The sequence below is a fragment of the Stigmatopora argus genome, chromosome 3 (assembly GCF_051989625.1).
Source record: "Stigmatopora argus isolate UIUO_Sarg chromosome 3, RoL_Sarg_1.0, whole genome shotgun sequence".
Lineage (NCBI taxonomy): Eukaryota > Metazoa > Chordata > Actinopteri > Syngnathiformes > Syngnathidae > Stigmatopora > Stigmatopora argus.
Window position 1 is genome coordinate 13,433,679 of NC_135389.1, and position 121,896 is coordinate 13,555,574.

At 39.9% G+C, this 121,896-nt stretch overlaps 10 protein-coding genes and 3 long non-coding RNA genes across 23 annotated transcripts in view; 7 read left to right on the plus strand and 6 right to left on the minus strand.

Moving 5' to 3' along the window:
* The window catches only part of fibina (fin bud initiation factor a), a 10,070-nt gene extending 8,220 nt beyond the window's left edge, over window positions 1-1,850 (minus strand). For all 3 annotated transcript variants that reach the window (XM_077596055.1, XM_077596054.1, XM_077596052.1), the window contains exon 1: window positions 1,720-1,850. The gene's annotated coding sequence lies outside the window, so the exon portion shown is untranslated. The remainder of the gene's footprint in view (window positions 1-1,719) is intronic.
* Window positions 602-23,219, minus strand: ano3 (anoctamin 3). Its single transcript, XM_077596058.1, has 26 exons — window positions 22,979-23,219; window positions 15,726-15,932; window positions 14,967-15,094; window positions 14,702-14,857; window positions 14,430-14,530; window positions 14,303-14,347; window positions 12,623-12,757; window positions 12,409-12,515; window positions 11,116-11,171; window positions 10,910-11,031; window positions 9,725-9,859; window positions 9,434-9,530; window positions 9,050-9,110; window positions 8,077-8,159; window positions 7,821-7,961; window positions 7,263-7,427; window positions 7,058-7,094; window positions 6,870-6,981; window positions 6,062-6,119; window positions 5,753-5,850; window positions 5,464-5,621; window positions 5,229-5,381; window positions 4,753-4,903; window positions 4,484-4,673; window positions 3,738-4,418; window positions 602-1,851 (listed from the first exon to the last, which is right to left on the minus strand). The coding sequence occupies exons 1-25, from the start codon at window positions 23,022-23,024 to the stop codon at window positions 4,236-4,238; spliced, it is 2,925 nt and encodes a 974-aa protein (XP_077452184.1). The 5' UTR covers window positions 23,025-23,219; the 3' UTR covers window positions 602-1,851; window positions 3,738-4,235.
* Window positions 23,220-30,130: 6,911 nt separating this feature from the next.
* Window positions 30,131-33,206, plus strand: svip (small VCP interacting protein). 2 transcript variants are annotated; one of them, XM_077596057.1, is made up of 5 exons: window positions 30,131-30,592; window positions 30,685-30,735; window positions 31,667-31,713; window positions 32,101-32,214; window positions 32,405-33,206. In XM_077596057.1, exons 1-4 carry the CDS (start codon window positions 30,530-30,532, stop codon window positions 32,180-32,182), a joined length of 243 nt encoding a protein of 80 aa, XP_077452183.1. In that variant the 5' UTR covers window positions 30,131-30,529; the 3' UTR covers window positions 32,183-32,214; window positions 32,405-33,206. The 2 variants fall into 2 exon arrangements, with proteins under 2 accessions (XP_077452183.1, XP_077452182.1); XM_077596056.1 differs by lacking the exon at window positions 31,667-31,713.
* On the minus strand, window positions 32,816-49,829 carry gas2a (growth arrest-specific 2a). 5 transcript variants are annotated; one of them, XM_077596045.1, is made up of 9 exons: window positions 49,109-49,826; window positions 48,114-48,205; window positions 44,821-44,958; window positions 42,532-42,662; window positions 39,727-39,868; window positions 38,221-38,284; window positions 37,864-38,074; window positions 37,677-37,784; window positions 32,816-34,593 (listed from the first exon to the last, which is right to left on the minus strand). In XM_077596045.1, the coding sequence occupies exons 3-9, from the start codon at window positions 44,933-44,935 to the stop codon at window positions 34,363-34,365; spliced, it is 1,002 nt and encodes a 333-aa protein (XP_077452171.1). In that variant the 5' UTR covers window positions 44,936-44,958; window positions 48,114-48,205; window positions 49,109-49,826; the 3' UTR covers window positions 32,816-34,362. The 5 variants fall into 5 exon arrangements, with proteins under 5 accessions (XP_077452171.1, XP_077452172.1, XP_077452169.1 ...); XM_077596046.1 differs by having other exon boundaries at window positions 48,114-48,219; XM_077596043.1 differs by having other exon boundaries at window positions 48,114-48,246.
* Window positions 48,839-62,385, plus strand: LOC144071181 (uncharacterized). Its single transcript, XR_013299570.1, has 3 exons — window positions 48,839-49,001; window positions 53,013-53,061; window positions 60,934-62,385. It is a non-coding gene; the product is annotated as an uncharacterized LOC144071181 (long non-coding RNA).
* fancf (FA complementation group F) lies at window positions 48,994-50,418 on the plus strand. Its single transcript, XM_077596042.1, has one exon. The coding sequence runs from the start codon at window positions 49,263-49,265 to the stop codon at window positions 50,298-50,300; it is 1,038 nt and encodes a 345-aa protein (XP_077452168.1). The 5' UTR covers window positions 48,994-49,262; the 3' UTR covers window positions 50,301-50,418.
* On the minus strand, window positions 56,454-65,639 carry slc17a6a (solute carrier family 17 member 6a). Its single transcript, XM_077596041.1, has 12 exons — window positions 65,058-65,639; window positions 63,871-64,126; window positions 63,662-63,780; window positions 61,601-61,715; window positions 60,441-60,528; window positions 60,228-60,314; window positions 59,504-59,646; window positions 59,270-59,419; window positions 58,833-58,965; window positions 58,632-58,742; window positions 58,299-58,426; window positions 56,454-58,025 (listed from the first exon to the last, which is right to left on the minus strand). The coding sequence occupies exons 1-12, from the start codon at window positions 65,144-65,146 to the stop codon at window positions 57,696-57,698; spliced, it is 1,749 nt and encodes a 582-aa protein (XP_077452167.1). The 5' UTR covers window positions 65,147-65,639; the 3' UTR covers window positions 56,454-57,695.
* Window positions 65,640-66,645: 1,006 nt separating this feature from the next.
* Window positions 66,646-84,429, minus strand: ano5a (anoctamin 5a). Its single transcript, XM_077596037.1, has 22 exons — window positions 84,205-84,429; window positions 82,813-82,874; window positions 82,100-82,228; window positions 81,896-81,967; window positions 78,820-78,921; window positions 78,110-78,181; window positions 77,740-78,024; window positions 77,495-77,614; window positions 77,302-77,417; window positions 77,080-77,214; window positions 76,897-77,002; window positions 76,736-76,796; window positions 75,805-75,956; window positions 75,132-75,209; window positions 74,723-74,945; window positions 74,465-74,643; window positions 73,687-73,784; window positions 73,488-73,618; window positions 72,755-72,960; window positions 72,478-72,677; window positions 72,289-72,394; window positions 66,646-67,795 (listed from the first exon to the last, which is right to left on the minus strand). The coding sequence occupies exons 1-22, from the start codon at window positions 84,272-84,274 to the stop codon at window positions 67,598-67,600; spliced, it is 2,901 nt and encodes a 966-aa protein (XP_077452163.1). The 5' UTR covers window positions 84,275-84,429; the 3' UTR covers window positions 66,646-67,597.
* LOC144071171 (anoctamin-9) lies at window positions 82,847-98,653 on the plus strand. 3 transcript variants are annotated; one of them, XM_077596040.1, is made up of 26 exons: window positions 82,847-82,962; window positions 86,607-86,749; window positions 86,890-87,025; window positions 88,599-88,679; window positions 89,056-89,184; window positions 89,262-89,398; window positions 89,905-89,954; window positions 90,028-90,086; window positions 90,566-90,645; window positions 91,538-91,672; window positions 91,741-91,834; window positions 91,936-91,996; window positions 92,434-92,516; window positions 92,632-92,736; window positions 92,900-93,064; window positions 93,132-93,168; window positions 94,402-94,513; window positions 94,593-94,650; window positions 94,733-94,830; window positions 94,931-95,127; window positions 95,198-95,350; window positions 96,380-96,527; window positions 96,607-96,729; window positions 96,828-96,921; window positions 96,988-97,100; window positions 97,849-98,653. In XM_077596040.1, the coding sequence occupies exons 3-26, from the start codon at window positions 86,996-86,998 to the stop codon at window positions 97,850-97,852; spliced, it is 2,346 nt and encodes a 781-aa protein (XP_077452166.1). In that variant the 5' UTR covers window positions 82,847-82,962; window positions 86,607-86,749; window positions 86,890-86,995; the 3' UTR covers window positions 97,853-98,653. The 3 variants fall into 3 exon arrangements, with proteins under 3 accessions (XP_077452166.1, XP_077452164.1, XP_077452165.1); XM_077596038.1 differs by having other exon boundaries at window positions 82,848-82,962; window positions 97,874-98,653; XM_077596039.1 differs by having other exon boundaries at window positions 82,849-82,962; window positions 89,062-89,184; window positions 97,874-98,653.
* A 379-nt stretch (window positions 98,654-99,032) lies between these two features.
* On the plus strand, window positions 99,033-102,908 carry sigirr (single immunoglobulin and toll-interleukin 1 receptor (TIR) domain). 2 transcript variants are annotated; one of them, XM_077597181.1, is made up of 10 exons: window positions 99,033-99,291; window positions 99,733-100,002; window positions 100,114-100,318; window positions 100,381-100,508; window positions 100,580-100,720; window positions 100,802-100,945; window positions 101,242-101,344; window positions 101,420-101,570; window positions 101,635-101,812; window positions 102,045-102,908. In XM_077597181.1, exons 1-10 carry the CDS (start codon window positions 99,222-99,224, stop codon window positions 102,215-102,217), a joined length of 1,563 nt encoding a protein of 520 aa, XP_077453307.1. In that variant the 5' UTR covers window positions 99,033-99,221; the 3' UTR covers window positions 102,218-102,908. The 2 variants fall into 2 exon arrangements, with proteins under 2 accessions (XP_077453307.1, XP_077453308.1); XM_077597182.1 differs by having other exon boundaries at window positions 99,843-100,002.
* A 689-nt stretch (window positions 102,909-103,597) lies between these two features.
* Window positions 103,598-106,061, plus strand: LOC144071781 (uncharacterized). The gene is made up of 4 exons (XR_013299730.1): window positions 103,598-104,481; window positions 104,663-104,748; window positions 105,796-105,877; window positions 105,939-106,061. It is a non-coding gene; the product is annotated as an uncharacterized LOC144071781 (long non-coding RNA).
* Window positions 106,062-108,706: 2,645 nt separating this feature from the next.
* Window positions 108,707-121,403, minus strand: LOC144071523 (plakophilin-3-like). Its single transcript, XM_077596716.1, has 13 exons — window positions 121,088-121,403; window positions 117,155-117,243; window positions 115,338-116,068; window positions 114,027-114,150; window positions 113,706-113,910; window positions 112,845-113,019; window positions 112,277-112,394; window positions 111,794-111,955; window positions 111,416-111,598; window positions 111,174-111,327; window positions 110,371-110,566; window positions 110,171-110,258; window positions 108,707-109,610 (listed from the first exon to the last, which is right to left on the minus strand). Exons 1-13 carry the CDS (start codon window positions 121,308-121,310, stop codon window positions 109,569-109,571), a joined length of 2,490 nt encoding a protein of 829 aa, XP_077452842.1. The 5' UTR covers window positions 121,311-121,403; the 3' UTR covers window positions 108,707-109,568.
* LOC144071524 (uncharacterized) lies at window positions 109,294-113,193 on the plus strand. The gene is made up of 2 exons (XR_013299659.1): window positions 109,294-111,615; window positions 111,761-113,193. It is a non-coding gene; the product is annotated as an uncharacterized LOC144071524 (long non-coding RNA).
* Window positions 121,404-121,896: the final 493 nt, after the last annotated feature.

Consider the following 121,896-nt stretch of genomic DNA (forward strand, 5'->3'; position numbering starts at 1 on the left):
TTCACATAGCAGGGAATCCGTCGGGACTGTTTCCAAATGACTGCTAAAGTTTTTTTCCACTGACTAAAAATGAATTTCAGATAAATGGATTGATAGAATAGCATGAATGCTATATTTTGTGTAGTTTTTTTTCCAGAGTGGACATTACATTTCCCAAAGGAATCTGAACCCCCTAAAAAGAAAGCTATGCTTTAAGTGGGTGCTTCGATTGACTGTTTTATAGAAAATGCGATTGAAAAGTTGATTATCAGCAAACATTCAGAAGACACCTGAGAAATGCAGACGGGACATCTGAAGGTCAGCACGAGGAGCAAAAACTCAATAAGAAAACAAGTATAGTAAATGCATTATGATTATTCAGACATAAAATGGCAACGTGATTTGTTTAAAAGAAAAAAGGAACAATACAAATCAAATCATTTTTCCAACAGTATTGATAAAGCATTTATGATTTACTCTCTATTCCTTGTTAGCATTGTCTTCATGTGACATTTGAGCAAATAAGAAAAGGTTCATTTCTCAAAATGTGTGGAATCATCTGCTTTTAACCCTTAATAGGGCTGGAAATTTAAAAAAAGCCTCACAAAGACTCACACAAAGCCACTTTTAACTTTACTTTACCAAATGTTAATATTATTCAATGACACACTTGTACTACAAAGTATATCAAATGTTTATAATGTGCGCTCCATCACCCCAAATGCGATGTTCACATTCAAAAACACCAGGTCTCAATTATATAATTTTCAAAAATGATTAATACCTAATTATTATATCTGTTTGTCTGAATAAATACAATTCTAAATGAATAAAATCTAACCAGGAATATTTTTTTTTTAAACAACCTCTAACCAATTATAATTTTGAGAAATACCATATGAATAAACCACATTTTAAAAAATTCCCTTTTTATATGAACAAAATGCTTATTCGTGCATCTTGTTCAGTGAAGCTATGAAAATTAAAAATAATTTAAATAAGACACTAGTTTTTCTTTTATTTTAGTTTTTTAATTAAAAAAATAAAAATAAACAACGTTTACATTTAAAAAAAAAGAATAAATAAGAAAATATTTACTATTAACTCACGCTGCTAATGACAATGCAAGACTAGACGTCCATATCATTTAAACTGGGAAGACTAGTTGGGAAAGTTTATCTTTTTGTGCCATTGATGCCATCCAATCTTTTGACTGGAAGGGACAAATGAACAAACAAACGGCGATTTTGAAGATTCATTCACCTCCTCCCAGTCAACACAGATTGGACGCTGCCAAAGGGAGTCGAATAATTAAAAAGTCTTAAATGTGCTAATCTGGACAAAGTGTGTGTCTGAAAAAGACGAGTAATTAAACAAAATGGATTAGACAGGCAGGCATTAAATTCAATGAACGCCCTATCAAGGGTTAAGAGTTTCAACCTAGCTGTCATTACACATTGAAGTACAACTAAAAAAAAACCTCATGTATTCTTGTCTCATTGCCAGTGAAAATTGAAAGATTTTTCCCATAACTCAAGAAATAACAAGACAGAAAAGTTTTTAGAGCAGCAAAAATATTGTTGGATTGGACGAGTGACAGTGATTCCATCTGTGATAATATCTTTTGTTTTGCTTTACCGCTTTACATGGAACTCGGACATCAACGTTCAATTTAGTGGAATCTATTTATGATTTTAATTTTTGGAACATTTAGGATTTTAGGATGGCACTCATACTTACATATTTGTAGGGGAGTAGTCAACATGTTTTTCCAATTGGATGCCATCAGATCTGAGATCTGTCGGGCTCACAACCCACATCCGTCATGGCCAATCAAACCGACTCCTCTCATTCCCTTTAAGTAATGTTTTCCTGTAATGACAAAGTAGTCATGACAAAGATGATGATGTCCATATTTTTCAAATAAGGAACTGATTTTCTCGTCCTGGAGGTCGAACCACCCAAAGTTGATTGTAAACTTGGCTTGGGAGTTGAGTCAATCTGAGACCCCCCCAACCTCAAAAACCTGACATACTATTATTTCTCTCTTTGTTGACTTTCTTGTATTTTGAGTCATGAGCATATTGACATATTTTGACTGTAAATTGGATGGAATATTCCTGTTTACAACAAGCGCTTGCGGTTTAACCTCCAAATGTGTCAGTCCATGACCGACGGCTTTCCTTTGAATTTCAAAATTTTATAACTATTAACATCACAGCGGCGCTCAAACCGCAGCTGGCTGACGTTCTTCGCTGGAGAATGAACGTGCGAGTGCTTTTCTTTTGGTGAGTGGGCAAGTGTGCCTCGACGTTTTCTACGCAGTGAACATCCAAGCCACAGGTATGTCCAAATGATCCAACTTTCAACCATACTTCAGTCCTTCCAACAGAAAATGAAAAACAGGCTATGAGTGTAAAAAGTGGGAAAAGCAGCTGAATGTGGCTCATAATGGGAGTTACGTTCCAACAGACGCTGTGGTTTTAGAGGCATTAGACCACAGTGGGTACCTAAGTGTGTCTGACTCACGTCCAAAATAAACCCACTCAGGAGCATCTACAAAGTTCTTGGACAGAAGGAGTCAAGAGAGAGAGGACTCGTTGCACTTGAAAGCACACGTGCAGCACAAACAGGCACACGTGAAGTCAGCGCACAACTGTAGGCACAATCATATCGCGAAAAGGTTCACACGGCGCCAATTCAAGGCGGCCGAGCTGGGCAATAGCACGAAAAACACACACGCAGCTCCCGCTGACACACAAACCAGGCACCGAGAAGGGACACCACGACAACACCATGCGCTTTCTAGGCTGACTTTGCGAAAATCTTCATGATGAGTGCTATTGTTTTGCAAAGTACATTTTGGGACAAAACAGATTCAGCATGCTTCCAGGGTGACCAAGGCTATGTTCAGACCGCAGGGGTTGATGCTAGGGAAGCCACTTGCTGCCATTGTTGCTAATGGATGTCCCATCCATTTGGAGCGTTGGCAGGGAAGGGTAAGTTTTAGTGCCGAGATGTGTACACTCTTGCTCAAAACGTTCTCATTTAACTGAATGGCGAATTTTTTTAGTAGTATTCACAGAGCATGTGTTGTGGTAGCTAGTAAAATTCATATTTTAAACAACCAGTATAGACGTCCAATCCATTTTGACTGGTGGCGCTGTCAGCCCTCCCAGTCAAAGGGGATTGGACTTCAAGTGCATTGAGTTAATTATTTATGTTCTCTTCTTTTGCCATTTACAGGGAATAATTTCGAACCTTTAGATTGACCTCTTTGCGAATCTCTTTTACACATTTTTAGATTAAAAAAATGTATATAATTATAATGATTTTTAAAAATTATTCTTATTTTGTATCAACTATGTGCAAAGTTTCCTGATTTGCGGTCCATAGGTCTATAGTGGTCACGCAACAAATAACAAACACAACTTCTAACATGATGAAATTCTTTTAAACTGTGAGAACTGGCTGTAGATGCTCATATTTCAGTACCACTGCCGGCATCAATTAGTTCTACAGCATCTTTTCCCTATTGACAATTTTTGACACCTTTTTTGTGTCTGTTTTGTCAAACAAATGTAATGTTTGTTGCATTTTAATGAGGTATCGGTTGAATGTGTTCAAGGCTAGCATCCGTATTGACTAGATATCCAAATTATACGGACACTGTAACACAAAACATGAACAAATAGTATTTGTAAAGGTAAAAAAAATGAGAATTGTGTTAAAAAAAAACAAAAAACAAAAAACCTAACCTGCAGTGTGAACGTAGCCTGTAGTCGTCTTCCGTTCAATTTGGGCTCACCCTAGCATAAAAATGAGCAGGAACTAGCATGGTTCTGAAAATTGAAAACATGCAGAGAGAGTGCTAGCTGCCACACAGAAGGAGAGAGAGAGAGTGCAAGATGGCTGACCAAGAAAAACCGCTGCAGCCCTTCATCTGCATAGTAAACATTACAGTGAGGCCTTGACACACAGCAGGGATGGTGGGAGGAGGGGAGGGGGCTTAAGACGGTGGATCGCGGAGGGAATCGGAACATAAGAGCGGCGCCAATTTTGCAACAGATGGCGAGGGAGGGAGTGCTCACGGTAAAGCAAGTTTAGAATGTATGTGTGTTTGGATGGGGGGCTGGGTGGGGGCTGTCATATGGGAAGTCTTTGGTGAATCTGCTCAACATTAAACCCCAGAAAAAGCAGGCAAGCGGTAGTGGAGGGCTGCACGGCGTTTGGCGGAAACGTGGAAGGTAAAAGGTTTAAGGCCACTCGTGGTGATACCGCAGTCCGTTCTTTTTGCGCTCCTTCTGAAGGTGCTCCAGTTCCGCCTCGTACATCATCTCCTGCATGAGGTACTTCTCCCTGCGCATTCGGTCACACAGGTCCTTGGGCATGTCCGGAATGAGGTACGCGATGAAGGATTTGATGCCAAACACCAAGTGCTGAGGAAAGGGCTCGTCAATTGAAGTCATCGGAGAGGTTGTCAGATTTAGAAGAGTCGACATACCTCAAAGACAATAATGAAGGCCAGTCTGGCAGCCAGAACGTGCCAGAACTGCAGAGTGAACTCGTACGGCACCATGCTCCAAGGTGGGGCTCTGTAGTCCCGGTACCTGCAGTACATGGCTTTGCTGCTGTTCTTCAGTACACTCATATCAAACAGAGACAGGCTGCTGTTCATGTAGCCACGCAAACACCTGCAGAATGAAACAAGATGTTTAGCACAGCTGCACGTACGATTCACACTTTTTTTTTGGAGGGGCGGGGAAGTCTTACTCATCATCGTGACGGTACGCTCTGTCCGTGCAGGGTCCGTATTTGAAGGCATACACAAAGCGAGGGATGTAGTCTGAGGTGATGGCGATGACGAAGGCGTTAGTGATGACGGCGAGGACCCCGATGCCTTCGAGGATCCCGTGCCAGATGCCTGTCAAGCACGCCAGCAATATTTCAAATGCCTTGACAAAACAGTGTCTGGACTAAAACCAGATATTTTATAATTCAGTCCATCAATTCCAGTAATAAAAATATGTCAGACTGGAGACTAACAAACATTAAACTCTGACTGGAATTTCGCTCCTATGTGGAACATAGACAAATACGACCACTAAACCTGAGGATATTCAGAAAGGCTCTGGGGGATGTTTGTTCTGTAATGGATTCAACTTAAATAAAGTTATTGGCAGAAACTCAGCCACGTGAGGCCTTGTAAACACATTAAAAAAACAAATAGAAAGATCCAGAAGTTTCACCGATGTCTGTGGCCCTGGCGGGCATGGGTCTTCGCCACTGGGTAACAAACTTGTACGCATCCAGACGGATCTCGATGATGTTGTTGAGCAGAGCCAAGAGCGGAGCCAGCGGAAACGCGGCCACGAAGATTGTGGTAAAGCCAAACTGGAGGACTGATGAGAGACGAGAGTTGCTTTTCATGATTATTTCAACTCCTTCCAGTTCCACTTTTGTACAAGTACAATAATGATTCACCCATTTCAAGGTACTCGTCTACTAGCCCGTGTGCGTTCATGGGCTGCAGATTCCAGTCTTTATCCCACTGAGGTAGCTGACTTTTGGTCTCCACGTTGGGCCTTGCGGCGCCGCCCCCTTTCTTCATTTTCCTACGAGACCACCAGTTCTGCAGCAACCTGTACAAATGAACAAGTACACTTGCTGACTCAACTCAACAACAAATAGTCAGCAAACGCTGAAGAAAGCAATTTAATTAATAACAATAAAAACATTCAATTCAATTCAAGAATAATAAGATATGACTTACGGATAACCGAGCTCCATGAAGTTATTCCAGATTTGTTTGAAAAACATGATGACACCCATTTGCAGGCACAGGTCGATCAAGCACCCACTTGGGTGACACTTGAACAAGAAATGATCATTTTTACACCACTATTTCACGTACTCTTAGAAAAACACTGGTTTAATTGAGACCTTGGCAAAAGATGAATCGTTCTATTAGTCAACAAAAAATTCAAGTCATTGGAACAATGTCTTAAAAAGAAAAAACAAGAAAGCATCGGGGTTGAGTCACAGCTGATATAATCGGCCACAAATGCACGCTTGTACTTACCTCCTCCAGTCGCCACCGATTAAACAGTTTGTTGTATTTTCCAGGTCTGCCGGCAAACCTAAACAAATTGACACTGGTGAGTTATCATATTTAATTGGAGGAAAACTGGGCTTAGGTTTAAATACTTTTGTAAATACCATACGGCTCATGCAAAAATTGGAGGACATTTTGGCTTTAAAATTCGTAAAAAAAATATGAATAGGTGATAAACTATGAAAGTTTGGATAAGATCACCTCACAGATCAATTGTTACATTTTTATTGCATGGTTTATTTTTTATATATATATATATATATATATATATATATATATATATATATATATATATATATATATATATATATATATATATATATATATATATTCTCAAACATCTCATTTAACTCTGGTAACTAGTGGCATGGGAGAAGAGAAAAATGCAGTTTAGCGTGGACTTCAGATTTATCTGGTGTTAGCAAGAATATTGTTTTCTCTTAGTTTTGAAAATTTGGTCTCGGGATGAAGACATTTACTCAGAAAACAGACTTTTAATATTTTCTATGTGAGTTAAAATTTGAGAAGTGGGACATAAAATCTCCTCCAATTCTGGAATGTACCTTTCGGGTGATATTGTATTAACTTGATGTATCATGTAGTACTACTCTATGATTTATTGAAAATTTTTCCTCACATAACTATACATGGACAAGGAAAATGAAGGGTGTTTTGGCAGATTTACTGACAAGGCATTTGGAAAGTAAACACTTAGTAGCCGCCAACATTTCTTCACTGTAAGTACAGGAAATGTGATTCACGACAACTGGCCTACCTTCCCAGGAAGAATGCAATGTAGAAGGTGGAGCTGTTCAAGTTTACAAACTGGAAGAGGAACATCTTGAGAGCCAAACTGTTCTCCCACTCAGACTCTGTTCTCGGATGCTCTGCAGGGGCAGGAAAAGGCTTGTCAACAATCTGGTACCAAAGCTAAAACAATGTTGGAGAGCGTGCCTCGCTCACCTAGATTTGTTAACAGATACGCCACCTTTTCATACACCTGACAAGAAACAGCAAGGAGAGTCAGTCATTTACACACACACAAAAAAATTCTGGTCTTGAAAAGGACATTTCTCGGAATAAACCAGCACAATAAACATTTGTCGGAACATTGGCTGGCCTTTATTCTGTCAATGTGGCAGATGATGGCTTGTCTTGAGACACCCACCACGTTGAGAGACATAATGATCATGAAGTTGATGCAGACGCCGGTGCCAGAGGTGGCAAATTGCCAGTTCTTCTTCACAAAATGCCAGTTGAACGACGCAAACTTCTCCATGGCGATGAGGCGGAAAACTACCACGGCAAACACGGCGGTCAGGACCAGGGAAATCTAAGCAGACAGCATTTGATTAGGCTGCATGAAAAAAGATAATACTATTACACTTAGACTTGGTATTATTCTTACTCATCACTGAGTGTTTCGTTAACTATGATGACTATAAAAACATTTAGCTGGCAATCTGTTTTTAATCCTTTCATGGACAAATTATGATTTAATTGTGACTAAGACTGACACAGTTAGAAATGACAAAAATATGGCAACTTATCAGGATTTTTGTCCCCCAAAAAAGGGATTCCAAAAGCGTTATTATTTTAACATGCAACTTTCACCAGCAGGTGGTGATGTAATGCCATAACTGGTAAATTATATCACGCCCGTCACACTCTGGCTGTTAGAGGAAAATCCCCACTGGGAAGATTATTGAGAGATCAAATGGTTTACCATGAAGAATATTCCGGACACAGACACCATGAGCCGACTGAGTTTGTCTGAGAGGGGCTGGAAAGGCTCAGGCTTGCCAGATATGGGATTGACTCTCTCCTTTCTGGAGTATTTGGCTTCAAACTGAGGCCGCAGCTCTTCCTGTAAAAAATCCCACATTCTGGTTATGAACTATTGAACTGCAGATTCCTTTAGCAGAACACAAAAGCAGTGTCGTATTTAAACAATGTGCAAATGAAGGGTGTCTCTGACCGACCTCCTCGTCCTCCCAGTCGATGAGATCCCAGTCGTAGGTCAGTTCGGCCCTCCTTCTTTTCCAGAACTCCAGGAAGACAGTGGCTGTGTAGAACCAACAAATTATTGATCAGTTTTAAAGAGCAACAGATGCCATCCGCGCTAATTATCGCTGGAATCAAAGGGGGCATCTGATGCTCAAGACACCCTCAATCTCGCACTTCTTCTGTTTGTGGCCATTGTGTTCGTTTCATCCGTAAAATCCTTTGATGTATAAAATACATTTCCAATGTTCAAATGTTCTATGAGTACAATTCTGTCTGGAGCCATTGTTGTTTTTCTTTCAAAGCTCTATTGTGATTTGAGGAGCTCCCTGCAAACTATATTTTTCTATAAGGAATGTCCATGTATTGTGGATTAGTCATGATAGATCAGAAAAAGGCTTTAGCTTTATAAAATTTGACAGTGAAGAAGAATGAACAAACTATACAACAACAAATGAACGGACCTGAGGACGTCATTTTCAGAGTTTATGAATCAGATGAAAAAAATGAATAATAATCACTCCCAGAGCAAGTGAATTGGATTAATAAATATGCCCCACTATTAAGAATCTGAATCACTTCCTCTATGAAAACAATGTTCTACACACACATACACATCAGACTTCAAGTGCACTCAGTGATGAAGCACTGGCTAGGTTGTTGGTCTACTCTGCCAAAAGCCTAATGCGGAACTCTGAGCTACGGACCACAGTCAGGAAGGCTGAACCACTCACTCTAGGCTCTCCAGCTTAATACTGCCTTCATTTAGCCCAAACATAGAACACTTTGTGCCGAGAGTTCCCCCAGGGCATAAGTTATTATTTCCCACTTTGGTAGAAAGATGGATGAGGGCTAGAAGCTACATCAAAAATGCGGATATAACTATCAGAGCTGCAGTATAATGGTCACCGCATTAGATTTAAAGTCCAAAAAGTCAAAGCGTGGGCTTACCCCAAATAGCCATGAAGATAGCGAAAAACACGGTCCCACCGTTGTCGAAAAGATGGGTCACCTTGACACACAAAAGATGTTTAGTAGTAGTACTATTTTCATTGTTACACTCACTGATCAAACAATGAATATTTTACACAATTGTAGATGTCATTGTAAACAAATACCAGTCATAAAAACAACAAAATAATAACCGTAAAAAGAATCGAGATTGCATGGTATGAAAAAAAAAATGGTGATTGATATTTTCTTGGCACATGGCCCAGTCCTACCGTAGCAGGTAAATATTTTTCAGATAAACTGTCAATTCACCATGAGTGTATTTGTGTAGGCATCATTTGTGGTATTATCACTGAACAACGGGTTCAGACAAAAATGGCCGACCTTTGCATAGACACAGCTGTCACTCAGCGTCCACGGCTTGCACGTCTCCTCACACATTGGACACATAATGGTTGTGTTTGCTTCACAAATTTCTTTGCTGAAGGCACAAGCAGAAATAATAAAGCAGATAAATTCTTTGCCTCACATTGAAAATGAACGATTACGTTTCAGTGCCGTGCATTGACGGCAAAAGACTTCCATTCCATTTGGACAGGGAAGCTGTTCATTCGCTGCCAATCCACCCAGCCAAAATGGACTGGACATTTATTGCTATCAAAGGTTATGTCTGACCTGACTTGGCTGGAGTCCATTGTGAAGAGACCGTAGAGGAAGACAAAAACGCCGACCAGAGCGGCAGGTATTAACATGCCCGTGTACCAGCCCAACCAAGCAAAGTAAAGACCGATTTTCTCTCCAAAGTAGCGCCTGGCATTGACAGAAAGACAAGCATATTCATTCCAAGTGAAGCTTTGGCTCATTTTCCAAATGTAAACAAGTGACCGACATTTTATGTGAATAATTAGAAGAATTCTCATTTCACTCTCATCTGACTTTAATAGGAGTTTAATCTGGTGATTTGGTATCAGGCAGTGTTTGACAAATGACTATCTTCCCATAACTGATGAAGCTGTACAACGCAAACTAGGTTACTCTTTGTCTCTTGCTTCTTCTTGTACTCAAAGCCAAGCTGTAGCTCATAATTAGGCCACAGAAGTACATCTTCTTTTCCTTTTGGTCTGCAAGCTTTTCTAGCAAGACACTGTTAGTGCGTCATCTTCTACATCGACTTACTGCCCTCATTAATGGTGGACATTTCCATAAAACCAAAAATCAGAACGCTAGTAGGAGGACCTATTCAAGACTTATCTTGTACTGCACTAAAACTCCAAAGGCTCCATGCTACTTATTTATTAAGTTGACTACTTATTTATTTATTACATATTTCTTTATTATTTATTAATTATTATTATGTATTGATTATTTATCTGATCATTTGTTTGTTTGTTGCTATTATTTGTGCACTTCCCTACTTATTTATGTTGTTGACTACTTATTATGTGGATACTTATTTATTATGTATAACTTATTTATTTGTTGTTATCAATTATTCATTATTTTTTTGGGTCTGTTTGTTTGTTGTTGTTATTGGCACACTTTGTAGTGAAGCATTAAATGTCATTATACTTATATAATGAGAATAAAAGCATTCAATTCTATTCAAAAGGAAAGACAAAAAAGCATCCGGCTCGTTGCTGCGCAGGACGCGGGTGAGGCATTTAAATGAAGGACTGTCCTGTATGAATCCGGACCTAAGGCCAATCTACCCGTTAGCGCGTCATCCTCTGTACCCACTTACTGCCCTCATCCGTCCCCTCACGTCGCCTATAAAGCATCTTTTCCTCAAGCTCTTATGCCAGCAACTCCATCATCATTATCCTCCTGCCAACGCATTCACTATCTCCAGAAGTAGAGTACCTGATGAGGTCCAGAGGCTGGTACTTGTACCACATCCCCCAACGAGCCCACCGCTCATAAAGCAGGTGCCTGTGGTTCTGGGCACCGTGGGTCTTAATGGGATGTCTGCTCTTGTATCCTCCCTAATGATTTAAAAAAACCGAAGAAGGCAAAGTATATTAGCTGCAGTTTTTACCACTTTTCCGCACACATTGGAAACTTCTTACCTCATGTGGAGGAAAGGCAGCCTCGTACGTGTTGTTGCCCAGTAACCGGTTGATACCTGCAGTGCAATAAAATGCGCTGGTTAGAGTGTTAAATCAGTCAAGAACTGCGCCTCTGCAGTGAAGGGCCCATTTCAACAAAGCTACTTTAACGTAACAAATTTATCATCATATGTGAGTCTTAAACAGGAGAGGTGTTGGAACAATATGAATTTTAAATAGCCACTTGAAAATAACTTGCTCAACAATGGTTTCATTAGAACTTGCGCCAGTTTTTATGCTTCTTGTAAAATCCAGCAATGAACACTATGATTCCAACGGCATTAATCACAATAAAATAACGACGTTTTATTTACTATCGTTATTGGTCCCTGTTGTTCCCTGACATCATTTACGCAAGTAGGGTCACTGATCGCTTACAACCACATAGTTACTATGATAAATTTCCTTGTCAAGACATCCTACTTTTTAACTTTATTTTTAATTCCAATTCATTCCAAGACAATTTAATTCTGTAGCTATTGCTTATCTAAAATATAAAGTTACTTTTATCAACGGGGTAATAGAGAGGGAAACATATTTGTATTGAATTTACACTATTTTTTATATCATTTTTTGGGCCATTTTTGACCAATTGCTTAAGAAATATAAGAATTTTACTCCTCATCTCAAAAGCCACTATGACGACCATGCAATTACATCTTCAAATGACACCGGACATACAAATTCTGGTGAATTATCATTAACATGGTTCAGTAACTATTTGGCTGCCTTGAACAATGCTAGACATTGATTGGAACTGCCAGCCCCTTCTAATTCAGATGGATTATACTCCTACCAGAATCATTAACAGTGAATATGTTATGTAATAATCTAAATAAAATTGACATTAAGGCAGAATGTTACTGGCGCATGGTGTCCAATGAGTGCACAAATAATAAGTGATAAGGGGGCCCTGGAGAAACTTGATGTGGGTTGGTCAGCTATAGGTTCATAAAACGGACAATACTTTCTTATACCAGAGGATATCAACAGGATAATGAATTACACTGAGTAAATATTAGAAGAGGGAATACTCAGCTCTGTTTTGAGTGGTGCTGTAATTAAGGCTGGACAAAAATGATAGTCCAAGTTCTCGATGGCGCATTACAACCAAGGATTTGTTTAAGTGTTAATAACACTCAGTAGTTCTCTTATGGTTTTGGTGTGTTGACCAGCGGCAGAATGAAACATGAATAATAAAGTGGCAATGGAATACATTTACGAGAGCAATGTAAATTCTAGTCTGTATCATACCCATTTTTAACTTTCCATCCTCGTATTTTGTGCGCTGCAAAACATGGTGGACTATTCTGCTTCTGGTCGAGTTGGAGAAAAACGTCGCCCTGTTGTTGATAGTGAAGCTGGATGAAAATGAATTGGGAAATGCATTAAATATTGACCCTGGGAGAAAATATCAGTCATTTCGGTCAGCCAAATGTGACGGTCACTTTCAACATTTTTGTCTTACTGATGCATGCGTGCGCGACTGAAGGGGGCGGTGTAGCAGTCGGTCTCTTCCAGGTCGGGCAGCGCTTCTTTGTCCAGCTTCATGGGATTTCTGGGAAACCAGCTCTTGATCTGACGACATCTCAGATGGAAGCGGCTGGACAGATGGAGAGCAGCAGGACGGGATTAACGGCACAGATTAACATGAAGATTGTCTGCTATGACATTAGAAAGTGGATCATTAACTTTCACTCTGGCACATTGCAACTCAATCCACACTACAGACAGACACACCATGACTCAAAAAGCTGGTCTTTCGGTGTCATTTCCTGCAATAGACGTCTACTTGAACTGCGAGCGTCATCAATGGCAACAAATTATTTGAGTAATTGTACTGGAATTACCTGCTTCTGCACCACCAGTAATAACAAGAACAGATAACATCCTATTTGGTAGAACCATTTTCTTTCCAGATACTTCTCTGACAAGTCTTTATCAATAAATGTGCCTACTAGGGCTGTTCTATCACCCATGTTTGGCGTTGTGTGATATTCATCACCCCCATAACTCAAAACAAATTTCATTTGAAGTCCAGACTCATATTGCAATCCTGTGAACCGCCTTGCATTCAACTCGAGGCGTTGTGAAATGACTTAATGATGCTGCCACCCTAGTATTGATTAGACGAATATAAACGGGAACTCTGTGAGAATGCAAGGTTTATGTCTCTTATAAGGTATGCAGGTAGAAATATTGATGTGGATGCAGCAAGCTGCACATGGTTTGTTCAGCCGGGGACGGGGGGTATTGACACACCACTAGTAAACACTGAAAGCATATTTACGTCTGGGAGTTTTTATATAAGTGCAAGTGCATTGGAAAAGATTGTGAGCCAAAGATAATAATCATTATTTTCTCAAGATGGAAAGTCTATACAGCAAAGAACAAATAGGACAATTTTCCAGCAACACTGCCATCCACAGAATATAGATGTAATATGCTTCAGTTCAACTATAATGTCAGATCATTTTTATGAACTCTTTACAGGTCAAGTGACTATTTTTGGCCTATGTGACCAAAATTGTTGATTAGATAGCCTTAGTTGTGACCACTGTCCCTGAAAGGGTTAAACTGGGAGGACTGGTTGCCTCTAGCACCATTAATGGCAGCCAAAGAGTTAAATGATGGCACTCCAAAGGGTTAATAGGAAACTTTCATGTGAAAATAATTGGCAAAATCAAAGACTACAATTATGCTTTGTTGGAGATTGCTGATTTTTACTGCATTGCTGTTGCTGACTGCCGATGGAAATAAGACAGAAATTTGAGTGTAGAGCTTGGACATCACTCGAACATCACTTCAAAGCATGACTGCATCTTTCTAAAAATAGGATGCAAATAAGCCTGTGCCACTCTTGTTGTTTGAGTGAAAGATTATAGATTGTTTAATACATTGGGATGAATGACAATATTGTTCAGTGGAAATAGTCTCTGACATGTTCATTCCTGCGATGTTTGACATAATTGGACAGTTTAATTACAAAGCATTGTTTAGACAAAACAATAATGCCTTTCGCAAGATTTTCAATTGCATTTTCAAAGGCTTAAGTCAATGGAGACTCGTCGTGGCCTTGCATCTATTTAGTGTCATTTAACCATCCAGCTTTCAGTCAGATAAAAATCACAAAACAAAAAAGACTAACCTGCCCAAGGTTTTGCTTTTCCAATCTGTAAAGTGGGATTTTTTCCTTCCACAGGAAAATAGAGACACATTAGAGAACCTCCCAACCAATGAAAGAAATTATGCAGTGCATTGGAATCCCTTGTTACCTGAAAGGCATCCGGATATTCATCTGCTCGGCATATTTGCAAAGTGTGTCCCAGGGAGTGTGGACTTTGACGAACATGATGTCATTGTTTGTCAAGGAAGGCTTTTAGAATTGAAGAAAACACAAAATTGTTGGATTCATCTCCACGCACCAAAATCACGATTAAGAGTAAAACATGCCATTAATTGTACAATAAATATAAATTGACATTATTCTCCTATCTAGCAAAACAAAAACGTTGTTCCCTTTTTTTATATTTGAGAAAGTTATCACCTCCTTTTCCAGCATTAACCCCTGAGCACGTAAATTCTTCTCAAACGTGCACCTCTTCTCCACCAGCGGACTGGACTTTTTATAAACCAGAATGTAGTCAATGCGCTTTTTACCATCACGGAAAAAGAGCCCTGATGCATCTGTTGGGTTTCTTCCCTGCAGCAGCAGAAAAGGAGGACGTAGTCAACACGAGATAGGAATGCTAAAAGTGATGCATCAGTGGTGTTCTTTAGAAATGTGAATAGGAATTCTGCGGGTGCGTTACCTTGACGGAATCGATGCGGGCCTCAAGCCGTGCCCGTGTGCTGGGTTTTCGGGGAAGAAGTGAGCCGTCTATTCTGGGTTCACATGGAGTTGCCTCAGACTCCTCCGTGTAGTGGTCCTTGCCATCTTCTGAAGGACACACACACCAAGTGCGATAAATGACACAGCCAATACATGGTGGCCCAATACAACTTACATTCAAATATTTATCTAATCAAGCTCTGCTAAAATGAGAATCTTTCAAAAAAAAAAGAATGTTTCTGTTAAACAAGGTATTTTTACTCATATAGGACAGTTTGTTATAACTTGTGACTTTTGAAAGTTTAACATTCAATAACCATGTACAGAAGGGGTCTCAAACTTGCGGGCCGGGCGCAATTGGTGGCCTATTGGACACTATTTTACGGCCCCCTACTTGACATTAAAGTTAAGCATTAAAGCATTTAGCTGGGTTTGACATAGACCAGCTGGAAGGATAGAATTTACGTCACATAGAGTTTCAAAACTGATCCCGTTTATTTACCATATATTTGTCGTACATCTAATTACAAGTAGTAGAAGTTAACAAGTGTAAAATGGTACTTCACACACTCCTAAAACACGGGTTCATTTTCCTGGGTAAAGTATTTTGATCAGACCCACCAAAAAAAACCATAAACACGAAATAAAATCACATTATCACCCCCAAGGCAATCTTTAATAGTACACAAATTTTAACAAGCAGAGGCAGGATTTTGCTGGTGTTTGTGATGCTACCGACCTGTCTGTGGTGGCAGGAAGCTGCAGGAAGTGCTGATGCTCTGACTCAGAACCTCCACTCGGTCTTTGGGCTCCGGGGTCAGCGGTACGGACAGAAAGTGGTTGAGGTTGAGCGGGTGGGTTTGACTCTGGGCCAGGCAGGGCAGACTGCGGCGGGACGGCTTCAGGCTCTTCTCCTTTAGGATCTCGCTGATGCTGGTGTGCATGCCTAGAGAGTGAAAAGAATACATGGCATAATATAGAATTATTATTATGTTTCATGATTATTATATCATTTTGTAAATATTCATTTGTCTACATAAACCTGTCCCGTTCGGCTGCTTAGACAGAGAGAACAGTAAATCTGAGTGTGTTCAAAGGGTAAAACAGTTAAATATAATGTGTCACAGGGGAGTACAGGTACTACTATATGCAATAATGAATATTTACGGCGTCACAAGGAAGGGCAAGCAACCCGGGACACTCGCATTTGGCTAGAATAGTACCAGCGTTGATTAAATGTCAGTCGACACTAACTAACATTGGCAATTTCCTGGAAGTAACAGCTTTTTCAAAGTTTCTCTTTACTATTACAAAATTTTAAAAATGATTTTTTTTGTTAATTAATTTATTAAAGATGATTCTTTTCGGCAGGCCGGTTGTGGAGTGGTTTGTGCGTCGGCCTTGCGGCTCTGGGGTCGAGGGTTCGATCACAGGTTGGTCCTCACTGTGGGGAGTTTGCATGATCTACGCATGGATGAAGGACAATTGACCTCCATCCATTTAATGTGTCACTGCAATGATGAGGATGATGATTCCGTCCTTCTCGGAGGAGGTGCATTCAAAGGGCAGTCAGCACTCCCCTTCCATCCAATCGCTCAGCTCAGCAAGTTGAAACAACAGTGTTGGACCGTTCCTAAAATGAACTCCACACTAATATCTAATGCTTGTGAGACCAGCTTAACAGAAAGCTATAACAGTAATACCAGTGAGGTTATTTTCAAGGTCAGTTTGCCCGCAAAAGTGCACCAGAGTAATAACGTAAATGTGCAAAGGTTAATAACCACAATGGAAGTAAATGACAGTGTAACCATGAAGGCAGTATGGCTCCCAGACGTATATAGTATTCATGAGCGCGATTGCCTGTTTTACAATGGGAACACAAAGTTCTTTTACCTGCAGTAAGGTATGGTCTCTACGACCTTGGAGGCGTGGATGCTTGTATTGATACTCTCTGCACCCCCAGGCGCGTTGCCACAGCCACTGGCCACGTGATAACTCATTCCCATGGTGCTAATCTCAGTGGGATTCCCTAACGTCGGTTCAGGATGTGGGTATAAGGACCCAGGGGTCCACTGATCATACTGATTTATTTCTCTGCAGCGCGCTGATGTGGAAGGAGTAAAACAGGAAGTTCCTTACCAAAAGCTCAATGTTTTTGACCACATACTGCAGAGTTCTTCTATTGAACATTTATCTTAAATATAATATTTCAAACACAATGAGTTCTAGAGCAGTGGTTCTCAAAATGTGGTATGAGTACCACTACTAGTACCCGGGCTCCTTCCAGTGGTACACAAAAGATTACTGAATTAAATGCTCAAAGTACCCTTTTATCATCTCCTACAGTTCATTTATTAAGTACAGTTTGTTACTGGAACCAATAATTTATATAGCAACACGCCAGTTAGACATGCCATTAGGAGCAAGCGACAGACAGCAACTTATAGATGTACCAAACAAATACCATAATGAATTTGCAGTCATAGCAAAAATTTCTAAAAAGTCATTTGTGTTTGTAAAGTTATTACACAGCACTTGTGACTCGAACCTACCTGCCGAATTTTAAATAGAAAAGTTAACAAGTACACATTTATTTTGCTACAACTGCAATGTATTGTGTACAACTAAAGACAGCTTCTTCTTGCCGAAACCCATTTTCCAGTTTTTTTTCTTTACTCTCTACTATTTGAATTGATTTAAATTGAATTGTACGTTACCAATTGCTGATTGATTGAACATTGCTTCTTATTAGCACATGCTTTAACCGGTTGTCAATTTTCATGATCTGCCGTATTGAAAATGACTAGTCAGCTTCGAGGTGTTAATTTCATCCGAGAAAGAGTCATATTGTGGCAATTATATCAGCAATTACTGTGCATATTCAATGGCCTGTTAGGGGAAAAACAGATGCAGCAATAGCCTGCTTTATGGCCACCTGGGGTCTGAATGGAGGACGTCAAAAAACATCCAGATTGTAAGGGGCTCTGCATTGGTGTGAAGATTTAAAGCTTGCATGTTAAGCATGCTAGTCTGCAAAAACGATTGTGCTCACTTTCCTCCAAAGCAACACCCACACATTAAACACTTCTTCCCAGAAGGCTGCAGTGAAATGAGCTCCAGGTGGTGGAATATTCTGCAAGACTATCAATGGCTGAGATGATACAAAAGAGCCCAGCTCGTTTCAATGGAACTGCAGAAGTGAGCATCGGCGATCCCAAAAGGAAAGTTGAAAATAGGTGCACAAAATGGACCGGTTTGGTGCTGTGAGAAATAGACTCCATTGATATTGGAGAACATTTGGAAATAACGGGGGTATCTGCAACATGCTCCAAAGGATGTCCAGTGAGTGATTCATTATCGAAAGTTTATATTCGATTACAACTCAAGAAGATTTAACGTAAAACAGTAAAATGAGAAAAAGGAGAAGTTCTCAGCAAGTATTCAAATATTATTATATATGGTTATTCCAATATCCATCCAGTATTTCTGACCCTGATTTTGATCCACATTAAGCAGTTTTTTTCTCCCCAAAAATTTATTTTGCTCTTTTTGCAATTCTCATGATAAGTTTGCTTACAAATTCACTCTTCCGGTTTCTTAAAGTCTAAAAAGTGAAGGTTTCAGAGGTGAGAGTTTATCCATAAATCGCCCAATCATACAATCGCATCCACAGCGTATCATAACTCATTCTGACACTGCACAAATCATTTTGCGCTCCTCTGTTGCGTACACCTCTGCCAAAATACTACAGAGATCAATTATAAATGAAAATATGTTTCAAAGCTCCAAACTCAAGAGGGAACTTCATCCAATCGATGGCAAGTACGTCAAACCACTAGTCCCTCGTAATTGTTGGTCCTGCTGGGCAAAAACTACGTCAAAATAAATATAGAAAATGGTTCATGAAATGTCAAATCCAGTGTAATCCCACTGTGGGCCGGGTAAATTAATCCCATGTGTACTTTGACTGTGTTTGTATTCATGGAGAACAGTCGCAGATGGAGGACAAGCCAAGAACGTGGGCTTGCTAAAATAAAATATAAATTAAGAAATTTGATGGAAGTGAGTAGATGGGGGAAGAAACCACTCACAATCAGGGTATGGTGACAGGTTTGTGGGCTAAGATTAATAAAATAAAAATCCACCCATACTCAACCAAACGAGGGGGCTGGACGAAGGTCATGAGCCGGGATTTGGATCTTGTCTGTGCAGCTTGCGCATGTCAGTATTGTGACGTGAGATTAAAAGGATTAATATTTTGGCAGGGGATGACAATGTATATAAGCTTTGTGAATAGTAGGTATGACTGTGTGCTCTTGTGAGGAAGCACCATCAAAACTGCCTAAGAACAAACTGTCTTGTATTCGCTTTCATAGATCCAAAAATAATAATCCCTATTTTAGCCATCTCAATTTTGTAGTCAAATTGCAAGCATTCAGAAAGGAACCAAAGAACAACTCAAGCTGCTCAGAAGTCTTAATTTCTCCGTCTTAATACGCGGCGGCATTAGGCAGCAAGCTGTTATCTGTATATATAAAGTGGAAACAGAGAATTCAGGTCAGTAGGCTGTTTTCCCATCATGCCTCTGTGGCCATACCTTTAATTATTCATCAGGGTTGAGCTCAAAGCACTCTTCGCGTCTCGGCTTTCAACTAAGACAGAATCAGATAACATTAGGTAGACAGCTCTGCCTGAGTACAATTTAGAGTCACTAAGAAGATCCTTTGCTCCTTCATGTGGATTAGCCCAACAAAAAAAATAGGGTTCCCTCATAGCATCAATTGTTCTGATCACATATTTGACTAGTGTTTTCATGAGTGAAATTACTCAAAGGACTACGCTTCAGAATGGTACAATCCTTAGGATTTAATACTCACAGTGATGAAAATGTATTTTAAAGTGGGGTCAATTCAAACAATCAACATGCCTCAGTTCAAAATGCCCAAATGGGGTTTGGTGACTGGGTGTTTTTTCCTTGTGTGTCCTGTCCGTGTTATTGTTCATGAGTGTCATGTCACAGGTTCTCCTTCCCTTGTGCGACCCTCCTGTTTGTTATTGTCATCAACCACTGTCTGTGTATTTCAACCCTGTGTTAGCGTGCATTGGCGTGGAAGTGTTTTCTGTCTTTGTTATGTTTGCCCTTTCGTCGGTGTGCGTCCCAGTTGTTTCGTCCTCCCCAGGTAAGTTTGTTTTTTGAAAAAATTTCCCCCAATTTTTATCATTTTTATGGGTATTTTGTACTTCTATATTTTCTATTAAAATCTCAAGTTGTGCACCAGCACTTCCCTCTCGCTTGCCTGCTTCTGGGTTCCACTCTGTTCCCCAGCCAAGGCGAATCATAACAGTTTCTGGTACATTTAAAGAAAAGAAATCCCCATGAGCAGCAAACTTCGGAGAAACAACCCCTAAAGTCGGGGGTAGAACACTAAAGCTGCAGCAGGACTCCCACCAAACCATAAGATTGAAGTTCCTAAGGTGAGCTACCAACCAAGGTGATTATCATGTTATTACCATCGTAAATACATCCAGCCAGCTATAAACACCTGGAAATAAAAGAAAAGATGCATCCACTGAACTTGAGTCCAAGTGAGGCAACTTTACTCAACTTGTTAGGCTCCCATTGACGGCGATAGATTTCTACTGCTGTCAATGACCATGAAACAATCCTTCACTGCCAGCCTTCCTAGTTCAAGCAAGTGAAATATTTGGTGAATATTTTAGAGCTTCCACAGAGAGCAGCGGAAATTTGCTAGGGTCCCCGATAGCAGATGTTGTCCGCCGTTCACGTGCAGGGCGCACTTTAGAGCAGATGTCACTTTAGAACATCCTGACACAACCTATTGATTGCGTCATTAGAGCTCATTTAAATATCCTCCTTCTGTCTAAATCCCTTCCATATCATATTATCGTTTTACAACCAATGTTGATTGTAGCTTTTGTGACGTTAGCTCACATATCTTTTGGCTTCAAGGGAACAGTTGTGAATTGTGGCTATTTAAAGCCCCAAAGTGTTATAGAGCGGTCATTTGTGTACTTTGTTTATTTGGCTCACTGCTTTGTCAGAACATGAAGGGCCAGCTCGTTTAATATGAACACAGACAGGCCGATATGCAAAAATCTGTCCTGACATCGATGAAAGCATCTGCTGCTTGCATAATCCTGCAGGTGGTCTCTTCCAGACTTTGCAAAGGAACGTCTGGCAGTGAATAATTAGGTCACAGTATCATTAAAAGTGATAGACGTCCGAACAATTTGAAATAGGAGGGGCTGCCAGCAAATGATCACATTTCAGTGTATTTTAATTTAAAAAAAACAACAACTCTTTAATAAAAAGGAAAATATTAATAAGCTTAGTTCAAAATTTATAATAAAAAAAGGAGTAAGTAAAATAGTGATTAGAAAAGTGAAAACAGTCAATATGACCATTTTTTTTTTTTTTTTTTAAATAATTTTATGAAATGGGCCCTGGCCCAGTCATGAGTAACTTTCTTGACATTCAAAAGAAAGCAGAAAGGCTTAAAAAGGTTAACACTCCAAAATCATTGAACTTTGAGTGATGATTGGAATCTAACAGACCAGATTTCTGCAAAATAATTGCCTTCTAAAAGCATTTTAGTGACTTGGTTAGATGTTACTTATGATTATTCGTGAGTGAGTACAAGGTGCCGTCTGATGACTACTTAGATGTGAGCTAAAATTCGCCATTGATTTTGATCGGGCACTTAGCATTCACTGAGAGGTCATTTTAGCAGATGATGGACCCATTTCTGACAAGGGTATAGACCATGCTTTCCAAAACTTACCTATCTGTAAATCCTTTTACTATGGAGAATAATAAATGGATTTTTAAGAGAGACTTTGCAAAGGCTAATGCTCAAGTATTTGATCATGGAGTTAAATAATTGAATTGCATTATTTTCCAGTGTTTCCCCGAATTCCTCTAAAGCAACTACTGCTTCCAAATAAGAAAAATAAGGCATATATAGTAAGGTATAGTATGTACACAATATAAGTCAGGTTTTATTGTGTTAAAGCATTTTCATTTTGACTGCCTGGCTGACTTTAACAGCCTGGATTATTTGGAATTAGCCATGAATGAATTATGGATTTATCCAAATGTAATAAAAAAAATAATACAGATATACATACTCTCTGGGTACAGCCTCACCAAACACTCTAAAGTACGTTTTGATTTTATAGTATTTAGATTAGATTAAACTTTATTCATCCCGTAATCGGGAAATGTATTTAATTTCATCAATTGCATGCCATTGGTGGGAAAAGACGTCCAATTCATTTTAACTGGGAAGACTGGCTGTGAATGCTCATCTTTCTTTGCCAATGACGGTGCTAGACGCCCAAATCAATCCATTTTGTCTGTGAGAAGCAAATGAAGATTAGGATTGGACATCTAGCGCTGTCAATGGCTGCAAATGCAAATGAGTGAGTTGTAAGGGTTAATAACCTGTGCACGAAAAGTTTAAAAAAGGTAAGCGGTATCGCTTAAAGACCAAACGATACCAGGAAAAAAAATATCTTCCTGCGTTAAGGTCAAAAATACTGGGCAAGTTCAATCTTAAAGTTTCTAGCAGACCTTTGAAAAGCTTTTTTTTTACACAGAAACCAACAGCAGCATACTATAGAAAGGATTTAGATGGGTATTGGACATGAAACACTTAAAAAAAAATCTTTGTGCCTACGTAATTTACAACGATGAGCTCAGGATTATGCTGTCCCGTGGGCTTTTGTTTGTACTGATTGGATTGTGCGTAGAGGTCATGCGTTTCATGAACACAACATGCTCCAACTCTCTCATACATCATGCAATCACATACTACAAAGGCAATCAACGTCCTATCCTGAGAGACCCCACGACCTATGACCCCGCGCAGCCCTTTACATTGGAGCCCATGTTGATATTAAAACAAAGTATGAAGTAGCAAGAGAAAACTCTCAAGCAAAGAATGCGCATTGGCCAGACTTGCGACCCACCTTTCTGCTGTTTGAAGGACTGAATGGAGCCTGAGTGGTGCACCATTGCGGCGATCTGGTGTTTTCCAGCGTGATGAAATTCCTCAAGTCAAACAGCAAATTGGCTGCGTGCGTGTCCAACTAGGATGGGGCGGTGTTAAGTGCTCTCTCGGGTTCCATTCCGTATAAAGAGCCCCCAGCTCGGACGATCCGCAAAGCGCAACGACACCTGTCTCAGCTCCGCAAAACCCCCCTCCCCTACCGCCCCCCTCTTCACTCGGCTACTGGCGAACTATCCGCGGCTGTTGTCATGGTGACGCGCAAGGGGGAGGAGGATAGAGGTGAAAGAGTGGTGGCAGAGGGGTGTCAGGGGATTGGCACATCGCCCCCTCTGCTCCACGATTAACGCACCGCAAAAAAAGTGTTGGAATTCGCGCGAGTGGCAGTTGGCAGATGAAGCGACAATTACACGTATTGATCCACGCGTTGATCGATTGCAGACTTTTTAGCCACCATGACAGAAGGCGGCTTGGCCCTCACCTTAAAAGAATGAACATAACAATTATTACACATGAGAGTGTGCTAAAGATGGAGCAATGAAAATCATGCTTGCTCTTTGAATTTTGGTTCAAGAGTTTATGAAAAATAAGGATTTGACAGTTTACTTTCAAAAAATTAAATTTAAATTAAGCCTACCAAAGAAAGATTATTTATTTATTTATTTTTAACTGCCCGAAGGGAGGGCTCAAGATCTCATTGGCTTTATGGATACGCCTCGGCTATTCATGGGCAGATTAAAGTAACATTTGATATGTATATTAATGTTATGTCTACTCATTGATCAGCAAAGCCAAACGTTTTTTTTACTCATGGCTGATTGATTAATCAATGGTGGGCTGGTTGTTGGTTGTTCTGAATTGGCCTCTAAAAAGGTGTTTATCATGTTTGTGGCTAGATGAGACGCATAGAGATTGAGCTGTAGTTCATTGGAATTTATGACAAGTGGCTGCACAAAATATTTTAAGATGAAACAAGATGAATTGTATTATGCTGAATGAATCAGCAACCACTAGACATAAAATATAGTCAACTCACAAATCAATGTTGATGATATTTATCTATCTAAAAGCTTCTGGGTAAAAAAAAGACAATAATATTTTAAAAGCGGTATTGCCAGGGCAATATTTACAGGGACTGCCCAAACAAACCAGCAACGATGTAGGCTGCCTTGTCTTGTAAAACCTTATTTCACTCGTAGAGAAGCAATTCAGAGAAGATTCTCATGATGTATACATTTCCTTTGACCTACTTTGATACTAATATGCATACAGCATACTTTTCCAAATGTTGTACTTACACTCATTATAGGGTGATGTGTGGGGTAGCTATTGTAGGAATGTTACTAAGAACATTCCCAATTATGTAAAGAGACATAATATATATTTATATATATATATTCATTTATATATAGCTGGCACAATGGATGCTTAAAATCACATTGAAATCGGTTTACAATATGCACTCATGCTTTTGTTTGTCTTGGTTTTGGCAACAAAAATTGGAATAATCTCTCCTTATGAAGGCTCACCGTCAAGAGGAAAAAATGCCACCAAAGAAATTGGGCTCACACTGAGAGAAAAATTGGAGATGAATCAAATGTCAAAAATGATCAAAGAAAAACATTGTTTTCACAACTTGCCCTGTCACCCATAACGAAGACAAATATACATCCAAGAGAGGCTCAGCACTAGAACTCCATTGATAAAGAAACACCAAGTGGTTTGATGCCATTCTGACCAATTCATCTGCTTTGGCATTGCAAACTCCAGGCAGGCAAATGCTCTGACAATCAATAGACACACTGCTACAGGCAAGCCTCAGAGACTAATTGTTCTACATGTGTCACGAAAATAAATACTTATGCACAGTAGTCAAGGAGCTAACCAGATTTTAAAACTAATGTTTTAATCTTACCCTATTTCTTTAAAGGCACGATATTAGAAACAAGACAGTGGTTTATTTCTGGGCTAATCGATGTGCCGCAGTATGCAGAATATGACAATGATTTATACACGGCCATTATTTCTAAAATCTGCTTCACAGAAATGTTCTCAATGTTCAACCTCTCCTCAATTAAATCGTAAGCCTGCAAAGGCACAAAATCAAAATCACTCCGAATCCAAATTGTCATCAAAAGCAGGCGTCGCCCTTTTGACCATAAGTCACAGTAAAAACATGTGCACTTATATTTTGGAGAAAAGGCGGAAGGTGCCATATGCAAATGCAATCTGCTCTCCTTCCGGCTGTTAAGATGGTGGGGTGGGGACTTGAGAACCCATTGAAATACTCATTAAAAGATGGAATATAACAGTGTTTCTTGTTTCGGCCGCTTGATAATTAATCAAGGAGCTTTTATAGGGTCAGTTCCATTTCAAATTTCATTGTGCCCTTCCCTGCATGTTTAGATGTAGGTCAGATGCAGCAGCACTGCAGAGGGAGAAAGGCTTCAGCACGGCTAAACACTGCCACCCTGAGCTTCATGTGGTGACTGCTTCCTTTATGTATTATGATGTACAGTGGTACCTCGAGATACGAGCTTAATCCGTTCCGGAACTGAGCTCGTATGACGAGATTCTCGTAACTCGAGCGGACATTTTCCATTGAAATGAATGGAAAACAAATCAATTCGTTCCAGCCCTCTGAAAAAACACCGAAAACAGGATATTGGATTGGAAAAAATGTTTTATTTCTTCTAATTCCCACGACAACGCACTCGTAAACGGAACAAACAAATTTATATTAACTTGGATTAATATATACAGACACTCAAACATACGTTTAATGTAACTTTACACAAAACTGAATTCTAATTTAGTTGTAGTCTTTTGTTACCTTCGTTTTCCGGGTTGGCGGTTTGCCACGCCTCCACCCTCACGTTCGCTATCGATGGACTGTTTGCTGTTGTATTGCCTTCAAAATATTCCCAAAATGATGCACAAAATGTCCTCACAATAGGATAACCCACGACCACTTGCCAACGAGAAATAGTCTTGTAGTACATTTTAGCGATCGCTCCGCTGCTCATAAAGACCGGCTCGCAACTCCCTCGTTGAAATGGCTCTGGCGCAGCCGCTTTGAACGGCGCCTATGAGAGAGAGTTGCGACCAGAAATATTACAAAGAGGGAATTGCGAGCCAGTGCCGCTGATGTTCTTAGGAGCAGCGAACGAGAAGTAATATAATACTCCTCGTATTAGATAATAAAAATAACAGGAAATGCAACAGCTCAGCTTACCCATGTATTGATTGTGGGTAATGAAGTTTCATTCTGAGAAAGAGTGCCATTGCCTATTGGCATTGTGTGCACGAGTATACTCCATTACCCAGAAAGCCCTCTTTTTGCGCGTTGTGCGTTTCCTGGTCGGAACTCGTCTGAATTAATCGTTCAGTGCTCGTAGATATTGTTATACACGAAAGATATGCCAAAAAGGCTTGGTCGCATCACGAAATTTTGATCGCATGACGGGCGAATTATTCGATCGAAATTTCCGTCGTCAGACAAGAATATTGTGTGACGAGCGGTCGTATGACGAGGTACCACTGTATTACTATAAAAAGTCTGAACACTCCTTTTAAAATGTTTGTTTTTGTGACATTGAAAATGTCGACTCACCTGAGGTCTGCTCGCTTTGCGTGTCTCCGGAGTGTGTTTTGGCAGTTGAGGAACTCCAAGAGGCAGAGTGGCTGAGAGCGGAGTTGATGGGAATGTTGCCGTGGGCTGTGAAGGAGTGGCAGGCCCAGTTGCCCAGGAGGGGCACAGACATGCAGCCGTGTTGATGACATGATTCTCCTGCAAGATAAAGCACATTAATAACTGGGCGATAATGGCGATAGACATCATATCAATTTTGACAGGGAGAATAACTGTAATCTATGTTTTTTTTAATAAACAAAAATGTTGCTATAAATGTTCTTTTAACTAGTAACAATGAACAAATATGGATCAATAAATCAATTGGTTAAGCACAATCGAATCAAAATTGATCCACACATTATCGTATCCTCATTCTTTAGATCAGTGGACTCAAACACAGACCGTGGGACAGTATATTGCAGCCTCTTGACATCTAAATTTAGTGTTTGTATGGCTCTTCAATTTTAAATCATTAAAAAACTAGCATTACACAGGCTACTGAAAATTTAGAGCTGAAGTGAATTGACAATAGTTGCTTGATTAAAACGTGATTTCAAAGAGACACCAGGTGAAAGAAAACTACGTATTGTCACTTCATCATGTCTTTGGAACAAGAAAAAGTGAGACACAAAATCAAATTTGCACAACAAGACTTTATAATATCAGCAAATTTTAAATCATTATATATATATATATATATATATATATATATATATATATATATATATATATATATATATATATATATATATATATATATATATATATATATATACGTATTTATATTTTTTATGTTTTATTAACACACGCATTGGTTGTGTGTGCCTTAGATGACACTAGATGTCCAATCCATTTTGGGTGATAAAGGCTGGCAGTGATCAATGGCACTAAAACATTATCACACATTCTAAAAACAACCCTAAACAGGAAATTATTTGTGTTTGTGTGTAGTTTCCAGTGGGAATTTCGTACATCAAGTTTGAGATTTGCATTCAATAAGCTTTGATTACTACGCGGCTTTGTTGGGAACAACAAGAAGTCCCGCAGGCTGCATTCTGTGTCCAAACATCCTGACTCAGTGATGAATCTCTACGCACATGTTGGACCGTGGCCCACATCACGTCACGTTGACGGACCCCCATAACAAAAGAGCGATTGGCCAGACAGGCTGGTGCCTATTGTGTTGGAATAGTCAATGCTGTTCATAAGGTTGAAACATTTTTCCCCCGAATGAGCATATTTAGTCAACTCCCTTTGGGACTTGGCTGCCATTATTGAAGATTATTGCACCAGCTCTGATTGACAAAGTGCAATTAGACACACTAGAAATTTGCACGAGTAGTCAGATGAGACTGAGAGTGTGTTGGTCTAATATGGCTGCACTCACTGAGTGAAAAATTGTCATTAAAAAAAATCCAAAAGGGATGGACACATTAGATCAGATCAATACATAAGCAGGTACTTCCTGGATGAACTTCCAATGTCGCTGATTATTTATTCAAACGGTGTGAGGTCACTACATGAGTTTAGCAAAGAAAATATCGATGTTGTTCCACTGTTATTTTATTTAAAAAATGGACAGAAACAAGAAAAATAAAATCTGATTCATTATTACCTTCGTATAAAATGTTATTTTACCGGGAAACACTAAATGATGTCCCAAAGGTCACACAAGTTAATATATTCTAAATACTATTTATTGTAATAATGCCCTTTAAAGGGTTAACCCGGGTTTTGTTGACATGAGCAATTAAACTGAGCTTCAGGATTGTCTCCACATATGTATATGTAGATATTGTTCCATTAGCGGTTGGAAATTGGCCACAGTGTTTACATTCTATGTATGTATGCCTCAAGCTACAATGATATGAACAGTAACAACTATCAGAAGTTGCAGTATGTATGTATTCGTGCGTTTGAAAGGAGCTCATTAAAGTGAGTGGCTGTCACGCTACAGTAGGTCCTCGTTTTTTTGCAAACATTTAATTTTAATTATTGGTATTTACAACTTTACTATATACTATATGTACTTAGAGAAGCACTTGCATGGAAAACCACATGATGACTTTGCATATCCACTGTATGTTGACTTCCTTTCTTTACCAGCCGTTTCCAACATTCATTAAAGGTTCATGAATAAATCAATACTTAACGTATCTGATTTCATCTATTGTTTTATGGCTTGAGGAAGCACAGTTTTAAGGCACAGCAACAATTAATCATCTCCTATATTTAGGTTATTGATGCCAACTGTGTTAAGAAATACTTCTGTCATTTGAAATTTGTGTTCACTACATGAAATTAAATTGTGTTTTCTTTTACCACTTATAGTTTTTCAGATAAATAGAAATACCACTGCACAAAATGGGTGGAAGATAATGATAGTAGAATTAGAAGAATTGAGAATGATACATCCACAATTTAAGTAAAAATAGAATCATAGTAGTCATTATTACGGTTCTAAAAAGGAGAAGGGACACACATACAATAATCTCACAAGATGAACATAAAAAAACCTCACTTTCTTACGCTAAAAACTATCCTGATTTGAAGAACTCACCTGAGGAGCCATCAACATTCCGAGATACTCTCCCCTCCATGCGTCATCAACGTGAATCCTCCATCACCTTATCACTTTACGAATGACATGTATATACACCTGTGAGAGGCACAGCATTTCACCGGGCTGCCGTTCAACCGAGTTTGAGTTGTAAAGTAACCTGGAAGGCTGCAGTCAGGATGGAGGGGAGGAGTTTGACGTGCTTGTTGGGGGATATCGGCTCCAACATTAAACTGTCAAGCTTGAGAATACTGATTTGATGGAACTGCTTTATGGAGCATCACTCACCTCCTCAAAAGGCTTGGACGTCACTTTTCCGTCCCTCAACCAATTACAAGAAGAGGACAATATATTTTCAAAAGTGGACTTGGGCTGAAGTTCATGGAATAAATCAACGTATGTACAGGGGTTATAACTTTGGTTCATTAGAATAATGCAATTTTATCTGATGGAGGTCCCATTTTGGGTATTTCAGAGGAAAAATATTATGCAATTGGCCATTCAGGCCAATACGTGTTTTTTTTTTTAAGAAAAAAATATATGACATGATTGCATTTGATTTATTGTGTCTGCCGAGTGTTTTTAAAACACAGTTAATCATAACTATATACTATGTACCATTCTGACAAATATGCACTTTTGCCACAAGGTGACGCTACTTCACTGGCTGTAGGAAAATGTTTGTCAGGTGACCATGTTGCGTTCATTACCATGCGTACTCCTGACACCAAGCTGTTCTGCAAGCAATTCATGAACACACACAAACACGTTTACAATTCCTACTGAAAATAACAAGAATAAACAATGTTTTATGAGCAACAGTATTACATTTTCCTATTACAGGTATCATTTACACGACCACTCGTGGGAAATCATTTATTCCACTGATCTTGAACACAACACAATACAACTACAGTTGCGTTGGCTTCAACCATATATGTCAATGGGCTTTACCGTCACGAAGCTTATTAGAACTTGCAAGATTTTGCGTTAAAATGCCGCTTTCTAAATGCAGCGGTGTCTAAACAAGGGGTGCACGAAGAATATATATGCAACTGCACAAATCGTTTACGTCACTGTCGAGGTTCTGCTTCGTAGTTGGAGCTTTTTTAGCTTGAATGCTATTGTTGCTCGAAGCTACCAACGTCCATGTCATGACCCAGTACGTTGCCTTTAAGAGTAGAAGATTCCCACTTTTCTTTTTGAAGTAGTTTCCTACTTAATAGTAGTATAGTACTTAGTTGGCTGTTTTAGTAACAAACTCACCCAGAAGACAGGCACCAAAAACTTATTTTCAACGTTGCCTTTGCAAGTACAGAATGGGGATGTGCCTACCTTGCTTTGGTGGGGCTGTCGACGACGCTGTTGACACTCCAGATCCAGTATGTAATAAATTATGTTATTTTTTTGCCTTTCTCTATTAAACACTTGATTTGTTTGCGTGCGAAACTAAAGAGTTTTGTCGCCTATCCAGGATTCAAGGAGGCGACAGTTGGCCGAGGCTGCAGAAAAAAGACAAAAAGAGGTAAAACGTTGCTCTGAAAGATTCATAAAATTAAGTCAATGCAGTATAGTAGTGAATAATCCCATTTTAGTGAAGGTGTCATGTGATGTGTGTGCTTTTGTCCTTTTTGCTTTGTATTAAAATAGAAGTACACTACATTGATCTGTTTCTATAACCCATTGGAGGGCACTCATTTAACACATTGCCTGCCATTGTCGGTGATGCACGTCCAATCCATTTGATCTTTCTAGTCAAAATGGATTGGACATCAAGCGCCGTCAGTGGCATTAAAAATGATAATTTACAGCCGCTGCTCCCAGTTTAACCCAATTGGACGTCTATTGGGGACAATGAATGAAATAAAATACAAATAAAACATCAACAACTTTAAAATATTGGCTACCATAACAAGTATATTTCTTTTTTATAACTATTATAATTGTAATGTTATAAAATAATTATAATATTGTAACAAAATGTTAACATTTTAGTATTATATTAAGTAAATTACAAATGTAAAAAAAAAAAAAAAATTATATATATATTTAGGTTTGCATGTTTATCCCCTTGTCAATATTGTGTCCTATATGACCCAAAAATTACCAAAAATAGTTTCTTGGCATTTTTCCAGCATACAATAGGACATTCATTTGGAGCAACTTGTGCTTTAGAACAGAGACCACCTTAACTCTATGGGTGGCATTATGGCAATCCATTTGAGCTACCAGGACCTTCCACTTCAAAGAATTGGACGTCTGTAGTGAAAACTAATTAAAATCACAGCAGAAGGATGAAAGGAGCCACGAGTGGATCTCTATTAACGTCAACAGCACTCATGTAAATTGTGGAAAAAGCATTTGTTTGGGAAGCTCTTAAAGCAATTTGATACGTATAGTTTTTTTAAATAAAGCAATTAAGATGGTCTTTTAGTGAGCAATGTTTCACTGTCCAGAGAAGCCACATGATCTCCCGTAAGCGCCACACAAAAGCTGCCACAAGGTAAGTGGACCCAAATAGGTGATTCTGGATTGTCCCTTTTGTCATCTACCACATCTTTCTTGATCCCCTTAAAACAAAAGAGCTTACGGTGCGGAATCAAAACTGCTAGCCTCACTCCTACTACCACAATTTTTACAAAATGACATTTCGGACCCTAACACACTCCCATTTTGCAGCACATCTTGCGTGGTCAATGCCTCTGAATGTCTCACTTTTCAGGCAGTTACACTGTATGTTGCTTTGCTGGTTGTGACGCACCCTCATTGCTAAAATATAAATTGTTGGTAAAAAACAGCACGCAGTTTTAACCTTACCCAAACGTTATACCATGTATACTCTTTTTTTAAAAGGAATACCTGGAATTAAATGTTCTTTTCATTTTACCAGACAGCACACAGGGGTGTCAAAAACCCAGAAGCGCTTGAGAGGAAAAGAAAAAAGCAAGAAGAAATTGAGAATCAGACGATGAAACCATCTTCTTCTGGTGGTGGCGGATTGAGGGTAAGCTATTTTCTGCCATTAAAGTTGAACAGTGACGGACAAAATAGTAAATGTGCAACTGGATTATTGTGTTCTAACTCTGCTTTTGTGTGCTATCAAAGTATTTTGATTTAATGTGGCTTTAAGAGGTTTAAAGAAATAAATAAGAGTAATAAACCATGTTTTGTTTGTTTCCTTGTTTCCTCCGTAGTGGCAGGTGGGCTGAAACTGCAAAGCCTTAAAAAGCACCAAAACCATTGCGGGACCACTGCGAGACATTTTGAGCGGTTGCCCCACATCTGTATGATATACATATATCTATCTATATATATATATATATTTTAAATTTCACAATAGTTTGAGAGGAACAGCTCCAAGTGCTTAATGCAATTAAATGTGATTAGGGCAAGCAAACACACAGCTGCAGCCTTGTTGCCAAATCAGCTGGGAACGCCTGGGGGGTATTAATAGCAAACTAACAATAACCTGATGATTGTTTCATATTTCCAAAAATGATGATAGCTATCACAATTTATTATTTTTTCTCCCCATGTTTGGCAGCTTGTGCAAGCTTGGAGTTGACTATATTCAAGTTGATCATTACAGATTTTTGCTTATGTGAATAACATCACCAAGTCACTCAAGACAAGAAGCATATTTCTGGTCCTAAAATTGACACTACACTTGATTTATCTTATATTGAGCACAATATCACTTTTGCTGCAGTGAATTTCACAAACCTTGTATGTATATCGCCTGCTGAGTTTACTATGAACTGGGTTGCCATATGTACAATTTTCTTTCGAGCACGTTTGTGTGTGTACACTTAAATTATAAAGAAATGACAATGTGAAAGGAATATATAGTCAGGAACTGAAGGACTAATTAAGTTATTGAATTTTGAGCTAAGTGCATTTCTCACTGCTTTGACTTGATCTGCAAACGCTTTTGGCATTTGGTTGCAAAGATAATCAAGCCAATTTAATATGTTACAATAAATCACATTTCTGATATGTGTGCATTTGCTTGATCACATTTTCTTAACATTTGGAAGAAGAAGAAAAAAAGAAAAATCTCAACAAATTGCAATTTACAACAGTTGCAAGATCTGCTACTGAGGGCTTGGGTTCACTCTTCCATATTTTTACATATTTTACAATTCAGAGGGTTATTCAAGAGGGTGCTGGAGCCTATCCCAGCTTATTACAGGCAGTAGGAAGCAAACACCCTGAAACGGTTAGACATTTTAAATGGTAATGTACCCTTTGATATAATATCATGTTAAGTAATAAACCTTGATAGGCATTTATGAACAAGTAGACAACTGTACATCAGCATGATTTTACAATAAACGTATCATAGATGTACATTCTTCGCCTTCAGAGGGCAGTAAAGTAGAACAAATGACGATCCATCCACTGTCCTGGTATGCTTGTCTATGGCTCCTGAATCTGCCAAGTGTATGTATTTGCTTAAAATACCAATTTTAGTCCTGTTACTCCGTGAGGGGTTTCATTATTAGACATCAGAGGGTCAAGTAGCCTGAAATGGGCTGATACGTTTTGCTGATAGTAGTATATAACTAGATTTAAGTTTGTAAAAAATGCTTTTCAAGGCATTCAAAAATATTTCATATCGTCATAAAATTGGAAATATATATCATAGAAGACTGAATAATAAAAACTAAACATATTTGAATTCACCTCAATGTTACTGGAATGTACACCTTACATAGCATGTTGGCGAGCAACGCTGCAACAAACCACTGGGCTTTGGGTTCTTTGTAAATCGATATTCACTATTTGTCAACATTTTATGGACAGCATCATCAAAACAAAAGAAAACATACTTTTGAGTCCATTGGTATACGTACACTCGACTAATATATAACATGAACTAATAATATACTACATGTATGTACACCCCAGGAATTAAAAATGTCAAATAATCAATTTATCTTCCATGCCACATATTCCCATGAAGGTCGTGGCAAAATGTTACATTTTTAACTCATTGAAGGCACTAGATGTCCAATCCATCTATGTATTAACAAAAAAAATGTGCAAAAGATATATCAACTAATATTGGGTATAATATAAAAGAAAATGTACACCATGTATAGGCAGTGTATTGAAATGTCTCTACATGAATGTCACACAGATGTCATCATTACGGTGCGGTCTCCTGCCTCGACTTTCTACTACGGTAGTTGGCCGCTACCACCAAGTAGTTGTCAGGCGTCAGGTCCTTGATGCTGAGGCCTTTGCCGCCGATTGGGGAGATCTTCCCCTCCATGCGGGACACTTGCAGAATTCGACATGGGTCGTGCTTGAGCAGGTAGCTCTCGAACGTCTCCCAGCCGCCTCCAACACGGACCATCACATGCTTGTTGTGGAGCATCTGAGCACATGTCCGCAAGATTAGACAATTGCACTGATTGATCGTATATGACTCGTTGACGGCAATTGACATCCAATCCATTTGAAAATTGAGGGATGTCGGCGTTCATTTGGAAGCAAATGAGTTAAACCTCAAAATCTGAGAATACAACCCTGTTCTTGGGAATAACTTCACTCCGTTTCATAGACCAAAGACCACATTTTTAGTCGGAAATATCAGTCATTGGCAGTTTAGTTTAGTTTGTTTTCTACAGTCACTAAAAACGTGACTTTTTGAGTGAAATCCTACTAAAATTTTCTCAAAAAGTTCAACCACAATCATGTTCTCTGGTATTTTTTTCCAGTCGTTTTGTACCCCCTGCAATAATGGGCAATATTTTCATGCTTGACTACAACGCAAAGGCATTCATCACAGACCTTAAGTAGCATGCCTTAATAATGGAAGGCTTTCACCAGCTACCTCAGAAAGACAGAAGTTCCTTCATGGAGTCCCGGTGAAGCAGGTTATGATGAAAACTATTACATCTCTTCTCACACTAAACAACTAAACTTGGTTGCCGTCTTAAAAGTAATATTGTCACCTTACTCTCAAGAGATGGGACTTCCCACCCCGCAGCGGCGCAACATGCAACATTTATAAGCCTCTTAAAAGAATCAATCTCGAGGCCATCGGCAGGGCGGCGCTTCCAATCAATCGTGGCAGGCCTCCGGGCTTTGTGACTGGGGATTTAATGGAGCCACGTGTCGCTGAGACATTTCAATCATGCTGCTTTGGGACTCGACCAGCACCAGATTGACGGGCGGGGGCCTTTGGGCGTGTATATGACAGCCCTTCGCACCAACATTAAAGACTTAACGGAATTACTACAATTTTTTTCATTCATGCACCTGAGAGGGTCTTGGAGGCTTGGCCTCTACATCGAGACTTATGACCCTATTTTATGACTAAATGCGCACTGTAGTGTGTTTTCAAGGACAACAAACATTATCATCATCATAGTATAATAACAATAACATGAACAATAGGATCTTTTAGGTAACATTTATTCATTATCCATACCGCTTATCCTCACAAGGGTTGTGGGGGGTGCTTGAGCCTATCCCAGCCAACTATGGGTAGGTGGACAACCTGAATTGGTGGTCAGCCAACGTAACGTAACATATGAGTTATTTCTAAAGCCTAAACATACAGCATAAGTTTGCTTATGAAACTCTTGATTTTTCCACAAAATCCATTACTACTTACTAACTGTCTGTAAATTATTCACAGAGTATGTGCGGTAGTAGTTAGTAAAATAATAAAGGTAAAAATCCAAAACACCAGTGAAGGTGCAATCATGGTCGGTAGGAAGATTGTTGATTTTTCCTGATTTTTAGTATTGTAGGTGGTGATAGGCAAATACGGAATATATATACACACTACTACCGCTCTTTGGGGAAAGCAGCTGCTGGGTGTTCGACTGTCTGCAGAATTTTGATTAGGCTTTTACCGCGTGTGACTGACACACATTCTAACGGGGAATACACTTGTGGACCATAGCATAAAAAATGGACAAAAAGCTTCCTGTAGTTGACATTTCTGTCTGGGCCAAACAGCATCTACTGACAGATGATGCAAAGGTATGTTTGCTAAGCCCTTGTAGGCAAATTGATTCCGGGCTAAAGGAATAAAAATGACTTTTCATGTACACAAAGGCAGTGTAAGCTTTTCACCACCTGTCCTTGGTTGCTCAGCAACCGAGAGCTGAAGATTAAGATATTCAATCGTCCAAAAGATAGAGATGAAAAAGAGCTTACATAATATTTTGAGCGTGAGCTTTTGAAAGGAAACAGCATCTTTGGCTGAATTAGATTTGGGAAGCTGTTATGTGATATGCTGACAGTATAGGAGAGCCAAGAGTAAACCCTTGAAAGTGTAACACAGGTTTCGTGGGTTGCCAAGTAACCACCATCCCAAGAGAGGCTGACAATCCTTGAATCGAATTTATACTAACTGGAGAATTGATCACCTCGTTGTACACTCATGGAAAGTTGAGTAACATTTACTGGACAAGGAGTCGATCCTGACGGTACTAGATCAAATATTTTGCAATGAATAACTCGGTCATCAGAGTAAGAATGAGTCACATAATGCCTGTCGGCCAATGGAAATTTGTCCCAATGGCCTTTCCAGTCAATGACAACAGCAGACTCTTTGCATACAATGGATGATTTTCATTCCAGATTGAGTCACACAGTAACAACCTACACTTAATGGCCACAATATTAGCCTGTAGAAATCGAAGACATGAGCTCCACCAGAAAAGGTCCTAATTATACAAACTATATCCAACATAAAATTACTATTATTTGTATAACATGTATTTTAAAAGTCTATTCTCTTCATTTTGTACCTTTTCCCTCGACTTAACTGCTGCCAGTTTATGCATTTGGATGCTATATTTTTCGCGTCTTGTCAGATTTCAGCTTCCACCAGCTGGTGTGCTTTAGCTCCATTCAAATTAGGTTTTGTGTTTCATGACAGCTTTTGGTGCAGCTTCTCAGACGACCATTTTTCCTTTTCTATAGTTAATGGCCCTTCATTGTCGGCACACACCTGCACGGCTTAACCTCAACCACAAGACACGGAACCGCCCTTACATCAACCATGCAAGACCAGCCCCCCCCCAGGTCACGTGACACAGTCACCTTGCAGACACCTGAAGGATACAATTGTCCACATGTGCCATCAATGACAAACTCTCCAATCATTAAAATGATGTATTGCGGCCTCTGGGTGACAGTAAAGTATCTGTTGGATGCTTTCAGCCTGAAATTCACAGAAAACAGGGCAGTGCGAAGTATAGTATATAACAAAATGACGCTGTTCTGTAAATCTTGGTGGAGAAAAAACAACAACTCATTCTTGAAGAAAATATATATTTTTTCCAAACTCACCATAAGCTTTGATGGATGCCTCAAATATTTCTGGCTTCATTTCACAGGCATACGACTACATTTATTTGTACTGCTTTGAATGCACGTATCCATTTTTTTTTTAAAACACATTGTGTTGTGTCTGATGATAAAGTGACATGTACTCACTCGTATGAAGACCATTTTCTCCCCAACACGGTATCGGCCTTGTGAGTGCCTCTCCACGTGGAATTTATTAGAGCATCTGCAGGGGGGGTCATCAGCAATATATCTTACCTGTGAGGTGTATACAGTAAAGGCAGGGTTTACTATACAGACTTTACATCTGAGACCATGCACACACTTTCTGACTTACTGCATCATCCAGCAAATTTCCTGTGCTCTTTCTGCTGGAGGTGACTTTGGGAGGGGTAGGCGATGGGGAAGGAGAAAGGGAGGGAGACGATGAAGGGGATGGCGGGAGGGGCTGGACTGGGGACACGGGCGACGGTGGAGGTAGAGGTGCTTTCTCTTCTTGTTCAATCTCTTTCTCTAGTTTTATAAGGCCCGGGGGTTCCACGTTGAACCTGTGCCGCCAAGACATGCATGTTAGTCTCTGCAGTTACTGCATACGCTCGACAGTATACTTTTCAGAGCAAAGTTACATGTGCAAATAACATCACTATATTTTGTGAAGGCTCATATGATGGTGAGCGCAAAAGATAAACAGCACCTGGAAGCTATCCGGCCCAACTCTAACAGGCAGATGCAAACTTCTCGAGGCTGCTTGTGAAGAACTTCAGAAGAAAAAACAGGGTTACTTCACACTAATCAGACAACAGATCATGTCCAATGATAATAATAAGCGGTGAATGAAGAGAAACGAACAGTGAGCATGAACAAAAACAAAAAGCACTGCACAATGACACTTAATATCAAATGCTTCCACTAGGATGCTAACATGCTCTCAGGAATTGAGTTTTCCAGGTCATGGTGTGCTAACATGCTAACAGTTTAGCACTCAAAAAATAAAATAAATAAATAACAAAAAAAACTACGTATATATATATATATATATATATATATATATATATATATATATATATATATATATATATATATATATATATATATATATATAGTATATAAATTGGCCCTTCAACTACCAAACAATAAAGCATATTGGACGACTTGCATATGAAATGTTAAATAAAGCTGCCTGTTTATAAAATCCAATATAGAAAAATATAGAAAATGGAAAAAAAGTAATGTGATTCAATTAAATTTTCTTGCAAATGAGTGTTAAACAGAAATTGACCTTGGTCAAAATACTTCCAAATGAGGAATTGCAAATTTATTATACTTCAAGGTAAAAAAATTAATGTACTGGATTAAAACGTAAAAATAAAGCCACTGCAACATTGTGCACACTTTGTGTAGGTTTGTTGTTTTATTTTTAATACAGCTCCTAAAATACACCAAACCTACGCATTTGACATTAACGGAGTGGGATGGAGGCTAAAGTTACGCCACTGAGTGAGCTGCCGGTTGTGAAATTGGGGGTGCTTGACTCACACCACAATGTACATATTTCACACACAACTGCATATCCATAGCACAGAGGCAAACCTGGTGTTGTTGACATGACAAACTCCTTTAAGAGAAAGAAGGAAAACAGGGAAAATACATTTGTCAGCTGCCCAGAGTGTTCACATAGCTTTTCAGTGTGAAACATGCAAAATGTCTGCAAAAACGATTTGCAGCACTTGCTTATCCATCAGTAGCTCAGATGTTAATTATGAGAAAAGTAACCATTGTACAAATATTCTTAGTATCTATGTTACTTCAGAGCTCACATTTTCCTTTTATCACTTCTGCATTGACCCTAGATGTTCTTGTAACACATCAAGGAATTGTGAGATAACATGACAAAAAGGAGAACTGTGCCTACTCTTGGCTGAGGGAAAACATTTGCATAGTGTTGGCCTAGTTTCCCAACACTCTTCTGCCTGTGCTTTCATTTGTTCTGGGAATGCTGAGAGCCAAGTATTCACACCAATGTTATGAATGGTCGCACATACTGTTCAAAAAAATATATTACTCTACCATAATTCTAAAAGAGATTTCATTTTTCTCTTGACCAAAAAAAGTTAACCAAGAAAACAGCATAATGAATTATTTTTTAAGTGTTTTATTGCAGGAATACTAAATTTCCACAGTAGTTCTGTTGTACACTCACCTAAACTCTCAGACTCAAACAAGCACGTGTCCCCCACTCCTATCTCCCGACACCAAGACAGGAAGTTGGCCGTGTTATCCCGGGCAAAGAAAGAACCGGATGGTGCGCTCCGCCGGCAAGGGATCTTTCGATCAGATATGACCTGTTTGACAAATAAAAAGGTTGGAAGATTATTTTAATATCCTTGAATACTCATGACTAGATTGTATGCAAGAGTCATTGTGCAAAGAACCAATATATACATCTACCATAACCTTCCTCACCACATCATCCATTTGCCGACAGGCTTATATTTCAAAACCTTTTTTGTACACGGATCAATACGGAGATGGCGGGTCAGAATAGTGGGACTACTTTGCCAGGCTCACAATGATTAGAGATCAGATGACATGCTCACAGCCCACAGCCCCCACACAATATCTTCTGGGAGATTTATGCGCCTTACTGTGGTTTTCATACAGGATATGTGTGTCTGTACTATGAGAAAGGTGCGATGACCTCATGCTGGAAATATGCCGTCTTTGAGGGTATTTTCTTTCCTTTCCTGGCTTTGCTTGGGCTGTTTTTGTCTCGGGGTTCCTACTGTGAAAGATGTTTTAGTGCCAATGACGGCAATAAACGCCCAGATCATTTCAACTGAGAGGGCTGGCATGATTGCTGCCAACCCTGCCGGTCAAAATGGATTGGATGTCTATTGATGTCAATGACAGCCAAGGATGTTTTGTTTTTAGCCTTTCAATAAGCAACTACCAAACTATTTTACAACAATTTGACAGTCAATTACCAGTAATAGTTTAGAGACATTGTTGAAATATATCTTAATATTATGTTGATGCTATGTCCTCTCTTTGGTATTGAAAAATTAAAGGAAAATAATGAATATTATCTTAAACATATTCTTTTTAATCCTTTTATTTCTTCAAAGATTTTTAATTTAACAATCAGAAATGTGAAAAACAGTAAATATCATCACTACAAATTTATTATTTGGTTTAATTCAAAATGTTTCAAAGGACAAAAAAGTAAATATTCTCATATTTCTGTATTCCATACTGAAAGCAAATGATATCTTTACAATTCACCTGAATGCGATATTTGCAATTCTGTTTAGAACACAATGACGCTACTATAACGGTAAATAAAGGAGTTCCGCATGAGCCGATTAGTTAATTAATCGCCAAAAAATGAGTGGTTAGCCAACTATCCAAACAATACTTTTTGGCAGCCCTACCTAAGAGCGATCAAACAACAATTCCCAATCGGTTGTTTTCATGCCAGCCGAAGATACTAACTGCTGCACATTCCCAACATGCTTGCCTTCACATCTGTACATACTCAACTCAACCTGCAGCCCCTGAGACAGCAGTAAAATTCACAAAATAATGACATGGGCTGCATAGTGCGTACCCCATGGTGGTAATATAACAAGAACGACAGATCATCCTCCTTTTTCATATATGGAAGCAACACACATGGGGAAGATGGCGAGTCAGCAACCGCAAAAAAATAGTTTATCACTTGTCTCTCCTGGAATCACTTATCCTTACTTCACATCGGATTATAGAGCAGCTTGAACCCAGATGGACGTAGTCTTTATTGTGGTGAAGAATTACAGTAAGTACAGGTCCGCAATGAGCTGAAAATGAGTGTCTGGTACACTGTTTGCAACAGATTTAGCTGCTATACCTAATGCTTAGCATTGACTCATATTTACCGAGACGTAGCAGTTCCTTGCATAAGCACAAAATGCAAACTTTTTTTATCGACTTTTGCCAAGATGAGAGAATGCCCCTGCTGTCCCCTCCTGAATCTCAGACGTGATCAAAAGAATATCAATAGACGGAGCATCCCTGTCATCCCACGTTCTTGACCTCAAGCATTTCCTCATGTCTGTGCTGGGATCAGGAGACCTACTGCAAACATCAACAATTCACACAGGCTTGCTAAGAGAAGTGTCTTGTGCTTCCCATTCAGCCTCTAAACAGAAACTCGAGCAAATCGTTTTTTGTTTTGCTCCCCCTCCTCAGACAGAAGCATGTAATCGCTCTAAGCATGTCTGATCAAATACCACAAGTGACTTTTCAAATCATGCTTCAGAGAAGCTTTGATTATGGGTTGAGGACAATATTAATTATGTTTTTAACATTCTGTATTTGGCTTGGCAAGAATCATGTCTTGTGGATGGAAAAGTGGAAAAATCACATGACGTGAGTGATGGAAATCCATTTCCTTGCATTAATTTTGCATGAACTCATTTGCCGCGTTTAATGCGTTGGTCTCTATTGATGGCGGTAAACGTCCAATTCACTTGAAATGGGAGGGATGGAGAAAAAAGAACAACAGGTTTATTCGTTACTCCATGTAGAAATGGATTGGACGTTTACTAGTAATAAACTAATTTAAATTCAAAGCAGAAGGATGAAGACGGACAACCATTCACTCTCAGACTCATATCTAAGGGCAATTTAGAGTGTTCAACCAGCCTATCCTGCATGTTTTGGGGATGTGGGAGGAAGCTGGAGTACCCACCCAAGCCCAGGGAGAACATGCAAATTCCACACAGTGAGCACCCCATCTGGGATCGAACCCTCGACCCCAGAACTGTGAGGCCGTGTGCTAACAAGCACTCGGCTGCCGGGCCGCCACGACAGGTTAGTAATATACAAAATGAATGGGTTCTAAATTGATTGTAATTTCACATTGCTGTTTCCTGTCCCAGTCAGGTCCTTTTACCTCTCTATTATGATGCTAATTCTCATACCAGACCAATGTAATGGTGGGGTTCTCCAGGTGTTTTTTTAATACCTTGGCGTTGACGAGAACAGGCAGGTCTCTGCTATTTTGCCTGAACTTTTCCTGCAGGGTCTCAGCCAGCTGGCATAGGAGGACGCCGTTGTCTAAGCGTTCCATGAAGCTCTCGGAGGTGATTTCCAAGCCTGTTCAGGGGACACATAAAGTAAAAATAGAGAGAATTCAGCACAGGAAAAAGGAAATATTCTGTCCATTACATCCTTATAAAGGTGCTTCTCTACTAAACTAAATCCAAGTGGACATTTGCACCTGCACAGCAAAATGAGATATTGGAGATTGGCAATTAAAATGTGGTGTCAAATTGACTGACTTCCAGCAGTTGATTATTTCTTAGTGAGATCATCGCGTAATAGGAGTTGGTGGCGAGGGGGTGTCTGTGGAAAGAAACCGGAGATTTTTCTTTCTTTCTATTTCTTATAGCAAGAGAGGTCTGGGGTTCACAGCATTTAATGAGTTCCAAATGTTGTATTTTGCCCAGAAAAAGAGATTGCAATCTTGAGAAATACTCAGTGAGCTCCAGACTTACAGTACTACAGGCACATGCTTGCCACAGCTTCTGCTGGGTGAAAACAATTTATTCCAGAGAGACTTTGAAAAAACATTTTCATTTTGGCTTCTCATTCCTATAAATGTCTCTGCCTCTCATCGCCTGAGACTCCTCAACAGAACCAAGTGTCCTCCTCCCACTCAAACGGTAGACTTTTTCCATGCTTCTCCCACCTAAACTATGCTTAGCATAACAACCCCTTCAGGCTCAACCTCAAGAAGACGGCTTCGTAGTATAAGTTATTAAATTTGCAACGCTAATGGCTGCTTCTAACTCAGCTACTTTCCATGCACCTGCAGAAAAGCCCAGTGGTGATAAAACTTCACACACATGCACAATTACAGGTTGGGAGAATGTAATTATGAAATTTGCACTATGTTTTAGAGTGGAAGATTTGAAGTTGAATCCATCTCAAAATATACAGTTCTTAGCATAAAACCCACATTTTCAGAAAATTGCCACCATGTGTGAAATTACTTGGCTGTGTTTCATAAATGTGATGGCAATTTACTCTTTCATGTCTAGTGTAAGAGGAAATATTCCCCCAAAACCAGACACTTAGTAAAAAAAAGTGGAAATTAGATTTTTGGCTAGCTTTACTGCACTTTTAAAAGAGATTCCGCAAATGCAAAAATATTTGACAATTTATAATATTTATCGTTAATAGCTTTAACCATTTGTAGAGCATGTGATTAATTTTGCAAAAAAAGCAGGAAAACTAATCCCTAAGGCCTGGCATCTAACTACAATACGTGGACATCACATTTCGGGTCATGTAGACCATTATTAAAAAGAGAATTATGATAGATACACACATAGACACCACTAATTGATATTTAAAAACAAAATATATCCAATTAAAATTATTAAAGATAGAACCACGCTGGTCACGGTCCCTGAAACACTCTAAAGTTGATTTGTCATTTTATTTCCATAGAATTTAATGTTCCAATTTTATTTAATCTGGGAGGACTGAATACACATCTTTCAATCCCAATGGTGGCGCTACACGTTCATTCCTTTTGATTGGGAGGGCTGGCAGCAATCTTTCACAACAAGCCTCTCCCAGTCAAAATGATTTGCATGCCTCATCTCATTAATAAATCAAATGAGTATCCTAAAAAACAGTTTTCCCATTGTTTATAATGGTTGTTCCAAAAGCACACTCAAAAACACATTTAGGATGTAAACCTCAATGTGAAAGCTTCTGAGGTAAGAGTTTATTCATGTATCATGCATTCTAAAAATAGATACAACAAACACTTTGCCCTCAAAGACCTTCATATGATTTCTGTACCTGATTTCTTGGGAATGGCTCATATACTAAAGAAACTCAGTTGGCTCATTGTTTCTCTTGCATTACTAACTATAAGCACAATACTCATTTGAATCATATTAAAGGGTACTCTTATTCATGTGTTTCTTATGCAAGTGCATTGCTGTTTAACGAGAGCACACAGAGTGATTTATTAGACAATTATGAGCCTGCTGCTGCTCTTCCACTCCTCCTTACCACTTGCACTGTATTACGCCTGAGCTGTAATGATACCCATTATTCAATTAAGGCAAATCTATAGGAGATTATGTAAAGACTGGTGGTTCATCTGTACTTAAACTCAAATTTAAACTGGTCTGCTCCAATGGGTTTACAGCAATACAACTGAAGAGATGATTTTAGGGGGATTTGAGGGGGAGATATTTATAAATCAGTTACTTAGTAATTGTTTAGTACACACCAAGCATATTGCTGAGCCAGAGAGCGAGGTCTTCTTTCATGGGCAACAAGCTGGCTTCATGTCGACCAGGCAAGCCCGGGTTGATCGGATGTCGACTCGGGTTCGAGATGTTCATGGTTCCCTATGGATCAGGATGGCCTGAGGTAATGAAAGACATAAGGCAGGAAGAATCAGCATCTGGAAAGCAAACATCCATACAGTCCTTATGGAGTGGATCTGTTTTGTCGTGCAAATCCCACATTTAAATGTCATAAGATCCATGTTGTTCCAATTTGACAGCATCCAATCAGATTCCAGAACATCCAGCGAAATAGACATGCTAACCAATGCGCCAATTTGGATATATGTCACCAAAGATGGTGTTGTTGGAGTACAACAAATACAAAATAAGCAATCCTTTCCTGCCAGATCTCCCAGTCAAAATGGATTTAAAAATTATTTCTGATTGGTGGTTTCTTATAACTAACATTTGAGCCTGTTTTCCCACAGTGAGAAGAACACGTTAAAAAAACAAGAGAAAAAGATTTAGTCCACAAGCCAAAATAGTGGCATAGTTTAGAATGCATTGTGTGGCATTAATGAATGACAAATACAAAAACTGCGTCTTCCAGTCAGTCCACCGTGTGTGGTTTAAGTTACTTCAGCAGACTCAACAATTCAGGAGGCCTCATTAACGCAGCCTGGCGAGGGAATGCACTTGCCATCAATATTCAAAGCCATACTTAACTGCTCCTCAGCGCCTGTAATGTGATTTCATTGACGCAACACAGTTTCCCCATATTCAACTACGCCAAAAGTTCAGTTTAACATGAAATTATTTTGGCATTCTTCTCTACGATGTGGCTTCAAATTGGGAATTCCACCAATAGGACTTCTGGCAGAAAGGAGGAGGTTACACTGCAATGCAGACATGATGACATTGCAAGGAATAGGAATGTTTTATGAAGAATCACAGGTGCTTATGTTTGGCATAATGTCCTTTAGTACATAATTTCCCTATGACTACACTGTAAAAAAAGTTAGCTGAATTTTAAACTTTTAGTCAACCTATTTTACTTAAAGTTTTGATTGAAAATGTGCACGGATGGGTTATCGCCAAAATCTCAAAACTTTGAGTAAACTGTAATTATGTTAGGTATATTGAAATCAACATTTTAAGTAAACAGGACTTGGTTTAAGTCAATTTCACGTATGATTTTAAGTAAATTTGGCTTAAGTGTATGCAAACATGCTATACATTAAGATAGGCCGAGCATGATTCAGATTTGGGCTACCTCAATGATAGTGCTTTATGTATTTCAAGGGTTCACAATAACTCTGAAAAAAACAATAGATTACTGTCCTTCAACTTGTTAAAACCATATTTGCAAAGAATGAATGCCACTATTCACTCAAATACAACCCAAGGAGCCCCTCGTGGCTGCCAAATGGCCCTGTGTGCAAAGTTCAAGAGATTTTTTTTAAACAAGGAATGAAAGCCTCAATATAAGAAGATGGTCTTTGAAAAACATGTCCATTGATTTCCTCTGTAGTTGGATAACACCAAACCATATTGTGGACATTGGGAGCTTGACAAAAGTTGATAAAACCGTACCTTGACCTATGTTTACATCCTAAACTGAGGAGTCGGCCAGTTACAACATGCAGGTGCTACATTCCCAGCAGTACTGTGGAGCGGGCTGCCAGACAGAAAGAGGACGGTCGGACAAGCGCTCGTGTCTCGCAGTTTTTTTCAAACTATTGAAGTAAACACGCAGGTTTTCAAAGTGTGGTAGGCATACCAACAGAGGTAAACGGGCACCCTCTCATAATACATGAAAGATGGCCTGAATTAAATGTTCAAATGGTATTTTTTCATTTTCTACTGTGCATTTATCAAATACAGTTAAGTTGTATTCAAATTAAACTTCAAACGATTCAGATTTAATGTTTAGGAACTGCTTATTTATAAATATTAAGGAACAACTGAACTCAATCCCTGTGAACATTAGGACTTTCTTCCCTAATTTTCAATCTCTGTTTTTAAAAAAATGCACAAAACTTTTTAAATATTGCTTGAGCGTACTACATCAGTCTAATGAGGGTAATTGTTTGATTTGTCTACATTTTGCTTAGAACTGCTTTGTTCTACCGAAATTTGACTCAAAATCTTGTTGACATTTGAAGCACATATTTCTGAAGAACTATCTTTAAAAGAAACATCCAATTGTTGCTCAGGCTTGACACCACACTGTATCCTGACCTCCTCAAGTTCAGGTCAAAAAACATAACCGACCTTGCCTCCCTATTGGATTTTTTTCTAGGCATACATCCCACTAAACTGGGCAGCTACAATTCCCAGCATCAGACTCTAGATATAGATGTTGACTCGGGATTGAACAGACGACCTGCACAATGATGGTAAAATATACACACACATATATAAAGGCAAACATTCCTCAGACCAGGACACCTCATGACTGCCATATCAGCACCGTAACATACTGTAGCTGCAGATTGCTCCGGGAAAGCCACACGGATGGGAATTCCAGTAGCTAAATAACATCAATTAGAAAATAACAAGAGTGGTTCTGTTGTTGTAACCCTTTTGGGCATGCCATGCATTAGATCTGCAACAACATTTTGACGGGAGCAAAAGTTCACTATGTTTACATAAAACGTGCACGTGGTGAATTGTATCACCTGCTCTATTTGACGTGTTGATTCTGCTGACCCTGCGATGACAACGTTTCATCTCATCTGGGATCATGTGCCAGTTTCCCATTGGTTCATTCATTTTGAAACGGGCTAGCAACATCAGGGACATCAGGCCTTTATTATGACATGTGCTTCACACACACCATCAATAAGTAACACTATGATTACTCATTCTGTTATAAAACAACAATCCAGTCATATGGAAATTCATACGCTGCACATATGATTTGCTGCTGTGACAGAAGTTTGTTAAATAAATATGCTTTTAAATCTCCTTTTACGCTTTACAAAACCACCAGGGATTAAATTAAAACCGATGTTAATAAATAGCAAAAGTCACATCAGATAATCCACCAATCACGTTATGGGTTTAAAGTCCATGAGTAATGACACAAATCCAATTCAAAATTAAAACCATCCCAATGACTCATCATTTGTATTAATCCAAGCAGCAATTATTGGCTTCAACTGTCAAATTGTAAGAATTTACTGAAACCTAAGTGTTGCTAAAATTGACAGAACATTGAATTATACAAGTTTCAAACAGATTGGCAACAGAATTTAGTATTTAAAAAAGGCTTGTTATCAGTGCTCACCCTCCAGGGTTCAGCTGCTGCTTGCACACCTTCCTCTCACTTGTCCTCTGAGCAGCTCGATCCCACTTTTCATACTTTTCACTGCTGTGCACCTACAGGTTGAAGTCTCAGCAAAAGAATGGGCCGGGAATGTCTGGCATCACACAGGAATACACGCACTCCCACAGTTGATGGGAGGGAAGTTTTATCCCCCACCTCCCCTCACTAATATGCGGGCGCATTGACTCATTATGCCATATCTGGAGCACATTCAATAGAGCAGCTCGATACAGTGGAGCATGTATACTGTGCTGATTTACAAGTGTGTGCAATGTGGTGCAATTTGCAAATAAGTAGGTAATTAATAAAAGAGACACACAAATGTTTTCAAGAACTTGTTTTATAATTATTGGAACCTCACAAATTGCAGCATCAATGCAAGTGGATTGAAATGTATCAAATTGGCATTTTTTCACAAAAAAATAAGACAATATTGTTTTCATAGAAATCATGTAAATATGTACAGTTAAATGTCTATAGGTGGAGTCTGCGCCTATTTAAATATTGATGCATTGACAAACTCGTTGTTAATAAAAACGTTTAGTGTGGCTATTATGACTGTTTGAAAAATATTTATTATTATATTCACTATTTATAAGTAGGCAGTTAATCAACTGCCTACGTACTAATAAATTGTGACGGGATCACTAACGTTTACAGTCCTGACGCAAAAAGGCCGACAAATAATAACGCTAGTTTCTCATGGCTCTGAGAGCTTACCATAAATCTAGTAGTATCTAAGATATCTACAATTGCCCCAATCAGTTGCTTCGCAGTTGGCATTACGCATGCGCCAAAATCCAAGCGGCGCATACAAAACAAGTTAAAGGATAAAGTGCAAAATGGAACGTGAGTTTCACCGTTTATTAAGTCTGACTCTAAAATGTCGATTTATAACTGATATTTACTCAATAGCCGAACCCCTTAAAGTGTATGCGAATGATCGACGAACTCACCATGTTATCACTGTAGCAAGCCGGTTCGTGCTAGCGAGCGCTTAGTTTCGATGGCGCCGTTGTGGTCGTCGTAGGGAGAACATTTTGATTTAAGTTGGCCGTCGTCCGTGGTTGTTGGAAGCGGCCGAACCGCTCTTACCGGCGAGTGCGCTGCATGGAGGCTGCGCTGAAGAATTTAGCGAGCACGGTCGAGCTACTGGCGGTGGCGGCGCGGAGCAGTGACGTACGTCTCTGGGATCTCCAGTGTCTAACTCGGGCTTTTCACTGGGCTTGCTACTGCGAGCAGCTTTACTCCAAGTTCCACCAGAACCCCCAAATAAGAGAGCTCATGGAGATGCAAGTACATCACGCCAACGGCAATTTGAGAGCTATCTATGGAGATTATGCTGACCTGTCCTTTTTGGACCTGTCACAGTGCCAGCACCTGTTGCTTTCGGGACTCCTGAAGAACCCCAACCTCCCCCTCTCCATCATGAAGATACTCTTCGACGCAACAAAGCCAGCACGCTGTAAAGCAGGAGAGTATCAGGAAGTCAGCGGGCTTTGCAGTAGCATAATTCAACGCAAATCTGCTATTCAAATTTTAAGCCCCATCGCGGGTCAGACGGGTGCCGGTGACGAGGTCCAGGCCGCCTTGTTGACGGAGAGGCTTCACGCTCTGCTGAGCCCAGGCGGTGAAACTCTCCGGGCGCAGCGATTTCTTGACTCGGTGCTGGAGGGATGCAAAGAAGCAGAACGGTTGTGTCTGGTCTTCGCTGACGTTGTGCTGACTGGAGAAAAGATACACGCACAAAGCGCTTCAGTGGATTTTCTCCTTGACTGGCTCCAGCAAAAACATTGCCTGCTGCAGCACATGTGCCTCACGCTGCCTACATCTCGTCTTAAAGACTTGGCAAAAGGAAATGCACGGTTTAGGGACATGTACTACGGCATTCTTAAAAAATGGACCGCTGATATGGAGTACTGCTTGGACGATGGCAAGTGGGTGAAAAGCGGCACAGGTCCCAAAGTGTCTTTTCCGGGAGTGGTTGAGCACTTTCATGTTTTGTTTGAAGGGTGTCCCACTTTGGCCAGAACTGTAGAAAGAGAGCTGACTGATTTGAAGATCTCAGATGGAGACTTTGATGTCAGAGGAATAAGTGTGTGGGGAGATCTCTTAGCAGAAATACATGAGCGTCGAGATAGTTTCTAAATGTTGCCACATATGTTTTAATATTTTAAAGAACACCTGCAATTTTTAAGAACTTTGTTTCAACTCTGCAAAATGTCCATCAAATGAACGATGAAGAGAATTAAACAGTTTTTTTTAAGTCTGTCCTGTCTTGCTTCCACTACGCACACCACAGTTGGCAAAAGCATTAAATACACTTGCACACACAAAATTGTCAATACAAAAACATTTCACTGACTTAACTGTACAGAATTGACGATTATTATGGGAAACTCTCAGTTGCCAACTTTACCTAATTTTGCCTATAATTGATCTTTTTTTTTTAAACAATTGGTGTAAGTATGTCTGCCATCCTTCGCAGTTCAAAGGGTTTGGGCGTCTGTCAAAGTCCCCGACAGTCAAAGACTTAACATGTAAATGATTTCTTGTAATTATCAACAACACAAAACAAGATTATGAACAGATATGTACATATCAATATGCAACCCCCCCTTTTTTAAATATATGTACTCACTTCCCCCATAAAGCTTAAACAAGTATAATTTATGATGTCTTTTAATCAAACAAAAGGGGCCACACAAACCTGTGAATGACATTTTTCATTGAAATAAAGTCATCTGAGCGGTAAAGAAAAAACTAATGAAAGTAAATTGAGGTGCACATCAAAAATTCCTTTTCGGTCTCGAGATTTTTTTTTGATGCACAATCATGGTTGGCTCTGCCGGCCAGGTGGCTTCAATACTGAGTCAGGCGTGGCTACCTATAGGGCACAACACCTTCTGTGGTGGGGGATCAATTAGCCACATCCTGTGTGTGTTCAATTGAAGACTGCACGATAGCTAGTGCACGCCACACCGAGGGATTAGAGGCCCCAACATGGCGTGCATGCAAACACCAACACGGCCACGGCTCGTTTAACACGCCGTGAAAGCAATTCTCACCGTGACAGACAAGGGTCACGGAGTACCGGCCCGTGTGTACACAAGCAATTTATTTCCGAGGCGGGAGGAACATATGTGGCTGACAAAAGGGTGAAGCCGCCATGATTAAAGGCATTCCGGCTGCTCCTCTCTTGTAAAAACATGCAAATGATCTCAACTAGATTTTCAGCACACCAAAACCAATTAGTATTTCTGAAATGCTGTTGCCAATTTCCCCATTGCTGAGTTAACATTTAGCCTTTGGGAGTGTCTTTTTAAAAAAAAAAATTTAAAGAGTATTTTTCACAACCTCACAGATTGGGTTCACAGTGGGAATGTAGCAAAGGTGATGATTAATACTGTCAGCCTCAGATAAAAATCAGCACACCTTTGACTAATGTGAAAATAGCTGTGATATTATAATTCATCACTAGGTTTTAACTTGTTAGCTCCCCTAAAATGGGACTTATTTATAGATTCCTTTTCCTTTTTGTAATGTGATATTACTATGGCAGTTTATCAAACACCCTCTGGTGACAGATTGTGGCATTGCAATTATTTTTGAAGGGGGCGGGGCATGATCATAGGTTTTTGTATTTTACACATGGTAATGTACATACCTGAATATTATAATATAGTTTTTCAAAGTTAAAATCTTGGGGTGTCAAATTCATTCATTCATTTTTCTTTTCTATGACCAAACAAAATGAATGTTGGGCTGGATTTGAACCCCGGGCCGCTAGTTTGTCCCGTCTCTGTGGACCACTGTAATCTGGATGAAGGAAAGCCCTATCACACATATTTCCAATTATCAAAAAAGAAGAAAATATTTGTTCTTATTTAATTACTCAGAGGAAACATTGCAACCCTCAACTGCTGTGCAGTTCAGAGGTGGCACCCTCCATCTGTGCAGGTGGTGAGGAATAGCAGTCATTAAAGGTTGGATCCAACCCCCATCTGGTGGTTTGAATAGGGGTCCATCAGATGGGGGTGTTGAAGGTTTAGTAGCCTCCCTTGGCACGTGCCTAAGCCCCTCCATCTCTGGCCTCGTCTGGCCCCCAGCATCATAGAAGTGGGCTCTGAGGGGCTGGTGGGAGTGAGGGCAGGGGTGGGGGGTGCGCTTCACACCTGTGCCCCATGCTGAAGCTCATCAAGCAAGGAGGGGAGGGTACTGAGTCATTGGAGGTTGCACATGAAGCTTATTTTTAGGAACGTTTACAAAAAGTGCCCAGTCAGATTATCCTATGCTGTGCTAGCATCACAGTTTGTGCACCCATTAAACTGCCGTGTCATTTGAGCTTTTTCATTGTTGTTGGATGTAGTCTGCATCGGGTGCCATTGACGGGGCTAGGTGTCCAATCCATTTCAACTATGATGATTCCCGGTCAGCGCTCCCATACACAATGGATTGGATGTCTATAGCCACCGATGGCAGTCAATGAGTTAATCCTTTGATTGTAGTAATGTGTTTCTTTGCGTGACCGGACGTTTGGTCACCGGACTTTTGGTCGCGTGTGAGTGTATAAGAGTTTGTATGTACATGAGTTGTCCCCTTAGGAAGGGACGTCAGTCAGGGTCTTAACAAGTTCTCCAACAAAACACAATAAAAGTACGGAAAATGTGGCGCTTTTCTTTAGCCTAATAATTAATAGGGCATTAAGTATGACTAAATAATAATTCGCAGTTGTATTTAGGGAATTTGAGCAACAATTTTAAATGGTAATTATCAATAACCTTCCGGGCGACCAAACGTCCGGCGACCAAAAGTCCGGCGACCAAACGACTGAGTACCGTTTCTTTGTACTTTTTTCAGGTCTAAAAATGTTTGAGCATCTTCTGAAAGGTTAACATTGGAAATAAAGGTGGGTAATGCTTTTCAGTCAACCAAATGACCCTTTTTCATTCGAGTCCTCAGTTGCCATTGAAAGCATTCAATGTCCAATTCATTTTGATTTTTGATTACCGACATCAGATAAACATTTGAAACCAGTCCTCCTGTTTTAAATGAATTGGTTGTCTATAGTTGTCAATTACAGGCAATGAATTACTATGAAATAGAAAAATCAACTTTTGTTTGATCTTGAATTTCTATTTCCATGAACATTTTATCAATTCAACATTTTATATTTTAATAAAAAAATAGATAACAACAATGTCTTTTTAAAAATAAAACAATGATTGATCATGTCAAAAAATACTAATAGTCAATGCTCTCTTATGGCTAAACAGAATTTTCAATATTTGTATTTGTATTAAACCAATTCTTTAGTTTCACAAGTTGTCAGAAAATCGTAGCTTACCTCAATTTACATTTTGTTTTCAATGACTGCTACAAAATATATGAATCAATGACTATATTTTACACCAACTATTTTTTTTCAATGGATGTCTAACACAAAAGTCACATTTAAAACATGTTTATTGTTAAATATACCTGAGCATAATATCTGCACTCTTGATGCCCACAAGTGCTTCACCAGCAAATAGGTTATCTTGTAAAAAAAAAAAAAAATCTTATCAGCCTCTCATCCCTTTGTATCTCTGTGTGATACCGATGTACTGCAGAAAGGAGAGTTATGAAACTGTCATCCTCATGTGATATGGGGGAGGGGGGCTGTATAAACTTGTTATAAATCAGCTCATATTCTACAACTACGGGATCCGAGCAAGTTACGCAGAAATAAGAAATAACACATTGCATCTCCTAATATCCGACGGGAAATTAAGTCACACGCAGCTCTAAAAATGTAACCCTCACATAAAGATCTACATCAAAAACTCCCCGTTGCATCATGGGTACCCAGTTTGGTATCTATTAATGTTTCAGTAGGACGAAAAAGTGAGCACAGATGAAAGAAGGCTTAAAATGAGTTTCCTGCTGCTCTGACCAAAGCCAGCTTTGCAAGTCACACTCAAGAATGTCTTTTCTCATAAGAGAACTGTTAGGATTTCAGTATGACTTTTCAAGCCTGCATCATACAAAATATTGTCCACCAGCTCTTTTTGTGTTTGTGCGTGTGACGTTAATATATGTAAAAGGGATTGATTTGGGCTCCGAGCATGTAGCCATTACTGTTTTATTAATGGAAGAAGGCAATTCAATTACCCTGAGGTGGTTTAACACCACACGTGATGGGCTCATAAAACACCAATTACTTCAATGTTTCGTTTGGAATTTGGGCTTCTAATTACAGGCAGTGCCTGGATATGGGATTATTAGTAAATGAATGGCTACGCAGGCGGCAATGTGGCGTGGTGGCAGGGTACAATTTGGCAAGGGGAGCAAGACCAGCATGATAATTGCATTCAGGCAGGCTCCCTGGAGAGGGATGCGAGCCTGTCATCAAACACTCATTCGGTCGGGGCCTCATCCCATTACAGTCCCCCAGGAGCCAAACTGCACCTGCCCCACACGCCAACAATACCAAGCCACCCGCTCGCCCTCTCACTATTTCGCAACAGCCACGTGGACATGACGGGGCACAAAGTCCACAATGTCAAACCAAGCAGCGAAAACCCAGACTCCAGATTGAGTCCAATTACAGTGCGACCTATACGTAACAAGCTTGTCATCGGCGCGCCAGCCATGACTGCTCCGACCGGGCAGGCGGAGAAACACGTTCCACGCCACTGCGGACTCAATTGGGTTTTCTGTCAAATTAACATGTGAGTTGAAGAGGAGGGCGGCAGGGAGGGTTGATGGCTCCTCCCCTCCACCTCGGTCGAGGAGACGGTTATCCGAGGAGGAACTGAGATTTACTATAATTGCGGACTGTTTGCACAGAGCTACTTCAAGTGATCAGACAGCGCAGTAAACATGAACGTGATTTGAGCACAGCTTTCAAGCTTAGGGATAGATATTGCAGTGTCGCTTAGTGTCATATATATATATATATATATATATATATATATATATATATATATATATATATATATATATATATATATAGGTTAGATTATATATATCGAATAAAATGAGAGAACTGCACTTGCTTTCATTTGCTCTTACTGGATTACTACATGTAAGATTGTATTTGAGAAAAGTGATATTCCATTCACAATGCCTTCAAATCTTGAGCGCTGCAGGATATCAGGGCCAGGCTAACAGTCGTTTATGTGAATGGATAGACACCATTTTTGCTATGAATTATTTACTAGCTCACAGGGAAGCTGCAATTAATCGTTCTCTTAGGTTGGCTCTTGAGCTGAGCTGGGCACTAACATGGAAGCGAGCTTTTGACTGAACACAAAAGACTTCGTCCCTTTCATTTTTCTAAGCACACGATAAGAAAACTGTTTACTCTCTGTTCACAAATTCTTTTGTGCTGTTATTTGGGGTTTAAAATGCTGCCCCCTGCCTGGTTTACCACCATTGCTTCCTGAGCATCAGCCACTTTGCCACCTACCTCTTGAACTCTTTACCCCATGACCTTATTATTTTCCTTCGCACTTTTTAAATCCAACCTCTGAACAAGCCTGTTCAAATGATCCTATCTATCTCAGCCTCACTGTTTAAAATTTGTGTTATGTTTTGTCGTTTATACTGTTTGGTTATTTTTATCGTCCTTTTGTTTGCTTTATTTATTTTGACAGTGTTTTTGAATGTTTTCAAAGACGCTCTAAAATAAAATATATTATTTTTGACTCAAATTTATGGATATACTTGATTTTATGTAATAATGCACTGTGGATGTATTGATCTGTCTCTCTCCTGCTTGAATTTAATTTTTGAGTCGGGTCAATATGTGCCGAAAGTAACACCTTAGAGGTGTGGAGAAGGACACGCCGAGGTGTGTAAGGTGCTACAGTGTAATGCTGATGCACACCCACTACACCTATGTATAGAATAGAATGCCCTCTATTGTCATTGAATCAGTTTACTGCAACATCATTGAATGTGCTGTGGAATTTATATGTGCTTAGAAAAGCAAAAGAATGAGATGTAATATTTCTTATAATTCAAATGACTTTATGTATAGCCTTCATCGCACAGTTTACACCACGTGCATCCTTCTCAAGTCGAAGGATGATGATTCTTGTAGGGATGTATATGCCACTCGTCCCATTAAAATGGATGTTCCTCCTCCATCTAGAAATTACTAAGCTACCGAGTCCAATACTTTGCTTTGGACCCCAGAGACTTGCGCCATTGATTTACAAATGAGAAACGTGAAGAGAATGGGAGCTACAAACAGGTTCTTACCTTGTTTGGTTGCTATACACTTGAAGAATAATTGAAAGATGATGACAAAAGTATGGCTTTTAGATAGATTTTTTATATATAAAATGATAGCGCTTTTTAACATCAACATACATCTTTGTTAAACACAATACTTGGATCCATAAAATCATATTTATATATACATTGACTTTAGGCAGAATGCCTTAATAACATCTTTTGATCACCTTAAACATTCTTAAATATTCATATATTTTAAACACCCTTGCAGATTTCATACAGCAAATGGTGGAACAAAGTATAGTAAATCAATTCAAATACAAGAGCCATGTATGAGTTATTGTGGTCCACTTGCGTGTCCATAAAACAGCTTGAGTGAGCAAGCAAGAAACACCAAAGGAGTCGTCCACATACACCACTGCAATCCTCACTGTCAAAAATCGGCACCATGAGCAAGCACTAAAGCTGGATTCTGGCAACACGAGTAAATTTGCCCCAAACGCATCATTTGCTAAATTGTCACATGACTGCAAAAAAAGTACAGTTTGATACAGCAAGCCAGTGTTACGTTACAAAAACAGAAGATGGTGGCTAGCTAGCAGCTGTCACGCAGCATTTATTACAGTGCACATCAAATTTCGACGAACAGCAGACCTCTTAAAGGCTTTTGATTTGTCACACAACCCCATCTCTTCGCACCGAGTTTTTCGCATCTATCGTGAAAGGCGTGTGAACGGGGACGATGATGCATCTCAACATTGATTGGCGCAAAGTCATGCAACAAACACAGTACAAGGTTCACGCGCGCTATTTTTGCCTTTGATAGTATTACGGGTCTCGTCCATGTTAAAGGAGACCTTTTTGCAAGCAGACATCTCCCTGAAAAGGTACTGTCCATGAAAAATATGGCCTTTTATATCAATGTTAAACACAGATCAACGACCCAAATCCACAATAGTCTCACAGAAACAGTATACAAGTTTGTACAGTACATAAAACACAAAATAGTCTGCTTTTTATTCTATTTTTTTTTTGAATTCTTTTAGTAGTTTCAGTGCAATAGGAGAGAGACCATGTGTGACGGTCTGCTGCGATGTCATCTGGCTCGTGTTGTTCAACTGAACTGATGAGTTTTGTCTCCCTAAGTCTACAACACTGGGCTGTTGCCAGTAAATGTGATGCGAAGTGTATGAGAATATTACATGGACTCCCGATGGATTTTGGCTGTAGGAAAAAAAAAGGAACAGCCATACAACTAGAATACACATAATGGATTTGTCTATTGATAATATTTGATTGTGCAATCTTAATTTGCTTTTAAGAGTATCCTCGCTCGGAGTAAATCTTCCCGGCTGGTTCTTGAACGTACTCCTCCGTTTTATCCCAGTCCTGTACCCATCCGCCATTGAGTTGCGCCGTGGCGCCGTAGCTTTTAGCGGGGCCTCCCACGGCGCCGTAACCCTGCGTGATGTCACCTGTCTCTTCGGCCAGCTCGTCCTCGTCAATGAATCCGCACTTTTCGTCGCTGGTCTCCTCTGGGTCGGCCCACGGCTGTTTTTCCCCCGAGGCGAAGATCCCGTAGAACACCACGCCCCCGTAATGCACCAGAGAGGCAATCAGGAAAACATATTGCCACTCTTCTCGTGTCTGGGAACAGAAATAGAGGTTAGACCTCGTCAAAATTTCAGACACAATATGACAATATGAAATGAAGCTATTTTAGAGAAAAGCTTGATGTGATTTGCTTTCGTGGGCAACACAAAATAGTGCAGAAAGCTAGATCTGGCAAAAACCCCAACCGCCACCAAAAATCTGCAAACTAAATTATCACAAAGTAGAAGTGAGGGTTTAAAACTCGCTTTAATTCCAAAACGCAAATGCTCCTTCAGACTGCTGAACAGCAGGACGAAAGTAGCTTACCTTATTCTTTGTCATGGCTCCCACGATTAAAGGGCAGACCATTCCTGACAGAGTGCCCACGCCATTGGAGATCCCCATAAGAATGCTAGCATAGCGCGGAGCAATGTCCAAATGGTTGACATTGAAACCTTAAAAAAGTAGGAGGGAGAAAAAAACTAATCAAAAAAATTAACTGTAATTTTCAACTACTCAATGCTTAGGTAAATACCGCAATCACCCAATAAAATAAAAACATACTCAAGTCGACAACAAAGTTTGTAGATGATAGTTTGTACATGAACAATAAGTCTATTTCTGCCTGCATCTTAAATATGGAGTTATTTCATTCCTTACCTGATATTGCAAAGCCACTAAAGCCTACTGCCAGCACCAAGAAAGAGATCGCTATCCCTTTACTGTGAGAATAACCCACCACCAAGAGGAAGGTAGCCTCCATACCGAATCCTGAAAACAGTCACACAGAAATGAATGTAACCTGGTGCATCCTGCCATCCCTTATTTTATACACACACACACACATACACACTAGCTCACCTCCACAGTTCATGATTTTGCGGACTGTCGTGGTGGACATGATGTTGTGCGTACGTAGGTAATCGGCTAACTGGCCTCCTAATGGCACGATAATGGTCATGACCAAGTGGGGGAGAGCTGATACTATTCCAACCTGAGAAGCACAATTGAGACCAACAAAGATGAATCTTTTGGCGTGTGTGTGAACTGACCCAGGGGTCTCGCGCCTGGGTCGTATATCACCTCAGCAATCACCCTCTCCTCCCGAGTTTAAATCACAACTGCCAGACAAGCTTCAATCATCCCTCCCTCGCATGAAGGAGACAAGATTGTTATCATTGATGAGAAAACGACAAATCTCCCTAGCACTTGCAAATTTGTTTCTGTTTCAGAGGAGATCAGTGTCTCTAAGGGTACAAGTGAGATCATTTGTCATAGTTCTGGGATGACTGTCTTACCTTGCTTATTTCAAAGCCAAACACTTCTTCAAAGTATGCAGGCTGGCTGATGAGCAGCAGATAAAAAGTCCAGCTTCTGCAGAAGTTTGCCACGATAATTGCATAGACGGGCATGGAGGTGAAGAACTTTCTCCAGGGAGTCTTGAATTTCTGATTTAAAATTCAAAGAAAATTCCCCATTAAGGCACATTCTGCATGTGAAGCATCTGTAAATGACTGGATAAAAGCAGCAACCTCCATGGCACCCATCAGCTGGGCACTTTCCCCGATGCTCTCCTCAATGTAGCGGCGCTCCTCTTCCGTGATGGTCGGGTGCTCGGCCGGGCTCTCGTAGGACACCAAGAACCAGAACATGTACCAGACTAGGCCAAAAGAGCCTGTGAGGATGGCAATATCACGTGCGATAAATCCCGATATTTTCCATTGAATTATATTCAAGCAGTCACTATTAAATCACATTAGAATCAATTATCCTCGGTTATTCCATTAAGTAATTGCAACAAAAAATCATTATGCTAGTCATAATGATATGCGACACTCTCTAAAAGGGGATTGACCCCCTGATGAGAGTGAGAACAGCAAGTTCAATATTATTAGGAAAGATTTTATATCATTAGCCATGTAACATATTTTAGCCACATTGTAACACCTATCTGAATTTACACTGCTAACATTGTCACATCATCCTCTCTTATTGTCTATGTCTCCAGACTAGATTACAGTACACGTTACTTTTACTGTATCTACTCATGAACCAGATGAAATATCGTTTTTTCCAGTTTTCCAAAAATGTTCAAAGATGGCTTGGGCAATGATGCTATTAGACTAACGATATAAAATGGGCGTAATCACTCTTCAAACCCAATTTTACCTATACCTACCTAGACTCATTATTACCAAATACGGTATTGAGAGTGCTACTCTAGCCAAGGTGTTCAATGAGGAATGATTGACTGACCGTACACGTAGAAGACTGAAGACCACCCAGTGTATTGAACCAAGATTCCTGCCAAAGGCATGGCTATAACCGCACCAGCATAGGATCCTACAAAGGACAAAAGCTATGAGCAAGCAGAATATCGTCCCTGGCTGCTTTATTGACAAGCATGTCTAAATTATATTATGGGCAGAAGACATTTACAGACATGCAAATGTGTGCATGGTCAAATACCACAGAAGGAGATGGTGGCCAGACGACTTCTTTCCAATGGAGGAGCCCATTTGCTCCAGATGCCATGACAGGCTGGATAAGACACTCCCTGAAATTGCAACGTCAACATATTCAGTTTTTGAACTGAGTTGTCTGTGATGTGATTGACGTCCAATTTATTTAAACTGGGTGTGACTTTGGGTGATAAATCAATGTGATAAAGTAATGAGGGGTTGTTTTTTTTAATTGCACATGATTTAAAAAATTAAATGTTGCTGTTATCAATAGATTCTTCCATGAGTAAGCATGGTACAAGTCTTGTTAGTACCATTAATCACAAATCTTCAATGAGTCGCTATAATCCCTCGTAAACTCATTGACTGTCGCAACGGCCTTTCCCCCATTTACCATCAAATTTCTCATTTATTAAAATAGTTTAGTTCATCTTTATTACAATAACAACTTTCCAAATTTGTCATGCATGAACGTTACCACAACTCTCCTGTATTTACAGGAAATGACACTGGATTGGCTGAACGTGCAAAGATACTATATCCGTCACCTGGTACATCATTCCCCTGATGAATTGGAATTGATAGCAGAGAGTGCGACGTGGTCATCGCTAACCTCTCTAATGGAGAGTAATAGGTGAGGTGTGAATTCAAACAGACTGCCATTTGATGGAGAGAATTAAAAAAAACCATCATTAAATCTTCATTAGCCTCTAAGTGGCATACAATCCACTATTGATAGACACAAATTGCTGGGGCTTGCTCAGGGACACGAGCCCAAATGCACATGTTTAATTGGCAGTAACAAGTGGATGTTCAGCCGTCTCTCATGGTCACGAAGCAACAGTATGTCGCCTAACAAAAGAACGTAGCCTTCATGCTTATAATAGCGTCTGAATTTTCCCATTGAGCCATGTGCGATAAGTGTTTTTTTTGTTTTTTTTGTCCAGAACTCTTTTGTTCTGTGTGAATACTTAGAGGAGGACAGCGCATTAGCCCAACTATTCACTCTTTGTTGACCACTCGGACAACCGCATGCTCGAACCATGAAAGATGATTAAACAGAGAATGTCAGTGTACTTTCATCAAGAGTGGCGCCCCGACTGTAGCTAGCTCTAGGTAATGAGTCTTTGTTTTGGAGCCGTGCTAAAGGTCAGTACAGAACAGTACCTCCACCAAGCCTTGTAATATCCTCACAAAGATGACGCATCCGTAGTGCGTGCGGGCCGCTACGGGGATGAACATGTTCAAGATGGATGTCAGCACAATGGCAGCCCCGAAAACTCTGCATGGACAAATCAGTTTGATTTTAACAAACATCACCGAGTATAGAAATGGCAGCCAGAAGCATTGCACATCCATTAACTCGATTGTAAATAACACCCCTACTTTGTGAGAACTGAATTCTGCCTGCATTCTGAATTTAAAAAAAAAATGCTACTGAGCCATGAATCAATCTTAATTGGATTCTGCATGTGGTGTTTGCAGCAGAAGGTGTCTGAGGGCTCAGCTGACTTGGCAACATGATACCACTCAAACATTTGCTCCTCCACTATGTAAAAATGGCTGTCGTTTTCATCAAAACTCATTGGCTGCTATTGACAAACATTCAATCCATTTCACTCTCAGTCAAAATGAATTGGACATCTATCGCTAATAACATTAATTTAAGCATTTGGAAAAAAATGATGTGGCACATGTCGGAACTATCCCACAATTATTAGCGGTTGCCACGTTTCACACAAGGCCTTGGCTGGTGCGGTCGCCATGCCTACATGTGAACATAAAGGATTAGGCACGGTGGATCCCGTGGGAGCTCATTAACATGGAGGGAGGGTGGAGGCACGCCTGGCGGGCGTCAGCAAAGTCCTGCCTTTGATCAACCGGGAGCTCGGTTTCCTTCAAGACACAATGGGCTCACGTGCACATGGCTGGCTGGCCTTGCTATTGTTCGCAAAAAGAAATCTGAATATTTTAGAACGTATATATATATATATATATATATATATATATATATATATATATATATATATATATATATATATATATATATATATATATATATATATATATATATATATATTATTTATTTATTTTTTACAATTTTCTTGTTGAAACATTTTACAGGTTCATTCAAAACATTTTTACCTGAATGGGACATCTAAAAGATGTTGATATTAATCGATATTTCTCATTTTCACATATTGATGTTTCAATCTACATCAATTATTTTTATGGTGATTTTTGTCAAATATATTTTTTATGTATTATTCTAGTAAAACAATGACATAACTCACTTGCTGTTGATGACAGCGATAGGACATCCAATTGACGTCTAATCCCTTTTTTTTCTTGTTTTAATGGATTTGGGTTTCTGTCTTTAATGGCATTGAAACATGATCATTCACTGCCAGTCACTCCAAAGTAAAATGAATAGGATGTCAGCATCATTGGCAGCCAGTGAGTACTTTTTGGAAAGTGCTTTTTTCCTACTTTAGAATATCATTTATCGCCTTGTAAATCAATTGACTCAAGAAACACTCCCATCAAATTGATCGGAATGCAAAACATCTATCAACATCTTATTTAAAGTTTGTTGTATTGTTCAAAAGAATGGATTTCATTCAACTGTTTAAAACCTTGTAATAAAATATCTTGTATTAAATCAAGAATTAAATTTAGTTGTGGCAGACTTTGTAATATAGGCAAATATAGTACTATTGGTGCCCCAAAAATGGACATCGTATTGTTATGAAAATGATGGTTTACACCAGTAAATATTTCTCATTTATACGACTGTTCAGCATTTTAATTAGCAGTTTTTCAATTATCATTAAAATATTAGACGGAATTCAGTGTTTAGTCTGTGTATTCCCAATGAGGGCATGATGAATTTATAATAACAACTGCATTTAATTATCAGAATGGTTATTTGCAATACGTCTGTATTATACTGGTATCACTGTGGCGCACACTTGGTTGAGATTTCTCGAATCTTAAAAATCTCCTTTATCAAGACTAATGTAAAAACCCTTGAACTGTAGTTGTATGTATATTTTATGTTATATATATATGCACATACATTCTGTTCTATATATATATATATATATATATATATATATATATAATATATATTCATTTTGTTCCTATTTATTTATGATGTGTACATGCATGATTCTATATTTTGTCATTGATTATATACGGTATGGTCTACTTGATGGAATGATAGACCTGTTAGCAGCCAGTCTGGAGGAAATATATCCCCCCGGGATTTGGGTGACGATGTAACCCCAGAAAAAAGAGCCATGGATCATCCCCACCGTCTCGGGGTCCCAGTTAAATTTGGCTTTCTGTCAAAAACAAAAAACAAAAAACAAAAAAACGAGCGTGTGTCAGGAGCCGAAAAGGAGCACAGCGAATCGCGGCTCCAACTCGCGCACCTCTAGTATAATGATCTTGCCGTTCTGGTGAATCGTGCTGTTGTTGACCATGCTGACGATGGCCACGCCCAGGTTGCAGCGGATGCCGAAGGAGATGCAGAAGCCCAGGCCGCTCAGCATGGCGATGATGTACCTGCGAGGAAGCCCGAAGCACGTGCAGTCGCACAGGGGGGCCCCGCGGCCCTGCTCGGCCCGGGGTCGCCCGTCCTCGGTCAGCTCGATGGCCTCGCCCGTCTGCTGTCGCTTCTCCAGCCTCCTGCGGGGGCGGTTTGAAAGCACTTCAAGCCCCCTCGTCATTCGCATTCACTTTGCAGGTAAATCCCAAAACATTTTCTCCAGGTGTATATTCGTTGAATTTGGGATTCGAAACATGCTGCGTGCCCCCAGCCCACCCGAGAAAAAAACCCACAAGGTTTTTCGTTTAATCATAATTTAGATGTATTTCACACCCCAAAGCAAGGCAATGAATGACCTTCATACCGCATTGCAGCAACTACAGCCTCACTGCAGTTTTTCGATTTATCTTATCTATGCGGGGAAAATATTTAAAAAAGATTTCTTAAACATAACGTCTTTGTGTGGCTCCCAAATTCCCCCAAATATTTGAAAAAAAGCCATGATGTGTCATTGTGCAGGCCTTTAGGAAATGTGGGCCTGCTGCTGATTTTTTTACACACCTTTGAGTCACGCTTTTTTCTTTCTGCAAGTATAATCAAAGTACTTTCTATAAAATCCGTTTTTCAAATGCCCATCATGGTTAATCTTCCCCCAAAAAATCTTCAAAAATGGTTTGAAAACTCATTTTTTTGTACCTTTTCTTTTCTGCTTTGACACTAGTGAGCATAAATTCATAGGGCAAGCATCGATTTTGGATTGAACAGACAGATCTGAACGCTAATAGATATCATGGTGGACTTTGTGTCACGACTGTTTGCGTTTCATTATTAATTTAAAAAAAAGACACACAGCTGCCGGTCTTGCGGAGGGGGGCGATCCTCATGGGAAATATGTGAGCTTTAAATATTCCTGTGCTCTCTACATCCTCCTATTCCTCCTAGAAATCATCATTTCCTTGCTTTATCATGATTTTCAGTACAAACGAAGAGATCTTGCTCTCTTGTAATAACCCCCAAAATATATATTTTAACTTACTTTACGACGTGCACAAATCATGTAAATTGCCTTACCTGTACAGACCTCCGAGGGCCTTTCCTGCAATTTGTTTTAGACCCTCTTTGGTCTTTGGTAACGCTCCCTGGTCGCTTTCAGGCTCCATTTCTGCCTCCCCCACAAAAAAATCACCTCACGACTATTCTAATTGAAGAAACGTAAGCGGTGTATGTGCATTTCTGCTTTTATAATCCACAATATTCGATTTTCCGTTGTTTTCCCCGCAATAAAAAACGTCCCCGAGATCCAAAAGAGCTCCGATTGTGCAAAGACAGCTTCTCCAGTCACAAAGCGACGCTCCAGTCGGTCCGATTTTGCCTCTTGTACTCTCTTAATCGGCACACGGCCATTTTTTCTTCTAAATCCACTTCCGGCTGATATAGAAAGACGGGCGTGTGAAGTTGTCAGGGGGTCAAAGCTGGTGGTGAGTATTAAAAGGGGTCCGAAGTGAGCCAAGCTTTCAGGACCGAGGACAGCGAGCGAGTGCGCCACCTGTGTGCGGCCGCGGCCCCGCCCCTTCACGTCTACTTAGCCCCCCGTGCAGGAGGAAGGTGGTCCCAAGAAATAGAACGCTCTCTTACACTAACATTATCACGACTTGGCCCTATAGGTGAAAATCACTGACAACCCTCCCAGTCCGAATTGATTCGACGCCTGTCGCTGTCCACGGTAGCCAATAAGTGAACCCCTGTTTACAAACTTGGATTTCATATTAAAGCCACATCATTTGATTTTCAAAAGAAAGATTGTTAACAAAAAATATATTCGACATCGATTTTTAAATTGACCACAATTTGAAAAGTAGATATACAAGAAGAAAATATTTAATTGGCTCCCTGAAGTTGATTTTGCCACATGTGCATTGGGCATCCTTCAACGTTCCAACAATAGCAGAAAAAGACCCTGATTTAAGATTTGAACTTTTTACATTCCTCTGCATTCCCAAGTAGAACATGGCAGATTTTTTTTTATCGTTATGCAGCCCAGAATCATATAAAATGCTGCATCGCTGCCATCTGCTGGTAACGTATAAGTGCAGATGATTTATTTTTCAACAGTCCATGGTTCCAAGCTTGATTTTGTTTTACTATATATAACGTCAAATCTTTCCCAAGCCGTCTCTGTTAAAAAACACACTTGTCGAGCATAAATGTCAATGGCAGGAAACGCTTAGCATAATTATAGTTTCTGGAAGGGCTTCAATTTTGGTGACTGTACTTCTTGTCAGTGGAATGAGATCATAACTTATTTGATGCTATTGTTGTTAATAGCCGTCAAATCCATTTGGCAGTGAAAGATCACTGCCGTCCCTTCCAGTTCAAATGGATTGGATAATAATTGCAGTCAATGGCAGGGAGTGAGGTAAAATCACTTTTCTCGTGTGCCAGTTTACCAATTCTCTTTAGAATCCCTCCCCATACAAGGAGGTGACATAAAACCATGTACATGCATTTCACCCATGTGTTTTTGTGAGCATGCCAATGTATTCGGGTGTTACCCACACCCGCTAGTGCGAGCAAACATGAACAAGGAAGCAGCATTCTCACTGGCCATCTGTTGTGCGAATGTTCATGCTTGCCAATGTCCTCAGTAAAGCAGCAAGCATGGGTTGGACTGGAATTTATTCTTGAGGTTTGGATACAGTCATGTTGGAAAAATTCAGAACCAAATAATAAGCTAAGTCCGTGTACAGTAAGCATGTTCACTTGTTTAAAGTATAAAAAGTCACAAAAGAATGCAGATTCACAGAACAAAGACAGAAAAAATGAGTCTAAAATTCTAACGATTATCTGAATAAATGATACAATTTAAACCTTTTCATGAAAGAATTTCTCTACAGGAGCATTATATAAAACTTAAATATTCTCCATATGCTGCTTGAAAACGCTCAAGGCTGTGAATGTGGTGTCGCCATGACAACCGCAAGACTGGCACATCTATGACAAGTCATTTTTCATCAAGTGCAATGTGCGATAAAAAAAAACAAAAAACAAAAATGAAATGCGCATTTCCTTTAATGTATACACAACTGAGGGCATTTTATGTAGTGGTGAAAACAGTTATTAGTAAAAATCACGAGTAAAGTCATTCATCAATTTCATATGACACTGCTGTCGTTGATACAACTGCCAGACAGGACAAAGTGTGATATATTAACGTATCTACTCTTAAGCCACTTATAGCATCTGATAAAATAAATAGTCCTGAATAGCGAGGTTTGTGTTTGAGATCAATACCAGCATTGCAATTACAGCATAGAATAGAAGGCCATAAATATGAGGCAGTTATATTCAAGTCTTGAAGCAGGATAGCTGTGGGGACCTCAAACTCCTTCATAAAGGCTATAGGTTTACAAGTGCGTCTGTCCTTAATCAATGAAACATAAATAGTCGCTCCTTCTTATTTGCGGGTCACCCAAAACTCACCTATTTGCTTTTTTCACACTTTCTCAGGAGGAAGCAATAATTGGTGTCAAGGAAGTATATGTTAAAGCTACACTTCTTGATCTTTTTGTGACAGGGAGGTGCTACATTTAAGCCATGTTTTTAAGGGGAAGTCACAGAGCATTATGTCTGCTAATGACCTCGTTTTCCTCGTCCACATATCCGCCAAATTGACACCTCACCTTCTCCACTTCGAACTTGTAGAGATTCTCTTGGACGAGGTAGCGCTCTCTCCTCACTCGATCTCTCACGTCGATCGGAACATCGGGAATCAACCAGGCCAAAAAGAACTTGATCATGAACACGATATGCTGTAGACAAGGAAGACACAGCTGTCAACTACATTCAAACAATGGCTATTCAAAATACTTAATTCACTTTGCAATCAACCATTTTCATCCATTTCGGTGTACCTGTTTTTTGGCCATGATTAAAACGAACCTTCTTTGGCATTAGCGGTTATCTGGCACAATTGCAGATACGTAGGAGGCATTAAAGGAAAACGTGCCATTTTGGGTCCTTGAGATACAACCTACCAAATGAGGCTATGGCAATAACATTAAAAACTACAAAACTTGATGTAATTTTTTTCAAATTTAAAGATGTTTCTATTTTACAGGATAACTGTTAAATATATGATAAAAATGACTAATGGTGACATTTTTCATAACAACAGACTTTCAGAGTGCTTCAAAGTAAATGATATGTTAAAAATGCATTTTTTGATACCCCTGAAATGTCATTAACATATAAGCTTTTTGCTATAGATGAAAGAAAAATAATCGTTTTATTGCTTTCCCTATGTTCTACATCAGTGGCGGTCCGTGCATTTTTTCGTAGCGCCTTCAACGAATCAATCCAACCCTCAAAAACTATTTTATGGCTACAAAACCTCGACTGCAGCTACAGCTGCGACACCTAAAAAATAATCAATAAATCAATGCACAAAAATGGGGTAAAATCCACTTCCTAGCAGCATTTAATGATTCAATACAAATACTGGAGCTTTTCAGGGCAATGACAAGGCAATGCCATACATTACAACCGCGCAAGGGGGGTGATTTCCCCGGGAAAACGACAGCGATGAACGTCGATACGTCCATATACATCCATACGCGAAACGGCAAAAATTGCACTAAAATGGGGTAAAATCCACTTCATAGCAGCATTTAGTGATTAAATACAAATACTGGAGCTTTTCAGACATTACAACCGGGCCAGGGAGGTGATTTCCCCGGGAAAAGACAGCGATGGACGTCAATGGCGAAACGGCAAAAATTGCACTAAAATGGGGTAAAATCCACTTCCTAGCAGCATTTAGTGATTAAATACAAACACTGGAGCTTTTCAGATATCAGAACCGGGCCCACAATTGAAATATTATTTAGGAATATAGCCATATTTTACTCACCAAAAATCCTTTTTAACTGTACACAATATCCATCCTCCTTTCTTTCTTCCTTCTTTTCTATCGCCATCGAAGCTAATGCTGAAAGTCGAGCCTGTCCTGTTGTATTTCTGGCATAGTCCGTCTTGAAAATGGCTTTAAATCAACACAATATATTTGCTTGTGCAGCTCGCTCCAGATACAGTTTGGTAGCTCTGGTTAGTCCACTCTATCACTAGCCAATCATAGTTGGTGAACGCGATGACGTATCCCTACGCCTGCGAGAAGGCAATGACGTATCCCTATAGGTCCATCGGTCATTATGATGGTGGGGTGCTGGGTATAGCATTCCTGTCACTCTGTGGTCATGTATGTGGCTGGTTAGGTTAGGCCCTTTGGGTGTCCAGTCTCATGCATCCTTTTACATGATTGCTGTCAGGGTTATGGAGATCATAACATGGCTTTCTTCATTTGGCTTTACTCCTATGGCCTTTCATATTGGCTACTTGTCACATTTATGTTATAGCATTGCCTTCCTAGTTCACATGCACACACTGAAAAAGGAAATTCTAATCCCAGGCGGGTCCTCACTGTGTGGAGTTTGCATGTTCTCCCCAGGCTTGCATGGGTTTTCTCCAGGTACTCTGGTTTGCTCCCACATCCCAAAAACATGCAGGGTAAGTTGGTTGAACACTCTAAATTGCCCCTAGCTATGTGTGTGAGTGTGAATGGTTGTCCATCTCCTTGTCCCCTGCGATTTGCTGGCAACCGATTCTGGGTGTGCCACGCCAGGTGTCCGTAGTTAGCTAGGATAGGCTCCAGCACCCTCCACAAACCTTGTGACGATAAGCGGTTGAAAAAAATGAATGGATGAATGTTCTGCAAATGAGAATAATGGGCCAACATGTCTAAACAGAACAACTTAAGATGCTTTCTAAGGTGAAAAGACAAGAAAGGGAGTTACCACCTCCTGACAGACCGAACAACCAATAACTCTGTTAGTTTGAAATCCTACACTCAGGAAACACTTGGTGAACGACAGTGTAAAGGCCTCAGTAATTAGGAATAAATCATGAAAATCGGAAGGAATAGCAAAACTCAGATTTGATATTGCAATTGGGGGTGGGCAATTAATTTTAGAGGAATGTCTCTCAATCATTCTGTCTTCTTCCTTTAGTCTCTACTCACTATTTTCGCTGGTGCAATCATGCCACTGGGTGCTGTTCCAAGAGAAATGCTGCCAAGCCTATTTTTGCTGGGAATGATCTTAAAAACTACCCTCACTGGTCCCGGCAGATGGGTCAGGTTGGCTTTGTAGTGGCTAATTCATTTGGAAAAAAATGATTTCTGACACAACAACATTCAATGTGCATTTTAACAAAGTCATCCTCATGTACCCATCTGGAGCAAAAGCACCACAAAATTACCTTTAGCAGTCATAAATGATCCGATTACCTAATTTACTTTATATACAGAGGATGATTACTTTTCTTGATCCCTCTGCTCAATTTGTTTCTCAAAACTAATCAAAATCTCCCAACATTGCAGTTATATGTTTATAATAAGAAAATCCAAAATGAACAAACAAGATTAAAGTCATCCACTGTTGTGTAATTTAATTGTTGTTATTTAATTAAAGCAAACTTGGTCAAAATTCTTGTCTGGTACGGTCTAATTACTGGGCAAGACTACAAAAGTATTCAGTCAGGCACAGAAGGTTTAAACAAAAGGTTTAGTGAAGCTGTTACTAAAATTGGCATAATTATACAAAAGCGGAAGGTACACCCAAAATTGCTGCCAGTCTAAAGCTTCATGCAAAATATACTCTTAGGGTCATAAAGGAGTACCTGCGGGGAAAAAACCCGTAAGTGGCCAAAGAAAAGTACACATTTCAATAGAAAACGTGCAGGGCGTCGTAGCTTTGAGTGGCAGCTACAAAAATGGTTAAGAGAGGTTTTCAATTAAGAGGTGTATGGGGGTCTTGATAACAAAAATCACTCCAAATCGAACAGTAATTTTCTTCACAGCAATGGCACTTAAGTTTCTAAGGTTTCTTGTCCTTGTCCTGAAATCAGGACTTTTATCCCGTCAGGGTCACAAAGTCCAACAACACAAAACCTTGAATAATTGGAAAACGCAAATCCTTCCATCACAGTATGGTGAAGACCAGTGGTGGTCAGTGCATTTCCTAGTGACGCCTTCAGCAAAAACTATTTTATGGCTATAAAACCTCTACTGCAGCTACAGCTGCGACACATAAAAAAATAATCAATAATAACCTCATACAATTGAAATATTATTTAGCCATATTTTACTCACCAAAAATCCTTTTTAACTGTACACAAAGTCCATCCTCCTTTCTTTCTTCCTTCTTTTCTATCGCCATCAAAGCTAATGCTGAAAGTCGAGCCTGTCCTGTTGTATTTCTGGCATAGTCAGTCTTGAAAATGGCTTTAAATCAACACAATATATTTGCTTGTGCAGCTCGCTCCAGATACAGTTTGGTAGCTCTGGTTAGTCCACTCTATCACTAGCCAATCATAGTTGGTGAACGCGATGACGTATCCCTACGCCTGCGAGAAGGCAATGACGTATCCCTACGCCTGCGAGAAGGCATTGTGGTGTTGCCAACTCGAAATCTGATTGGTTAAAGCAACAGTCTTATCGACGCTTGTTTAATGCAGCAGAGCCTGCAGAACTGATTGTGAAGGCCTTGAAGCAGATTTCTGACCCTGGCAACAAATAATGGCTGAAATGTGATTTGTTAAATGCTTCAATATGAAAACACACATCTGGAAGCAGCACAGCCAGGGGGAAAAGCAATGAAATGAAGCTAACAGACAATTTGGAATTATTTAAGTATTCATGGACAAAATATAATTAACTTCAGTCTGTGATTCAGATATTTCTTAGGCCAGCAGAGAAGGCCTTGAAGGCCCTGACGGCACACCACTGTTCTACATTAATTGTGTTACTTTGGACAAACATGCCCTATTAATGTGGAAAATTATTGTGTGATTTACAAAACATTGGCACCGATCGATTATTTTAGGCAAATGCATAAACAAGATAACATGCATTTTTTCCTGCTAGCTCAGTGTCTAATAAATCAAATAAGTCATTACAAACAATATAAGCAAAACTTTAAAATTGGGATTTTCTGAAGGCAAAATGGCACGTTTTCTCATACTGTCTTGTAAACTCTCCAAGTACTTGGGTACTCATCTCAAAAACAGTTGAGCACTCTAAATGGCCCCTAGGTACGAGTGTGAGAGTGAATGGTTGTCCTTTGTCTCCTTGTGCCTGCGATTGGCTAGCCACCAATTCAGGGTGTCCCTTGATTGGTGCCCGTAGTTAGCTGGGATAGGCTCCAGCATCCCCCACGAGGAGAAAATGAATGAACCCTAAATGTACTACCTCCATGATGATGATGAAGGCCAGCTTGGCAGCCAAAATATGCCAGAACTGCAATGTGTGGGTGTACTGATTCTGATGGCCAGGAGGATAGCGGTAGTCTTGGTACCTGCGTGATTGGTGAATTAACATTCTTTAAAGACACGACTTCATGCCTTTATTTGACACCCAATCTAAAGCTAACAGACGCACCTGCAAGTTGTGATAGAGCCGTTGAACCAGGGCGGCACCTCATCATCATCTGGCCTGTTGGCCGGTAGAAACTCTGAGATGTTGAACAGAGACAAACTGTTGTTGATGTAGCCTCTCATAGTCACCACCCCATCTGGCTGGTAGGCGTACATATAAACAAGTCGGGGGATCATATCAGAAGTGAAGGCCACAATGAACGCCTGCAAAAAGGGAGTTGAAATTCAGCATCAAGATCATGCAAAAAGAATCACCATTTGCATGATAGTCCATCTCTTACATTGGTAACAACAGATAAGATGGCAATGCCACTGAGGATTTCTCCCCAGGCACCAATGCTGTGAGCTTTGGCTGCTACGGGACGCCTGAACTGAGTAGTGAGCTTCCAGGCGTCCACTCGAACCTCAATAATGTTGTTGAAGAGAGCCAACAGGGGAGCCAAAGGGAAGGAGGCAACAAACAGAGAGACGAAACCAAACTGGATCACTGGATCATGAAGAAAAAGAGATATGATTAGAGGGGGAACAGCGCTACCTGCAGGATTCAGACGTGGACGTACACCTTCATAGGGCACTAATTGGCTGTAATTGACAGTGCAAGAAGTTCAATGCATTTTGACTTGGAAAGCAGCCAGCCTTTCCATTCAAAATGGACTGGACGTCTAGTACCGTTAAAGGCACTGAAACATGAGCATTCACATCCATTACCACCAAGTTAAATAAGTTGAACGTAAATTGTTTTTGCAGGCAGGTAATGTTAAATGTGTTTTTTATTGTTAACATGTTTATTTGTTTCTCTTAGAGTTTTTTAAATATAATATAAAATATATATAGACCATGGACGTAACATTTTGGGTCAGGTAGGGCACAACTAGTATGACACCAAATGTTAATGTAGTCACCTACATCACCCAAAATATGATGTAGTATTTATGTAGACGCAAGGTCTAAGCAAGTTTTTTAAATGAACAAAAATAGAAACTGGCTATATAAAGGGTTAAATGGTTGTTTTACCCATTTCCAGGTACTCATCAAAGAGTTGTAGTTGTCCGAAGACCACCAGGTCGTTGTCTTGCTCCCAACGGCTATACAGACTGTCCGGGTGGTTGCGAGCTCCTCTGCCGCGCCACCAGTTCATTACCACCCTGTCGCACACGAGTGGGTTATTACTGGCAGGCAGAAAATATTGTAGATGAGAGTTTGGTATACTCACGGGACCAGAGACTCCTGAATGTTGCCCCACACCTGCTTTCCAGTCATCACAATGACCAACTGGGTGGTCAATTCAATCAAACAGCCACCAGGGTCACACTGAAAGCAAGCAGAAAAGAATTTGAAGAATAAATTCCAAGGACGCACTGATGGAGAGAAAAGCTAATGACTGATTTACATCAGTTTTCAGAGTATCTCTTTGTGCATTCCAATACCTGTTAACCCTGGAATAGTTATATTTTGAGCAAAATGTCAGCTTTCATTTAGAAGGTATTAACTTATTCAATTCTATCACAAAGGAAAGAAAGAATAACAAGGCAATTTAATGACGTCAAAACAAATAGCAGACAGTGACTAAATGCAATGCCAATACAAATGTCACTCCTTCCCACATTAGCGTAGCAAAGAGCGGCAGACATAGCTGTGATGGGGTTCTGAAAGTAAAAAAATATACACCACAAGTGTGGTTTTATGTTGACCACAAATGTCTACAACCAAATGATAGTGGTTTAATGACGAACTGACTTTAAACCTGCCTTAGGACAACGGATGTGAATTAGTACCTAGTGCTAGCTCCAACATATTTGTACATTGAGGCTTTGGGTTGACGTTGATTATTGTGCAATTTCCTAATTTTTTTTTTTTTTTAAAGGCAGGGTCAGGAGAGACGGCTATCTTTTTAGTGATGGACTCATTACACATGAATTAAATCAAACCATATCGATCAGCCAACTGAACAATGAAGCTCAAAGTGAATCGGTACTGATGCAGTTCCCTACCTCTTCATTCCTGAGTCTAGTCGTCTGGCCGAACATGTAAGAATAACCTCCAGGATAGCCGATGAATTTCCCCTTAAAGAAAGCTACGTAGAAGATGGAGGAGTAGTAGTTGACAAACTGGAATAAGAACATCTTCACTGTCAGCTTGTTTTCATATTCCACATGCGTCTTTGGAATTTCTGAAAGTCAAAAAAATGCACATGAACAAAAAAGAGTGGCACATCTTAATCACGCCTACTACGCCACCCTTCCTCTCACCTAGGTTAGTTATCCAAATAGCCACACGGTCATACATGAGGTTGAGTATCATAATGATGACAAAGTTGATGCATGAGCCGGTGACAGCAGTGGCCAGTTGTGGTGTAATTGAGGAACCCATCTTGTTGAATTGTTCATGCTCCTTCATGAAGCTGGCAAAGGCAGCGTAGACCGCCAGGCGGTATGCAATCACGCCGATGATGCAAGAAATGGTCAGACAAATCTTTGGGGAAAGAGAGCAGAGCCACAGAATGAAAAGACGACTGCAAAACACGCACCCTTGGTATTCTTACACTCAACAAAATACTACATACAAGCAAAGCGAGCTGAGAGATGCAATGACGTGAGGTTTGCAAAGAGTAGGAAGGAAATGCAGAAATAAACGTGACATTGCCGATTGAATGCTCACCCACAAAAGGACAGTAGCTCCAGACAGACAAATACGTGCACACCTGACTGTTGTTATGGGTAAGTTAGGCTCCATTTCCTATACCATAAGCAAGCAAAGCATGTACAAAAAAGGTCAGTCACACTTTGTTAAAGTCTGAAAAGCAATTACACGAGGTTCCCCCAAATAGCCGATCACGTCAGATCTGAGGCTGACCAAAGTACCAATTATCGCATTTGGTGTCAGTCATGGCGATAGATGTCCAATCCCTTAATCGAGATGGATTGGACATCTAATGCTGACAATGGCAGCACTTGAATGAAGATCCTGTTTGCAGACAGAGAAGGAAACTTGTGCTTGTGAATCCTTTTCAGAACTATACACCATGACAAAAAAATTCCCAAATGAAAGTGTCGTTTTTTTCAGCACAACCCTTACCCAGAATAACACGGTGATCCAGCACAGAAATAATTTTGCCACAATATCAGTAGCAGTCCTCTCAAGAACCAACTCTGATTCCTACAAATGTGGCGGGATGCGGTCAAAGCAAATTTCAAGAATCCCGTTTCATTCAATAATCAGTCCAACTTCAAATGACCTCATAAATACATTGTAGAGTCAAATCTTAACCAAGTTCTACTCAAAATAGATGACAAGATAGATGACAAGAGTTCTGTCATGAGTACATGAACACCTGAGTAATGGGATTCAGCTTGCGGCTGGTGCACTTGTTCTCGTACTCGGGACGGATCTGCAGTTGCTGCTCCGCCTCTTCAAAATCCACCAGATCCCACTCGTATGCTAGCCGGGCCTGACGCCTCTTCCAGAGCTCCAGAAATAAAGTCACTAAAAATCAAATATCTTTCATCAAGTTTCTTCTGTGCATCCTAAACTTCAATGTAAACATAGATATTTTTCATCCAAATCAGACTCAGACTCTTGACCCCAGAACAGTGAGGCCAACGCGCTAACCACTCTATTAGAGTTTCTGTTTTGTTTAAGAGAATAGTTAGTATATGTTAGAAATATTTCAGCAACAAAACTGTCACAAAAATCCAATTATCTTTGGACTTTTTATCCGTTTAGGTGATCGCTGCCGACCTGTCCCAGTTGACATGGATTGCCAGCCTATAAGGTAACACTTCAAATATATACATTTTAAAATCGAATCTTTTCATTCCGATTCTGTTTGACAAATGAAAGTGTATGATGTCCATCTTTTGATTTTTCTGAAAGCTGCACTCAGAGAAAAAAAATGTTTGGGCATCTCTGACCTCTGTGGACATTACATTTTGGGTCATGTAACCCTCTATGACAAGGGCGCTCATAGTTTTTGGCTCCAAGATCTACTTTTCAATGAGCCAACTTCTGGCAAAGTGGTCGTGGGGGGCCGCTGCGGGTGCAGCTTTTTGTTCCAGACACTTTAACCAACAGGGGTTGTACTGAAACGCAAAGTTAACTCAATAATTCTTTCACATAAAACTAGAGGAAGCTTATGTGTCACTAGTGGTACTTTGACACAAGGATGAATGGTCTTTAAAAATCAATGAACTGCACAACAGTTCAACCAGTACCACTAGGCGGTACTGCAGCTCAAAAGTGCAGGGCAGAATACGTATACTCACCCCAAATTCCCATGAAAATGGCAAAAAACAAAGTTCCTGCATTGTCGAACAGATGCGCTTGCTGAAAGAAAAAGCAGATTTGAAAACAATGAATGTTAGTTAAGAACATGCTTTCTTAATCATCGATTGTGAGAAGCTTCATGGATCAGGAAACATCTCACCCATGACGCGTTGCATGTTGTACTGAGTTTCCAGTAGGTACATTTCTTGTCACACAGTGGACACATGACAATATTGCCTCCAATTTGCTCACTGCAGATTTCCTTACTGAAAATAATTGAAAACAGTAGTTTTAGTGAACACGATCATTATAGAAAAAAATGTGTATTCTTTCTCAAATTCACCTCCACTCATTGTCTTTGTATGAAGTCAAACCGTAATAGAAACAAATTAATCCCACAATGGCAGCAAAAAATAACATCTCAGTGTAGAAGCCAAGCCAGGCAAAATAGAGGCCAATCCGCTCCCCATAGTACTTCCTTCGAGGGGAAAAAACATGTTGAGTAGTGAGATGCTTCAAAATGCCGACAAACATTAAAACGGTGCTTTGTAGTATGTTTAATGACCTGATGAGATTGAGAGGCTGCTCTTTGAAGAAGCATGAAAATGTGGCCCAGTGTTGATAGAGATTGTATCGGTCCCTCTCAAAACTAGAATCCTTTGGTTTTACCCAATATTTGCCCTGCACGTGTAAACAAACACAGAATTATTTGAAAAATCTTTGATTATTCAATCATACATTTGGAAAAGAGCACTCACGTCGTGCAGTGGAAAAGCCGCTGTGTACGTGCCATTGTTCAGCAACCTCTTGATCCCTTTTTTGTCTTTATCTAGGCGTTCATCCTCTCCGTATGCACACCTGGAGAGGATGTAGTACACCTTGGAAAATAGGCAGATTTAATCAATGGATTGCAAGTTGCATGATTAAATAAAATAATAACAAAGGGAAATATGTAAATGGCGCTCTTTTAAACATTTACAGAAAAGGTACAAAGCATACTTACTATCCTGTTGCGAGTGGCAGGCGTAAAGAATGTATCTTTGTCATCAATGAGAAAGAAGTCAGCTTTGCTCTTGTTGAAAGTCGCGGTGAAGTAATCCGGGTCAGGATACATGATGTGGTCGGGAAGACGCAAAGGGGTAGCCAACCAACTCAAGGGATTCACGGATTTTCTTTGCAGGTCGTTGACTTTGAAGGGTGCTTTGATTTTCAGCACATCTGCGTAAGTGGCCAAAACCTCCCAAGGAGCGTGGATCTTCACAAAGTAGGTCTTTCCATCTTCTGATTCCTATAATGTGGTCAACAATGAGCTCTACTGGTACCTTTTGCTTCCCATGCAAGACATTACTCGTTGAGTGATTGCAAACTCTTACTATTTTATCTTCCGTCTCCAGTTCCAAGCCAACTTTAATTAGGTTGGCTTCATAAAGCTCCCTCTTTCTTCTCTTTAGGAGAAAAAAAACAGGATGAATTTGCTTCAACAGTTCTACAGTTATGATTTCAATGGCTGCTAGAAAATACTACAATTCATTCAAATCAGTTATCGATCATTTCTGACACTACAACACTATATTGATTCTTAGGGCAATGGTAGGATGTTTCCCAATCAATATATACAGTTAACACAATGACACAATCACCTAAAGCAATCAAAAATACATAGCAATTTTAGATTTTTTGATAATTTTGTTGCTGCTAAATTTCACGCATTAGAATGGAAACCATTCCTTTTAATCGATGTTTTGCAATTTCAATTTGAATGTGAACAAGTTAAATGACTTTAATCAGGTCATGTTATACCTAGCATGTCTTCAAGTGTTTAAAATACACAGCCCAAGTTGAATTCAACCAAACAAAGTCGCACAGAAATGATGACAGACAGATGTGAAGACTAACACCCTACTATCAACTTTTACAAGTATCAGCAGTTTAACAGTGCTTGTCAGAGTAAACAGTGGAAACATCTCGACCCTATCTAGAGTATGTCCTGCTAATTCCCACTGGTTTGGAAGACATCTTGAAATAACAGCTTCCTAGTAGACCATTCAAAAAAGCCCCATGAAGTGGAAAACTTTTTTCTTACGTGTTTTTCACTGTCTTCGTCAGTGTACGACAGGACAAAATCAATTCTTCGCACTCCATCACGGAAGAACACCAAGTCTTTACTCTGTTGCTGTTTCTCAATCTAGAACAAAATGGCAGAGGTCACAAAATGTACAAGACACACATGATTGGCACTACACGTCTTCGAGCACAGTACAAAAACATCTCGCAGAGGCACACATTGTCAGTAGAAAGTTTCACAACATAAACTGTGTTAACGTTGCATGCAGAGGTCTTATACTTGACCTTTCACAGTAAAAAGCAGCCTTTGAGTGAACCAGAACTTTAAAGTGCAAAACAAAACTTTTTTCAAGTGCATCCCAGCAGAAGGAATCTTGGTTAACAATAAACCCCAAAAATAAAAATAAACAGTAGAAAAATACATCAACAAAAGCCAATATTTCTAAAAAGTAGACAAAATTGCACTAAGCATACATTTTTAAATGCCAGAACTTTTGTAGCCAATCAAATATGAATATTTCAGATCGTCCACCTTTGCTTGTGACATCAGTTATACTCGCAAATTCTCAAGCTCTTGTGATGGTGATATTTTTCATATACGAGTCGTCACTTGGCATAGGATACAGTTTGTTTGGGGGAAAAAAAGGTAGAATGTTTTACATGTTGTCCTTATGTTGTCTCAGTGTGGTTTTGTGTGGCGTCTGTTATGCTCACAGCCTTGTATAGTCATTTCATACACAGCTTTTTCTCAAAAGAACGAAACAAAGAAAAGGAGAACACAGTGCCATTACGCTCCCAATGTTCAGTTTTCAGCTGTTCGAACAGGACAGATGGTAAATGGAAAATACAGCACTCCACTGGACATTTCCTTCCTTATCTGATAAGAGACAAGTGCTAACTGCCTATAAAAGTCTCTTGGCACATTTTCTGCTTAACTGTTTTTTGGTGCCTGTGTACGAGTAAACCACAAGGTCAGGCCTGCTGAAAAATGGGAGTAAAAAAAACATGGGAGGTAGGGGTGCCTTGTTTAAGGATGACACCATTCCAAATCACCTAAGCAAAAATGTGAAACAGGAGAGAGAAATGGTTCGCTTGTCTTCCTCGTAGTTTTGATCTTGAGTCTCCAAATCTCTTCCTGCATGGTTTACATCCTCGGTGCCCGATATTTTTACACTTTGTATCAGGGCTGATTATTTAATTGCAGACTCATTATGTCTGTAGATTCTGAGTTAGCCACTCGAGAGCATGCGTGCACAGCCTTCAGACTGTTTGTGTGCACACTAGTAGTTTTTTACTAAGGATGTGGCTACTGTAATTATAATTGTGTGCAAACAGTTAAAAACAGCTGAGTATATAAGATGTGAATTTTAAAAAAGAACTTGGCATACTATTAAAAAATGGCTGCAATTTTTGAATCAGCATTCAAGTTTTAGGTTTAACCAATCTAAAATTATAACGCAACTGTTATTTTTTTCCTTTAAATTGATCCCTACAATAATTAAATCAGGGAGCAGCAGCAAATTGGGTAACATTTTCCAAGGTTTTAGCATTTATTTTCTGCAGTTCATGAACTTGTTTGGCCTAACCGGGTGTAATAATGTGTGTTGAAATGTCAGCCATGTGCATCAGCCGTTCGCTGAAGGGAATCAAACTGCACAGGAATGCTTGAAGAGAGGACAGAACAGTGTGTTTGCTAGTGGCTAATGCTGCTTCAGCTGTTCAGGGAGCTAAACATAACCACACACTACTTAATATCGCCACAGTGGCAACATACTTTCAGTAGGAAGACAACACTGTCTGCACTCAGCAAGGAGGAGCAAAAGAACACTTTACCTCCATCCCAAGCCTTCCTTTACAGTTAGACATGCACCAGAGCAAAATCCTTCTTCCCGATGGAGCCTTCCCGGAAGAGTGTGGGCAAATACTAAAAGCATTGCTGCCCGCAGTCTTTGGCTCCAGAGCAGCTGCCTGCCAGTTCTCTCATGCTCAAAAAAAAAAGTGACAAGGTGGAATGGAAGGAACTGGAAGGCTTAAAAAAAGGGAGCAACTAAAGACAACATCAAAATCTGTGTGAAAATCTTTCAAGTTAATTCTATAGAAGCTATGTTTAATGTTACTTTAGTTGGCAACAGGACACAAGAGAAGCAATTTAATCATTAATAATGTAGTAGTGTGATGAAGCTGGTGAAGTATGAACCATAGCAATCTAGCTACTCAAGAGCCTGAAAGCAGTAAATCAATGTATGCAAATCCATTGTGGGGAGTAAAAGCTTAGGACTAATTTGCTGTAAAAGTTTACAAGTCAAATTGTTGTTTTCTCCAAAATAATGTCTAAATAAATTCCCACATTAGCTCCTGGATTGAATGAGTTCATGCTGACCATGCGAGGGCGGAGACCTTCCTTTACAGCTGCAACACTCTCATTTGCCGTGATTACAGTTCTGCAAGTAGAAAGCAGTACTACTCCCACTTTGGACCCGCTCTTGCCAAATGGAGATGCTTGAGTTCTGTCCAGTCACCACCAACCTCAAACTAGTGGGTGATGTCTTGCTTCCTTTTTTTTGTTGCATGAGTAAAACATGGTGTGAAACAGTAAATGTCTATTTTTTACGGGGAAGTGTAAAACTACTTGTGTTAATTAGGATTTTTTTAGATGAGGTTTTTAAATAGGAACATGACTTGAATCCAAAATCCATGTATGTATATATATATATATATATATATATATATATATATATATATATATATATATATATATATATATATATATATATATTTATTTATTTTGCACTGGTCTTGCTCAATCAATAAGTGCAAAAAAAACCCACAAACACGTGTGGTAATAGCAAGCAATAACAACAGCTAGGAGCCAGCCAATTATCAGATGTGAGAACAAAACAATTTTAATTACCTCTCACCCCAGCATGTTTTCATGACCAGCACAAATTAAAAACATGCTCGAAAAGCTACATACTCTTTCCCACACAGATGCGCATTTTATTCAAGTCTGACAGACACGCTTTATTATTTAAAACTTAGCCAATGAGATGCATTGAATAGCATCACATCAAAAGCTTGTTTTTACCATGCCATACCCTCGAACGATACTTCAGGAACAGTGCCCGCTTTCTCGGGAACTGTGAAGGAACCGAGTTGAAAGTAGAGTCCTAACAGAGCAAACGGAAACCCAAGACGTTATTAAATGTATTTTAAAGTATTTTTAATGTGATCTGATAAACCAGAAATCATCCGGATGCAAACACAGCAGCATGCATCTGTGTGCCAGACTGGCATCTTACCCCAGTCAAAGAACTGTTGAGGTCTAAACTGTGAGCCTCGCACTGAGCTTCGCGACTACTGTCAGACGAGGCCAGCGTGGCCATGCTGCTGTTGAGAGACTCACAAGTCGCCACACTCGTACGGTAGCACTTTTCCAAAAGGAGAAGAGGACATATTTAGCATGGGATCGCCTCGAACCCATTCCAAGTCAATTGAAATAGTCCACACGGCAGCGCAAGAATGTCCTGCAACTGAATACGTAGGAGCCTTTTACCGTTTCCATTGGTTTTGACGTTAAGTACTTTTGGTTGACAAGATCTCCCAAGCACTTTTAGTGTGATTATTACACAACCAAGAGAAAAAACTGCAAATATAGTTCAGCATTTCTACAAAAGAACACGGTGGTGAAAGAAAAATCCACTCAATGTCAATTCTAATGGAAAGAAGTGTTCAACCTTCAGTGTCTGTTCTTACGTACAAAGGCCTGATTAGCAATTTCTGTTCACTTTCATCACATTTCTTGGCCAATTCAGTTCTTCCTCGCCAAACCAATCTGTGCATGCCTTTGTGATGAGCAAAATTACACTGGAACAGAAGATAGCCTTCCAGAAAACTGCCCCCACAAAGCTGGAAGCACGTAAATATCCAAACTGTATTGGAGACCGAATCAGACGTGTGTAATTGCACAATCTCAGTATTTTACTCAATATACCCCAATACATTTGTCCCTTACCTCTGATTCTCCATATAGGAAACCTGGCCCAGATGAGTCATGGTAAGAGCCATTCATATCATCTGGAAGACAGCAATAAGAGATACAAAAATATAAAGGCAGATTCCAACCATATTGTTGACTGTGCATCTCATGTCAGCGAAATCAAAGGTATGTTGTTATAAATTGATACTAAACAGCTGTATAGTTTTAGCAACTAGTGTTATGGTTCATACTATTGTTGGAGGCAGGACTCCCACCAGAAACAAAAAAAATCATCAGTTTCTGATTCAATCCACTTGGCTTTCAGTGTAAACTTAATTTATTTATATCTTTAAAGACAAAAGGACCTTTGCACCATTTACATACTGCCAACAAAAGATAGATGAAAAATTCTAAACACACCTTTACATTTAAATATTCCCATAACACGGTTATGTTTAGTCAAGAGTCACACAATTTATACTAAGCGTGGACTTCAAATAATTCAACTTAAATACAGCCATTACAAAATGTTAGCAATCTAATGAAATGTCTTATTTTGGGGTATCTGAAAGAATATGCTTCATTGGCAGTATTTCCATTTTATATTATGGAATTGTCTGTCTGCCCTTCTGTTATATGAGAAAGTCTCTTGAACAACTTGGCCTATTTCTGCACACCTGGCACGGTGCCGCCATGTGAGAAGCAAGCAGTAGCTTGAAAGTTACAATTACATTAAATACAGAGCTTATAACAAAATTCTTGCTTGTTTCCAGTCCGGCTGTCGGACTAGAAAGCTTGAAAGTCCCTTTTTCCATTCACTTTGTGACATTCTTGTGTGATAGCTAAACTTAGGAGAAATGTTTACTTTGGAAAGAGTTAATGCTAAGCAATCACAATGAAGATGTTAAAGTTTCACTGTGAAAGACATTCAGTTCTTTTCAACAGGGAGGGACTCAATACTCGATCATGCTTGTAAATATTTTTTAAATATTGTCATTTACTCCCACTTTGCTACAGTTATTCTACCGTGCCCTCTTTATAAATAAAGTACCGTTGTGACATTATTGGCTTCACAGCGGGCCTAATAATACATGCTCATAGACGCAAAACATTGTGGCGGCTAAATTTAGTAGACATGCGAAGCTTGACAGTGTTGATGACTTAACTTCAATGAAGAAAAACTGTGTAATGAACATTTAAAGGGTAATTTTAGAAGTGACCTAAGTTGAATTTTTGTCACCCTTGACTGGTGCAAATATCTTAGCAATGACTGTATTCATGTAAGGGTGCTTTTACAGTTAACTGCTTTATAATAAGAGGTGAAAAAAATACTTGGGTAATTTGAGTGGGTTTCAGCTGTACTATTTTAATCCATGCAAGTTTACTTGCAAAGAATGCAAACTTTGATCTTGCTTAGAGGTGACTCACCGTGATAGTAGTCAGACGGGCTCATCTCCATCAGGTTGTTCTCGCCACTCCAGCCCCTTACTCGGTTCATGTTCAGTATTTTGATGGTCCAAAGTGAGCACGTGAATCCACATCTAGCTGTGTCTGTCCCGAACCTGACGACTTCCTTACTAGGGCCCCTTTTCTATGCCGGGTGTCTACTCCTGGGTGACTCAGTAACCTGGTGCCCGGTTTCCCGTTCACCCAGTGACCACCCGCCGCCTACTGTCGTATGCCTCCCCACCCCGCACCATCACAGGGGGAGGTTCGCAGGGGGAGTGTCTCCCCCTCTCGAGCCAATAATACGAGCCCAATGGGAACCGAGTGTGTGGCTTTGTAATTTCTGCACACATTCAGCACTACTGAGCCAGCTGCCCGTTCATTAACCAAAACTGACCAAAATTGCTCTATTCAATTAGCAGAACCTTCTATACAAAATAACTGTAATTTTAAATGTTTTTCATTTTTCTAAAAATAGAAATATCTTAGGTTTCTTTGGGTTGTAGTGTATTCACCTTTGTCATATCCTTTTCTTTCTTTTTATTCATTCAATAATTTTCCGTACCACTTATCCTCACAAGGGTGGCGGGGGTGCCAGAGTTTAAGAATGGGTTGTTTTTGTTATTCTTGGCAATATAAAGTACAAACAATACAGTTACACTCATTTCCGCTCGTAATTTTGGCGTCACATATTAGTTTTGATGCGAGAGAAAAAAATATGTATAATAAGTACAATATTTACATTTTTAGTATATACATTTTTTATTCATTATTACTATTATTAGTAGTATTGAAATCTCACATTATGTTTCAATTAGTTGCTATTTTCATTTACTATGTTATTTTAAATCTTAATGGATGCATTCTCTCTCTCTCCCTCTCTCTCCCTCTCTCTCCTCTCTCTCTCTCTCTCTCTCTCTCTCTCTCTCTCTCTCTCTCTCTCTCTCTCTCTCTCTCTCTCTCTCTCACTCTCTTTTCTGCATTGTTAACCTTAGTTCCACTCTGCTCTCAATCCTCTAGTTCGGGAAATTCTCCCCCCCTAACCTTGTATTTTCTCTCAGTTTAAATTTAGTGTCAGGGCTATGTTGCTGCCGTTCATGTGGCTTCTACCGTCCTGTACTCGTATAATTACCCTGGCCTCTGCGGGGTGTGGCAGGCTGCACCGAAATACAGCTACTCATTTCCCCAAACCACTTTTTCTTCAGTCTCATATTGTCCGTTCTCCGCAACATGTGGCACTTCTTGGGTGTACACGGCCAATGTCTAATGGTAAACAGTTGCGTGTAATGACAAGACAAGCAGGACCACCTTTGATTTGGATTTACACTACACTACGCTAAAATGAGAATATATACTCGGCCTATGTAATCCAGCGTATCGCTTAAATACTATGTTATGTTAAATTACAAGTTAGGACGCAATTCTTCAAGTTGCATGTTAAAAGGTGTGTTGCAACTTTTGACTCTTGCTTTATGTAAGTTCATTTCGGACTTTTAGTTATTATTAGTGTGTGATAAATCAGTCAAAATAAATGGCACCTATGGAAAGCTAGTTAAAATTGCATAGAAGCCTCAACATGATTCAGAGAAAGCGCTGCGGTCAAACCAAAGTTACTGGCCTCGAATGCAACACGTCGTGTTTGGATGATTAAAATCCCCACAGTCAATTATGGATAAGGAAACATTATGTTTTGGAGCTCTTATTCTGAAAAGGGTACAATGACCCAATAAGTACTGCCAGACACCAAAGGAGTGGCTTAAGGTCAAGTTTCGGCTTATTCAGCCTTCACACTGGCTCATAATGTACGAATAGTAAACATGGGAGCTCATCCTACGAAATCATGGTTTGATACAGTATGAATGAGTTTGAGTCAAGTTTGGTACAATGAGGGAACTAAATTTTAAGTAAACTACTACTTTTCTTACGCATAAACAGCGTGAGCACTGACAGAATATAGTCAGGTTACTGGTAAAAATGTCAAGTTATTTGACTAGTACATACAGTCATATACAGTTGTGTCACAAGTGTTTTATACAAATATGTGTTTGGGATTCAGAAGTCAAGAGTGGGCCAAAGGCTCTCCCCAGCTAGAAATGCCTTATTGCAAGACTTGGCAACAATGGTTTTCATACCATTTTCTAACTTTTGTTGGGATTAAATGCTTTCCAAGTTTATAAGTACACAATATTTTAGATACAGTGACCGGGGCTGTTTGATTTTTAACAGTACTATTTCATTCACCCTGCCAAAGAGTTCAATGAATAGCCTATAAATTGTGGTTGCTTAGTCACTGCATCCCTTATCATTATGAAATGTGGCAAATAGACTTTATGTATTCCCGTTTCCCTATCCGGATTGAATAATTGTTTTTTTCTGCCATCTAGTGGTCAGCACGAGCCACTCCAAAACACTTGAGGAGGAGGCAACAATAAAATCATTCCATCGCACCTGACAGGACTTTACTCGACACGAGCAAGCAAGCGAGCGTCTTCGCCAGCAACACTCCACGCCAAAAAACTCGTTTGGGGTAAGTTTTGTTTAGATCTCTAGTAGACCTTAGCCACACAAAAAAAAAAGAAACAAAGTGGAAGCTCGTGTCACGACAGCAACAGGTAGAGTTGCTCCTACATTCCTTCGCCTCAACAAATGACGACCTGCTTTTTGCAGAGGACTACGGAAGTTACCTGCCTGATCACAGGCCCACCGTAGGAATCGGAATTGTCCTCAAGGAGACTTTGAGGATCCTCCATTTTTCCTTTTTTACCTCCTAATTATGTTGGAAGTCTCAAGACACAGAAGACAGGTAAGGAAATGTTCTCCGCTGCATGCTTGACGTTTAAAACAGACGCTATTGTGTCATGCCCATTGCTCGCGGTGACATGGCTGCTGTTTTCTTCGGAAAACAACACCCAATCATGCTTTTAAGCACCCGCATAAACATGTGCATGTGGTGAACATGAGCCAGCTTCTGACAATATGACCACTGCATGTCATATTGGTGTGTATTTAACTGTCTTCTCTTTACGAGTCTGATTGACACTGAATAGATTGTTTTTGTAGGTCTACAACTGCCATGCTTTAATGGTTCTAGATCAGGGTTAGGGAACCTATGGCTCGGGAGCCGTATGTGACTCTCTTGATGGTTATATATGGCTTGAAAGCCAAATGTGGCTCACCTGTGAGTTGAAAATATGATGACAGCTGAATAGTGTCACTGTGGTGTTGACACCACATTGATAATTATCTATATATTTTTATTTTATGTTTATTAGTATCTTCTGCATGCACTCTCATTGATTGTCATTGATACTCATTGATAGTCATTGATACTCATTGATACTCATTGATACTCATTGATACTCATTGATACACATTGATACACATTCATACGCATTGATTGGCAACAGTGTAACAATGTTGTCAAAAGAATTCTGGGTCCTTTTGGACTTTAAAAGGGGTCAAACGAATAGAAAAAAAATGCACACATTTTCATGTATATTTTTACTTTGAAATTCGGAGTGTGGATCTCGAGGAATAACATTTGAAAATCTAAATTGTTTATGGCTAAAAAGGTTCCTAACCCCTAAATTGTAGTCCTAAATGAGATGACAATAGAGATTGGTCACCATTTTATTCTGATGAAACGCTGTGAAAATGTTCTCACGTATTTGTTCTTGAATTACTTAAATATTACATAATACAGTGGCGATTTAAAAGCTGTTTATTTTCCCTGTTGTGAGGAACATATTTGCCCTTCATTCAGAACCAAAGTAGCAAAACTGACAATATGTAAATGTAGAGTGATGGATGTTATGACAACAGTTGCACGTGCAGATGATTTTAAAGTCTACACACCCTGTTCAAATTCAAAGGTCTTGGGAGCAGTTTCATTTATGAAAACTGGGAGGACTGGCGCTCCCAGTTTAAATTGATTGGGTTGCCTTGGCAGCCAATTATTTAAAGCACTTAAATCTGTACACCAATATATGTTGGCCCGCTGCTACACTCGCGTAGGCGTATCAACGGCGAGGCATTATTTTGTCAGTTACGCCATGCTGCATGCAGTGTTGTGTGGGATTTTGCTGTGAATAACACATGTTGAGAGCATGCATCCTACTGCACGGGACTCTGTTACTCTCAATTAACCCCGTCCAGTGTCAGAAAGGAGTTCAGATGGACACAGAGAAGTGAAACCTTATTCATATGTTGTTCCCATGTGAGAGTTCCTCTGGATTATTTTCTAGAGTGTGATCTTTCTAAGGATGTCATTTTTAATCTGAGTATTTTTACGTTCAATAAAAATACCTTTTGATTTAGATGTTTTGTTGAAAATGATTTAGAATGAAAATACCCGTTGTGATTGTTCTGTTCAATAGCCCAGCATTGAGCTACTGGAGCGAATCGGAGTTGTTCGAGAAAATGGCAATGAAAATGAGAAAATGTCACTTCCTCCTCTGGTGAGTAAATTGTGGATTTAATCTCAATAATGTCCAAGGATTACTAAGGATATTTATTATTATTCGATCATCCTCATCAATGGTTTCATTGATGAGCATGATTGAATAATGAGTAATTGAATCATGATTGGATAATGGTTGAAACAATTAAAATGAATTTGCCCATACCAATTAGATCGTCACTCGATTTGGCAGATCCAGAACGAAAGAATTCGGCCTTGGTTACTTTTAGTTTTGATACGCTAAATACTACATTGTTTTTCATAGCACTCCTACTGTACATCAAAACACATCACAAGTTATTGATTGGTGCAAGTGATATAAAGTCCTTCTATACAGATGCTGATGAGTAATTCATCCCGATATTGTTTTTGAGATGCAGTACAATCCCGTCTCCTACGACTACGTGCTGGTTGCAAAAACAAGAGACCACCTGGTGCGTGAGACGCTCAAGAAGCAAAACGAATATATCGAGGAACTTAAGAAGAAGAATTTTAAAATCACGGTGAGTGTAAATCAAAGAGATCGATTGAACAGTTTAAATTCCAGGTCAAATTGAAGTGAGCTCTTTCCTTTAAACAGAAACTTATCGACGAGGACCTGGTCTTCTTTGGTGTCACAGCTCCTCTGGAGATTTTTGAGAAGTACAGATATCTGCTCAAGGTTTCTGATGCCTGCAATTGGAGTTCAGACCAGAAGAATTTGTCGCTCAGCACCAGGTAAACATTGATACGTGGCAACGAATGTAGAATTCTTAGTAATTCTTAGCAATAGACATGATTGAACCTGTTTATTCTGTTCATTCTTTTGTTGAGATGCAGTAAGTAACTTGTGGCCAAGTTGGTTTGGCAGTTATGTAAACGATGCAAAGAGCTTGTTACTGTTAAAACGAGAATGCAGTTAAAAATTTCGCCGACATCATTTATCATATAGGAAATTTACTTGAAGTGATATGATAAAAAAAAAACTTTGAGTTTACAATGAGTGTCCTCCAGTGGAAAACCAATCCATTAACAAGTTCTACCTTTCGTAAAAAGCAGTTATGTCTTTCCTAAAACAAATTAGTTCCATTTTGTCAAATATTAAGGCAAACCACATACACGCAAGGCTTTATTTTGAAACTGACAGTAAAAGTTAGAAGGCCAAACAAGGCCATGAGGTTTTGACTACATTCTTCTTCTGTCAATACCTGCTCTTAGAGATATTTCATAATTTCTTCCCCCAGAATAAGAGTTGTTCACTTCATCTTGAATAACACACCTATCGGAACAGGAGGTGAGAGACTTTTATTCTTCTGCTTATTGACAGCCAATTCAACTCCATCTAAATCCTCTTTTTGTTTCACCAGAGAGTCTACGAGAACTCATGAAGACCAAGGTTTTTGAGGCGAGGTTCTGCCTGCATGAGGTACAAATCCCTCATTCGGTTATGTCTTTAATAACTCGGTTAAAACCCATAGTAAAAAAACAAGACATGTTATGTGTGAATGAACCAACGTATAACAACTTTGAGTGGTGTGAAATATTAGCATATCACTGGCCACCCAAGTGTGTTACCTCGTTGGACTGAAGTGTAAAACGCAATTGGCAATGGTGTGTCCAAACAATAGTCAAGTTCACCAACGGCATCTGACTGTGAGTCATGACATCTCATGTCGCTGAGTCATCCAACGATTCCCATGCGAGGGTTTGACTTTTTCAAGCACCTCTTCGTGTCAGCAGATTTTCGCTTTCGCAACACTCGCCGCAGGGGAAGCGGAATCGAAAAAAATCGGAATGCCGATTCACGCTCATCTCTGGTTGAATAAACAATTAACGCCAGTGTTTTGAAATGAGAATAAAATGTCGTCCTCACCGTGTACTTCCTTTCTCTTCACGTTGGCGCAGAAAATGAAACAGCGAGATCTGACGGAGAGCTGGGCTCGATGGACTGCTTGTTTCCAAGGGCAACCCATTAATGCTGTCAGGTTTGCATCCCAACATGCACTTCTCCACGTCTACAAATAAAGCCTTATTGTTTAGCATTGCCACGTTTCTTTGAAGTAGGCTCAAGTGTGCATCTGTAAGCGACAAACGTGTTGTTAGCTACACGTGACGGAAATAACACACACCTTATTTGGAGTCATTTGATAGACGCTAGTTGGATTGGGTTCACAGAGGTCACAATAAAATTGCAGGCAAACAAGCATAAGCATTTATACCTCTTTTCACCCGCTAATGCACAGGCGTCAAACTCTTGGCCCTAAAGGCCAAACCCAGCCTGCCATTATTTGTGGCGTGCCAAGGCAAATTATGTGCGTCGGTCGTCATTGTTTATGCTGCTAAAGAGGTATAAACGTGGATGCTAATATTCTGTGTCTATAAATGTTCTACTTGTGAACCTAAAATTTCATTTTACAGATTTATACTGCTCCTATTTGAATTTTATCACAACCCTGTCTTAATCATGACATAACATGTCATGAATAAGAATGATGGCCTATGACAGATTGCGCAAAGTGTTCAGTAAATGATGTCACTTTTGAGGCAAAGTTGACATTGTTTCAAATGATAATTTGGCAAGGTTTTGGGGTGAGGACAATTGATGACATCTGTCATAGGCATTTATTCATGTTACTGACTGGTGTCTTGTCGTGATTATGAAAGTCTTAATGATGTTGTAATCCGAAGCAATCAAGTGTTAGAAAAAAAATAGTCTCAAGTCCTGGCTGTCATCTAATATTTTGCATTTGTATAAAATACAAGGCCATCTTACATGTTCCCATAGAAAATGGCCCTCCTAACGAAACCATGATTATAATGTGGGCATTGACAAACATTTATTTGGGACTCATGCTGTAAATTATGTTTGTGTATTAGGGACTACTTTGGAGAGAAAGTGGCATTGTACTACCTGTGGCTGGGCTGGTACACGTACATGTTAATCATTCCCGCTCTCATCGGAGTCATCGTTTTCCTCTACGGCATAGCCTTCTTCAACACGTCGCCCCTGATGTAAGATTACGTTTGTGTCCCGAGGTCACGTGACAGGGGCCTTCCTCTGAGTGCCTGTTGTCTTGTAGAAAAGAGGTCTGCGATTCAGATCTGGTCATGTGCCCTCTGTGTGACAAGAGATGCAAAGTGTGGCTTCTGTCTGACACATGCACCTACGCCAAGGTAGGTCATCTTTAAAATAGTTTAGTTTTATTATTCGTTATTGTAAATGTACGTCTTTTTAATATGTATTTTTATTCACTATTGGCTTCACGTGTTCACAGGTCAGCCTGCTCTTTGACAACGATGGCACTGTGGCATTTGCCATGGTCATGGCAGTATGGGGTGAGCCAGAATTGTTTTCTTAATTTTTTGGGCTGCCATTGACGACAATAGACTGTCATTTCATGCAGACTGCGACCATTCCTTGTCTGAACATCATATCATTGCAGATTGCTTATCAGAAAGTGCTGTCTTTGAAAGGGACCAAGTCGCATAAAACAAAGGGTGGGGTGAACTAGAAAGATAAACAATGTGTTGAGGGTATGAAAGTGGAGCAAAGATGTTATAGTTCAGCTAAGAGGGATTTCACTTTGACACACTTGAAAGTGTTTAAGTTTGTAACTCAGTGCCCCATGAATCAAATGTTTTAGTTTCCTTTCACATTGTGTTTAAACCTCAAAATTTTCCATGGATAGAATATGGGTGGATTAATGTAACTATCCATTCAAGCATAAAAAAACACTGTAGCTTTTATGTTGCACCTTTTTTTTCTTTTACAGCCACACTGTTTTTGGAGTTCTGGAAAAGGCATCGAACTTCCTATGTGTCGCAATGGAAGGTGTCTGATTGGTGTGAGGAGGAGGTATAATTGTCCATTCCATGTACAGTATTACACATTTGGAGTTTTAAAACTAAGTTCTGTTGGTTTTTCCCCCAAGTTTTTTTTCTTTCTTCCTTTATCTTTCTTATTTTTTTAGGAGGAACTAATTTTGGAGATTGTCAACAATGCTAACTGTGAACCTAAGAAATTCCAGCACTCCTACCTGCACAGCAGTTTGGTTTTGATCTGCGTCACACTTATGGTGGGTCATTTGTCTTGTGCAATAAAATCACAGAGAGGCAACGGACAGTTAATGATTATGATTAAGTGATTTAAGTTATTGGCCATAGATTGTAAAGTTGGACACAACTATTTTTTGCTACAGACTAGTTTCGCTCTCTCATCCAAGCCATGCGTTTTGCTAGATTCTGGTCATCATCGGCCTGACACACGCACTGGTGGTGTTCAGGGTGATCGCAGCGGTACAATTGGCTGAAGGAACATCGGAGTTCCTGAGCAGTCACGCCAACAGCATTGCCATGATGCTGGGTGCCGTCTTTCATTACCTGATCATCACCGTCATGACGCGGGTATAGAACGTCACAAATGGGTACAATAAAGTGCAATGTTCTCTGAGAGGTTGATCATGTTTTGCAGGTGAACAGGATCGTGGCCATGAAACTCTGTGAAATAGGTAAGGTTTGTTAGTCACTATTGCTTTGGGTTCATATTTTATTGATTCTATATACAGTTAAATATATTTGTCTTCCAGACTAGAAAAGTTGTTCATATTTAAGAAACAGCCCAAACAGGTTTGGGGAGTCAAATTTGCATCACACACAATCCTACATTGAGCAAAAGAATGCAGGATGCACAATAGAAAAGTCAGGCACATAAAGAAATCGAATCCAAGTTGTCCAATCTATTTGGACTTAGATAATAATAATAATAATAATCGGACATAGGCCCTGTCGTCATCATCAACAACAAAAGCCTAATTGTCATCACACCCAGAAACGGCATATGATGAAATTGGTAGTGCTTCTCCATAAGGTGCGTTTTCTCGGCAAAAGACCTAATAAGTGATAGTTCCGGACTCGTAATTTGGCATTCTGCCGTTTTGGATACATCGCATCACCCCCCCGAGCGGATCACTTACCTCTCACTGTCTTTCACTTACCTTCAGTCAGCCAGTAGGAGGCAGATCACCACCCAAACATCTTTTCATATTACCTCACCCCGAAGTTATTACACAGAAGGGATTGTGGGTTGTGTTACCGTAAGTTTAGAGTTCTGATGGATGTGGGGGGAAAACTGTCCTTAAGCCTATTCGTCCGTACTTTGTGCGACCTATAGCGTCTGCCAGAGGGCAGCAGCTGGAACAGATTGTGACCAGGGTGGTATGGGTCCCCGATGATGTTCCTGGCTCTGCTGAGGTAACGAGGGCTGGCAATGTCTTCCAGTGAGGGCAGAGAGCAGTCGACGATCTTCTGGGCAGTGTTAATCATTTTCTGCATGGCCTTTTTGTCTGCTGCCATGCTTCCAGCGTACCACACTGTGATAGAGGGCTAGCAGTTAACGTATTTGGCACCATCGGGGCACAAAAACTTGTTCATATCCATGGCAGCGAGCCAAGTGTCTTTCTTATTGAGGTGTGAACACAAACACACAATGACGGGACGTGCGGCGAGTTAAGTGTGAGTGAACTTTGGAACTGGGTCATCCCGCAGCAAACGCATGAAATGGCAGGTGACCTCCAAAGAGGAAACTCAAGGCCAAGGTGGTACTCAGACCCTGGCCATTTTTGGAATTTGCCAAATTGATTTGGTGAAAGTGAAGTACCCCCTATATATAAATGAGCACCACAATGTAGATAACATATATCTTGGGGATCAATGTCCTTCTAATGATAACAAATCTGCTGCAGAGAAAACTAGATCCTTTGCTGCGACAGAGAGGAGTTTCACAGTCAAGATGTTCACCTTTCAGTTCTTCACATACTTTTCCTCACTTTTTTACGTCGCCTTTTTTCTGGGCAGGTAAGAAACTTTACATTGAAGGAAAGTTAAATGTGCACATTTTACCGACTCAAGTATATGCCATGACTTAAACACACAGGATCAACGGCTATCCTGGTCATTATGTGCGCATTGCCAGTAAATGGAGATTAGAAGAGGTGAGTTACTATGGCACAGATACAATTTTCTTGGTTAGTAAGCTTGTTTTTATTGACCTGTTGCCATATTCAATCCATCCAGTGTCACCCCAGTGGATGTCTGACAGATCTTTTCATCCAAATGGCCATCATAATGGTCCTCAAGCAAACCATTAGCAATGTCTTTGAGTTCAGTGGCCCGTATGTATCAACCGGTTGAATATATATACAGTTAACAATCTACAGCAGTGTGTTCAAATGACTGTTTTTCTTTTGTCCTTGTTCGTCTCACCCGGTTTAGTTGGTTTGGCAAGTGGATAAAGAGGAGAAGAACTAAAAAGCTTCGGAGAAGATGTGCCCACTGCTACCTAAAAGAAGAATCTCAGTTCAAAAATGGCGTCGAACTGTGCGATAACTGCAAACTGCGCGACTGGATGAACAACTACCGCCTCAACGATGTCGACTCCTTCAGCCTTTTCAAAGAATTCCTGGAGATGGGTAGGTTTTGTCTCAAAATCAAGAAAAGTTGTCTGTTTGCCCCATGTCCTAGTTTCATTCTTGGAGGCAGTGATCCAGTTCAGCTTCACCACCATATTCGTGGCGGCGTTTCCTCTCGCCCCGCTCCTGGCACTCATCAATAACGTCATTGAGATTCGCCTGGATGCCATTAAGATGGTCACCCTGGAACGCAGACTGGTTCCAAAGAAAACCAATGACATTGGTGAGTGGCCGACGTTTTACGATGACATTAAAGTGACAGACAACACCTTTTGTCATGTGCATCCCAGGAGAAAGAAAAAAATGTTTAATGACATTTTATTTTTCTGATGTGTAATATTGATTATTAATAGCCATTGTCATGTTTTGGTGGACAGTAATTGACGTCACAAAACAACTGCACTCATAGGCTGTCATGAGGGCCGGACCATTTTAGATATAATATTTAGATTTTTTTTATAAATGGATTAAAAGAACTGGATAAAAAACCCTGAATATTCAGTTTTTTATAGATCTAAAACAATGTTTATTTTAACTTTTTATATATATATTTTTAGATTTTACTCAATTATTTTTGAACTAAAAACACAGAAAAAATGATTAAAAAATTACAATTATTGATTTAAAAGGGGGAAAATCAGGAAATTTAATATACATCTATACTCTTCATTTTAATTTGATCCTAAAACAGAAAGTCGACACTCATGATTTACTTTCCCGGGCCACACAAAATGATGCGGCGGGCCAGATTTGGCCCCCGGGCTGCCACTTTGACACATGTGCCTTAAAGTATTAAAGTATGTCAATAGCAGGACGTAGCACAGTGGGAAGCGAATATGTGACTGGTTGAAGGGACAATTTGGGATAGTCATATTTGATAGGCTAAAATAATACTGTCTTTAAGAAATGTCTGATATTTGTCTAATTGTGGAAAATGTTGACTTATATTGCCATTTTCTGCACGATAGCTGTTGGAGTAATTGTGCACGCACATTACATTTATGTTTTTCTTACACTACACATCAGGTAAGTGAAATTCACATGATTTTTCATTTGATTATAAAAGATTAAATCCACTGGGATGCACATGATAAAGGTGTTTTCTTTTCTTTTAAATCATAAACTAGCACTGACGTAGCTAGACATGTAGTCCATTTTGACTGGGAGTCAAAATCTTTCGTTATTAACGGCACCAAAAAACAACAACAATTCACTGCTACTGAATTGGACGTACAATATTTGTTTTCCGCAGGTGTGTGGATTAATTTGTTAGAGGCGATCGGGGTGCTGGCTGTCATCGCAAACGGGCTGGTCATCGGAGTGTCGTCGGACTTCATCCCCCGACTGGTGTACCGTTACCACTACGGACCTTGCGCCAATGGCACAGTGACAGATATTGAGTGAGCACGTGTTTCAAAAGAAAATACACATTTTTCACTCTCAATATATATTTTGTATCATTTGTATTCCTCTATCAAGTTGCATGGTTGGCTACATCAACAATTCGCTGTCCATTGCCACAGTGGATCACCAGGAAATCCGTAGAGAGTTTTCCCCTTCTCAGCTGGAAACACCCAATGGAGATAATGTCACTTCCTGCAGGTTTGTCCTCGTGTCACTCACGGAGACATGGCACTTCCCTATATCACTTTCAAAAAAAATCTAGAAAAGTTAGAGACATTTATTGTATTTTTTTCCAGTTATAAGGACTACAGGGACAGTGAGGACTATGCTCTCAAGCCACAATTCTGGTTTATATTAGCGGTGCGCTTCGCATTTGTCATTCTGTTTGAGGTAAGCTTTCACTGAACAGGACCTAAAATTATTCTCATGAATTTAACTTTGCCATCTTATTTGCAGCATATACTGGTCATTTGCAAATTTATCGCGGCCTGGTTTGTACCGGCAGCACCCATGCATGTCAAGAACGAGAGTCTTTTTGATAAACTCAAAAGACTAAAAGAAGAACTCAGGTGAGGTCGAGCCTAGAGATTTGAAGTTGTTGTTATGTGTGATTTTCAAAGTCAATTCAATGATCATTCATTATTTCAGTGCTCTGTCAAAGGCTGCCAAAGAATTGAATAGCCATTCCCAGTGTACTTCCAATAGTAATGCTGATTGTGACTGTCATTGCTGTCTCATAAAATTCAATTTATTTTCATTTGTAATCTACAGCCACTGTTCCATTAAACCTCACATATTGATCATAGTTTTGGGGATGGTGGCATTCTAGCAAATGGGTGTCAGTTATTATCAGCAAAACATTATAAGAACAATTAAGTAAGCACTTTCTAATAATCAAGAAAATAATGTTTAAACCTAAAAAAATGACAGGGCTTACAAACGCAGCAATTTTGTGATGCAAATCATTCGCACCCACAAAGACGCATTACAGTCATGCAGTTGCACGTGATATAAGTATGTATGACATGAAAATGCGGGCAATCTGGGATACTTGCATTTGATTGGCAAAAATTGGGAAAAATGGTGCCTTTTATTCACATTTTCACCTACTATCACTCATCACAAAAATGCATGTCTTTTGTTTTTTACATTGTATTAAACAAGATTTTTTTTCACTGGGTTGGACAATAGAATTAAACACTTGGTAATGTCTTCTGGAAAGGAAGCCAAACCTCTAAATGTATTTTGGCATTTACTACAGAAATGTCTCTTGTGCATCGAACTTTAGTTGAATTTTACTGTTTCCTCATATTCCAGATAAGACCATATTACTTCTCCACAGGTCATTTGAGGCGCAGCGCTGAAATTTTGCTTGAACAAACGAAAAGCACACCCAGTGTTGGCTCGTGCATTGAAAGTGTCCCAACGATCACAGTTGAGTCGAGTCAAGTTGCAAGCCGTTTATCACCTTGAAGTGTTCCCATAGAGCACTTCGGCTCGCTAGCAGTGTAATGGCTGTGTGGACTCCCACCTATAAAATGAGCAGACACATCATTGGACAAGAGAAGTGCACAGTCACTCATTTTGCTGTTGACATCAACTATTGGTATTCTATTGCAAGAATGCACTGAAGGCTTTGTTTTCTAATGGATTTGTGACTTTTGTGGCTCTTGCCTTATTATAATTTATACTGCTGATGCACAGTCTGTATTGATTGTATGACAATGTTGCCTTATGTGGTGAAAAGCGTCGTGTTAATTTTTGCCAAGAGACTGATAGAGGGCAGAGAAATTGTTTTGCATACCGATGTTTTATAAGAATTAAAAGTGTCACAGAAATATGTGCGGCTTGGGAGTGTTTTCAAAGTACACATTTAAAAATGTACTCAAGCCTTTGTTCTATAGATGTAATTAAATTCATATTGTTTTCACTTTGCAAAAGCACAGAGTATGTTTTTGAAAATCACTTAACAAGTGAAAGCCTGCCATCTCAACAAAAATAGATTTAATAAAAAGGCCACATTTTGATACACTCTGCTCACAGAACATGAAGTGTAACAAACCTGAATGAATTCAACAAATATTGACAAGAAATAAACAGAAATAAATGATATTATAGTGAATGTAGTGCATGGATTACTGGATTACATGTCTGCTATTTTTAAAAATGTTTTGTTAAACTATATATATATATATACACTATTGTAAATTAATGCCGACAAATTTAAATGTCAGATGATTTTCTTTAATGTGCTGTATTATACAATGTTTTTGTATGCCTAGTATTGTACTGTACTTTTTATTTGAGCTACTTAAACAGAAGTGAAAACAGCATTATATATTTTTTTAGTATCTATAATACGTTTACTTAAGTGAATGATTTTCTTAACTATTAATTTCACAACTAAAGCATTTTGACTTTTTATAGGGGTGTTTCTAATGATCTTGTTCAGCCCGGCCCAAGTTTCGGTGGACGGACTATATTTGAGGTGATACCTGCAGGCGGAGATCACGTGACAGCGCGCAACCAATAGCAAGAGGCTTTTCCGGGTGCAGGTGTTTCTTCGCCGCTGAGTAGGCACAACTATACTGTATTAAAATAACCTTTTTCTAACAAACACATTGAAGCGTAACTCCGGGAAATGAATCGTGTATCTCTTTTTTCGTAAACTACACGGGACTGTGAACGACATGGCCGCCATTTTTGTCGCTTTAATGTTGTTGACTTTGTCATCGTGGTCCAACTCTAACCTCGTTGATGGTAAGCATTCCGTAAATCATACATTTTGTCGGTCAATGCGTTTTTTCAGAGTATTACATGCTCATAGGGCCATACAACGGGTTATTTAAGTACCGATCCATTAGTGCTATATTGACGTTAATCGGTCATGGAACGCGGGGTCAAACTAGCAGTCTCGCAGTCACGTGCTGTTGCCTGGCAACAAGCGGACTAAATCAGGACTTGCGACCCGGATGAATGATATTTACTGTGTGAACTGTTCGCAGAGAGCACGAAGCGGCCGAAACCAAACGATATCTATGAGTAATCAGTCAGGGCCAGTCGTGCTGGTTTATTTGCGAGCTTCGCCCACGATACTCTCTGCGCATGCCCACGACAGCCTGTCAAACTGGTCCAGAATCAGCCACTCGTGGAACAAACACTGATCGGATCCAATCTGAATACCATTGCATTTGTTTCAAGGTCAAGAGTGTGCTGATGGGGCCCGATTTGAGGAGCGTAAAGTCTACGCTGGACAGCAGAATCCTCCATATCGCCTTAACTGCTCTTTGACGCCGTTTCCCCACCCACAGCCCAAGGTCACCTGGCTGAAGAACTGTTGGCCTCTTGGCACCCTGCAGAGAAATTCTTACCTTGCGTTTGCAAACATCTCGCCGGAAGATGCTGGGAACTACACCTGCTTTCAGCCCGGCAACAACACGGCATCATTCACCTTGCGCCTTGTCGTTGAAGGTGACCTCCCCTGATCCAGGCCATTTGCATTTTTTTAATGCGGTACAGAGGGGTCTACTGCATTGTTTGGGTAATTAGGTAGAAGTGACCAAATATGTTCCTCTACATCAGATAAGTGCAGCAAAGCTCCAGAATTCCAGTTTAAGGAGGATCCGAGAACGGTCTGGGCAAAGGTTGGATCCACCGTGAGCTTGAATTGCACCGCCATCCTTTCCTGGGACCCCAGCGACGAGCGATGCGACTCTTCGCTGCGATGGACAAAGGATGGGAATCCACCTCGCAACCGCTCCCTGCTATTACAAAACACCTCTTCATGGTGATTGCAAGCAACTTTGAGGTGCCTTTGACGAAGCAGAACTGAAAATTTTCCCTCGTTAGGCCTCTGGCTGAAGGTCAGCTGATGATCAGGAGCATGCTGGTAGTTCATCTTAAGGATTTGACCGACTTTGGACTGTACAGCTGCACGTTGAGGAACTCTTCTTCTAGATACAACTTGCTGAAATCAAGTAAAAATGAAGACGATCTAAGACTCGCCAATTCTCTATGTAAAACTTATTGTCTGTTTTGTAACTGTCAGACAGCCCAAGCCACACCGCCGCCGTCACCGCAGCATTCATAATTCTCCTCCTGCTGTCCATCGCGGCTGTCGTCTACACCAAGTGCCACCTGAACATCAAACTGTGGTACCGCAATGCTTACGGAGACTACGAGATAAACGGTGGGGGGACCGTAAAGGTGCAAAATGTGCCAAGAGTGCGATCTTGTTTGACCTAAAGTCACTGTGTTGTTTTTTTGTCAGATGGCAAATTGTACGACGCTTACATCTCCTATGTGAACAATGACTACGACAGGAAATTCATCAACTTTATTCTCAAACCTCACCTGGAGAATAGACAAGCACAGAAGGTGCATCTCAATGAGAATGAGATCATGCCTGGTTTGGGTAAGATCATATTGGACCTCATCATACTATTATAGATGATCATGAAGGTCTGCGACCAAATGCTAACGGGTTAATATACCTAACTGACTTGGACGCATTCTGCAGACAACATTGATAATAGGCATGCGACCAATCACCGATCGGCTGACATTATTATTGCCTTTTGATTTGAATGGTAATCGATTTATGAAAACCCAAAAAGTAAATGTCACATTTCATGTTCATCCAAATAAAAACTTTCAATTCATCATCAGACGAATCTACAACTGCATTTTAATACAAAATTGTGTTTTCAGAACCTTCCGATGAGCTTTTAATGAACATCAGCCGCTCCCGCCGTTTGATCGTGTTGCTGTCTCACGCCTACCTCGAGCAGGACTGGTGCGCCAACAATTTCAGGTCAGACCTCCGGTCCAAGGCTCGCTCGTAGCATATCACGCCGTGTCAATGTCTGCCCGCCATCTTGTGCTCCAGGCGGGGTCTTCTGCACTTGTTAGAGCTGTGCCGACATCCCATTTTCATCGTGCTGGAGGGTCAGCTAAAGCGCATGAGGCCCGAAATAAAGCAGCAGCTCAATGAGCACCAACACTGTGTCACCATTCTCACGTGGAGGCAGAACTCTGTGGTAAGACCACTCCGTAAATATATTAATGGAAGTGCTGGGTTTTTACGTCATCGCGTGTCCACAGACTCCCTCCTCCACGTTCTGGAAGGAGTTGACTTTAGCCATGCCTCATAGGGTGAGTTTTCGCAGCGAGGCGGTAGGAGACCCCCAGACCATACGACAGGATGACAATGACCCCATGCTGACCCTTGACCCTGACTATCTGGACTGTCGCTCGGACACTGACCCAGCCGGAGACCTGGGTAAGAGTTGATTGAATTCCATTGAACCTTAAAACTGCTTTTAAACCCTTCTTTGGAACTCTAGATCAAAATGTTAATCTGAATTTGAAATCCCAATCTTATCTTTGAAAGTACAATGCCTACTTATCAAGAGCAATTTTTATTTTTTCCCTTTGTGCCGTATATTGTATAATGTGATTTCTACCAGAAATTGTCATTTTACAAAATGTTTTGTTGTTTTATGGTCCTGTAGGTCTGCGGTTCCCCATGTACAAGGCTATGACCTCAAAGCCCCCGGTTCTCCCGGTTATATCCAGTAATGCGCGAGAACCCCTTAACCCAGAATTTGACGTGTCGGACCTGGGATCACGCCAGTATGGAGCCCGTTCAGACTTTTACTGTCTGGTCACTAAAGAGGACGTCTGACACTCATCTGGCTTGTTTTATGCTTTTCTAGATGTCTCTTTTTGCATTTTTTTGCTATCTACAGGGTGTTCCAAAATGTTTGACCCCATTTCTTAAGCCAATAATTTTGAGAATTTTCATTGGAATGACCACAAATGTGTACACAGCTTGTGTAGAAACGTTTCAAGTTTTTGTGTGTAATGTTTGGTATTTCTATCTTTTCAGGTTAAGAAATGCCATTCACTTAAAAAGAAAATGCATTTTGTGTATGAAGGTATGCTTGGAAAACAGTGCAGGCACCAATTACAAAACAAATTAGGACTTAGGGCACCAAAGATCTCAAGAAAGGGGCTGGAGTGCGGCTTTCCATACTTGCTTTTCTAACACTCTTCCGTGGACTACGCAGGAAGGCTACACGAACCTGGTCTACTGTCTCAAAATAATTGGCCCACGAAATGCGGCCAAACATTTTGGAACACCTTGTATTTGCAGGCCAAACTCAACGAAAAATGTGCACTAAACAGGTAAAGGTTTGGTTTAGCTGAAATTATAGGTGCTACTTAAAATATTGTCCTAGTTGGGCTTAAAAACCAGTGGTGGACCATCAGGGCCTGCAAGGCCTTCTCTGCTGGCCTAAAAAAATATCTGAATCACAGTCTGATGTTAATTATATTTTGTCCGTGAATACTTATTAAATAATTCCAAATTGTCAGCTTCCTTTCATTGCTTTTCCCCATGTTGCGCTGCTTCCCGATGTGTTTTCATATTCAAGTATTTAACCAATCACATTTCAGCCATTATTTCAAAGTAAAAAATCAAAAGCCTTTATTGTCATTATAAAACAGCTGTGTATAACGAAATTAGTGGTGCTACTCCCCAAAGTGTGTGTTTCCCAATAAAAACAAGTAATTTTAAAATTCATGTCTGGGCAAGGTAATAGAATTTTTTTTTAGAATATTCTAAAATATTGCACAATCTAAAATATTGCACATTGTTATTGGAAAAACCCGGAAGTTATTGCACTGAAGGGATTGTGTGTTGTGCTAATGCAAGTTCAGAGCCCTGATGGCTCTGGGGGTACTGTCCCTAAGTCCATCTGTTGCCAGGGTAAGAAATCTACCTGGAGGCTTTCACAATCAGTTCTGCAGGCCCTGCAGGATAAGAGAAGCGTCCATAAAACTGTTGCTTCAACCAATCAGATTTCGAGTTGACGACACCGGTGCCCTGTCGCAGCCGTAGGGATGCGTCATCGCTTTCACAAACTATGATTGGTTAGACATAGAGCGGACTAGCCAGAGATAACAAACTATGTTGCGAGCTGGACAAGCAAATGGTATATTGTTCTGTTGATTTAATAGCGGTTTTGTCAACCAACAATGGCCAAAGGAGGAGAAGCTGTCAAAGCCATTTTTAAGACGGACATCATTAAGAAAGGTTGAACAACTCCGAAGCAAGCTAGCCTGCCACAACCGGAAACGGATATTTTCAGCCCTAAATTGAATAAAAACTTACTATGCCAGAAATACGACAGGACAGCCTTGATTTCTGATCCTGGCAACAAATAATGGCTGAAATGTGATTGGTTAAATGCTTCAATATGAAAACACATCTGGAAGCAGTGCAACCAGGGGGGAAAGCAATGAAAGGAAGCTAACAGACCATTTGGAATAATAAGTATTGATGGACAAAATATAATATATGATTCAGATATTTCTTAGGCCAGCAGAGAAGGCCTTGAAGGCCCTGACGGCCGCCATTTAAATTAAATGTCTAGAAGTGAAAAACAAACACTAAAGTGCATGTCATCACAATGTTCATAATGTGCAATGCTGTATTTTAAAGGATTAAAGCCCAACCCAAAGATATTTACAGCTCCCCCCACTAACTAATGCACGTTATGATGAAAACAATGTAGTATTTCTTTAAGTATGAAAGCCCAATCAACACGTATTTACAGCCCCGCCCCCGCCCCACCCACTGATTAATGCATGTTATTATGAAAACAATGTATTTTTTAAGTATTAAAGTCCAACCCAAAAGCATTTACAGCGCCCCCCCTCCCACACACACTGACTAACGCACATTATTATGAAAACAATTTATATTTTTTGTGTGTCTATTTTTAATAGGCGTGGCCGAGGTCACAGTTCAAATTGCCGACGTCAAACCCCAAAATGGCTGATGAGCCAGGAGGTAACACGGGCGTGCACTGCAGAGCGGCTCAAAGGTGACGATTTGCCGAAGGAAGCCTGACAAACTTCTCACAGGACGATGCAGCACATTCGGTACGTTGTCGTTTGGGGATTTCGAAGGCCCAGTTCTCGTCTTAAGAGTGATAAGAGCATGATTCGTTGACGTGATGTAGCCCCATGTGTGTGCAGACAGCAAAATGTTTGCAAACAAATTGGCTACATTGCGTTACCGATCGCTCTTTGTTGAAAAAGAAATCATTCCATTGTGTTTCAGTCCCTCAACGAGCACAGACTGCTGGGAAACATCAAGAATGTGGCCAAAACGACCAGAAAGGGGCATCTTGTCGACGCCATAACAAAGTGAGTCATTTTTAAATATACTAGTTCCGATTTTCTCCATCCGTGTAATATTTAAACGTCATCTTTCAGTCTTCAAGGCTTTGCGCAATTGGCTCGTTTTTCATCATGACACATTCAACTTTTGAATGAAAACACTAACTAGCTTGTTGATTTTTTAATAGCAAAAACCTGTGGATAAGTCACCCACACAAATGCCATTGGTGGACATGTAAGGAATATACAGTAATCCCTCGATTATCGCGGTTAATGTAGACCAGACATGGCTGCAATAAATGAAAAACTATAAAGTAGCGTCATCCCTATTGAATTTAATTAAAAAAATACTATAGTGGCAAGTGTAGGAGTAGCTTCCGCTTGTGAGTTTCATATCTTTCTGAACTTACAAATAATAAGCGACATCATTGACTCGACAAAAGTCTAATTGTCATCATACCCAGATAACTCCATATGACGAAATTGGTAATTGGTAAAAAAAAATCTGCCATGTAGTGGAACTGTGCACTCAAATAGATTATATACTTTTACCCTGTTAACTTTCTTGGAGACCTCAGGGCTTGGACCGTTTCATTTTTAGTTTTAAATGACAAAACCTAAGAGACATTTATTCAACAATAGTGCAGGTGTCATTTTTTTCCTTGGCATAAGAAGAGAAAAACAGAAGCTTTTTGGATATTTATTTTTTTAAGAATGAATGGATTTGAAATTGACTGAAAACCTCAAGGTCGAAGTAGGATTTATTTTATTAATTATTTTCATGTAATTTGTATCCTGTGGCCCCCTGTCCAGTGTGTTTTCTATATTTCCCACCACATCAAGATCCTGATTATTTGTTTGTGGAGGAAAACATGAAAAATAGACTGGATAGGGGCCTTTAAAGACTCATATCATTTTTTAGTCTCTCTGCAGCAGACAAAAAAAAAAGCAGACCATTAGGAGTATCTGAATAATGAGTACCCTTTTGATGTTTTATAGAGAAAAAAAAAGCTAAATGTAGGAGTTTTTTATGTAACTTAATCTATTGTGCCTTGACCCCTTTTTGTTTTCCAGAGTTCCACCCCAGGGGGACAAGGTTACCTGCCTATGTTGAGATAGGCTGATGCACCCTCTCCAAACTTTTTCAAAATAAAAGGTAAGACCTTGCAAATGGGTTTTACTTAACTTTGTGTATTGACCCCTTTTTTGTTTTCCAGAATTCCACCCAAGGGGGGGGGACAAGGTTTCCTGCCTATGTACAGATAGGCTGACGCACCCCCCCATTTCTCGGTGCTGGGTGTTACGCCAGAACCTATCTCCAAACTTTTTCAAAATAAAAGGTAAGACCTTGCAAATGGGTTTTACTTAACTATGTGTATTGACTCCTTTTTTCCCCCAGATTACCCCATCCATTTGAAAATGGATGAAGGCAAAACTGATTTTTAAAAATGCTGGAGGGCCTACGCCCTTGATTTTTACCTTGATCTGGCCCAGGCTCTTCTTCTATAACCTGAAGAGTGCTCCAGGCATGCTAGAAGAGCTGCATCTTGGGGCTAAACAGGGAAAACTTGCACACACAAAAAAGCATAAGTTAGCATATATAGAGCCTGGAGATTCAACAGATAGGCTTAGTTGTTTTTTGGGGGAAGTAGTTTTATCTTGATGCTAAACAGGGAAAACTTGATTAAACCAAGGTATTTGGGGGTTGCCAAACAATTACGGGATATAGAAATCTTACAAGAAATTTAATAAACGATCAAGATAAAGAATGAAAGTTAGTTAGCGAGTGCCAAGTGCTTTTTTTCCTTTTCCAGACAAGGCGATTAAATATACAGACTGAAGTTAACAGCTAGGACAAGTATGTCAAACTCGGGTTGGTTTGCGGGTCGCAATAACGTCAACTCGATTTCACGTGGGCTGGACCATTTTCGAAATATTTAGATTTTTTTTTTTAATTGGATTAAAAAAAACTATCAAAAGCCCTAAATCAGTTTTTATAGATCTAAAAAAAATGTTCGAGCTTTTTTTTTCTTCATGAGAGAAAATATCTTATAATAATGTTTTTCATTTCAAAAGGAAACAAAATATTTGTGTGAATATGTTCAATATTAAATTGGAAAACAGAATTGTTTAAATATATTTATTTTTATAAAATGCTTTTTGAACAAAAAACACAAACAGGAAAAAAATGGATTAAAAACTACAATTATTGCTTTAAAAAGGGGAAAATGGAGAAATATAATATACATGTAAAATCTTCATTTGAATTTGATCCTAACAGAAAGTCGACACTCATGATTTACTTTCTCGGGCCGCACAAAATGACGCGCCGGGACAGATTTGGCCCCCGGGCCGCCGCTTTGACACCAGTGAGCTAGGAGAAAGTTGGATTAATCGTTTTGTATACGGCGATTAAATATACAGACTGACGTTAACAGCTAGGAGAAAGTTGGCTTAACAGTTTTGTATAAGTGATTTTTTTTTGTAAAAACAGAACAATTACAAATCGGCAATGGGTGTTTAGCACTCGCAATGAAAACTATCATTCCATCCAACAAACAACAGGTCGTGCCTTTGGATGTCATTCAAGAGTGAACATTTACCCAGCAAACTGTTGGTTGATGACTCGGCGTTGTTTGATTCAATTAAAGTCTTTCGACACGATTCAATAATGGAGAGAAAACGGACAACATACTTTTTAAGTCAAATGCGACCGTCGGTGTGACGCTAATGCTAAGCTAACTAATCATATACGGCACACAGGTAGTGGGGAAAATGACCCCAAAACTTAAATTGTCGATAGTGTGTTAGACCTGGCATTAAACTAACAGATTTGTTGGCATTTTGGGCTCAATTGATTCCTAAAAAAATCTACCGGTAGCGTGATAAAAATGCACTTTGGCGAGTAAATTGCTCTGCGCCTTACCTCGTCGTGATCGTCGTCCATCGGCATAAAAACGCTGCCCATAGGGCGAGATACTGCGCATGTGCTTAATTTACGCAGATGTGTCGTCAATAGGCGTAACCACGCCCATGTTGTCCCGCCCTATTGAATGTGGAAGATGGTGGCTTGCTTACCGCGCTCTACGAGGGGGTTTGTCCTCCCAACTCAATGTCCATGTTTTGAAGATGATGTAGAAATTCTACATCATCTTCAAAACATGGACATCTACAGTAGAATAGTGGTGGATTTTGTAGTCTTGATGCTGTAAAACAGTATGTGTTAGTACATTAATTTTTACCAAATATTTAGTAACATTTTTAATTAGTATTTTACATCAACTCACCTTTATTTCAGGCCATCTGACTCCATTAAAAGTTAACATTTGAAACGCAAAGAATGCTTCATTGTCTCATCCCATCTAATTTTCAGAACCACTTTATCCTCATCAGGGTTGCGTGGGGTGCTGGAGCCAATCCCAGCTGACTCCAGGCCAGGCAATCACAGGGCATAAGACAAACAACCACTCACGCTCGCTCACACCCATACCTACGGGCAACTTTTAGAGTGTCCAATCAGCTTACCACGCATGTCTTTGGAATGTAGGAAGTAATCGGAGCACCTAGAGAAAACCCATGCAGGCCTCTGGAGAACATGCAAACTCCACACATTTTGGAACTTAGTAATCATCATTTTCAGTCTTTGCTGTGATCGAAGTTGATGCTCATTGCCCAGTAGAGGGCAGACTCATGTCAGGGAAGGCATATTAACAACCTTCAACATTAGTACAAAGTATATACTAAGGCAACACAGCCAACTGCCAGGTTTTACTTTGGGACAGCTGAGGCGATTTATGACCCCGTGGGGGTCAGGATGGTGAAATAACTCATTTGCATCCTCGAGCTTTAAAGGAGTCATTATGAGCCTCGGTGAAGAGAGAGGGACAAGGTGGGTGCAGCAGGGAAGGGCTGGAATTGTTCTTGTCTGAGCAGGAGAAAATATGTAAACGAGGAGTGGCCAATGTATTAAAGGCTTAACTTCATGTTCAGCTCACAGGGCAGATCTATGTGTTTATTCAATCAAAGCTACACATTAAGCAAGTAACATTTTAGACATCCTTTTGAAAACAGACACCGGTCACACAAGTTGTCCGGACAAAAATGAAAACCTAAATCTTGACATGTATCGAATTATGTGATAGATCAGTTACAAAAATAAAATTAAAAACATGGAAACTTGTTAGGACTGCATACTTTCAGGTCATGCATGGTTTCTCAATCACACATCATTGACAGCAATACACATGCAATCCATCTTGACTGGCACTCAATCAAGATGGATTGGACGTCTATCTCCGTCAATGGCAGCAAATGAGTAAAACCTTGTTAAGACAGACATTTGAAGAGTTAATGACTAAATGAAACAACGGCTTCAGAGTAACACCAATATCCCAAAATGTCTCAACAATCTACTGTATATTCACTCATCCATACATATTAAAAAATCATGAGCAACTTTGTAAAAGTCACAATATGATCTGAGAATGTCCTTGGATACAGTGTATAAAACATGATTTTTTAAAAAAGTTAAAATTAAAGCAATATATACATGAACGCTGTGTGAGTACTGTATTAGTTAAATGTCAATCATTAGCTTCACACAGTTTTTACATCTGCTTGTACAAAAAAAAGGATACATACCACACCCCTCATTCCACACACACACACTGACACATGTTTTGGTTGAATACCTATCTTTCTCTGATGTACGCTGAGTGTTCTTAAAAACAGATAAAAGGTGAGCCTGGTTTATGTCGGAATAATCGAACAGGTTGACATGGTCCCTCGCCATTAGAAGACTTCTTCCACTAGTGGAGTGGAGGGCTTTGTTAGCGCTGCCTTCCGTGTTAGATGTTCACGTCTGCAAAGTCTGGTCTCGTAAAGCCTTTCTGCAATGTTCCACGTAGAAAGCAAAGGTTATTCAGTTATTCTGACACCGTGAAGACATGCCTATAGGTCGTCAAACATGAATCATAATTGACGGCATAAGTCTTAGTCAATTCAATCTCGCTATTTTCTACATGTCTGCACAGAGTTTATTTGCGCGAAAGCATTTTAGTGCTCCGCCACGACGTGTTTATTAGCACAAAAGCTAAAGGCCGCACCCTTTTGTGGGGAGTGTCGGATGCTCTGGTAGACCTACTGATTCCTGGACTGGACAAGTGCAGGTATTAACTGTAATATTTCTTTTAGCAGTAGGGCAGAAACAAAATTTGAATGACATTTACAACTATTTTAAATTAATGTATTATATGTAAATCAATCAAATAAAGGTTTTTTAGTATAAGGTATATTCATAAATATGTCATTTATTTCAAAATGAGTTTGTTTTTTAAAATTCGATTAGCAAAAACATTCATCTAATGCATATCAGTTTTGCTTGAGGCGTGCACGAAAAAAAAAAATTGTACATTGAGGGTCCATGCAACTATAGTGAGAGTTTCCGTACATTTTTGTAGTCTTTGTGCAGTTTCTTGTACTGGAACATGTTACTGAGCACAGTAGCAGCAGCTTTGGCTGCTTTCATCTTGCCAGAGCTGCAACAGCATAAAAAGAAAAATGTCACGTGTTAGCCACACTTGACCACTCAACATTCTTGCATTTGAAAGGACGGCCTGTGGTGTTTATTTTTATTATGTCAAAGTTTACCTGGAGTCGTTGGTATTCTTAATGGCGACCAGTTTGGGCAGACCATCAAAGAAGCTAATGTCTCTGGCGGCGACTGAACTGCCTGTCACCAGGTTGTTGAGGACGCCGCAAATGTTGACCACCGCGTCGCTGGACGGCTCCTTTTGGTAGCCGTCGGCGGGCAGCTTGGTCACCAGGTTGTTCACTACCTTTGTGGCTGGAAGAAATATACAAACAGGAACTATAAATGGACATTGTTATGATCAATGGTTTGGATGTAGAGTCAACAAACATTACACACGAAGATAAATGCTGTAGGGGAAGAACAGGGTTGGTTGACACCAGGGTTGGTTGTCCGTCTCAGTGTTGCGTAATATTAGTATGGGATCTGAATTGAGCCAATCAAATTCTATATTGTCTTTACTGTTATGTGTCACATCTCTAAAAGGCAATATTTTTAAAGGTCAATTTACTCATTTTAAGATTTTCTCTTTTAAAAATTGAGGCCAAAGATACAGTTTCCTTTGATATTATCGAGCTAGTCAGTTACTCTAAAGCTGTTAGTTTAGGTTTTAGCAACCCCACGTTTGCTCGACACAAAGGGGCAGGATGTGCTTAATTAGTAATACATTCAAATGACCGTAAAAATAAGGCAAAAATGAAAAGAATGTCAAATCCAACCCCAGATACTAAAGTTACCCGATAATAAATGAAAGACTAGGCTAAGACCTGTTGGTATTCATGAGAGAGTACAAATTATGGCGACCAACCCCGTTCTAGAAATTCTAGTGAAGAAGTTTGACGGTTTAATGAAAACCTCTCACCCATGTGATTCTTGTCTTTGGCATGTCGAGACAAATTTCGGAGGAAGCCCGTGATGGAACGCAACTCCGAGTTGCTGTTGGTGCGCAACAGATCGAGTAAGACGGGCACCATGCGCTCCTGGTCCATGGCTACGCGGCTCAACACCGCCGCCCACTGGGGGAATGCCAGAGACGGTTCGGTCCAGTCAGTTAAACTTGCCCCATTATGATGAGGATAGCGGTCAAAGCGGTGAAGCACCGACCCGCCTGTCTCCAGCCGTGATATTCTGGAGCGCTCCGGCCGCCGCCTCCCGCGTGGTTGAGTTGATCTCGCACTGCTGCAGCACGCGGTTATACAAGCCGACGATCTGCGGGTGCCACAGCCACTCCATGCCTTTTGGAACGCGGGCCACTTCGGTGAACGTGGACAGGTCTTGGTTCCGACTCTGTGGTGGGAAATAAGGTGGGATATAAGTTAAAAAGTCACATTTCTATCATCTCTATACATGGCGATAGGCGTCCGGTCTATTTTGACTGAGAGGGCTGTCAAAATACAATGGCTGTCTATCGCCATCAATGTCACTGAAAAACGATCATGCAAAAAGGAGGGAGAAGAAAGGGAGGTGTCCCCGTGCGCCTACATTTGCCTTCTTGCTCTGAGGTGTGAAGCAGCCGATGGCTTCGCCTTTCCCAGAATCCTCGGCTCGGCTCGGCCCTTCCAGACGAAGCAGAGCCGATGGTGGGATCTCGCTATAGAGCTGATACGAGAGGTTCCTCAAGACACAGATGGAATTTTCCACTCCCTGGAGGACATAAACCATGAGACCATGAAGGGACCAAGTGGCTTAGAAAATAGAATTCACACAACCTTGTTCAATAAACTGAAAAAACACAATTTCATTTTTTTGATATGTAACAGTGGAGAAGAAAATGTGAACAAAAGCCATTACTATTTCCAAGAAGTAGCCACACAAGACATTTTATCATTGCTGGGAAACTATTTTAGCTAATCAATTTTGATTATGCCAAATTGCCCATCCTTCCTTTTAGTCTAATTAATAACCGTTTATGGGTGCAAGTGGGTAACAATGAGGACAAAAAATGGCATGCAACGGTATGCTCACCTTGTCCTCTGCTTTGTTCTCCTCCAGCGAGGACTTGATGTAGCTCACCAATGAATCCACTAGGCCGTGAGTTTGTCTCATGTTCTGACGGGTCTTTTCATTCACCGAGCTCAGATTTCTACAGAAATGTGCAAGACGGCAAAACGAGTGAGGAGAGAGGGGAAAAAAACCTTCATTTCAAGGATTTATTCCAGTACATTTTGTTTTAAAAAGCTTCTTATACTCCATTGCGAAAAAACTAATGCAGAATGGTAGTTTGCACAACAAAAACAAGTTTAGAAAAAATTCAACAACTCGACTTCCGCAAGCTTTTTAATAATAATAATCGGACATAGGCCCTGTCGTCATTATCAACAACACAAAAAGCCTACTTGTCATCACACCCAGAAACTGCGTGTGACGAAATTGGTGGTGCTTCTCCATAAGCTGCGTTTACTCGGCAAAAGACCTAAATAAGTGATAGTTACGGAAACACAATGTTCCAGTCGGTTTGCTTGAAGTGTATGCAGATGTTGAACAAGTACACGATGATGAAAGCAAACTAAGACAAATATTAAGCGAATGGTACCTGAGGCAACCGGTGGTATTGAAGAAGATTTCTGCCTCCGAGGATGACTGCTTGATGCCCTCCGACCCTTCGCTGCCAGACAGGGGGATGAGGATCTTCTCGGTCAAATCCGGAAGAGCCTCTCGGGCTAGTTTCTCCTTCAGGGTGTCTTTGGATGAAAGGTTCCACAAGATCCCTGCGGAAAGACACATGGGCATTTCAGTGTTTGAAATGATCAGGTTTCAGTGCCTTTGACAAAACTAGACATCTGATCCATTTTGACTTGGGACAAACGATCCACTTTGCTGGAGGAAACCCTGTTGGTGCTATTAAAATGTGCCCATTTAAAATAAAAAAGAAATGAAAATGACTGCCCTAATTTAATTGTACAATTACAAGAAACAAGGAGGAACCACAAGGAACGCCCACTTTTTTCATCAATTCTGGTTATGATGTCACAACCAGAATTGATGATTATGACTAGTGCTGGGCTAACTAACAAACATCAATAGAATGGAGAAAATGCTCACACGGTAATAACATAACTTTTAAATAGCATTCTAGCAGACTGCAAAAATCTGCATCTCTTCTGGATGTGACCTCCTTTTGTGATTGGAGATTTTTTTTAGCAGGTAAGGCTAAGGCAACCAATAAAGGAAGATTAATTAGGATCCAATTTAATATTTAAGCCTTTTCTGTCGCTTTTTTGGATGGATCCAAAATATGCTTTGGTATCATTTTAAAATCACTTGCTGCATCATTTCAAAACACTTAAGTTAGAATGAAAAAAAATATTTCGAGTACATGGTAGGAGTTGAAGATGAAAAATAAACCAAGCTAACCGCTGCAAGTCATGTCATGTTTTGACAATAAAATTCCTACCGGTGATGTTCTTTTGAAGCTCGTCGTCGGGCTCTTTTAACGCCTCCACCAGCTGCGGGATCCCGCCCTCCTCGATCAGTGCCACCTTGTTCTCCATGTTCTCATAAATGAGGTTGCGTGTGGCGCCGGTGGCGTAACGCTGCACTTCCTGGTTTTCGGAGTTGAACAGTTTTACCAGCTCACTGATGCCTTTGGATTGGCGCACCTTAAAACAAGTCGAGGGGGCTTTCATTAACATTGGATGCCACTGAATTGTCTGATCCATTTTATGACCCTAAATGGAAGATCTGGTAGTGACCGTTTTTGTGGTTTGTTTTGTACCTCATTTTTGGCATCGCTGTCATTGTAACACTCGTGTTGAATGTAAGCTGCGCCCAGAACTTGCAATTCAGGATCCGGTTCTCTCAGGTACTGTACAGCTTTGGCCATGTCCAAAGTTTCAATCCTGGACAAGAAACACATCCAGATTAATCAGACAGTAACTGTTGTTCTTAAAAAAAAAGTTTAGTTTTTTAAAGAAACAAAGCAGAAACATGAATTTTGAAACAACATGAAGCCATTTGTTTTTTCTTATTTTGTGCTTCAGTGTGATGACATGGCATGAAATCTCACACGTTTGAAAATCCAGTGTCTTAACCATGCTGTGTGGGGTGTGTGAAGCACCAAGACTGAAATTGAGCAACCACACCCAAAACCAGTCCAGCAGCTATGAAGACGGCTCACAATCCAACGTGCTCAGCGTTAATATACACTTGCACATGAAAGATAAGATCTCATCTCTGTCCATATTTGAATATTGTTTAGAATACTTTATACACATATTTGGGGTGTGTAACATATTACACTTGAGAAACTAAAACTAAGGAAACAAATCAACCATCTTTACTACATCCAACAGCTTTAAATATACTTCTTTAATTACTTATTGACTGCCATTGTGAGGGCTAGACGTCCAAGCCATTTTGACATGCAAGAGTTGGTCTTAAGGGTGGGCGATATTGCTTAAAAATACAAATGTAGTTTTACCTACTAAATTTTCAAAATGAATAACTGGTTGCGAGATTTGTTTGTGGCAAATGACAACAAAAACTCAAATTCATAATATTTTTTGTTCAATCATTTGAAAAAACTGAAGTTCATTCAGAAAAATAAATCATAATTGCCTGTGAATAGAGCGCCTTTGACTGGGCAGGACATCCAAACCATTATGATTGGGAGGGGTTGCAGCAAATCGTTCGATGGCAATGGAACATGATCATTCAATGTACTAATTTATACAAGCGTAAGCAGTTTGATGTATTTTAAATGCATTCAACCACATCTCATGAAACTGATGAAAGCGCAAAGGCAACATCTAACGGTCGGAATGTGAAGAAACCAGTCCAGGTTCCCTGACATTGCAATGAATATGTCTGTGAAAAATGTATTTTAAGGCTGTGGCTTTTTGAAAGACCCTATGTCTAAATCCCTTGAAAAATGACTCACAGTGTCACATGACAATCATTTTAAAATGTCTGTCAACTAACATTTTTATGTATACTACTTTGAGACACGGTCTTTCACATGAAGGTCAATTTTACTTGTCTGTCCTCCCCTCCACTGATGATGACTAAATAATGGCAAAATTCTTACCCAGCGAGGTTCCCCATGCTTCCGATGCCCATCTGGCCTTGGAAGATGTCGGCTCCACGCCCCACGCTCTGCATGCTTTTGATTGACATGGCCCGGGAAATGGTGCTTTGACGGCGCTGCATGGCCAAGTTCGCTTGAGAGGCAGAAGACATTCCTGGCCCGATGAAGCCCGAATCCACTCTGTCCATCCCCCCTCCGTACATACTGGACCCGCCGGACATCTGGCGCTGCAGGGTCCCCGACATGGAGCCCATGCTCATCCGGTTTCTGTTGTTAATCCTGCTGATGGTACGGTAGGCCGGGCCTTTGTAGGAAGATTGCTGGATGGTCCCCATGTCCATCTCCCCCATCCGTGAAAGGGTGCCGCTGTGCGATCGCCGCATGGACGTCGGGACGTTCACGGACCCCGCGCCTTGCCTCATCTGCGTGCTGTAGCCGTTGCTTTGCACGTATTGGCGGTTGAAGACGGCGTCCCGTTCGGAGGCCAAGCTGGCGCCGTCGCTGCCGTCCACCACCCAGGCGTGGCCCGGCATGGTCTGCTGTCTCATGGTGTGCAAGGAGACAACTTCTGGTTCCATGCGGGTTTGCTGCCGGTTCATTTGGTAGGTGCCCACGTGGCCGTCGTCTCGGTAATAACCTCCTCCGCCGCCGACGCTAATCCGGTGGTACTGGGCCATGTCCGGCCCGGTTGAATGCGAGCTATAGCCGCTCCGCTGCCCCATCTGTGGCCCCTGGAGACCAAGGCAGGACTGTTAGGCTTCAACATGGAGGGAGTTGTATTTATTACGACACGTGGGAGAATGCGTGAGTCATTCCGAAGCGTCATGGGTTTCCCAATATCGTAAGGGCTGTGAGAACCACTACTTCAAGGTTATTGATTTGTCATAGTATATACTGTACGGAAAATGTCTTAAGGCCCAAGAACTAAACAACTGGCCTCCTGCTGAAAAAATTAAATGGGAATCTAGAGAGTGGATCTGAAGTCCTACAGCTGATCCTTTGACAGCGGTCTGTGAAATACCACACATGCCAGAAGAGAGATCGCTCACAGTTTACAATTTAGAGTAGTGATCCTACAATATTTTACAGCAAGGACCAACATTAATGCGTTGGCTACTAATATGCATTGGTTGTCAAATCTATTTTGAGTGAGAGGGTTGGCAACCAACCCCCATTTGTTGTTGGAGCAGGCCAAAATGCCACTTCTCACCCCTAAAAGATCAAGGTTTTAGTTATTCTAATAAAGTGTAGTTTGGACATTCGCACTGTGCTTGGATTTTAAAGGGAAGATTGTCAAGTATTTAAGGATTCTGTCAAACTCATCATAGTCAGCGGCCACATTAAAATTGAAAATCTTACAATAAACCATATAATAAATGAATAAATGAAGGATAACTTATAATAACAATATTAAGAGCTCAAGAACTAAGTAGCAATTGAGTCTACTCTTAAATATAATGTAAAAAAAAAAATGGCAAAAAATGTTAATACTCTCCTTTCTTAAATTGGTATTCATTTGTTTAATTTAAAATTTTCAACATTTCATTTCATTTTTAAAACTAAGATAAAACAGGAAACATTCTCTGCAGGACTGCAAAAATTAAAATAGTATTTTAGCAAAAACATGGCGTTAACGCATATGATTTACTTTGGTGGGTCAAATGAAACATTGTGATGAGTTTGACACCTCTCTGTTAAATAGCCTTATTCTTAAAAATTGTTCCTAAATATTTTTGATCTAAGGTGAATCTGTTATAGTTGAATACAACCAAACTTTATTTAATAAATGCACTGTAGTGGATTGTTAAAATACTCACCATTGTTTTGCTTGAGAAAGCAAAGGACGACTTGGAACTGAAACCCGGATTGCCCGTCTGATATTTCATAGTGGAAGAGCCTCCATAGTCTGGAGTAAAACAAATAAAACGACAAAATGATTACTACAGTATCACAGTGATGTCAATGATCCAAGTGCTCGCTCATTCTTAGCAGCCGACTGACAAGCCGTTAAAATCTATCACCAAATCTTTTCACATGGATGAGGAAAAATGTCATTGAGAAATTTCGCATTTCTATTTGAAAAACATTTGTCATTTCAGATTGGGAATTGCATGCTAGTCATGTCATTTTATTTATTTGTTTCAAACATTTCAGTGACGGAAAAAAAAAAAAAAACTTGACACCAGTGTGAGAGGAAATTCCAAACAAGTCAAAGCAGAAAAACAAGACCACTGGAGGCCTTTCCCAAAAGTGCTCTCTTCCTCCCACTCACTTCAATTCTTATCACTGCTTCTGTTCATTTGAATTTCACCATTTCCTTTTTTTCCCAGCAGCAAGGCACTTCATAAAAGCTGACCCATCTTAACTATTCTTGTGCGGGCCACTCAAAATGTCAAAGGAGGAGGGAAAAATAGGACTCATGCACTTTCCTGAGTACACGCATGTGTAATACACTCATCAGGCATTTCAAAACACAAATTTCCATTACGCCATTTAAAAAAGAAACTCTGAAACTAACAACACTTTTTTTTGGTTTTTCTCGATTTTAGAGTGGCCCAACAACTTTACAAAATCATTGAAAAAAAATTCAATTCCTGAGTATTGCAGTGTTTACGGGTCAGCAGAAGACTGCGAAGCTTTGGCTGTGTTATATGGAAAATGTGCCAATCAGGAGGCACGTTAAATAAATAAAAAAGGTTTACAACACACCTCTTGATCAATGAATAAGGTCCGTTTATAGTATAACCTTGCACAAAGCAAGCGCAAGAAGGATAAAACTGGATATGTTTGGTGTTAAGGAACTTGATTTGCCTACTCATTGGCCTCTAATGACGACGACCCCTGTTTGACATCCAATTGTAATGTTACTGTTGTCCGCACATATTCTGTGATAGGCCAATTTAGAAAAAATAAAATTAATCAAGTTTTGGAGAGAAAAAACATGTAAGTATAGTAATAAAAACTGATTAAAAAAAAGTTAATTTAAAAAAGAATACAGACAAATTCAAATAAGTGGGGACCATGGTTGATCTCTATTTTGTCTTTTTTTCCACTTTGAGAACAATAGCTTGGAGTCCAACCAGTTTTGTTTTAAGAGATGCACATTGACATCTGCATTAGAATGACGCCAACTTAAGTTGCAACACTTGACTGGCAAAAACGTCAATCAGCACTTTGATTATAAAGTAGGTGTAGTCACATTCGCAATGAGTGTAAAATAATATCAAATGTGGAATACCTAGTACAGTCAAGTCACCACATGCAAGTTTGAGTCTCCTCTTGAGAAAAAAACACTAAAGTGTTGGACTATCTTCACATTTGATTCATAGAGAACAAAAAACACATGACAAACCGGTTTGTACAGAACAAAATGATGACTGATGTATGTCTTGCCTGCCCGCTGGCAACACCCAAACACACCTGAGACGCCACACATAAAACGTACCCTCTCACGTTCCCTATTTTCATATCTGAAATTCTCATTTTCCCCACTTTAACGTCCTTTGATGACACTCCCACCTCCCTCAGATGTCGATACATACAGGAAAAAAAAAAGAGTACTATAGAAGCAGCAGAGGAGGAGGAAAATTCCTAGTTTTGAACACTCACTGCTATTTTCACAGCAATGGGCGTCTCCTCAGCCACTGTTTATGGTGGTGAGTCTTGAGAAGGTTGCAAAAGAGGTCATATGATATTACGTGACAACTTCTAACTGTAAGGGTTCCTCCTAGCAGGTAGCAAGGTAGTTCAAAGTAAACCCTGGATTTGACCCCAGTCATTTATGGAAAATAATTACAGGGCACGAAAACAAAGCATTGTCATCAGCCAAAATTAAAAACAACAACAACTGAAACTCCAATCCAAACCACAAAATGTAAAAACAGGACACGAGTGAACCGGATTTCAATATTTAATTGGTTGGCATCATCAGGAGGTGTGGTAAGGAATTTAATACGCTTATTATAATCCCTCCAGGTTAGTCAGGACCACAACCATGATCCATTAGCCATATTGGAATAAGCAAAACTGTGGTCACAAAAAAAAAGAGACAGGTTGAAATAATATTTTTTTTTAAATCTATATTTAATATGACTGTAAGCCAAACTAAAGCCTGTTTGAAGATTACCATTGAGCATACAGTACATGGAAAAACATGTTTTAAAATGATGCACATGTGACAAAGATCTACTCGACTACTTTCACTTCCCTCTGGAGACCTGCACTTTATGCAATATTCTGACCGTGACATCACATTTTGATTGTTCCGTCTCAACTGTTATCAAAACACAAACTACAGTTTCATAGGGGGACTAAGTCTCCATCCAGATTTTTCAAAAATAAAAAAGTTATATTATAGTTCAACTATACATGACAAAATATTGTATGCTTGTGCATTAAATAGAAATCTGTCACAAAGATTTATTCTTTTCAAAGATTAAGTTCAGTTCTGATTGACACTGCTTTTTGTGTATATCAAGATTTTTTGGTTATGTAAAATTCTAACTTTTTGATTGGGTTTTTGAGGGGCAATTAACTAATTCACTGCCATTGAGGATGACGGACGGCCAACCCATTTAGAGTGTTTCCCCAGTTCAAATTGGATTGGTCGTCTATCGCTTTCAAAGGTAGCCAAGGAGCAAATAGAATGACAAAGATATTTAAGAGCAATTTTGTTGCTCACTTAAAGTAGATTAAAATTCCACGACTTTCAAAAAACTGATGGCAAACGTATGACAACTGCAGGTCTAAAAGAGCACAAACTCGTACCTGCTGCCCAGAGGCACACTTTCACCTCGCTCTGGTATCACTGGAACGTTCATGAATGCCACACTTGTTGCAGCCTGTTATACATTAACCCTTTCTCGTGTACAGCTTGCAAGAAACTCAGGTTGGTAAACAAAACAAAAAAACAACAACAAAAACCTGAAGACAACCTGAATCGACACATTCTGTCAGCAGTTTCTAATGCCGTAATCACTAATCTCAGTATGACTTTACATTGTGAAAATGCGGTTAAAATATGTCTTATTAGTGACATTTTCCTCCTCGGCTACATGGTGAAGGGGCAAAATGTACTTTTTGTGACTCTAGTTTCAAAATGACTGTTTTTAATTTTGTTGTTGTCGTTATTGCTGGAGGAAGTTGGTTCCAAAAAAGATTCTAGACAATTTTTGGTCACTGATTGGAAATCTTCCATTGTTTTTTTTTCATGTTTTTAGTTTAAAGTGTAGTCGGCATTTTTCACAGACATTCCTCATGTAGTTTATATACATTTTTCTGAAACTGTCAGCTTATCGGGGTTTGGAAAAATTTTGATTAAATAATTCAGCACCCTAAGATGACATAAAACAAGTGTTTGAACCAATGCAACAATTATTTTGTTGACCAGTGTGGTTAATAAAATTGATGAGGCTTGTGTAGATACTATTGTTAAATGATACCTAATTCACGTGGAACACACCACATTTTATCTACATGCAGTAACTGGGCATCCTAGGTGGAGTTAATTATTAGTGCAATTCTAACAACTGCATTTAAACATCATAAGGTAAGTCATTGCATAATTCAGCTAAAGTAAAAAAAGACACGTTACAATCATTTTGAACTGTTAAAATCCACATTAAGCTAATCAACTGTTTAAAAAAGATGAATAAATAAATACATTTAATAAAAAAAAGAAAAGTGAAACAACTGTAATTGTGTGTTTATTTCGGAGGAGTTCAATAAAGTCGGACTAGTTGTTGTCTTACCTGACATGGCGGAGGTGGAAATTGAGCCATTATGACGCGGAAGTGTCGATTTCTCGGCCAGCCGCATTTGAACCTGCTGCTGGACCCGCCGAGCCCTCGTCAGGTCGTCCGTGGCCGACGCGCCGCTCCCGATGTGGATCTCGGACGGCAGGCCATAGGTGGTGACCGAATTGTTGGGCTGGAGGGCGGACAGAAAGACATTCTCAGAGGCTACGCTGCTCATGGTGGGGCAAAAGTAACGCGTCCCAGCGACGGCGCAATGCTTGCGGAAGGAGCGTGTGGAGGCGCACTGAAACGCACTCAGGCGCCCCCACTCCACAGAGGTGCTCGAGGAGGGGGCGGAGCCTCAAAACGCTACGCCCTGCCTACCTGACGCATTCGGACAGGTGTGCTACAACTTGCTTATGTAACGTCAAACTTCTTACGCCGTAGTAAGTATAAAGGCAGGGGATAAAGCACTATTGTACTAATGTAGTAGGAGTACAAAGTACCCTGCTAAGAAGTGAAGTTGTGGTTTTCCTTATCAAAGTAAATATGTAGAATACTAGTAAAATACCTCAAAATGAGAAACTCATTCACAACAATCTTCGTGTAGCAGTTACTCACGGTGATGACAATATAATCTTGCTTTTCCATCAGATATGAGAAAATACCGATAGCAGCAAATACATATTTAGTCTTGAGTCATTTTTACATAAAAGCAACAACAGAGCATGCTGCCAGAGAAAGATAGCTGCCATCCCTCCCAACCAAAAAAAAATTGGACACCTAGCAGCATCATTGGCTGCCAATGACCCAAATGAATGCCC

What these genes read in the sequence shown, in the direction of transcription:
- ano3 (XM_077596058.1), bottom strand. Translation starts at nt 23,024, where the DNA reads ATGGTGCACCACTCAGGCTCCATTCAGTCCTTCAAACAGCAGAAAG. An exon ending in AATATCCGGATGCCTTTCAG is followed by an intron (nt 14,348 to 14,429) that starts GTAACAAGGGAT and finishes TTCCTGTGGAAG; the next exon opens with GAAAAAATCCCACTTTACAG. An exon ending in ACAGCTGTGTCTATGCAAAG is followed by an intron (nt 9,111 to 9,433) that starts GTCGGCCATTTT and finishes TTGTGTGTCAAG; the next exon opens with GTGACCCATCTTTTCGACAA.
- svip (XM_077596057.1), top strand. Translation starts at nt 30,530, where the DNA reads ATGGGGATGTGCCTACCTTGCTTTGGTGGGGCTGTCGACGACGCTGTT. An exon ending in CTGTTGACACTCCAGATCCA is followed by an intron (nt 30,593 to 30,684) that starts GTATGTAATAAA and finishes TCGCCTATCCAG; the next exon opens with GATTCAAGGAGGCGACAGTT. An exon ending in CACACAAAAGCTGCCACAAG is followed by an intron (nt 31,714 to 32,100) that starts GTAAGTGGACCC and finishes TCATTTTACCAG; the next exon opens with ACAGCACACAGGGGTGTCAA.
- gas2a (XM_077596047.1), bottom strand. Translation starts at nt 44,935, where the DNA reads ATGAACATCTCGAACCCGAGTCGACATCCGATCAACCCGGGCTTGCCT. An exon ending in GTTTGAGTCTGAGAGTTTAG is followed by an intron (nt 38,285 to 39,726) that starts GTGAGTGTACAA and finishes TTTCTTCTGAAG; the next exon opens with TTCTTCACAAGCAGCCTCGA. An exon ending in AGAAAATGGTCTTCATACGA is followed by an intron (nt 34,594 to 37,676) that starts GTGAGTACATGT and finishes ACATGTGCTCAG; the next exon opens with ATGCTCCACAACAAGCATGT.
- fancf (XM_077596042.1), top strand. Translation starts at nt 49,263, where the DNA reads ATGGAGGCTGCGCTGAAGAATTTAGCGAGCACGGTCGAGCTACTGGCG.
- slc17a6a (XM_077596041.1), bottom strand. Translation starts at nt 65,146, where the DNA reads ATGGAGCCTGAAAGCGACCAGGGAGCGTTACCAAAGACCAAAGAGGGT. An exon ending in GCAAGATCATTATACTAGAG is followed by an intron (nt 63,781 to 63,870) that starts GTGCGCGAGTTG and finishes TGTTTTTGACAG; the next exon opens with AAAGCCAAATTTAACTGGGA. An exon ending in GGCCACCATCTCCTTCTGTG is followed by an intron (nt 60,315 to 60,440) that starts GTATTTGACCAT and finishes TGTCCTTTGTAG; the next exon opens with GATCCTATGCTGGTGCGGTT.
- ano5a (XM_077596037.1), bottom strand. Translation starts at nt 84,274, where the DNA reads ATGAACCGAGTAAGGGGCTGGAGTGGCGAGAACAACCTGATGGAGATG. An exon ending in CAGCCTCTCAATCTCATCAG is followed by an intron (nt 77,215 to 77,301) that starts GTCATTAAACAT and finishes TTCCCCTCGAAG; the next exon opens with GAAGTACTATGGGGAGCGGA. An exon ending in TATTTGGATAACTAACCTAG is followed by an intron (nt 74,644 to 74,722) that starts GTGAGAGGAAGG and finishes TTTGACTTTCAG; the next exon opens with AAATTCCAAAGACGCATGTG.
- LOC144071171 (XM_077596038.1), top strand. Translation starts at nt 86,996, where the DNA reads ATGTTGGAAGTCTCAAGACACAGAAGACAG. An exon ending in CTGATTGGTGTGAGGAGGAG is followed by an intron (nt 92,517 to 92,631) that starts GTATAATTGTCC and finishes TTATTTTTTTAG; the next exon opens with GAGGAACTAATTTTGGAGAT. An exon ending in TCATCACCGTCATGACGCGG is followed by an intron (nt 93,065 to 93,131) that starts GTATAGAACGTC and finishes CATGTTTTGCAG; the next exon opens with GTGAACAGGATCGTGGCCAT.
- sigirr (XM_077597181.1), top strand. Translation starts at nt 99,222, where the DNA reads ATGGCCGCCATTTTTGTCGCTTTAATGTTGTTGACTTTGTCATCGTGG. An exon ending in CAACTCTAACCTCGTTGATG is followed by an intron (nt 99,292 to 99,732) that starts GTAAGCATTCCG and finishes ATTTGTTTCAAG; the next exon opens with GTCAAGAGTGTGCTGATGGG. An exon ending in CGGAGACTACGAGATAAACG is followed by an intron (nt 100,721 to 100,801) that starts GTGGGGGGACCG and finishes TTTTTTTGTCAG; the next exon opens with ATGGCAAATTGTACGACGCT.
- LOC144071523 (XM_077596716.1), bottom strand. Translation starts at nt 121,310, where the DNA reads ATGAGCAGCGTAGCCTCTGAGAATGTCTTTCTGTCCGCCCTCCAGCCC. An exon ending in AGCATGGGGAACCTCGCTGG is followed by an intron (nt 114,151 to 115,337) that starts GTAAGAATTTTG and finishes TTTCTTGTCCAG; the next exon opens with GATTGAAACTTTGGACATGG. An exon ending in ACAGCGATGCCAAAAATGAG is followed by an intron (nt 113,911 to 114,026) that starts GTACAAAACAAA and finishes ACTTGTTTTAAG; the next exon opens with GTGCGCCAATCCAAAGGCAT.